At 41.4% G+C, this 117,708-nt stretch overlaps 3 protein-coding genes across 12 annotated transcripts in view; 1 reads left to right on the top strand and 2 right to left on the bottom strand.

Moving 5' to 3' along the window:
- The window catches only part of LOC111264570 (ATP-binding cassette sub-family G member 8), a 70,176-nt gene extending 66,059 nt beyond the window's left edge, over positions 1-4,117 (top strand). For all 3 annotated transcript variants that reach the window (XM_022840606.2, XM_022840605.2, XM_022840609.2), the window contains 3 exons: positions 707-996; positions 1,260-1,377; positions 2,072-4,117. In XM_022840606.2, the coding sequence (XP_022696341.1) occupies positions 707-996; positions 1,260-1,377; positions 2,072-2,257 (594 nt within the window). In that variant the 3' untranslated portion in view covers positions 2,258-4,117. The remainder of the gene's footprint in view (positions 1-706; positions 997-1,259; positions 1,378-2,071) is intronic.
- A 6,571-nt stretch (positions 4,118-10,688) lies between these two features.
- Positions 10,689-81,577, bottom strand: MESR3 (misexpression suppressor of ras 3). 8 transcript variants are annotated; one of them, XM_022840619.2, is made up of 5 exons: positions 69,449-69,790; positions 46,624-46,677; positions 12,142-12,475; positions 11,430-11,647; positions 10,689-11,264 (listed from the first exon to the last, which is right to left on the bottom strand). In XM_022840619.2, the coding sequence occupies exons 3-5, from the start codon at positions 12,464-12,466 to the stop codon at positions 10,962-10,964; spliced, it is 846 nt and encodes a 281-aa protein (XP_022696354.1). In that variant the 5' UTR covers positions 12,467-12,475; positions 46,624-46,677; positions 69,449-69,790; the 3' UTR covers positions 10,689-10,961. The 8 variants fall into 8 exon arrangements, with proteins under 8 accessions (XP_022696354.1, XP_022696348.1, XP_022696349.1 ...); XM_022840613.1 differs by lacking the exons at positions 46,624-46,677; positions 69,449-69,790 and adding exons at positions 15,635-15,955; positions 16,421-16,741; XM_022840614.2 differs by lacking the exons at positions 46,624-46,677; positions 69,449-69,790 and adding an exon at positions 81,145-81,577.
- Positions 81,578-88,946: 7,369 nt separating this feature from the next.
- Stacl (SH3 and cysteine-rich domain-containing protein) overlaps positions 88,947-117,708 on the bottom strand; it is a gene marked incomplete at its 5' end in the record, with an annotated part of 68,556 nt that continues 39,794 nt past the window's right edge. Inside the window, 7 exon segments of the mRNA XM_086970120.1 lie at positions 88,947-92,475; positions 94,723-94,951; positions 96,836-96,918; positions 100,984-101,114; positions 103,521-103,685; positions 112,604-112,884; positions 114,792-114,801. Of these exon segments, the coding sequence (XP_086826246.1) occupies positions 92,368-92,475; positions 94,723-94,951; positions 96,836-96,918; positions 100,984-101,114; positions 103,521-103,685; positions 112,604-112,884; positions 114,792-114,801 (1,007 nt within the window).

Raw genomic sequence — 117,708 nt, 5'->3', positions numbered from 1 at the left:
TTATTAGGAAATCATCATCTGGATCCCGGCGGCGTACAAACGAGTCTTGCTGTTGACTTGATACCATGTTGAGAGCCACTGAGAATCCGTTTGTATCAGAGGCCGCTCTTCGTATAAGGTCTTTCTTTAGGATATGAACGTACAGTCACCGGCATAGAACGTTGACTGGTAATAGAAGTAGTTTTACTTTCCCTGAAAAAAACTAAACGTTAAAAACTGCCACGGGTACGTTAGGGGTCGGCTGGCAAAACGGATTACACTGACTTCTGATCTGTATTGTATCTAGCTTCTCCAATCAACCAGGGCAATGAAGACACGGCCTGGACTGCGCCCCCGTTTTGGGTCCCGTTTATTTAAAAAAATAGAAAGCTTTTCATTTGTTTGACGAACTGTTTACGAGACGTAGCACACTTATGTATCGGTAGTTTTACTAGAGCGACTCCGAGTACTTTCAAAATAGATGGGTATCTGTGGTCCAAAACGATTTGTGAATTGCCTACATAACGACGACTCAGGTCGGTACGTTGAACATTTCCGTGTGCCAAGTTGTGCCTTCGACAGTTAAGTTATCTGGCAAGTGATCTATAATAACTGAACACCGATTACGGCTTGCATATACATAAACGAATAATATCGTCACTAATAAATAAACCGTGCTAGGATACTAATGAGGACTGATCGTACAATATGCCGCTTGATTTTGCAGTTGACCTACTCAATCCCGATGTCGTTATCGATAATGGGCGCTTACGTTTTTCCGGCCTACTCAATGGCTGGAATACCTTCGCAAGAGCACATTTCTAATTTCTTGCCATTCCTCGGATTCATGTTACTCTACCTATCACTACTGCGATCGGCGGCAATGTGCTTCTCGTTGGTTTCAGCTCGACGCCATATTGCGGCGCTTTTGACTGCGGGGCTTTCAAGCATCTTCATCTTCTCGGGAGGATGGATTGTCCATCTTAACGAGCTTAGCTATTTCACTCAATGGCTCAGGTAATTGAGACTTCTACGAAGATAAGTGTTACGAAGATAATAATTACAAAAATAGTAAGATCTATGCTATTTAAATGTAAAACAAAGAGGAATACATTTTGTTCTATCGATTTTCGCCTGTTTTGAATCGGGAAGCTTTTGGATATTTTCCGTAGGTTCCACAAGAGCATAGGCTTCCCACCTTTCGAACATGGGGCTCACTATTAAAGCCTATTTGACTTCAAAAATATAATTTTCATTGTGTACCTTTTGGCATGGAGTAGGCATGTCTCTCCACTCAAATGGGTGATGCAGGAGATGACGTATCACGAGTTCTCGTCGAGGAGACAGGTTTATGAATGTCCGCGAAATCCCGTCGTACTTCAAGAAAACGGCATTCAGGTAATGTCCCCTGCAGATCTGACTCCTTTACTAGCTAGCATGCTCTGTCATATCGTTTGGCCTGTAATGTTGTGCTATATATACATAGTATAGCTATTGTGTCGCAAACTAATTATCATCAAAAACATCCCGGAAAAATCAGAGTATAACAGGAAAAAGTACGACAGATGATACATGTTTGTGTTCTACTGTTGCACTGCAATTGTTTACGCACTGCAGTGTGCTTATGAAGTTAGGCAACCCGATCGGAGGCCGACGGCTGTATCTACAAAAAAAGTAAAACAAAAAAATGTTGTACGATAGATTTCGTTCATGACCATAAAATGTAATCGTCTATAAGAACGCCTAACTTTTCCAAAGCCGGTGTAAAGGCACCGTTGTTAATAACCGCAACGGTCCCTGCGTCAGCGCTAATTCAATAGAATCTAACTGTTGCATGTATTAAAAGGGTCTCCCTGGTTTCCTCAAGTAGGGCGTGATAGGTTGCGTATAGAGACAGTCATACCCGAACATAGTTACACTGTTGGTAGATAACTACTGATGAATGTATAAATAAATATCGCTAGAGACGTACCGTATTCAGTCCTATCGGGTCCATATCACTGCCTTCCTTTTTCCTCGTGCTCTAGAGATATGCGTATGTGCACGGCAACTTACGATGACTTTTATTCGTCTGTGTGTCTTGTTTTCACAGGTGAAGGCGGATTGCGCGTGGCCCGGCGATCGGCACGCCGTTGGCCTGTTTTACAATGAACCGTCCTCACTTTTGCACTCGGTTCTCGTACCGCTCGCCTTCCAATTGTTCTTCGTATTAGCGTCAATCCTGGTCGTGTCCTGTACCAAATTCAACAGAGCTGCTAACAGGATGCCGAGAAAATAGGCGCCTCTATTGCTTCAACTGTCTAACGCACAGGTTGACTTCTATTGTCAGCATCGAGGTCTGCAATTTTTGCCCCTGCAAAGTGCCCCTCTTGGTGAAGAGCCTGAAGAGAATGTCCACACTGTGTTGCCATGAGTTGTATATTTATCCCTTTCCTCCTTCTTTCTGTTACGGCGCAGCAATAGATAAATTCTAGTTGCTTCTAGCAATCAAGCAATTAGCGAAGGGTGCTGTAGACTTATGAGTACGACAAATAGGCCAATGTCAGGCCTTTACAGGAAAAAACTGAAAAGACTATTACTGATTAAAGCAAAATTGACGGGTTACATCCAAGCCGTTATGAAGGAAGCCGTTTCCGTCTTGACTGCACGTTCTTACAACAAGCCGATGCAAAAACATACATTTAAACAGATACACACAGAAACATACACACTCTATGAAAAAAGTCTAACTCTTAATCCAACTCACGCATAAAACATACATAAGATATAATATAAAACAAACATAAAGATGCAAACAATCACGACTATGACGTGTACATTATAGCGGAACGCAAGTCGCACTCATGAAGGGGTCAAATGCACAATGAGAAACGACTCCATTTTCAGCCGAACTTTCATAATATTATAAAAAACTAACAAGCCAGCATTTACGTGGCAAAACGGGAGAGCGCAAAGGTGTTTACGTATTGGACAATCCTATTGAAATATCTTTGTCGCTTTGACGATAACGGGTCTTCCCTCTTTTACGTGGCTCAATTAATAATAATAATAATTACTTAATTAAAATTATGTATAGAAAATAAGATAGAAGAAAGCGAATATTGCTCATTTATAGCTGCAAGACAAAATGCAAACTTTCATGTAACGATTACAGGATGCTAAATTATTATTATTATTATTATATTTTGCTAAATATGAGGAAGCACTTGTTGATTTTATGAGAAACAAAAATGAGAGCTAATCTTTTTTACTATTACCACGTACTTACGTAAAGAAGTTTTTCCGTCTATTCTTAAGGTAATTAGACGCTAGGTCTTTTGTAGACGTTTTTTTATGAAAAAAAAAAACAAGATTCTTATTGAAGCTGTAGTACTCTGCGTATATATATATATATGATGTTCATTAAATTAGACATTTACACATAATGACATATACAGAAGAGGTTCATACATTTTTATGAGAATTCATACAGATCGTAAATACTCGACGTGTGCCAACAGTTTGCGTTATTAGTTTGTAGATATATCACCGCCACCCCCTCCGCGGAATATCTCTAGACTGGGCCGACATCTAGTAAAAATACGCCGTTAAATTTTCGATTGCCGAAAAATTGTCGAAGTCTAGAGGTAACCTGGACGTTCATCAATGGTTAAAACCACACAAAAATCTATACCCTAATCAAGACGCGCAGTTTCTCATACCGTCTAGAACAGACAGTGGCCATACGCCAGGCAAAAATCCGGCATATTCTTGCACGCCACTGGAACAGTTCGATTTTATGGATAGTTCTACAAACGTATCAATCGAATGAATATAGAGAGGATAAATATGAAGAAGGTCATAATTTTTTTTTTTGTTTTTCTGTAACTAACGCTGTCTCATCTCTTGCCGTTTCTCTACGAGAGATTTAATTACTTAAATGCATGGTATACAACATTCTAGGTAAAGTTCTAACATAAAGGGTATTAGCCAGCAGAAGGGTGAGTTGTAGTGGCCAATTGAGAAGTCATTTAAGACTAATGAATTCGTGATTGCGTCACCCCTTTACGATTTCTGTATACATGGACAATTTCTGGTTGATACTCAAAGCGAACCATTAATGTGACAATAATGTTAATAAACTAGCAAACAACATAAATTGGTGATTTTTCTTTTTGTTTCCATATTGATTGAACAATACATTTTAGGGCTTTGGTCAAAACAAGAGACGTATATTCATTCTCGACCGACCTCGGAAACGGTGATAAAGGAAAGAGCGTAAAATATCCCAGCTACATCTCTCTAGATGTTATTAGGTTAGTAAGCGGAATGCCCTCGTGAAGCCCTTTACAATGTATGAATAGACAGAATTTATAAATTTACAATAAAAAAACATGTTCGCCAGCAGCGCCATTTGACACATATATGCGTCTAGTTTGATATGGTTTTTTTTACGGTTAGCCTTTTGTAAGCATGCATATATAGAGTATTAGCAAGAAAACTGTTACTTGCAAGTTTAGAATGAGGTGCTTATGCGGATATCGTATCGTAACCGTTTCCATTCATCGTTAACTCCTTCAAAAGGTCAACAACAGCGGCTTCGGTAGCGATTTCAGACTCTGCTAACGATATTCGTGGTCTCCACGTTTGATGAGCTTGTTTGAAACGATTGAAAAAAAAAACAAGCACGGATATATTGAATATATAGGGTAAAATGTTTATTAAATATATTTTGCTAAATATACTAGTGGCAAACAATAAGCCAAACCGAGCACGGACATGAAAGCGTAAAGCTTGGAGGTTCACAATTCTCATAATGTTATTGGTTATGTCCCCAAGGGATAATGTTACTGGCCCTCTAAATTTATTTTGGCTATGATATCTTTACGTTTTTACGCTGACACATGGTACATGAGGTGACCCGCCAAAGCGTAATTTTGACGACTTTACGTAGACACTTAACGGCCAAAGAAAGACACTATACGTATTGATAATAATTTTTTTTTTTCTTAATAATATGTCTAAAATACTACCGTTACGTTAAAACTTACTAGTCCAGTTTAGTGCAACTATTGCTTTATTAGGCTTAATAGGCTGAACTAGCGACGAATAGATAAACAGTTGATTTTTATCGTTTGGAATTAGCAAAAAGTGATCGAAATAACGATATGCTCGCGTGCCAAAAATTTATTTTTATCTTGTATTCAATATAATTTACTTAACAATAAGCTACTGAATAATGAAGTTATTATTTTATTGACATATTTAGAAAAAAAAAAGTTATTTTCACGCGTTTATATATTATATGCAATATACTACTCTATATAAAAAAAAATCTATATTATTAATTATTTGTTGCACTATAGTCCAAATAAATTGCAACAATCTCATAATGTGTATATTTGTACTACATATACGATTCTTCAGCGAAATGAACGCGTAGCTACCTCGATTACATATTGAAGTCGAAAACTTCATAATTATATTTGTTGCATATCTTCAAAGGGCAACAAAATTAAGAGTAATGCAGCATCGTTGTACAACTCTGCATAAGAGTCTAAGTAAGTTCAGCTCTTGTGGTTACATCAGTACGTTACTATGAGTGCAGTCCATCACGTCACGCTTCGCGAAAATAAGCAAAATTGGGTGAAACGTCAATTTTTCAAATGGTAAGATACTTATTATGGAGAAAGACATTACACAACAATGTTTCTGACTTGATTTTAATAATAACAATATCAATTATTAGTAGCAAGCTGAGGGATGAAATGCTATAGGAACATTTGTATCCGATATACGTATTTTTCCGTTCCTAAACCCTCTGCGTAAGTATTAATTGCGCTAGTACTGTTGAAAGTGTTAAGGCGCCAGTCAATATCTTCGAGATATCGTTGCAGATTGCTAGACCTCAAAGAATCTGTTCATTGAAATATTTCTGGGTTAAGCTAGCCTAATCAACGACCCAAATGTAGGTGGGTACAAATACAGATTATATAAGTTATTTTACCAGGCAAGAAAGGCGCCGTAAACAATTCTTATGTATATTGTATATCATTTCGAAAATGTGTAGGGAAGTTGCCTTAGTTACTTTCGCTGTAAAGCCATGTGGCGCTTTAGAATGACCCTTTAGAGGCCCAGATTATTCACGAGACCGTTCTCTGACTAATCCTTTTTAATAGTTCACCTTACCGAAAATTAGGTATTCCTAAAACGTGGTAGCAAAGTAAACGTAAAAAAAGACATAGGCATTTTCAAATAAAGAACTAATATAGCAAATATTTTTTACTATTAGAAAAGCAGGCCTTAGTTCAAAGTGGAACTCTATGAAAGATCCGCACGAGGCTTTGATCGTTTGCAAGCGATACTTCGCAGCTTACGTAGATACCAACAGTGAACCCGCCTCGAGGGTCGATTACTTTCTGATGCTGCATTTTAACGTCAATAACGTACCTAACTCTATTGCCTAAAATCAAAAGCAGGCCAGTTTGATTTTAAACTTGTCTACCGAACGCAATGTCAAGGTGGAAATTGCTCAGGGCAATTCATCTGGCAACGTAAATACCGACGTTTTAGCTCCCGTACGCTTCAATCTATACAAACAACACCATCATATTATTTCAAGGGAAAAAAAATGGCCTTATTGAAATCTGGCGTTCAATCTATTCTGTAATCAGTTAGATTACAGAAAATGTAATCGCTCATGAAATATTGAATCTATTCTACTGTTGTTTTTTCTATAACCTCCTCATTAAAGGCGTTATTATGTGTGATACATTGACGTGTATGCGTGAAGTCGAATCTGAAGCGACCTCCTGGTGGGCTCTCGAAAAGTTTATGGGCAAAGTGTGGCTACGCCAACACACAGCCCAACTGCGTATTCAAATACGATCGTACCAGGAAACGTGTTATTTATTTACGAAGATTCGGTAATCGGTCAGTTGACGTATTTATTTAAATATCGATATATTGGTTTGGTCCTAGACGCCGGTGAGCAAGGTTCGTGTTGGTGAGGCAGCCGTCATTCTACACTGGTTTAGGGTACTTTTTTAACCAATTGAAGCTATAATATTATTGTCTGTATTACTACAACTATTATAATAGTTAGATTGCGAGACGCTATCTAATCAGACGTATAAAATAGGAACTTATGCTTTAACGATTGCTTTAGCATAGCGAGTATATATCAGATCGCGACTTGAGACGCAAGCAGCACTAGTAACAGATACATAATCTAAATGCGCCTGAATGATAGATTGTGTCGGCCGTTCAGCCGAGAGGCGGACCGGATCGTCGCCAAAAAAAAAATAGATTGATCCACCGGTTTCCTACGGAGCGGAGATTCAATAGGCAAACAGGTCACCGTTTAAACGAGGCGATTATGGCCAAGCGTTTGCGACCCAGCTAATCCAAACATAAAGCAAGTACCAGTTGATAAAAAAAAAAAAAAAAAAAATCGAGTTTAATTGTGTTTATAATAACCACGTTTTGGTAACAAGCTCATAGTAGGGCAAAATACTGGTGCTAACAGTACCCGCTAGCGTTCTGAGGGGCAGGGAATTGCGACAGTATGTATATATGGTAAGCCTTTTTGGTATTAGTCCTTCTAAAAAGTCGGTGCATGGTGTTTCAGAAAGCGGTGTTTGGCAAGGTCACTGACAAAGATAAATAACTTAATCGCTAAGTTCGGAACAAGCTGCAACGTGTCGTGATTGCAATTTCAATAACTTCGTTTATTCCTACATTTTAGCTATATAACACGAAATTTATGCTACGCCTTTACAATAGATTCTACAAAAGATATACATGTGACATATAATACATTAGCCTCTTTATTAGTGCGACTAAACGTCGCTGTTCGAATTACACATTAGCCTATAAAAAAAAAAAAACAACAATTCTCTATTGCAAAAATTGGCGCCAATTTTCTTCGTGGATCGCGCTGGAGATGACTAATTTAGAATTAGTTAAATATTTCCAGGAAATCTATTTAAATTAAAAGTCAGTGTTAAAATGCCTTCTTACGTTACCCCAAGAAGCGGCAGAATACCAATTGTATATTTATAAAGCCAATCATAACATATATAATTCGTAACAAAATATGCTCTTATACGTGTGCATATACTTTGTATAATAAATGATTTGAAGTTCCTAAAAACAGAGGCATACGTTTTGGTGGTTACGTTACGGAGTACTGGATTAGAACCGATCACTTCATTGGCGCGTTCGGTGTTCCGAAAGGCTGCTTCGCGATGCACTAGAGACCCCACCACTTATGTTATGTTCTATAAATACGTCTATCTCATATCGTTTCTACCAGAAGTAGAAAATCATATAAAGAAAAAAAAACTATTGGTCACTCAACTCGTTCCGCTCCGTATGGAAATATTCTTTAAATTATATCGGCTTAGAGAAAAGCTTTAGTTGCAATCTTTAAAGGGAAACATTATTGTATAGTTTCGACGTAAACCATAGCATTTTAGTACGCACCGGACCGATGTATTCGTTCTTGGTATATTGAACTATCGTATCGTCTATTCATTAGCATAGTTATCTGGGATCGTGTGCGAAAAACTCACAAACGCTATGATTTTCAGGCTTCCTTCCCATTGGAAATTCCGCTGCCACACAGGACTGTTACCCTTTCGGTAGCATCGGAAGTAGCCTTTAGCGCAGTTACACATGTGTGAAACTATGCCTTGCTATACACACGCCGCCTTTTCATGGCAGTCGTTAATAATGCTATGGTATAGATAATGTAAATAATCCAGCATAGACAAGGGGCCTATTCCGCTTTTTAGATCGGTTCCTGCAGCGGGTCTTTCAGGTGAAGCCTCAATTGTGATCAACCATGCTAGTAAATAGGTAATCATTTTCAGAGCTTCATACACATTCAGGTCGAGGCGAAAAACTAGTAAAAATAGACATAAACCGAAAATTATTTTCGTTGAAAAGTCTCTAAACAAATAATTGACAGAAGATATGATTACAAATCTGATCGTTCTGATTCACCATACGACAGAATAATCTATACAGCTCGAAACAAAAAGGCCTGAACAATGATTAGTTGATGTCCCTTTGTCCTTTGTACGCTACCTGACAAATCAGTATCTATGTTAGTTTTTTTTGGTACGTTCAAAAGGTAATCGACTGTCTATAGGGTCAGGGCGACTTTACGCGGAGAAACATTTTCATCCATCGATAGCAACTTATCAACGAAAAGTCCGATTGCTATCTCTGATCGGAGGCCATGCGAGCCTTAATTCAGTTCGTGTCCTTTTTTTTTGCAGGTGCCAGTGCTGCTGGATTGAGAAAATTTACTTAACAACAATTCGCTATGGCAAATCGGAAGACCTAGTGTCATTTGTGAAAACCTAAAATTGTCCGGAAGAGCAATTTTGCAGTAAATATATGATAATGATACTGTTAAAAATCACGCTGAAAATTTGCTCAAGCCTTGTTATTATTAGATATATACATAGACACAATTGCAGCAAGCACTAAGGGATATTTAGTTTAAAGTCACTGTGTTTAATCATTATAATTCGTTATTTAGCTAGAATTAAGCGTTTACTTAAGATAAAAAAAAAAAAAATAAACTTTGGAAATATTTTAAGTCGGTATTGCGCATCGATAACATACTTCATTTAAATGATTCTAAAGATCAATCTGGAGAAATCACCGGATTGAGCAGTTTTACGAGTAAAACACATGTTACATTGGATCCTAATGGTCCTACAGAAACGTCTATTGGAAACAGTTGCTACGTAAACCAGTCCTACTGGCCGTATAAGCTGGACTCTGATTCATTTCTACAAGCGATTCTTTAGCGCTGCGAAACGGCCTCTTGTATGCTTTTCGTTTGAATAGAAATAACCGTACAGTAGAAATATACTAAACTATCAGATTAGTTGCAATTTAATAAACGATATGTCCAACATTTTTAATAAATAAATAAATAGCCTGGCGTTTTTCCCACATAACTTTGCTAATCATGACGACGTTGTTCTCTTTCGGTCGTGCTCATGACTGTGACGAGGCAAATCGCGGGCGTAATAACTCGTCACAAAACAGACCAATGCGAAAAATCAATACGAGAATCGTACCTCTCTGGCAGAGCTGATGACTGTTCACAGGCTAGAAAATGGCTGCGCGCGTGAAGTCGCGATCACTTATTTGTTTGCATGCTATAAATTTCTTATGTTGTTACCTAACTAAGTCCTTTAAGATACGGTGGTTACCCGCCTTCATCGATGGGCTATCGGAATCGTTCCACTGCCATCGCGATGTTGTTGACGCAGATGATTTATTTTGCATGATAAATGCTATATTTGGTATTGCAACGCGGGCAAATAATCGTTGATCTTCAATTATTGCGCCGTGCAAGGAATAGGGGACGAAACAGCCTTCATCTAAGACCATTTACTGCAATTATTTCCTAGGATTTCGATCAGCCTGCTTCCAACCCGTTCAACAAACATGACAAACACAACTATTTTCGTAGCGTCTCTCATGATGAGAATATAGCCACCAAAAGAAACTGCTTAAAACCTTGACAGTGTAGTGTATCTATGGCCAAGCCCTATGTTGGCCGATGTGGAAACAAGGTTAAGTGGCTGCCATAGTGGCAATGGTAAACAAGTTCCATATCAATTTAGTCTTGTATGCTGTACGAACTCTTAACGAAACGCTTACCCGTGACAATGTTTACGTTTAACGAAAAAGCATTTACGTATTTGTTATACATTAACATAAAAGCTTTATTTATGGCCATAGACAAATGTACGACTCACAGATAGCTATATACAGCGAAACACCCTGAAGCCAGGCGATTAGCGTCTTAGGCAATATATACAGAACTTTTCTATAACACAGCGGACAACCGACGAAATTCCATCGAACTCTTCTGTACTCCTCAGGTTTTTGTTTGTGCATCTCATCAATGGATGCCATCGTCAACAAAATGCGTCTTATTCTAAATGTTTCCATTACATATGCTCTTCTGATTAAAGATGGCTAGACGTGATGGAATTAGAACTCGATGTGCCTGATGTACTCGCGCTTTCCACCGAGCTGACATCGAGACTCAGTGTATGTACAAGCGAACAGAGAGAGTTAAGCTTCTCGCGGTCCATAACGTCGACCGACGTGACGTGCTGAAAGCATATGGGACTTGAGATCTCTGATTTCGTCACACGTCGCTTTATAGAAGCCTTCGTAGCCTTCTTGCCTTTCGATTTACTTTTTTTCTTAGACAGTTTTGGCATTGAGAGACTGATGTTTTTCGGGTCTGCGCACAGATCCGACACCTAAAAAGCAGAATTAAATACTATGTCAATAAACAACAGTCGATCACGCTGTATAGATTGCTCATTGAGCTTTCTTTCTCAGTACCTATTTTTCCTCCAGAGAATTTCTAGTTATATATGGCTGGCCCTATAGATGACGTAACTGGTTAAAAGTGAAACACTTACAGTCTCGTAGAACTCTTGTGCGGCTTCCTCGAGGTCGAAACTGAGTCCGATCATTTCTCTGTGATCGTATGAAAGGTACATTGTCTGAAAAGAGGCTTCCTCACCAGGACATTTGTATAGCGACAAGTTGTCGATTTTGTCTCTCCACAGTGCGAAACCTGTGCCTTTCTCAGCAAGGACAATCTGAAGCTGGCGAATAGTTCGTGCTCGACTTTCGCCTGCAGAATAGTGCCACAATACCAGAAAGATAACACCGTTCACGTATTAGACAACGCTTTTACTGTGTGGGTTACCAATAGAATAGGCTAACAAACGGTTCATGAAATGGATACTGAACTTCTCACTAAAAAACTGACAATCTCCTACGACAAGCTTGCTACGGCAAGTACTACCATGTACGCAGTTAGATAGTATTGCAGTTCCTTTTCAAAAAGCACGCATTCGAATTTACCTAACCAATATGTTTCCTTTACGTTGATTAAGAGCATCGGGCATGAGGCACCGCAGCGGTCCTTAACCGCGATAAAACATAGATAGATCATATACCACCTAAACTATTACCCACGTCATTCTGGTTAGCGTTTTAACCTGCCGGCTTCGCTGAACGCATTGATTTTGCAACTGAGTGATCACTTAGAAAGCATATATATTCTCCAATAAGTAATGTCCTCAAACAATGACCAGTTCTAGGTTAGTCCAAAAAGCCACTTACCTTTGTCAAGGATTAGGACAGGCACTCCGCAGGAGCTAAGCTCCCACGTTACAGGATTACCCTGTTGATCGGTGCGGGTAAAATACAGATTGGCGAGACAGGAAGCAACATACACAGATGTTTTCTGGCTGCGGTAACAGTGTTCAATCTGCTCAAGTTCAAAATCGCTGAGACGCCCTTCAGCCACGTCGGTGTCCGGGGACGCCGCGTGGCTATGCTCATGCGTGTTGTCGTTGTAAGCCATTGAACCTCGTACGATATCGGATGTGCAGTACAGCGTCTCCACCGGAAGGCGCTGTTCATAGGCTACCGCACGATGATACATTGTGCACTCCTGCATGAGAACAATAAGAACGAAGAACCAGACTCGATATTAAACATGGCCGAGTCAAATCGTTAGCGCACTTCTAAACCGGATGCACTTGAGCTATTCAGGTCTCGGTCGAAATCAAAAATGCCGTCAATGCTTATTGCACACCTTGGCTCTAGTGCGACTACGTCGTTTCATCTCTCTATATCATGTTAAGTCAGTGTTGCACCGTTGATTTTTTTATATACATTACGTAATTTCTAATTATACATGATATAATAATAAGAAATAGATCGTAGCGGAGGTACCGCTTGCTTGCGCACTACACCAATCACACTTATGCATTCCCAGTCGAACTTGAATACAAAATGGTAGAACCCTTCCATTTCTAACGAAAATGTTGATGAACATAGATATTCGTGAAAATATAATAACGGAAGCAATGATAACAATTAAGACTTTATTGTTGACATTTCGTCTCGTGTGCCTTGCGTTTGTTTTCATGTGTGCATAACATAGAAATATGGCTCCGACACGCCACCGACAACAGAGCTAACTAGTAAAGGTCGGAGATAGTAGTAAGATTGTCTTAAGCACACGGACACGCAGCCTTGGATAGAACACATGCGACTGCTCCTTCCTGTGGTTCGCGCCTTGTCTCAGCTACCAAATCGTTACTATTGCTAGGCTAGCATAAACAAGGCCTAGGAAGAGTACCTGCGATCACAGTCGCCAGAGTCATTGGTAAACGTCACCCGAGCTACGTTGCATTGCGGTAATCATAGTTGTTTGTTTGTTTGTATGGGCATGTCTACGTATACGCCACCGGTAAGATATTTTGTAATAGATGTTTTACGCGTCAATGGAACTGTCGTCTTAATTGGACAATATAATGACTAGTGGTTCTGACTGTATACATTAGGTGAACGTAGTAGTTATGAAGTATATACAGTGAAGGTACTGTGCATTTACCGACGGAATATCTGCGGCTGTTTAGCTTAATAAGCACACCATTAACTGAGAAAATCTTTCACATATAGATTTTTAGCATTTACTAGCGAGAGGAACATTTTAGAAACTATAATTGCTTTCTCTAGTTTTTAAGTCATCCTCTATTGAGGAAGAGCGATGATCCAAACTGTCCAGGATCCACACAGCCTGGATATACACGACTGAGAGACAACTTTCAATAGCCAAACGCAAGGTAAGCGATGAAGCTAAGCGCATAAGTAACATATATGGTAAATCAATTGCCAAGATACGTATACTGCTTCGTATATTTGCATGGCTGGTTACATATTAATAATTGTGCTAATTTATTTGTATTTTTTTAAAATTTATTTGTTCCACTGACGTTTAGGTGTGTACCGTGTGTCGATTTTCTTTCATGGCCGTCGTAGAGCGTCTATAAAAATCAGCAAGCAGCGTACGATAGACCTTAATACGAGCTAAGACAACGTTAAGCATCCAATGGAAACTGAACACTTGCCCAGTTATTCGCTGATATGCCAAAGCTATTGATCGTTCCGTCGAATTGGGGCAATCCAATAATGGGTAATGTTGACTCCTTTTTATAGCTTATCTCCAGTGGCAAAATGTTGGTGCGAATCGCTGAACTATCGCATGTAAATGTACCGCTACTGAGGTCATCTGAGCTACACCTGATGACGACAAATTGTCTTCGTTCTAATAATGAGCATCGTCAAGTACTTATCAAAATTGAGTGGAGAAGATAAACACAACAACCTACCTATCCCTGGATATTGGTGTACACCAAACTCATTCGATGGGTGCTATCATTACGAGCTCCTCAATAACCGCTGTGACGCCTTCTGATGTGACGCTGAGTCTAGCGTACCGTAGCTGCTGCGGGCGTGACTCATGGTAACCCTCCATTCAGTGTAGGGTTTACCTTAGAGGAGTGACAGATGACTTAGATCGGCTTTGAATAAATAATACTTATGACAGTCGGCCGAACGACGACTTTTGCCTGCTACAGCTTCTTGTTAACTGCAAGGCCGGTAAGAAAGAAAAAGGTTTGTCTTCGCCCTGCGTTTCTGCCCGTTGATGTCTGTGTTAATTCACAATCAATGGCGATTCGATGCGTACAGAGCAGCAAAAGTAACGAATCACGATTTTGACATTGAGTAATTCTGGGCACTGTGGAGCACACACGCTAAAAGGAAGACAAGACAAAATGGTCACGAAAAAATTGAGCCGTGTGTTCATGCAAGGTATACGCTTACTCGGCTGGCTTGAAGGCATTCATTTTCCCATATCTTAGACACCAGTAGATTCAAAATATCGATTTACCACGAAGGTATGAAAGGAACGTTTCTTACATCATACTGCTATGCGATATGCACGTCTCGCTATGTATCAAGCCGCCCCCTAGCTCAGTTCTAGTCAGCTTCGATAGTTAAAACGGTCCGAATCGGATTCTAGTTCCTCTCTCTAGTCTAACTGTCTTATTAAATCGCTTACGTAGAAAGCAACTATTTTTGCTCTGAGCTTGTTTCTATCATTACTGCAGCCATGACCTATGTACTGCGGAACCTTTGCGTCTGTCTCTACCGACGTTCCGCTGAAATCGATCCCGTATCTCGATGTGCGGCACACACTTCGCTCGCTGTCCTAACGGCCCCTAATTGCCGATCGCATGAACATTGTTAAGTTCAACAAATAATCAATCCCGCAATCCTCCAGAAGCAAACTCAACTATTAGACTGATATTCCTTAAAACAGCAAACGAAAACCATAAGTACGACCCTCCAATAAGCTATGAGGAGCTGCCATTATGCAGCGTGCAGACTGAAGTGAACATATCTATATGTTATCGTCCTATGACGATTCGTAATTGTTCCATATCGTAACTTAGACGCCGCCGTCGCGCAGACAAAAGCCACTAAGTCGACTGCTCTTCCTCAGGCAAACTGTTTACAGGTTGAACGAGCGCTATGGTGAGCACTTTCGTCGTATTTCATTCGTAGTAATGCTATTCAATACCTGAAACATGTTCGTTACGGTGATCGCGGTAGAATCCATTATTTCGTAATCGTCGCGCCATTTGAGACTGTTTCGTATGCTATCGTTTGTATCGACGGTGCACTACTATAGCTCGTATATTATTGGGTTGGGTTTATGTGGGTTAATAAAAATCTAGTTCGTTTGACGTTCACTTACATAGATTTGTCGTCAGATCTGTCGAGCGATTATCGTCCGTCTTTCGAATCTCTCTAGCTCTAGTTTATTGTAATCTACTAGCGCTTTCACTAATTGTAGATGGCAGTAGCGTTTCCAAACATAGCAGACCGACCGGCTTCTTGCCAATTTCGATTGCGTGCCTTAAACTTCTTGCCGTGACCACGTGTAAATGTCGATGTGACTCATCAGTATTTCGAATATCTTACTTGATTACACTGAAGATGATGGGTGTAACTTTCATTCATATAGTCACTTGTCGAATGTTCCATGACGCTTAACAGGAATGACCAAGAGGCGGCGCTGGGGAAATTTAAAACATTGAAGAAAAATAATAACCGCTATGACGAGCGACAATCATCTTCGTTTAACGCTTGTAAATTAAACCCATATATATATTTGGCGGGGTAAGTGATAAATTTCATTCAGCAGCATATCGATAATTATACACCCAATAATATAATTATCGTTTGAAGAAGGTTCAGCTTTTCTGATATATTATTATTATTATTGATACCGATATGATGTAACTGCTGCTTCGATAAAGTTCCGTTACGTAATGCCACAAACCGGGCTAGCTAGCTAGCTAGCTAGCGTCGGTCGTTGAAATATCGAGTCGATCAATCTCTCAATACCTATCATCACTAGGCGTTTGGAACGTACAAAGTTCAGGGATTGCCAGGTCTGATATCGTTTGCATTGTAAATAATGAAAACACTATGAGAAACAACACTAACAAAGAAGAAAGCTCATTTATCGGTTACGTACATCTTGCAGTTTGATTGATGTTCATGTTTGTCCATGTCGCACCGTTACGAAGTTCGTTGAACTTGGCTTACTTTATCCGTCGTATCCAACCTCTCACAGGACTAAGTCGGTCGTTCATGCAACTGTAACGTGTGGGTTATAGTACCCAACCTTGCAATCGGAGAACGACGGATCCAAGACGTGTGCGGATTTTTCTCGTCTTGTCAGACGGCTCATGGGTGACAAGACATTGTCGTCATGGCACCAGTAACAGAACCCCGATAAGGCAAATAGCCCTATTCTCGAGCGTCGGGAGTAGCAATTGCGACGGTAATTCTAAGATTCACCTACCTGGCCACTCAAGTAGGGTTTGTAGATGCTGACTGAACCGATGTAACAGTTGATCATTGAGAAAAAGAGCTCACTTTTACTAAGCGGTTGGCAAATGGTCACACTGGCAGGCCACTGTGGCCTTAGCCGCCAACAGCGACGATGATAGGCATAAGCACGTTAATGCTATAACTGTTGCCGTGACCACGATTTGATTATCTGTCTCCTTTAGCCTCCCGACTCCTGGTGAGCGTTAAACCAAGTGGCAAGTGCTACGTTATAACCGACGCTGGCTGAAGCTGTACGCCCGCGTGGCGCACCACACTAGTCGACTGTTCACAATTACGCACTCCAGAGAGATGCGAGCTTATCCAAAGAGCATGTAAGAATGGAGCTCCGCTCTTGTCGCATTAGCGTATGTCGTTGTCAAAACTAATTCGATTCCTTTCTCTTTTAGCTTCGTGCTCTCCTGCTGCTCCCTACGTTTGCGAGTCGTATTGACGACGCAGCTTCGGATAGCGATGTCGGCTGCACGACTCCTTCTTTCGGTTCATTTTCTACAGTCGAACGATTCGATGGACAGTATTTTCCGTACTCGCCTATCCAGCTATCACGTCAGTATTTACGAGTATGCGTAAACGTTTGTGATTCGCTGTTCTGTCGCTCCAGCCAGCAGTGGTCCATGGCAGTCCGTATAAACTGAAATTGATCGTTCACTTGAACAACGGCTTGGCATGATAGGCACGCAGTTTTTTCGTATTCGTAACCCTTCTGTTTGCCCGAGGGCCCGACCGAAATGGAGGGGTGCCGTTTCTGGAAATGCTAGCGATGACGCTGTTCCTGTCGTACCACCCCTTGACAATAGTTGTATTACAGACAACAGAACTAGATAGTACTGCGAGGACCCACTTGATAAGCTGTACTTAAGAAAAGAAACGGGCGAGAAATGAAAATTTACCGCTAAACGTAAGTGGTTCGACGCTGCCAAAGTCAGCCCTCGTAGCTGTATATACGTAAAATAATACTTAACCTATGACACTATGCATATTCGATACATTACAGCCAGACATTGCCTATCGTGGAATTGAACGAAACATGTACATATTCGTTGTTTCTTCCCCGCAGCTCCCGTCCCAGACTCAGGCCATTAGGCATTACTTGAGACCGCTGGCTTTTAGTGTAAAATAGAATGTATAGGCTTGGGAGCTAGCTTAGACCACTACGCGTTTAATAGGCAAACATTTTGCCCCCTGTTCTATCACAGGAACGTGCAACTTTGCTGTATCACGACAACACTCAACCCAAAAACGCGCTCTTATTTTTCTCTGTATCATATCATGTCGTCAAGAGGACGACAAGCCTGTCAGGAAGGAGGGGTGCTTAATTTCAAAAGATCCATCGTCTGTTCGAGTAGACAGAATCCTGCCTGCTGGTACCGGGCATCGCTATACAAATGGACTGAAGATGCACTACCAGCTTGGAAGCTCTATGAAGTCCAACGAATACCAGTCGTACCTGTTAAATATTGCAGCTATACTCGATACCTACATTAGCAGAACACGATGTCTGTGTATACAGATATAACATGCGGACAAAACCTTAGGACCGAATACGATGGTCTTGGGTTCCGTGTTCGGCCCGATCACTTGCTAAATTTTCTACCAATTTTTTGCAGGAATAACAAGTCCCATATAATGCATATGATACACTAAACAAGTAATACAATGGCAGTGTATTTTCCGTAGCAGTCGAACCTTAGTTCATGTTGCTTGTGCGGTATTCGGTGTCTGCCTTCCAGCGCCCGCTAGGAGCAAGGTACCTTGAAGTGGATAATCGTTGGTATGTTCTTATAATGTATGTTACGTTCTAAAACAAGTCATAGCTGTTTTTGTTTCTTGCTTCCGCTAATTAATTCTTCATTTGTTGATTTTGAAGAGTTCGATGCCGTCGGGAGACAAAGACAGTGCCATATCTGTTCAGTCAGCGTTTGAAAAACTAACTTGACCTAATCCCGGTCTCCATAGATGGGTTTGACGGACGGCAATAAGGCATTATTTTCAAAACTTCTCATTTGTTTTTCATTGAGACCAGCAGGCCACGGAAGGATAAACGTACCGTGTTTGACGAAGGTTTTGTAGTCGACAGTATTAGATAAAAGGGTCAACCTAAAAACAGCACTTTTGACCTAAAAATAACGCACTTCAAACAACTTTTTCAAGTCTGACGTTAATCTGGTAGTAACCTGTGTTGATATTAATTTGCTTGATCATTCGCTGATGCCACACAGCGGTGGATACTGGGCGTAGTGAGCTAAAATTCTGTATTGTTTCACATGTCCGTACTACCCATTTCTACTTTGACCCAATGAAATGACACCCTGTCAATGAGTAAATTCTTCGATTCCTAGTTTATATGATTGCTTAAGATTTAAGCATATATTATCAAAACTGCTTAAGAGTAAGATTAAAGACGATCGCTTATTACCATATGATGGTAAAAGGCAGAAGCACTTAATAATTCGTCTACCTATTCATTACTAAATAAATTTGGCTATTACTCCACCAAATAAAGAGTCCGCCATTTAACGATAGAATAAGGGGTCGTGGATCTGTGCTCCTGTTGCGAACGGTCTTTTTCGCGTTCAAAAATGTTATTGATGAGATACGTTCATAGAGTGTGTGTTTCATATATTGCATCCATTATAGGGATACCATTGTTACGCCAGCTAACGGCGCGACGGCCACTGTCATATATCTGTGCGGAAAAATAAAAGATCCTATGTAACCAATCACTTCTATGTGATTTGTCAGATTCCTCATAGAAAACACCAATAGTAAACAAAAACAGAAGCAGCATTATTTTTATAGTTACCTTTGAAGAAATTATCGTTAGTTTGTAGTCGTGCTGCGACATATGTGGTCGCTAAAGGGTCCGGTGAGATCGCATATTTATCCACAGCTGACATTACAGTCGATAAGCCACTTACATGCCCCCCATAACGAATACGGCCAACAGTCCCACAAAAGGTGCTATTAACGCCTGCTATCGGCATGGTGAATCGCTCATGCCATTGCTTTTGCTGTGGTGGTGGTGGTGGTAACGGTATTTAGTGCCCGTCCGACGTCCTTGTGCCCAACCCACTTCCTGGCCCGGAGGGATGCGCTGAACGGGCACTTTATCTGCACAGATCCAATGGTCATGGCCACTGCTAGCTAGAAGCAACAACAGCTTCAACTGCTTAAGGCCGAAGAACGATACCCGTTCAACATTTCAATCCGCAAGGTGACAACGCTCTCAAAGCTGTTCAGCGTTCGGAGTTAGCGTAATCACCAAGCCGATGAACGTAACTACAACGATTGCTGGCTCTGCGCAGTACCGCTAATGGTGCCTAGGATACCGTATGCATAGTCCGCACTATATACGTATAGCTCCCATGGGGACCCCAGATTATTACTGACTGAATAATGGGGGCGGACCATTTGACCGCTTCGGATTTGCCACCGTCACAAGTTACCATATCTGTTATCCTCTCGTATCCATCGTAAGACTTGATGTGACCCGACTGTTGTGGTGGTATGAATCTAATAGCGGTCATATTCAATAGATTTTTGTAACGGTGCGTCTTAGCAAAATTCCGGCGTATTGCTTGTACTTGTGTCTAAGATTGGCGACAAACATTCCTACTGGTAAACGGTATTAATAAGCGTATGGAAGTTCGATAGATATAGTAGCTTCAGCATCTGTCAATAATTTTTCACACTTTACTGCTGCAGCAGAGCCCTAACCCAGGGAGGGAGCCACGCTTTGCGTATGCCCCACGCTATTGGGGCACAGTTGACGTCGGCCGCTAATTGAAACCTTCATCTATTTATATCGCCGCGATATTTTCCCTGCCAGTTAACTAAATTGGCCTGTAGAAAGCTACCAACTACCAGTAACGACCCGAAGGACGACTACGATTATTATTTCCACTGCTTGCTAATAATAACAGTTCCCTTAAATTCAGTGTGATTTATTCGTGTCAAATAACGTTGCTCTTTGCAGTATTAGGTAATATTTTTATATCGATAGGCCGATCTCACGGTACTGATCCGTATTGATCCAGTGCGGCATAACATCATTGAAGTTTGCCTGAGATGTAGCAGGCCGTGCCCAGGGAACCGGGCAGACAAGACTGACCGCGTGTTGTTATTGCAAACGGCAGCCACTCCAGGGGACACTACGGAAAAAGGTCATTAATAGTGGACCACGTCCGTCATCCCTTCGCAGGACAACATCACGGCCAGGGTTCATGTCATCTGTAATTATCACGTTGCAAATGAGGTCATCATCATTACCATGCTCCTCCCTTTTCCGACCATTTGAGTGTGGACAGTCAGAAGATAGATATTAATCTGGGGTGTTCCATCAGACCCCGCTTTTGCTTCCAGATGACCGCGCTCAAATCTGAATGAAACTACACTTATAGAAGAAAAAAAGTCGGTGCAAGCAGAGTATTCTAGACCCATTTAGTAAAGTTCTCTATAATCTTGTCTTTATCAAGACAAAATATTATTAAGGACACGATACAGTAACCCAGTGAATAGCGGTGCATCTAACGAAAACTTCAGTTCATTGTTCCAGAAGTCAACATAGCCAAGCTGAAGAACCAAGAATTTGCACTGGCAAATAGAGAATCCAAGTCAACCTGCACGAACCGTACAACTGTAATCAACTGCAGAGAAGTACACCGGTGCATAAGGCTGTTTCAAGAAATTGTGTTTCTACAAAGGGTAAACAAGTGTTTCCACGGAGACTGTCCCGAGCAAATACAAAGACCTTCGTAAAAGCTCTTTGTGCTTCTTCCTCTCAGCCAAATTTTCAAGTATGCTATGGAAAATAATGGTAGCGGAAGCTAATTTACTAGGCGCATCTACGCGCAATGGACATGATAATACGATACAAAGCATGTCCGTAAGTTGAATATAATAAAAAGAGGTATTTCTTGTCAATTCCAGGGAGCTCAATGAATTGCCATTCCGCTGGTCAATGATCTTCATAAACAACCTAAATTATTACACAATTTACCGAAAATTTATCGATCAATTGAAAGCGGAACTAGTTACCTACATGACGACCGATGTATAAACTTAAAAAACAATAACTTTCTACTTGTTATTTAGGCCTAATGCGGAACAATCCTCCAATTTTACTGCGCAATCGATTGCCTTTGTAACCCGTCGTCCCGCATCATCCATAGTAGTCGTAACGGGTATAAATGTCCAATGTAGATTAATGTCAGGTTTCTTAGATCTCTGCCAGCAGACGCAGCAGACCTTTCTGTAGTCCAATTATTCCGTCATAGTGCTGCGGCAAGGGCATAGTGTCACAAGACAAGTAATTTATGCCTGGTTTATTGGGTTGAGGGCCTGTAAGGTGTGATTCTCACGCGGCGGCCTACCTAACAACAAACCATTGTGAGCGTGGAGTCGGGCATTATCCATGTCGTCGCTTCTCGATTGTGTTTTCGTTTTCCGCTGATCGGATGATTCGAGAAAATAAAAGCTCAAAAAATTAGCAACTCTCTCGCAGCTCTTGATACTGATTCATTGTTATCGTGTCGCGGAGTAAACCGGCACCAGCTGGGCCACAAAAAAGAAGCGTCGAAACGAATGGCCGGATGCCGTCTCGATACAATCATTCTCGGGGCATCAGAGGTACGCAATATAATTTTGTGTATGTATATATATATATATATACATTTATAATAAATAAACAGCGCTGAGTGATGAGTCTGTGATTTCACGCATCTCATATTATCAATAGTCTATACAAGAGTCCGACTCGTATTAACTATTATAAAACGTGATTGTAAATGATGTTATCGCGCGCTGGCGAAATCCCCATTCGGCGTCACTTGTCGGCGCCAATGATTAAAAACATTTGCAAAAAAGTGCGGAAGATGATCGAGAGACGGCGATACAGCTTGGGTTTCTTTTACAGCGTCTACCAGCGAGTTTATTTATACTACACCCTGACGGTAACGGCCCATATACAGAAAGGGCCGTGGAGGGGTTACATCAAATGACGACAGCGGGAAATGATGATTCCCCCTCGATGCTTTTCTCTTTATCCATTTCGTACTACCTCTTTGTCTGTCCGTAGTAGATTTGACGAGCAACGCAATGACCTTTTTACATTTCGGGCCTTGTGCGAGCTTAAATTCTTCGATAGCCTGCCTGTCTGTCTTTCGAGCCTCACACTGTCATCAGGAGATACATCGTTTTGGACCTTCTATTGGAACGGAGCAAGTACTTACGCTATGCATAATTTGTCTATCTATTAAACAGTAATAGACGCGAGAGAGTGGCAGTCGATATTGCCATTAGTTGACTGTTGTTAACACCATTACCGTTCGGCCATAGCGACCTCAGAATTTCCCTTGCCATTTTGACTGGCATGAGTACCATTGGATCGTCGAGGAGGTGTATCATTGCTGGAGACTTACGTCTATTTGAAAAGTGCGTTTAACGTACGGTAGGGTGCAATCGACTAACCCTAGGGAAAACTGGCACACATATAAACATGATATATATATATATATATATAGAGCAAACTCGTTTCTGCATTAATGTTTATCAAGCAATGTTTAGTTAAATATATCATATGGAAAAGCGAATTTTACATGCTGATGCCTTACTGTAATTATTGTGATCAGAGACGATGATCCGATGTTTATTTGTTTGTTTGTCGACATGCCCCCTCAGTCCATTTGCTTTTCCGTGTAAACGATGTGCTAGAAGGTATGTAACGTATTGTCATTTAGAATTAGATAAAAAAAAAATGAAGTGAGTGAGAAACAGTACTATCGACGAGCTGATCCATATGTCATTAGATTTGTGTGTCGTTGTATACTTTTTCGGCATCGCCAATGTTCGACTTCGCCTCTTGTGGCTTTAGTAGCGGTGCCATCGTGGCAGGAGCCCTTGCTGTCGCTGTTAACTGTAGCGCGGGAGCTTTGCGACTCTAAGAGAAAATACGCGAGCTTTTATCCGCGCGATGCAGAGGTACGCGACAACTCACTGCCCCTTGCACACGCGATTCGGAGAAAATCGGGCGGGAAATCAAAGAAGAAGCCGGCTTTTGCCCCTAGCATTGGTTTCGTTCTAGGAAGAAAACACCGTAACAGGGAAAGCTTCACGGTGACGAACATACTTGCCGACAACAAGCTAGATCGATTAAGAGGCGCTGATCGCACGCGGCGCAATGTCGTACCATGTTCCTAAGAAGAAGAAGAAAAAAAAAAAAAAAAAAGAAGACAAGGAAAAATCGCAAAGCATCATCTACCGTTAGTTGCAGTCAGCTCCGTGTAGTCGTAACAAATCGGATCTGTCACAAGTGATAGCATCGATTGCAGGTACGCACGCGCACGACTACGTGGAAACAGCCATCGACAATAAGAACATTACCAGATCATGTCTATCCCAAATCGGAATCATACGACTACTCCAATCGGCCATAGCGCACGTACACCGTTGATGTGCGAGACTCGTGGACCGCATAAGCTCTGTTCTTGATCTTTTCTCTGCAAATGGTGATACAATGTACTTATGACGAAAATATCGCTAACACGATTTAATATAATGGTAATGGTGTCTATTGATTCGATTTGAGAGTTAGTTGGACACACGGTTAAGACAGCCGGTTTGTATAGACATTAATATTAGATCTACCGCTGCCAGTGGTAGCATGTATACATACACGACGGTCTTCAACACCATATTACACAGGAACACCACATTGTGCCAATGATTACGATCACTCAAGTGGCCTTCGTCGCTAGCTGCCAATACCGCCAACGGAAAGGCCGATCAAACGATGGCATTTTGAAGCAAACGAAGCTGCTGCAGCAGCAACAGTAACACGTGACATATCTAACCACTGAGAGATGATTCCGGGTATTCAGTGAGGCTCAAGCCTCACGGTGATTTTATCGTATCACACAGAGAGTCGTACCGATGATCGGAAGTTCAAGCGACTGGCCCTTCTAACATGACGACGTTCATTCCACGTCGTACGGGTGGATATGCATGCCCCCCGTCGCGTGTTTAGGTAAGTAATATAGCGCCAACCTCACTCACTAATGCAATACGTCATATTACTGGAATAAATAACTTGGAAGGTAGAGTGAAGATATTTTCGTTGAGAGATTGAGCGATCTGCGGAGATCGGCAGGACTGGCTTCGTTCGTCACGACGTATGAGTTAGAGTTTTTGTGATTTTTTGCCGAACGAATACGACCGCTGGCGAAACAGCAAACGCATGATTTTTTTATCCAACCATTTTTAAATTTAAACCACGAGGGCTTTTGCACGGTTGTAAATGCTTGAAATAGCCCTCGCCGCTTTGAAGTTGTACGAGGACCATTCTGCCGGTTACTACTCTAGCTATCGGTTTGCCTGTTATGGTGCCATACGATCAGATAGGTAGTTAATATCACCGATCAATAGCGTACATTGTAGTCCGTATTTGTACCTGAATCGATTAAGTATACATCACATTAGGGACGTTAAGCGCGAATGAGAAAAATTCAACGAAATCTAGATGGTGACAGCACGATAATGATGTCATCACTGGATTTAGCTACCGCAACAAGATGAAGAAGATTTACTATTATTATTTGTTCGAATGCATATAGATCCAAACGTACGCTAGTACTGTCCTATCTAGGCGTCAGCATATGGGGCCTGAGGTATCCGGGCATCTGATTTCAGTTCCATATAAAATCGCTTACCTCTGTTATTATCTGCCTATAAAGACAATGAATTTTATGCGATATGCGCGTAATATGAGTATATGGGTCTTCTACAGAGCTTACAGATAGGAAAGTCAGGTATGATCGTATAGTGCGTGTGTATGTGTATAACATTATACGATACGATTTATTCCTAAAGTATGAAGAAATCAACGCATGTGTTCTACTTTTTGCTAGAGCCGCTGTTTAGTGTATCTTCATACAAGCTACATATGTAGCTTTATATGTAACTGGCCTAATAGGAACGATCAAGTGTTTGTATTCACTGGTTGTCTGATATAGACCGAGCTTTACATACCATAATATTTCCATCTTACTCAATTCAGTCGTACCCTGCATTTTAAGCTGTGCATGCAACTGGACGAAATATGAATGAAAACATGCTACGTCCATTGATTCGGTGACTCGTTCACCGGAAATAGGCAGTTTTTTACCGGTAGCAGACTTCTTACTTGGCCCTTAGATACATATCCACAGGTACAAATTATTCCATCTGACAGTAATGCAAACGTGTCCAACAGTTACCATTTACCGTACGCAATTGTTAATGCAACAAGTACAGCCAAATTGGTGGCGATGACCCATCGGCAATATTGATATTTCCTATTTCTGGTCCTTTAATAGCTCAATGATATATGTGTAGCACAGTGACTGCAGAAACTGCCTGCTTCCGCAACGCGGGCAAGCGCCATTGTGGATGGTTTTGTTGTGGGTACGAATCTCTTGATGTTATTATCGCCCCACGTATGCCGTATTTGTTATCATTATATGTCTAACTGCGTACCCCTAAGAACTTACAGCATTACTCGATATCAACTAACGACCATTGCGGTTAAGTTAGCTACTGTCCGTTCACTGATTCGAAATAATAATGTCACCCGACCGCTGGTATAGTGGCTCAGCATAAAACCGATTTTGGTAGGGCAGAAAGGTCGTCTAGAGGGTCCTGTTACGCCATAAAAAGAATAAACGTGTCCGAGTGACAACCAACACGTCTACGGTGATGTCGAAGTCAATGGACGTCGTACGGCAATCATCAAGCACGTGTTGCATGAATATAGTGGTACTAATTTGTGGGCGAAATCCAAATTGAATCGTTTTAATGAAAGTATTTATAAATATATTTAGTGTATATAGCAAGCCATGGCCGCTCGCATACTTGGCGTCAGCTACTAACGGCAGGCAAAAATTAGCGTACTTCCATGCATTCGTACATCTATACATTACTAGGTAATGGTTTATAAACTACTTTCTATATGGTAGATTTGAAAGCAGAATTCTCTGATTTCGAAAGCGAATAGAGAAATGGGTAGAGCGGTGGACTTCTCGGGGTACCAAATAGGTTCATGTCTTATACGCAGATGTAGATTCGTCGATTATTTTGGTGGTCACGCTATTTGCATAGCACGCAAGAACATTATCCAAGAAACAGCATGAAATGAAAACAAAAATAATTAGAAACGTAAGATCTAACGGTCATGATACTAGCAAGGCGTATGAAGTATTATACTCTACAGAAGACGCAATACGAGTCCAACGATCTGCACTGCTCAGAACAGAATGGCCATCTGAGTTTTTTTCCCCATCCATCACAAAGTAGAAGATGCTAAATGTGTTTATGCCACTTGTGCTAGTAGTGCTTTCTTCTTTGCCCACTTTATTCGGCGATCGCCATCTTGCCAAAATCGCACATCCATCAGGTCAATGCCCACCATCTCGTTGCATTAGCAACAGCATCAGAACGGCTATGGCTGTGATAGTAAATAAGCTAATTCAACAATGGCGAATCGGTGGAACTCTGAAAAAATCCTTATTTTTGCATTTTTTTTTTAGCACGCGGTTTCCGTTTCTTGTTTCTGATATTGTTGTGGCGGTCGCATGAACTAGGTGACTCGTGTCTACCTATTACAGCTTGTCCTAGATTGACTGGCGCAATTTTCGGCCCAAGTCTAGGGCAACGATCAAAGCCACTTCTGTGATATTTATCACCCGTTTGCCGGTCTCCTACAGCCGCGAATACATGATATGACTATAAATATGAATATATATTCGGTACAAAATATATAAGATAAGTCGGATGGCATGGTTATCAGTCAGTGCGTTGATTTATTCGCGTAACATAGAGGAATATATGGACTGTTTTACAGTAAACGAAGTCACCATTTAGGCGGTTTAATGCTTGGCCTCGATAGAGACAACGATTAGTTTATACCTTCATAACAACGGCAAAATAAACATCATCCTACTAATTCGTAACTGTACAAAGCTGTATATCTGAACATTTTTTAGTCTAAGTAACATTACCTCATTTATATGATAGCGAAGTGCCCATCTAAACACTATCTGTTCTCTCAGTATACGCTTAACTGAGGCATTTTCTTTTGATAACCGTTGCCTTACCGATTTTGCAAACGTAGCCACTAGTAGCAACCTAATTTAAGTAATTTAATATTATCGTCATTTTCATCACCGTACGTTTACCAATTCTGCAAGGAAAACAGCTTTTGATATCTACGCTCGAACAGCATCTATGATTCTAACCTAGTATATAGATAAAAACTTTCATAAAACAATCACTCAAAAGCACTATAATGGCACAACGTAAGCAATGAGTATCAATCGACGTTACATCAAACAATACAGAGTAGCCAATTAGCAGGTGGCATCAGGAGGAAGAAAAAAAAAAAACAGAAAAACTGCAGGATATCATCATTGCGTAATGAAATTGATTTTTCGAAATTTTCTTCAACACTATATTCCAATCGCTAGTATCGATGTATGCAAGTTTCTACTAGACTGCAGAATATTGCATAGGCACTGCCCGATAACGTCAATTAGATAACTGAGAGCGGTTGAGAGCCATTGCCTTGACAAAAACGCCAGCTTCGCATTTTAACGAGATAGGTCTATCCAGTGTAGAGGTATTTTCAAACAGCTATAACCAGGAAGCAGTCGTTTCACTCAACGAATAATTAATTTTTAATATGGTCAATTTCTTATTCACAATATAGGCGACAGTTAGGCATCCATCCGATTAGCTTTGTCTAGCGTATGGCAAGGACGTATGATCGAATTAACTGGGCCACCGGATAGAGGCAGTGTATGTTTGTGACTAGCAAACAAACGAACACCCGACCAATTCCTTACCGATATTTACTCAGTTCCCCTTTTTATACTTGAATAACGTGTATATAGATACTTGAACTTTTACTGATAAGTTTGTTCAGTTTTATAGGTGTCCACTTGACTACATATTGGCAGTAATTAAATTCTGCATGTTTGTTATTTGTTGAATTATCATTAACGTGTGCATATATCTATTGAATAGATAAAGTTGCAACTGACCTGGACCAAGTGGGAAGAGTAGGTCCACGTGATTTGCTAGTGGGCGATTAACTGTAGACAATTAATAGATGAAGGTCGGATATGTGCGAACGCAAGTGCAACTGTTCAGCTAGTCTGGGCCTAAGGCGCGTGAGCCTGACAAGCGCCACAATGCAAGGCTCGTTAGTAAGGTCGGCGCCTAACCCTTATCGTGGTAGTGGGTTGAAGCTTTGGGTCACGGCAATACTGTCAGTCGCCTACATTGACCGCATTTTTTGCGCAACGGTCATGAAGGCCACCATACCTAGTTCGACTTCGGGACCCCTATACCGTCAGGTTAAGTATAGGTTAGTTGTACCTGTCTTCTAATCGATTGCAAGACCTAGACGAGCCGCACGAAGCTTTGGCTATGCGCCCACATGATTAGGCTGTTGAGCGAGAATAAGTAAGAACCAGTTAACCAATGGACAATGAGATGTCCCGAATAGACATTAAGCAATCAGGACAAAGCTTGCGTCACATGTCCTGAGAAGATCAATTAAAATTATTTATGTCGATTAAATATCATGAAAAGTTCTGTGACAGTTTGAAAAGGTCACTGTTAATTTTAGAGTCTTGAATTTATTGTTTTTGTGTCAATTTCGATTACTTTTTATTTTTCTCCTATTCGAACTGGTGTGAAATGGAGATTTAAATTGATAGGTGACAGGTGGTTACGGGTTGTACATGCTGTGACCATAGAGCCACAACGTTATCGAGAGCTTGTCTTCAAGGCATTCAGTAAATGGTTAGGTAGAACTAGAGAGTTCGTTTCGATAACTATCCTCAATAGGCAGTTACTCGGCAGGGAGTAAAAAAAAAATAGATTGCAGGGTCAACAATCGAACTAATGATATGAAGCAAACACCTCGCTCCGTTTTTTTGTCCCACCCTATAGTTAGCATATTGCTATGGTTTGTTTCATCGGCCTCGTAGTATCGGACTAAAACTGTCAAATCCTTCTGATTAATCTTATAACTATAAAGCGTATGGACGCTCGTCTATTTTGTATAGTTGGTCCAGTGTGCATCATGATCTTTCCAGAACAATGGTCATTTCCGGTTCGTCTCTGGGTAAGTAACGTTTCTACAAATAAACTTTTACAGTGAACTTTGTCTGCTAGACCGCTTTACGTAATCGTGAAACATTTTGTCTTGTGAGCGTCGCTTGTCGAGTAGTTCGATGGAGTGCGTTGTCCTAGCAATAGGCATGACGCCAACAGTTATTATGCATAATTGTTTTATCGCTTTTCAACGAATTCAACGACCTTTCATTCTGTAAATAATAAAGTCTGAGCGAAAGCTCAATGCATACCAGTTTTCTAAAGGGTATTTTGATCAAGAGCCTTGACTGCGGGCGTTCCATTTGTTTACTTTCTACTTCATCTGTAAAAATGGCATCAATAGCCCTCGTCTGCTTCGGTCTTTCTGTAAAATCATTGTATAGACTATGCATGCCTTTTTGCATTTCTGTATTTAAAAAAAGTATAGTCAATAGTTCTTTGTAAAAAAAAGAATTCATTGTTCTGTTATTCCCAGCGAGAGATTCGACGGCGGTTGTGCATTATCGTTACCATTTTTCGTATCTATAAGTGTTTTTCTTATTTTGATATTATTTCCCCGAAACCAATCATTCCTCTGAGACGATCTCTCAATCAGACGATCTCAAATGGATTAATTACTACAGTCAATTCCGTTGACCATTAGGTAAGGTCAGGTGATATCTAATTTAAAGCACATTTGTACTATTGTGTAGTTGTTTGAGGTTTATGTTAATTAGATCTTGCTTCGTATCAGACCAGTGGGTCACTTTGTGCCCACCCGCAAAGCTATCAAATGTTCGCTACGACTATATACAGTGCCTTACTGCTATACATAGTTGAAGCGATTACCCGTCGAAGTTTCTTACAAATTTCATTATTCAGTCTTACCCCTTCTTCCGGGGTCACTTTGTTCGTAGGCTAATTAAATGGCACCGTGTGTCTGTTCTGTCTCACGATGAAGACATGCTATGCTATTATTTTTAGCTGTTTCTGTACGTATACGTTTTGCGTATTTCGCACAGAATTATACCTATGAAAGATCACCCCGTTTAGTTGAACCGAATAATATTGATATTGATACGGTAATGCAACAAGATGATAAGGACAACGGCAAAAGGCAACCATGAATCGTCAATTACAAGAAAAAGAAACACATAGAATACCAACTTAGAGCTGAAAAAACTTCACAGCGTATCGGCTAAGTGTCATCATCGCGTTAGCCGATAGCTAATATGTATACACGGATGCACCTTCTACATAATACATACAACGGGAATACACAATTGTGTGACACCAGCCTTGAGGCCCTCAGTTGTTAGGCTGTCAGGTCGAACACGACCTACTCAGCCTAGCCAGCGAGGCGGAACGCGACTGTTTTCCAACGAATATACGAACGTCTCTGCACTGTGTAATGGTGGCTTGACGCCACACATCCTACATGTACGTACATACTGGCTAAAAAAGTTCGCATGTTTCCATCCACCGTGCTAGGATACACGTGTCAGTCTATGCGACATCGAAACCACAATATCCAAAATAATGATTATTATTTTTATAATCGTCACTTCACTGCTGTACGTTAGTTCAATCAGCTTTAGGATACATCGTTCGTTCGTGACGCTTGTCTTCGCTTGAATTCTTTCTGTATATGTATATAAATTATTTTGATCGTGATTACTATATTAGCATTTTCGGGCGACAAGGGTCGTCTTAATAATTCTTCACTCTGACCCAACTTTAATATATATAAATCAACGTTACCGCTGGTGTCACTGTCAATAGTCTTCCACGGTCGGTCTCTACGCGCGACCGGACGCACTACTGCCGCCATGCTGCCCCTATTCGGCGCGGTCTTCGTTGCCGCTGACCTTGAACAGCAAAAATAGGTTGTAGTACGTTTCGCGTTTTTACAGAGTTAGTACAGAGCGTTTCGCGCAGACGGTGAGTTCAGAATAGAAGAAAAAAACGGTTCGATAACAAATCAGAAATGAGCCAATTGGCCCGAACAGAAAGAACTGGGCGTTTCTATCGTAGTTACAATATACGCACACGAACAAGCATCGAAAAACAGAGGAAAAAAATGTTTGATTCAATGCAGAGTGCAATACCGACGAATGCGAAATGTATGCGCTCGCCGGCTCGCGGCAATTACTTAAATTGGCTCTTTCGATAACTGCTTACTAAAGATAAACACCGCCTGATAGATGATCAGTTTTATATACATATATATATATATATATATATATATATATATATATAGTCCGAGGCGGGCTGCGCCAGCAAGGGATAAGCGCGCCGCGTCGGACACTGCAGCGTCTGTCGACAGTCACTACTATTGATTCGTTCAATGCATTGTTGTTGCCATTCTTATTGCTGTGTTTGCTATTGCTGCTGTTTATTGTTAATTAAAACGTTGCCAACTTATCGTAGTACCCTCTTGGAGAAGCCTCGGCGGCCACTTTGCATGGACAAGTGAATCGAGATCCGTACATTATGAGATTTCGTCTGTCGTCGTTCTTGTAACACGCAAAAGTCGTCCGCGGCTATGTTAAGCAGGGGTGCAGAAGTCAGCCGAACCCAGTTACAGAGATAGCCCGAACTACAGGGACGATCGACTACGTATACGCCGGTGCCATTCAGTTACAAATAAGAATAATGAGCGTGCTTAGCTATAAGCATCGGAGGTGCGCCTTTCGGGAAATGCCAACAAATCGTCTTTATTGATTGCTAAAATCACTAGTTATATGTTCTTTCAAACGTGACTTGTTGGCAAGTCGTATTTGTTTACCTCTAGGATAAGGCACACTTTTTACTGGTTTCTGTGTGAGTCAGTGGAGCGAGAGTACTTTAAATCGAAGCGCGATTTCTAATCCAGGAAGCGGCCATTCTCGTATTACGCAGAAAAAAAGAAAGCAGCGTTGCTTCGAGTACTTACCAGCTTGAATTAGCTAGAAAATAGCTTGTGAGTGGTCGATCGAACATTGCTGTTAGGACACGCCGTCTGCAGTAACGCGTATGTTGACTAGCAGTCTGTCTATAAGCACTGGCTGATGGGCTTGCTCGAATAGGAAGATTACTTAGCCATGAAAGCGTTTATCCGTCACACGTCGTATATGATATATTCACTAAGAATGGAAATAACAAAAGTGGAACTGTTGCGTCAGAATCGAGCCGATGCAAATGTTTGCTAGTACGAGTGAAGCGTCAGGGAACGAGTGAGCTGACGAGTAGCAGCTGCGGTTGCCAGGCTGTCTTCAGTTCTCAAGTGAACTCACGCTCGAAACGTGTCTTCTCGTACGCTATGGCATCCATTATCCATGCTTACCATTTTCATTATTGCAAAGTTGTTTTCGCGGAAAATCTTTCGCTTAGAGCCCGCAGAGCGAATTGCTCTCGACAGATTGAACTTGTTCCATATCTGTGCAGCTTTCTTCCGATCCGGGACGGACATGGTACGCATTATTGAACAAAATGATAATAGTAAGAATGGCGCAGCGAATAGTTCGTTCGAGGAGTGAAGCACAATGGCACGGGCGGTACAGGCTTACCTGCTGAAGCGCTATAGACTATGAATTGCTTTTGTCTTGTTTTTGGCTAATAGAACGCGGCGGATATCTGCATACAGTGTGCTTCAAGCGGTCTTCGTTGTCGAACTGCACACAGTCTTCTCGACTACGCTAGACCTGGAGCCAGCGGCAGCTGCACATTGTACGCAGCAGTAGGCTGATTAGTTGTTGTTTGTATGATACAACGCACGAATGGAGAGGGGCGGTAACAGGGAGCAGAAAAAAAGGGCATTCCTATTTAGTCATCGTTGGTCATCATCTGTCATTCCTCCTCTATCGAATAGATCGCATTCTATTTGTAACTTATCTTAGACAAATTGTAGACTATTTCTGTCATTTTCGAGAACAATATATAGCCCCTGCGTGTCTACAACATCTACATATTTTCTCTGTCCATTATAGCAGCATTTCGGACAGGAGAGTCGGCGCGGTCTCCTTGGTCGTCTTCGAATAACGACGATTGATTCGTAAATTCTCAGAATCGACTTGAGCAGTATCGGGTGAAAACACACACAGTAATCGGCCGGTAATAAAGAGAACGAAAAAGAAAGCTGAACGATGCGCCGCTTACATAATAGCCTCGCAATAGCACTGCTCACGTACATTTAATCTGTGCAGATATCGAAACTATCGTAGCTGTTGTGTAATAATCATGATTCCTGTGCAATCTGAAGTACAAATCAAATCGAGGTACCTAACCCGCATTTTCGTTTTGGATTTCCCCCGTCTACTGGAACCAGCCGTCATCATGAAGAAGGCATTACCAAAAGTGATATCTTTAGCGATTAATTCGACTGCGGTGTGTTTGCTAAGGGCCTGCCATCGGTTGGCAGAACGTTCACTTACGTCTTTCGTCTAAAAGACGCCTCGCGCTGACTGCGGGAACGAGTTGAACGACGACGAAATATGTCGGTACGTGAAATTGGGCAATGCAGAAAGTTACATACATTGATTATTATTATAGTTCCATGTATGTTCCTATGTTTTTTTCTAGCGTAAGCCTGTCGTGTAATTTTCTGATGACAAGCACGTGCATTAACATTGGTAATAGCTGCTTGCGACAGCATTATCAAGAGAATTGCAGATAGTGATGAAGTTGATACCGTATGTTCGTGTTTCCATAGAGAAACCCTATATGCTCCGTCCAGAACTAATTAGATCAATCGTCCGTCTTGAAACGATTCAGCTTCAATCTGTAATACTAACTAAGCGTTGTTCTATTTATAAATAACGCTTCGAATATAGATGTTTGAGTGGCGGTTATCTTGCTATTTTTTAGGCCCATGGCTATAAACGTCAGTCATCCGGTGTGCCCTAACACCAACGATGGGATGATGTCATCCAACCACGCATAGGGATAATGTCGCTTACTGCCTGTTTGTAGAAGCGGCAGCTAGTTCCCCTCGTAAAGAATCGCCGCTAACGCCGGCACGAATAATGCCGTATAAATATTTACACTCGACATCTCCGCCTCGACAATGGGCCTGTACATCGTTCTATCGGCCCAGCGAATTCAAGGTTAACGTGGAAGAGCCAGAGAAACTGATCTTCTGTCGGTCTCATTATACTACCTTTTCAAGCTATCAACAAATACGGACGAGCAGTCAAACCAAACATAAATGAATAATAACATTAATAATAAGGACGTAAATCAACATTATTGCAAGAACATAAACACGAGAAAGCAAAGCTTAGGAAATGACTCAGGGCAGCGTCAGAACGACGAGAGGAATGATTACGCTTGTAGCCCTATCGTTTTGCCCGTGTAACTATTTAGTCAGCGATAGCACTAAGTGCTGATTATACGGCGCGTACTATAGTTCTCGTGTCGGTTAAGTGACGAATACAGAAATGTTTTTTCGATGCTCCTCTGTCAGTCAGCGCAAGCAAATTTCAATCTCCAAAAACAAAATATATAAAGATGATTTGGTCGAAGTTGGAATACAATTTTATATCCCGCCATATCATTAGCTAAGAACATGATATTCTAAGCTTTCGTATAATAACAGACGTTGTCACGGGTGTTCTTATTTAAATTTATGTCGTCTATAATTGCTCTTAAGGCGCAGGGTGTGCCTGATGCTGTCGGGGCAATTGGTCTTCAGTACGTTTTTCACGCGTAAATAGCACATGTCGACTTGTATACATGTGCGCGCAGACAAACGGTGACATTGAAAGTCTTCGCTAGAAGGGCATTTGACTTGAGAAGTACCGAAGCAGTTCAGATTTCAGCTGAATCGTCGTAATGAAGTTCGCCACGTTCTCTGTCCAGCTTCATCAGCGGAAACAGGAGACGCGATCCAAGCGCTTCAACACCGAATATATCCTAATGAGCATAAACGGTGTCCGTTGAGCGAACGTCTGGCCAACTGTCGTTGAAGAATTGCGCAACAAATAATACATTCTGTGAAGTGATGGTAAAAGCAGTGGCAAAAAACGTTATAAAAGCGTAAAGCTGTGCTGGAAGCGGTAGGAAACAGCCCGCACGTGCCTGAACAGTGAATTGTTTTGCAATACGTGTGCGAGTACGTAGCGGTGTTCGGCTGACATCTGTCTCAGAAAACGCGCAGATTTATTAATTCATGAATAGAAGCCTAGGTAAAGATTAGTCTTCCTTTTCCTGTCATGGCCACCACTACGCCTCACCCACAATGTTACTTCTAGCTGCCGCATGATCTAATAGACGAATTGGGAAATCTGATCCACAGGCGTACGTGTAACGCTGGACGCCACTGATTTAAACGCAATTTTGTGGACAAGCAGTTTTATTATAATGGCAAAACTTAGCTTACTATAGGGATGACATCTGCAATTGTACAAATGGCTGATGGCGGATAGGCCCATAACGCACACGCTGAAAGGCGAGAACAAGAAGTAAAACGAAAGACAACAAATGACTGTATCGTACGACGGCCATAAAGATGTAAGGACAACGTTTGTGCGTAACTACTTATTGCCGTGTTGGCTATTAAGCTCGCCTTCGACATTTAGGTCGAGTTTTTCTTCATCATAAGTCCGTATCAATTACAGTAGCGAATTATTATTGCTCGTCGATGCTGATGTCCGGTTTATACGAACAAGCAACACCTCCTAGTTATTGGTCAACAACATTTCCAAGTACCTATTTCAGGCTACGTATTATAGGAGGAACCCGACATCGAAATAGGCGTGTCTTTGGGCTAACTTGGCTGGAATGATATTTCTACATCTGCTCTTTCACATCTACTATGTATTGAGACGGACTAGCGGCTATAGATGTCCAATGGCGTGCGTAAAATGTCGTCTACAGGCAACAAACAACAACGTAGACAGCGATAGCAAGTTCAATATGAACAGCGGTGCCGCATCTTATCGCTTATACGAGCAAATAATAACTAGTGACTATTAGCGTTCCACAAGTCACCCAACAGAGCGATATGTTTAATCGTACAACTGCTCATGCAATCGTTCGATAAAAAGGTTAGGTAAAGATGGGCGTGCAAGTATTACATCGACCAGCGTGCATTCTTCATTGCAAACAGCATAATCGTTCAGCTATCAGTTTTTTACCATATTATTGAGTTAACGAACACCATACAGTTGTCCCGTGTAACTTGAAGAACGAAAACTCTCAAAGCAAAAGATGGCAGGAGGCGATAAGAAGGATCAGACTAGTGTTTCTGCGTGTGGGCGTGTATGTCCGTACCAGCTGCCGTAACTACAGCAAGCGCATCGTGCCATCATCGTCTCCTGACGACCGCATCGATATCATTAGAAACAACCTTAGCCATACTTATTATATTCTTAGTATAATTATCGAGAAGCGCCAGCGGCTCATGTCATTGTGGTAGCAGTGAAGGGCAACCTCTTGCGAAAAAGACCACGGGGGCAGCGCCGACAATGTACGCTGACTATGATCACCAAATTCTCTTCGAAATTGAATACTCCGTCTCGTCCCGCTTAATAGTATAACTTACGAATAGCAGCCAAAATAGTAGGAGTAGTTCAAAATTTTCCAATTTCTTCATAAGAGTATTGCTTGAATGGCGACAATCATAGTTATCAGCAAGTATCTTTATTCGTTTCGCTATACCTGTCTATCCTCCGACTGCTTGTCTGCCGATAGAGAAGTACATTGTTGTCATTTTATCACACGATAATATTTATATAACAGCAGACCACAACTACCAGCCCTGTCCGTTGACACCAAATGCTGTTTCTCATTCATGTCATGGACTAAGTGAATCAACTATGCACCTTTCTACGCGTTTACCGCTAGAAAGGCCATATTTCCGTGATAACAAAGCAATGCTTACGCTCATCGCAGGTGTAACCGTTAAATTACTCGCGCCATATCCGTGTCACTATGGTGATCATGTATGGACAACAATCATTCCCATAATCATTCACCGCGTCATCCAATATAGTACTACTACCGAACGTACGATTACTATGGCAGCAGCAAGACTTTGCTACAAATTCAGCTAAGTTATCTGACAATTTTGAACGCACTATAATACAGTAGCACACTGGAATTATATAGGGGGGAGGGCAGAAACACGCCCACGCAGACGGACAAACATCAGCTTCTGTTACATACCGGCCTAGCTCGACCAGACAGCATAGATACGGAGCCATAGTGCCTCTGGCTTTTCATTGGCCTCATTATTGCTATATTGTCGGGCGATCACCATTTGCAAACCGTATTAGACAATTATTACAACTGCAGTGCTGACGACGCGAGACGAGAGTTCGAGAGGATCGATTTGGAAGACCTTCTTCGGCAATTCAATTGCGTTCAGAACGTATATAGGCACGAAATCTTTCTTTTCCGCATAGTGACAGTTATAACCATAACGCGATACTTTCTGTCATAGCAGCAGCAGAAGACGAAACAGAACTTTAAAAAAAAATGGCAACTTCTGTTAGCTGCAAAAGTGGTTCTGTTGGTTCACAAATGCCCCTCCCTTCCCTGCATCCCAGATGCCCATTTTGTAGAGGCGGAACGCGGTCGTCATTGAATCAGTAATGATTCTGGTCACGGTATATGGCTGCCAGATAGAAACGGGCACGATCTATTAGCACGGCTATTGCCATTCGACCGACACCCAACCTCCCGCATGACCCCACGCCCTTGAGCGTACGATTAGTATTGTCCTCACTGATGGGAATGTTTCGACTTTCCAAAAGTACTTACAATACCCAGCTATGGCATTAGCAGTTCCACTAGTGTTGGTCGCGCTTCGTTGATTAATAATGTCAACATCTCGTTCCTTCCCATGTTTTCTATTTTCAAATCTCGCTTGTTATTTTTTCTCCTTTTTATTATTCGTCGTCATTTGATTTGATCTTTTTTTTCTACTGAAAGAGAGAATAACGAGGATCGTTACCTCGTGTTATGTATTTTATAAGCTACAAAATCAAGATACGACAAACGCATGCGGGGATAGATAGGTTTTGTATTGGGAACGTGCTTAATTGTCGCTGCTTTTTTAGTTCCGATCATCAATCTTGGGTGGGCGAATTAAAGTCGACGGTAATAAATTTAATTTGATTTCGCTATTCGTCTTGTTTGCCCGCAAAAGGTTTCCATGAAACGCTGAAGAAAATTTTGCTATCTGGTCGAGTTGACAAAATTCCCTCCTTTTCCTCTACGCTGACAAAAAGAACGTTTATCCTTCTCTATAAGATGTTTATCGCTGCAATAAAATTAACTACGGGCAGGTGAATCAGTAAAATGAAAATGAAATCAAGTTTTTGTGAAATACCCAACGCCACGAAGTTTCGCTTCTAAACGGGCGCACTTTATATTTTTTTTTGAGTAGGGCAATTCGTTAATCTGTGAACTGCGGGAGATTCTCATCGCGGCATAAGCATGCGAGTGTGGAACGTTTGTGAAACATTCAAAAAACATGCTCCACGAACGGCCGTTAACTTTGATCGAATTATCTAAACAGTCCATTAGATAAACAGGTGACTAAACTTGGTGCATGTGCTGATAGAAACCGCATTTTCTGCCGGTGACTGTGCGTGGATTCCACTGCCGCCTAATTGTGATGTATTAGTTGCTTCGAGCTGTTTCGTCTGCTCCCGCTGTTGGTCGTTTGTTTTTTGTTGTATTACTGGCGTTATCGAGAGCGATACGCTGCTGACTACAGTCAAACGTCGCTTGGCGGAACATTTCTCTGCTCAGCGGTGCCGTTACCGCTGCGGCTGAGGGAGAGGGGGACTTGTTACTTGTGTGTTTACGTCTTTTACTGGTCGTGGTTAGACACGCAAAATTGGTTGGGCTGGAGAGATTCAGATCCAATACGCACTTGTCGTGTACTGTGTCTGAGAAAGCGGATGGGTAAAGGTTGGAGAAAGACGAACTGATTTTACAGGGTTGTGATATAATGTCTTATACTGTTTTTTTCTTATTAACTTATCCTGATTAAAAGCGACGGATAGGATTTGACTTGATTTTTGCATAGTAGAGCTACTGCTGCACCATAAGAATAATAATAGTCATTCTTGTCATGTTCGGCCAAAGCAGTGTATAGTTGTGTTTATATCTTATGCATTAAGCAACGACCACGGATTTGATCGTTGATGGTTACTAAAATATCTGTTACTACATTCGTGTGGCGCTGTTGGTGCACTTATTATCTACTATGTTATCAGCTAGTGAAGAAAACTATCGGTTGAATAAGCAAATCACGATTTGTTGTATGCAATTACACCATAATCGAAAATACAGATGTAGGCAAATCAAGTCTCATTTGTCCGCAGACGGCAGTAGATAAACGTAGAGCAAACAGCTTACAAGCTCAGCACCAAAATTAAGTTTGGCGCACTCACGACCATAACCGAGTGAAAGAAAGTCAGGCAGACTTGGAACACAGGTAATTGAAGTATTCTGATCAATTTCAAGGTCGCATTACCCGAAACGATATTTTTGATAATTTCATTAACTGGCATAGGAATGGCCTTCAACATTTGGATTCAAATACTATTGTTATCCTAATAGGAAACAACAATGACTTTGAAAAATGACCCGAAGTTCCAAAAAAGAGGGAGCTGAAACTTTCGCACATAAGCACGAATTTGTCTTTGTCAACACGTCAATTGCAGACGACTTATTGAGATACTGTCAGCCAAACCGAAAACGACGCCTATGAAAAAATCGAATGGGACAAATCGTGTTAAACTAGATGCTTGATTAGAGAGTGCGGGTACAGGTCAAATAAGGTGGGCCGGCGGAAGTGATACGATGAATGGTGTAAAACTAACCAAGGGAGCGTACGCCCAAAATACAGCCTAATGAAGAAAGCAAAACAGCAAACATCGCGATCTGCGATGCGAATAGTCGACGGGAATTAGAAACGTATTGTCGGATTCCTCTGCGCGGTAAACAGACTGTTTCAATTTTACTTTTCGTCTGTAGTCAACGCTAGGGCCAAATCTCTCCGCCAAGACACGAACAGTGCCGGTCAGTAAATAAATATTAGCTTACCATATATCTGTGAATACACACGTAGTTCGGAGTATTGTTGAAGAAGTTTGGCTTTTAAAGGAACAGTCCTTGGCGTATTATTCTAAGTGGACTAATAACTTCTCTTTTGTCAACATCTTACGTAGTATTACGATACTTTTCGAACACGTTGTTAACCTTTGAAAGTTTTAAATGAAATGACATTTCCTCGCTCTAGCTCATCCTCAACGCTGCGACTAATTACATTGCTGTCCCCGAACAAGTTACCTTTAAATATAAGGTACTGTATATATATGTATATATATATATATATATATATATATATATATATATATCTATCTATCTATCTATCTATCTATCTACAGAGCCTTACTTAGAAGCAGCTTTTATCCCATGAAGCTCTTTGCGCTGACACTTTTCAATTCCTACAACTTACGTCCATTAGAATAATTACCGTTGTCATCTGAACTTCCTTGATCCATCTGTGGTTTTGCGTGCCGTAATTATTGAATCATACATTACGTCTAGTTGTTATTAGAAGCAAGCAGTAGGAATCGGTTGTATATACATGTGTATGATTGAAGCAGCAGTGATCACGTACGAATACAGTGGTCCGGCATTTTCTAGTCAAGAAGCCAAATCTTGCACTGTAGACACAAAACAAATTTGATATTACCTACGATGATGAAACGCGAACAACGACTTGTAACCATTAGCACTCTGCATTATTTTTTCCTCAGTGCGATGACTATCCCTGTCCATTCGCTTTCAGTATTTAAGTTGTCCCGCGTCCGTATCATCCATACTGTCACTCTTGCTTAGTAACATCCTCTGAAGTTTCTACTCGCACAATTTGCTTTACGTCTAATTTTCCGATTCTCATGTCCTTTATGCTGCTACCGCTATCAACAGAGCGAACATTCTGCTCGCTCGCCCGTTGTCTGTCTGCATAAAATAGCGTAGCGACAGCGTATCTCACAGTCCCATAAGTAAAACTATGTCTGCTATAGTAGACCACGCGCGTTAGATTCTATCTGTCTATCTAGGTGATGTTATAAACTGATTGTTCCAGGCACCCTGTCGACGTTGGACTGATTCCCACGAGGTGAAATTATTTTTCTCCTACCTCCATTGACGGCGCACCGAGTCAACATAAAGACGCAGGCGCACCGCTAGCGGCAGCTGCAACAGCCGCTTTTGATGGCTTTAAAGCGAATCGCATGTTGCGGGGATTGCACAATGTTGTCAGAGTGTTTCTTCTTCACCACCCGCATTATACTTCAAAACGTGTTCAACCAGCGGAGACAGGCAAAAAACGGGGAATCCCCTCTCGATTTAACTGCAAGCTGTAGCGTTACCCGGCTTCGCAATATGCCCTGACTGGAGCTGATGTCGCTATGCAGCTCATAGTCGATTCAGAAAATTTAAGGTGCCCACAATTCAGCAGTGATCGAAAATAATATACTAGCAATTATTAACAAATCATACCAGAAAGTACGTACACCCCGTAAGACAAAAGTGAGCATAAACAATTACCATCAATCAATTATACATCAGACAATCAATTATAGCAATTCACAATATGTTTCCACAATTTTAGTGTTTCGTGTACGTCGGCTATTATTGTAGGAAGGGCATCGTAACTCAGTGATCACCATGCTGGTCCCATAGAACTCGAGGCACAGCAGTTGTTTACTGGATAGCTATTCAATCTGTTACAAGCACCGGGGCATATTCCATGGGTAAAAAACAAAAATGTAATTTTAGGTACGCACATATACATTGGACTCGCGGCTCCATTACTGCCATCGGATATTTTATCGTACTGCCTCGGGTAATAGCAACGTGGGTACCGCATCGCATGCAAGGCGATACGATTGGGAAAAGCCAGACTAAGCCGATGTAATGGGCACTTGCTCAAGTAAATGCAAGGGGTGTTAGAATTTCTATATGTGGTACAGAGACAATGAAAGTCCAGCGATCCAGTCAACGAGACGCCAGGATACAATTTCTGCGGTGTAATACTGATAACGACGGCAACAAAGCAATAAATAGCAATAGACATTGTAGTGACTGCCAATAATCCTTATTACAACGGTGGCCTCCGTCGCAGGGTAAGAAAAAAAAGCTAGGCCCGCGTATACGCCTATACGATCAGAAAACAACCGATATGATATAAAAAGAAGCCCGTGCCATCAGCGGCACCGTCGATAACGGGCGGAGGTTTCCCTCCGGGAAGAAGGGGACAAGGAGCGACCATTTTAAAGAAATGATATGCAGGGTAAATGGAAAAGAAAATGATTATGGTGCGGCACTATATATATATATATATAAGTATAGGTTTTTTCGGATGAGTCTTCTTCGTGCTCCTTTTTGGTGGCAGGATCAGGCGAGGAAGAAGCAGTCAGGGTGCTGGGGGAAAACGGTGCTTCAGAGATACTGAAGCACAAGAAACATACGCCGACCACGAACGAAATGCGTCATCGCCCTTGCGTTGATGTCAATTGGGGTAAAGCGAAGTTGCATCGTTGTGGGGTTATCTATTAAAGAAAAGGAAACGCGTCTATCAGCTTCGACTTACACTCGACCCGACTTGTATAGTGGTAGACAGAAGAGGACGAAGCCGCTTTCCGTTAGGTGATCTTTAAACAACGGCGGAAAAAGGATCGTCTGACTGAGCAGTGGAATTATGAAACCGATACAAACGTACCGGTACCCTGATTGTTATGGAGAACTCCAGTCTATCGATTTGCTTGCGAGTATGCAAGTCATAGTGTAGATAAGTTATAATATGTTCCTTTTAGGGACTGGCCTTGGCCAGATCAAGCGTATTTTGCGCTCAACTAACCTTTTAGCTACTGCGCGACATACTCCGCAGTACCCCATGGCAATCCACAAGACACAGGTGTAAATTAAAAAATATAATTATTGCTCGAAAACCTAATCGAGTGCTGTTATCATGTAGACGTCAATTTAGCATGAGCCGCGAAAAGCGTTTACGCCACAAAAATTGGACGCATGTAGTTTTTAAAAGCGTAATGACTGATTAAAACACAATCTGTTTCAATCAGTCATTGCAGAACAGAGCATGCCATTTTATATATAGGAGTGAAACCTTTAACAAGCTGCATGTGTAGAAGTGTGCATGCCGATAACGTCCGGATGTCGATCTAACAGTCGACAATGTTCATTGCGGTTTCAACCATGTTGTAGATCCTCCTAGCCATCTTAAAGCACAATTCTTGTGGCGGTTATGTTCTCACCACAACAAAATCTATCGTAACGGGTCTCGACAATTTGTTTGATAGTGAGCCTATTTAATGCACGCACTCGATGCCCTCGTGCATGCAATGGAAAACGCTGTCCTGATGTAACCCTTCGAATAGCGATTTTCGACTTAATTTGTGTCCAGGCGATTCGAGAAATCGACGCTTTCTGTTAAAACTCGAAGCGTGCCTTTGAACTAAGCTCTACCGATCACATATTGAGCCTCCTTATCGATTATCATATCATAAACCAAATGTCACTCCAACATACAGTCACAGTAGCACAATCAGAGCTGTTCGTGTTATTACTGTGAACAGCTATAGAAACAAAGACGAAACTCTATATAAATATTCTGACTTTTTTTGTTTAAACAACAGGTCTCTCTTTGGCTGCAAGCCGGTAGATAGCGCTCAGTCAATGTGCAGAGCAACTAGCGCCTGGTGGGAGGTTATTACCTTGGGGTACGATGTAAGTTCTCAATCGTCTAAATAGAAGATTTCTATTTTAAAGCTCTTAATCAACTTATTATTTACTAGGTAGTTAAATCAAACATAACATATATAGCGAATTGACGTAAAAGTATCAACATCAAATGTAGAGGTCGACTGGGTTCGACTAGCCAGGTGTCACAATTATATGTTATTTTGTTCCGTTACAATACGAGATAATGAGAAAGTCAATGGCCTAACAGAAACTGCTGATTTAACAATCTTGTTTCATGTAGTTAGCACAATATTGAAGTATGCTATAATGACCCGCCTGTGCGTGCTAAGAAAAACGGACGTAAAAAGCGTGAAAAAAAATGTGCACCGAACGAGACTTTAGCCAAGATAACGCAACAGGATGTAAGAGATTACACAAAATTATGGATGACCATCACAATCGTGTACATTTATCGTAACATAACAACCCACTGGATAATTTCAGCTGTTATTTTTATTATTCTACATGCTAGTTGTTAAAAAGCTGGACTTGGTTCAAGCGAAAGGCCGCGTGTCGCTGATAGCAAAACTTTAAGCAAGTGAGCTAGTCAAATGAAAGCTTACCCTAGTTTTAGAGCTCTTATGACACAAAAAAGTAAACTAACGAGAGTAAGTGGTTTCTACACCCTTCTATGCTGTCGAAAAATTGTAGACGGTAGAAAAATTGTTCACGATTACATTTGTCTATCATAGAGACAGTAGAAAAAGGATGCCCACAAACTTCATCCTAAACTATAATCCTAACAGAAACGGTTAGAAAAGAAACAACAGAAAAAAAAACATGGATAGGTGTTATACAAAAATCACCGTTCGGTATTATTAATTTTATCGAATATTTGTCGCCAGCGGAGAAGAACCTCCCCTCAAAAACTGATGCAGTCTGCAAGTGACCAACTGCGTAATGCGGATTATCGAACGTGCGGAATGGTAGTTGAAGATCTAAGCTGCGCGTCTACATTGTCAGAGGTGGACTGTCTTCGGCATCGAAAAAAAACAAGACTCCCAAGTTAATTTCAAAAGTTCTTAGCATGTCGTTACGACGCTTGTATGTAATACAGTCGATACTGTGGCACACTCAATATAACGGTGATACGAGAAAGGTAAATACTGCAGGGAATAATGTTCAGCAATTTAAGGTGCAACAGGAAATACGACATGTCCATGGGCTACCACATGTATAATACCACCGTACGATTTTACAGACCTATTTCATATTTGCCTAGTGCGTGGATTTCAGCTTTTCAATGACAGAAACATGGGTGCGTTTACGTTGCGCACAATTATCTGATAACAGCTCTCAAAATTAAGAGCAGCTGCTATCTGTCTGTCCCAAGAGCCTTATATTTACAACGAAATTTTCTGTTGGGATTTCTGCTATAAATGTTTAGCGAAAATTTCCAATGGCAACTTTATGAAAGTATACCATTGGCAAGTTGGTAGGATTATTAACCCCTTTCGTTTTACTGTAGTTAAGTTAATCGTTCTCTTAAAAAGATCCTTTCTTTTTTTTTTCACAGGACTACAGGTAGATATAGTTTTGCTACATAGACGCGATTATATCTTCATCAGGCATTAAATACTCTTCCATTATTTTTCTTTATCTCCCTTCGCTACCACACAGTAGTAATAAAACCAACGTAGGGAAAACTAACTACGATTACGCGATAAACGAGCCGATGATATTGATAGGCAGCAAGACTGGAAGGGGCCGCTCGTAAATCTGCGGTCAAATACCTTGAACACCACTATGTTACAATGTACAACACCATTTATTATGGTCCTTCGACAACAGCGGTAGCACTAACGGCAGTTGCTCTTCTACGATGTGACCACGATTTTTCGTCATTTCGTGTGTGCATGTTAGCTGACTGACGACGTGATCTTTTCCTCGCTACTAGAAACGATATAAGCTGAAAAAAAGCTCTACCTCGCCTTTCTGCTCTGAAGAGACAGGCCATCGACGATCTCGCAGCGTGCTTACCTGGAAAAGCAATAAGAAAGGCGCTGGAATAGGTAAAACAAATGTTACATCTAGTCGCATAGCCCTCATTGTGCCGAAAGCTGTCTGCGAGTCGCCGCGAGCGCCGCACTACCTAAACGGTAGTACGGAGTATTCCGCTAAAATATGTACTTGCTTGCTGAATTAAGACTAATAGACATTAGTGTTTCCTAAAATATTTTCATAGAAGATTTCTATTTACGTGAATTGTAACTGCGGCTAGACACCGCTGATACAGTTCCATCATTCGATTGAATTCAATTGTAACACATCTCGGTTGCAGAATGAACATTTTTAACGGTTCGATTGTAACAATAAGAAAAAAGGATCTGGCAGCGTTTGCAGCAGCGGTTATATGGCCGGCACTGCATTTTGGCGATGGCCGATCCTCATCATTAGGAAAAGCAGCGCAACGTGTTTTTGATCCGCATACAACACGCATATACATTTCGTATAGATCAGTAGATGACTAACTGGGAAAAATTAGATTGCAAAGAAGAATAACAACAAGAGACACATTTATATATGAATGTATAGGCTGAGTATCTACACGTAGTGTCCTAAAAGCTATACCTAGTGCTCATGAACGTACGTGATTGTGTTTTTTCTTCGTTTCAAGGCACGACTGAGTTGATCAATCTGGTCAGCTTATTTTCGAGAAGGAGGGGACACGGGAAAATGCGCCATCGAGTCCACGGGCCGTCTACAGTTTCAGCAAAATGTTTATCAATCGTTCCGCGCCGGATTCTGCGATCAGTCCCAGTTAACAGTTCGCGTCTTGCGTGCCACGGTCGATTTTGGGTTTTCGGTCAGTGAAAGAATAATGAAAAGACAAATTTCTAGATGGTTCAGTCTTTACTGTAGGCAGCAGTCGCAACGCACACCGTAACAACTGCGGTGTACCGGCTTCGCCATGGAGATGATAATGATTGACGAACAACAGTAGCTTGTTATCAGTTCCTCTCGGAATTTTCGCTTTGCTTCTAGCCAGTCCTTACAACTTTGGGGAGTCAGGAGGATGGGTAAAAAAAAAAAGTACAGCTTTCGATTTCGTTTGATCTCGAAGAAGTATACCATTAGTGGTGTCTTAGTGGCGACGGCAACGGCAGTCAAGTACAATCAGTGTGGTGAACAAGTAGCGTGAAGCAGGGACCCTGTCCTAGTCTCTTTCGAATTAATCCTCAGCTTCCTCCTATGTAAACAGGTCTTCCCTTTTGATTTTGCTTCAGGAGGAGTATTTTCTTTAATAAGCCTTTGAGGCCACAGAATAACCATATACGTGGCTTCTATAGTTTTTATCGTTTTTTCACTTATTTTTCCTTCGTTCGTGAATTCCTGTTCCTCACATCGGCATGCTTGTATGTAATAACTATTATAGCAACGTACTTAGAAAGTTACTGCCCAGATAACACGCCGCCCGCTGTGGTAATGGGAGTGGTAGCGTTGTACGTTGTCCACCTCGAATTGCACTCCATAAAATAGTTCCGGCAGTCGAAGCATTAAAGGAAGCACAGAAAGACTCAATGAGGGGTTGGACTTTGCTGAAAATCGATGATCATCTGTGGCGACTTCGCTGGCTTACCGATAGCGTTATCTTTCACAAACCTTTAATAGTTTTCTTAGGTATGCTCTGGTCTCGTATTCAACGATGGCCATCGTGGCTATCACTAAAATTACCGCAAGGAAAAACTGAGAAAAGTAAAGGACGTGTCGTATGGTAGTCAATTGAAGTAAGCAAGGTGATTTGCAAGGTATTTTACAATTTGATTCGTGAAGGGAGGTTTCCGGCGGGAACCAGTGGCAAAGGCGACCGTAACGGCAACGGCTTTGATCCTCCAGAAAAAAGCGGATGAAAGAACTTCAGCTTACCATTTGTGTTTTTCTGTACTTCTTTTGATGTATCGCCTGTTTAGTTAAAAGTTGCCACCCTCGAACGCAAGACAATGGCAATAGAATGTTGCTGCCATTACTACTGTTGACAAAAAAAAAGTTCGGGAAATTGTAAAAAGCAATTGCGTGTGCAGCGACAACAATCGCCGATGGTCAATTCATTATTCTTTCCTTCATTTCAAATCGTCTTTTTCTTATTGAGCGTTTCTTTCTCTCATTTACGCTGATCTAGTAATCACTGTTGACTCGAACAATTGGGTCCTCACAATTTACCCATGATAATAGGACTATTCGTTTCATTAAGTACAATACAGCATGGACTAGACGAATTGCGGTAACGTACATCTCTTTCGGCCAATAGGCAACAATGTGTACAGTTATATGTATGTATATTTTGCAGCACTAGGGCTCTATTAATTGAGTTTTAGTGCCGCGGTGCTCAATGAAACGCTAATAGAACTCGAAAAATTGGAAAAAATGATTATAGCTACTCTGAGAGAACGTTTTTTTGCAGCTGAATCCTTCTCTTAGCGAAAAAAAAAAAAAAAAAAATTGATATATACGATGGATTCTTGCTGTTCTTATCTTGCTTTGACTAAACACCTAGGCACTAATTTCCGCATCTTATTTACTCTAGCTCCTATGTCAGTTCAATGGAAAAACTTTGTACATGGACGAGAAGCAAACGATGTTCCCAAATGCAATACACTGCGCTTCATTGAACATTCGAAATGATCAATATAAATAAATAGACGTGGTTCTAAGCTGTACTCCGACCTCTACAGCATTTGTCACAAAAGGTTCATGGTTACGCACTGATGACGGAACCTCAGCTGGTCTTCATTGTCACTAAATCACTTAAATGATGGAAAGAGGTGTCAATATCTACACTAAGAGATACGATGTTACGCAATAGCTCGACAAAATACGATTTGAATAGAGTCAAAATACGTTCACAGCAGAAGCAGAAAATTAACATGAGCACAGGACAAAGCTTGGAGCAATAGTGCGAAATCATAATTTAGTCTACATATAATTGCACGGGTATTGAGTGACATCGAGCACAGCGCTCCGGGTCGGTGTATACGCGCGGTCACTGACCCTCAAAATGGAGAATCCTCCTTTCTTCATGTATTTATGAAAACGTTTGCGAATTATTATTGTGACTGGTCATAAATGAAGCTGATGGATTTTGATAGCATAGTGATTTTTGATATAGACGTCGTTTGCCGTCGTGGCGAGACGACTCCATAAAGTGACCGTTGCGCAGCCGTTGAGCATCTCGTCTCAGTCGGCGATTCTTTGTTTTTCATGCGTTCGCACCCCCTTGCGGAAATCACCACTACTACCACAGATATGTGTATACATATATATCGAGAAGGAAAGAGAGAGAGGGAGGGAACTAAGTCTATAGCGTATATGCGGACAGCCTAATGCCCTTCGCATTTACAGGTATGTCTGCATGTTCGTGAGTGCTTATCAAATATGTAGCTTCTATGTGGAATAGCGTGGCGGGAAATCGTCGTCGACCGATCGCGGTTTCTGTCATCCGTTATAGAGTAAACAAGGTCGCTCCCTCTCCCCCCTTTGTCTCTCTCAGCGGTATACGCCAATCTGCACGTACGCCTGTGTATGAATAGATATTACTGTTGGGTGGAGATGACTATGTTCGAAGAGAATACAGTATTGTAACGTAATGCAATGCGATACAAACCGCAAAGGGGTCAAAAGTAGCCGTCAGAACTGACGCATGATCCTCACGAGATTTGTCACGGGTCTCTTTACCGTCAGTGATGCCCGACGAACTGCTGTTCTGATGAACTGACTCCACTCAGCCCATAGCCGGCACTAGCAAATAACAACGCTGCTGCGGCGGTTATAAACAAAAAACGGGAGAAATTTCGTAATTGTCATAGATATATACACACATACACACCCCCGCATGACAAATCTATTAGCGGCATGTGTTATAGATACGAAAGAAAGGCCGGACTAACCAGTTTCAATTATGTACTATAATGTTCACATAATTTACCTAACAACGTTCGTCAATGCTTCCCGAAAAGATGGAAGGACCTGTCACGAGATAGGCTCTTAAAGCCATGCGCATTACAATCAGAACAACAAACAGCGAGAAAATCGTCCAAAAAAGTATCGTGGTACGGGTACATTCCAACGCCTGATCGGCCCTCACACTACGCCCTGTAGTCAGTGTCCTTTCGGAGCTAACAACGCGTATCTTCCGCACTGTTTCTTTTGCCACTGCTGCTACTGTTGTTGCTTCAGATGCCTTTTTTTCTGCATTCAAGGTCAGCTTCTTAATGAGACAAATCATATCGTATTGTACCATATTATACTCGATGTACGACTTGTATTGCGTGCGAGAAAGCGTACGTCGCCCTAAAGAGACACAGTACGTGGCGCATTTGTAGGACACATTCAGCCAATTTGAAATTATAGTGCTAGTTTCATCCTGGCTATCCCATCTGCAAACGAATTTTTATGTTCCATTACAATTATATAGATTGGCTTGCATGATCGAAGTAGGGGTCGGTGGCGACTATAGAACAACAGCGGTAATGACCGATGTCAAGTAGTATTGTCGATGGCAACACCTTTAAAATGGCTGGTAATCACACTTGTAAAGGGAGTGCAGCAACCCAGCGTAGCAGATTATGACACCCAACAATACCTGTCATGTAAATTGTATATGTTAGGACTTGCAATAATTGACCTTGTCTACCAAGGGCTACCGCTAGTGCCGAAAACGAAAGTCAAAAGCTAGAAAGCCGATGGCTCTACCGCCGCTGCCGATACTGCCGTATGTGTTGTAGCCGATTAGATAATAATGCTAGGCGAAGAAGCAGACGGGCGGACAGTTGGATGGATGGATGTCGTCATCGTCGTCGTCGTCGTCGTCGTTGAAGGCTTTTTTCATTTTTCGTATGATACAAGAACGAAAACGCGCGCCTTTCATACAATTTTTCAGGGAAAGGAAAGCCGAAAGTGCACGCAAATTCGAATACAAAATGTTAACTTTTTGTGAATACGTCAATGGGATAACGCTTCACTAACATTTAACTAAGTTACCGTTAACCATAAAACACTCATATCATCATTGGTCGGAAATGCATATGCTATACAATCAAAGGGATGCACCTGGGGAGGCCATCGCTTTTCGGCTTTTCAACATGACTTGTAACGATTCAAAGAAGAAATGACCCGAATATATGAAAATGGCTATTTTTTTAACCTGTACAAAAAAAAAAAAACAAAAAAAAACGAGAGAAAATATACGGTAAGGAACACAACAGCAAAATGGAAAATTTTTCTTTTCCTGTTACAAATGTGTTAGTTGTCCTATATTGGCAATAGTAATAGAAACTAGAAAGACGAGTACCGACGTAAAAGATGGTTATTGGATAAACTATCAACCATATATAAAGCAACATGAAATATTGTTAGCAAAAATTACTTCGCTTAGGAGCGATCAAGCCGACGAATGTGGACACTGCCATTTAAGCTGTGTTATAACAACGATTCTGTGACTGATACATATACTATCGGGCTCAGATAGTTTCTGCTTTCCATAAAAAAGATATTTCTGAACTATAAGTTAACCACATAGGCTACTCATGATAGATATAGTCCGCGAAACTCTTTAACCTTGTGACGAAAGTTCATGACAACAATCCGTCTTCAAAGAGATAATTAAGCTTAGCATTCGCATTTCGGCCCTGTCGCTCAAATTTGTTATTAACTTATCCACTTCCGTTTGCACCCTGTTTTTTCAGTTTAAACATGCTCTTGTACCTCTTGCCTGCAATGACTTAAAAGGGCTCTTCAACGAGCATTCCTAAATCTAGCCATCCCGTGGCAATAACGTCCTCCCTTCTCACGTGCACTCTTCTATTACTATATTGTTTAAATAGCTTTTGCCCTATACCTCCTCACGAATACGGTCTTCCTTCCGATTACTCAACAGAAATGAGCTTGCAGTACATGCCGTTTATAATGGGTGGCAATGTAAAGGTCGACATATTGTGTGACACTGCTAAAGCTTTCGACTGTTTAGACCATGAGCTATTCATCGATATTCTTTCTCGATAAAAGCTACTGAAAAATACTGTTAAGGCTTCGGGGGTTATTTATCGAATGCATTTTTCGAAGTAGATTTGGTAAAAAGGTTTACAGCTACCGACCTGTCTAAAAAAGGTGTTAAGGAAAAGCTCTAAGCGGACTTCTCGTTTCCTTTCCTCTAAATTATGTTATTGCTATTCAACACTTAATAACACTTCGTTACTATCGGCTTAGTAAATGACTCTTGCATTTGTGCGTTTGCATAGTAAAAATTGGCAAAGCAGTTGTCCTATAATGACGACGGTGAAAACAATTGTATGGTTTACTTGGAAACTAATTAAACCCGATAGTCTGGTAATGCATTGACGGTGTTGTAGGCCAATCGAAAATGAGGGCGTGTTATAGGCCGGTAGATCATAAATACAAAATGATTATACAATGAAAACAGCAAATGTCTATAGTAGAACAAACATCTCACTTCCGTACGGTAAACGGGCTAAAAGGAACTATTTCTGAAGGAAAATGTGTTTGATCAACTGTTCCGTTAGCGTAGCACAGAGAATAATTACCGGGTGGGTAGATCGTCATTTTCTGCACAGTAGACATAATAATGCTGCAGTTGTCACAGTTCAGTGCCAAAAACATTATCCTCGACTGTTCCAGTAAATGTTTAACTTTCCGTTGACAAAGTATCCGTTCAACCATTGAAGAGCTTCAGTTTGATTGAAGTGGCGACGGTATCCTGCACCGCAGTGGATCTCAAACCCACGACCAGCATTCAACATCCGATTGTCCAATCCAATGCCGTCGAAGCCTCAAACTGACAGATACCTTTTAAAGGTTCAAAATAGTGATAAGAATAACGAGATGATCACGCCGATTAAATTCTTCGATTTCAGACTGATTGTAGACACCTTCTGCTAAAGCCTCGGCTGCACGCGTAAAAACAACGGCAACCATCATCGGAAGCGGTTATTATATAGGAAGGACTGTTTCGCCTATCGATCTGTGTCTATCTAGTATTACCCGTTCAGTCGTAAGATGAATGCCAATACGTGACCAGAAAATATCCTCTATAGAATCACATACGCCTGTACAAATACCGGGCCGACTGGATTTCTTTAGCCAATCGGCGCGGACAAGTAGCCATTGTGATACCGTTAGAGTAATACATGATGGTACGTTCTTAACCGGGTTTCGATACATGAGTTTAGAAAAAAAAATATCAGTGTAAGGATGTTATCAAGAGAGCAAAAAATACGCGGACAGCAAAGAGGAAATAGTGTGTAAGGCCTCTGTATATTTCAGGCGAAAGCTAACGCAATACTTGCAAGAGAATACTGATTTTAATGCCAGTGCGACATCCTTATGTCTTCGGTTGAATAAATGTCAACTATATGACAATCCAATAAAGGTCGCGTACAAAAGTTCAATTATAAAACACAACAAACAAATGCATCACGATACGTCTACGGAATAGCGTGCCATATAAATGCGTCAAGTTATACGTACATACGTAGGTAAACACCGACAGAATATTTGTGACCCCGCATGGCGGCTGTTAGCGAGACAAGAATTCAGGCGTCTGAAAATACGCGCTGCGACTTCCAGGTTCAGCAATAGAACTGGCATAACGAAAAAAGGTGATCTTTCTATTAGGATACCTATTATAGATGTGTTTTGAAAGGTTCCTTTTTTCAGTTGATAATAATTGTAATTACTGTATAATTTTCAATCATGGACTACATCAGCGATCAGAAGACACGTATGATAAGCATGACTGAAGTGTCTGTTTCGACTGACAATATTTTTCATCAGATATGAGCAAAGATACCCGACCACTAACATTATTGGTTTCATATGTTGCTTACTAACTGTATGTTCATGCATCAGTGCTTAAATCATCAAGAAATTGGCCATCGTAACGAAAACATACTTTATCCAGCACGTTTGGCTACGATATTATTACCATATATTACATAGCTAAAATAACTTACTAATGTTCTGGTTACCAGAGCTACTTTTCGTCCCCATAAGCGACTACTTTGCGCAGAGATATTCCCACACTCTTTTTGATTATCACAAGTTTTGACACACAGAAATAAGTCATTGTATGATTTTGCGTGGTCAGTGACGGTTATAGTCCTTATCTTGGTTGGCGTTTTTTCTGCTGCCGCTTTTGCCGTCGTAGTTAGCGCTATTTCAGCGCTATCGTCGTATAGCGTGTCAGCGTTATGCAGTATTCGACGCTGAGCATTTCCTGCCTTCGTCGTTGGGGGCGGGTGACAACAGGGTATTGTTATACAACTACCTAGCACTTCGCCATACACGTGGCCATCCGGCGACGGAATTGCGATGTACGGCTTTACATATATGCTACGTCACAATATTTAACATGCGTCCTGAGTGCAAAATCACCCTAACAGTTACTAAGTGCAACGCAGGGTACGTCACGATACGGCTCGTCCTTCAGTTCAAACGTTGCAAAAACTGAGCGAGTTACCAATAACAAGGTGTAGTCACGAAGGCTGTCGCTAGGAAACGGTCGGAGACCCCAATGCCGGTGAATGATGGTTGTAAGCCATAAGCAGGTGTTGAGCGTGGGGTCAATCTTCTCATTAATCAGAGAACGCACTTGTACTAGCAGTTCCTAAGCGTAAATGTAGTTCTGGAAATACAGCGCATTTATATATGTAAAGCTATTAAGCGACGTTACTAAAACTGTGAAAGAGCTTCCGCTGAGGCGAAGCTGTTTGGGTTTTCGCAGATGTCGCATGCGCGGCCTAGTTGTCTGCCACTATCCAAAATTGATTTTTATCTGTCGATGGTAAAGGAGCAAAGTAGGGACGCTCGCAACGGCAGGAACACAGGGGATTAGAATCGACCGAGGAATCGCAGTTGTACAGGCGATCGTGGCTAAGGTTGTTCAACTTCCTTCGATGGGTGTTAACAGTCGCGACCGCAAACTATACATAGGAGAGGTCGCTTTGACTTGGACATGTATTATTACTGTTATCAGGATAGTCGCTGGTAATACCTAGAAGAACCTTTGGCAAAAGAGGAAGAGGCGACTGGTGTTTGACTGCTGCTTAATTGGAACGACTCCAGAAGAAGGCGCTAGACAAGTCTGATTTGGAATCACACTACTTACTGCACAAGCCAACTGCCAGTCTACACGATCATAGCTCCGTTTTCTGGAAGTGTTTCGGCGACGCATACCGACCATTTAATCCTACCAACGGAGGCGCCGTCGCTGTGATACGTGATGACCACAAACGAGCTGCTGTACTATGCGAAGATCCTTGCAGAAGCTCAACAATTAAAGATTTCCTTCACATTTTTTTCTACAACTCTGTCTTGGATCGTAATATTATCTGTCGTCTATTGTCGCCTGCCATTCCATCAGAATCACCTTTTTACGCTTATCGCTCTGAAGACTATTTTTTCTTCTTCACAGACATAGAAATTTGCCCAAAAGTAGCATCAGTCATCAAAAAGACAATGAAAACGGGATATCCTACTCGAATAATCTAACATCGTATTCACCATTGTCGGGTAAAAATGGCCAGCTCAGGGCACTACTACTATACATAGGATGGGCACGTTAGTTGGGTAAGCGCATCCGTTGTGACTAGTGCCCAAGGCAATCTTTGTCGCCTTCTGACTGGAGTAGCACTCCTGTATCACTCCTGCCAGGATGGTTACAGCGGGTTTACATTTTTGCCGTGGCTGACTATCGTCTACGTTCACTAACGAAAATCATCGCTTAGCTTATTATTATCGGTCTTCTTTGTGTCGATAGACAGAACAGCGACGGATGGTGTCGCATACGCCCAGTACCAGCTGCAATGAAGCGTATCGTACTTGATCGGGTCGGCGGTACTATGATGCGGAGGTTCCTTTAAAAGCTAGCGAAGGCCAACCATCACTGACTTATGCGTTCGATTTCCTCTATTTTAATCCAACCGGCTTTAGTCCAGCTGTTCTCCATGTCTATCACACCTGATCGACACCTTCCACGGTTATAACTGGCTTCAGCGGCCAGGCCGAAGCCTATAGACAGCAGTCGCAAGTAAATATAGATAGACATAGACGCTGTAGAACGGAATCGTTTCGGTGAATATATTGTCCACATGTAAAAATCAAACAAAAATGTGTCTCTTTTTGTATATATACAATACACAATTTTGGCGGTTGTAAACTTTACATTAAAGAAACCCGTCACAGAGAGCTTCGGGACGTGGCTGTTAGCGTTAGGCGAAAACACTTCAACCACAAGTTGATTGCCAGGTTTACCTCAGGAGACACCTCTATAGCAGCAATAATGTTGGTAAGCAACAACGTTGATAGGACTTCATTGCCACCAATTACAGGCAATTAATGGCTGATGCTTCCATAGAGTCGCCACTAGTGTTCGCCCGACGAAGTGCTTTTTTGTGTGATCGTGGTTAAATAGAAGAGGAAGGAATAAACTTTTCATGACCACCGAATGCTTTTTTGCTGTCATTAACCTCCTGCTGAGTGCTACCATCGCCGCCGCCACCACCACTATGGCTTTATCGATTAGTGACAGTCGCCTCAGAGTTAGCTAATGCTGGCCCCTAGCTTCGTCCCTAGCATCCTTCTCTGAGCTAGGTGAACTTCAGATGAACAACAAAAGGGGATACGTCTATCGTTATACAACGATAACGACCACTCCGCCACCGACTACGATAGGCTACAGGGCCATAGCGTAAACTGTTTCATTATCGTAACTGTTTAGCTTGGCCGTAATCCTTTCAGTTTCCTGTTTGATTGGCCCCACCTCTATAACTATGTGTCATCAGTGAAATCCGCTCCTCCGCGCTGTCACGCCATGGCTTGCATGGAAAACGTATGGCACGTGGAGATAAGCTCAGCGACAAACAAATGGCGGCCATTGTCACAAGCGGTAGCTTATTAATGGCCAATGCTGGATAGAAGGAGCTGCTTCGTCAACGTACTGCCGCTTCCTACTGAAGGGCGAGCTCAGCTGGACAGCGTGAAACATTGCACGCTCTTGACAGCCAAATTGTTTGTTAACTTAAAAAACGTAGTCGAACAAACACCGAATCAACAGGCTAAGTAACTTGTAGTTGATGTGACGCAATCGACAAGAAGGCCAGACTGGGTCGTTTCCACTTGAAAAAAGGCTTATCACAAGCTATAAGTGGCTGTTTTTCTCAGGTTTTGCCTCCGGGCCATCTTTACATAAGTATAGCATACTTCGCTCGAAAATCTACGCGCTAAGTAATCTTCTTACTGCACGCTACGCATTAGTTATGATTACTGAAGCTAACTATTGGCTTGGAGAATAACTATAAGAAGCGTCAAACCTAGAAGCATTGTGTAGAAGTATATTTAGTTCAATTGTTAAAACAATTTACAGTTGAAATTATACTTTGTTTTTCGAACAGTATCACCAGCTGCTGAAAAATATGTCACTTCAGCTGCCTATTGATTTTTGCTACTTGTACTAAAAACGAAATTCAGAAATACATCTGAGCGCTATCTGACGGTGTTCTGGCAGTCTCCATATAATCGGATGTGGGATCGTTTGGACTAATGCTGTGGTTTGTAATGACAATGACATCAGCAGGTTACCAAAAATTTCTTTTAGCCGCAAAAATATTTAAATGGAAGGAAAACATACCGGGAGTTGTTCGTTATCAACAACAAAAAAAAAAACGTAGTCGCCACAAGCGTACCAGGATGGAAGTGTGACACGATGGTGACGCAGCAGATATTGGATTAGACTCGTGGCTCATGTAATTTTGCACAGTGCAAGAGTACGCTGGCTGGTTGACTCTCTCTTTGCGGTAATCTTCTATGTTTATACAAATATCGTTCGCTCGCTTTCATGTTCCATTACATCTGCTTTCAGTTCCGTTTTGACCTCGTCGACATTGCATTGGGGCTCGCGTCCGATGGGCCTCTCTGAATCGCGAGAAACGACACGATCGTCTTATTTGATCGTGACAGGTAATACGTAGTATAACCTGAGCCGCGAATCCATGTACTTTTAGGTGGGGAGATTAACGCCCAACAAGCGACCTCAAAGGACGACTAGTGTCGTCACAGCAGGGGGGTGAAATAGTTAGAAAGAAAACTTGATGTTCTCAGACAAAGCCAAGGAACTGTCACAGCATTTAGCACGGCACCAAATTAATGCTAGTAGTCGCCGCAGCATGGGTAATAAATCTTGGGATTTTTTGTTTGTGCTTTAATTATTACACCTGAATACTTCCCTATTCTGTACTACTTGCGGTTTTTTTTTGTTTGGGTTGATTCCCTCTTTGTTAAGCAGCCTTGCATGTGTATGGCTACAAAAACAGTTCTATTGAAGGAAAAAGACCTTTAGATTCACATAGAGCTTGGTCTAACTTGGGTTTATAGCATAACCGTTGACTCTGATATTAGTAGCCATGTTAGCTAACATTATCGTTTGGGTCTGCTAAAAGTGAACCGCTCTTTTGCGACTTACGACTACGCACGTTGTTCATTAATTTTTCGCCTACCTGCAGACGACACGACAGGTAATTTGTTAACGTTGTGGTTCATGAGTAGCGGCAGTAGCAACTTACTGTGACTCTGCTGTATCCGGTAGGCGTCGGTCATAACCAGCCGCTGGATCCTTTTGTGCGCCAACCGGTGCTTAATAAATGGCGGTGCCCAGTGAATTGCGTTCTTCCAAGCTTATCAGCGTCTCCCTCTCGAAGCTGTGCACCTCACAGGCTTTACAATGGTGTTTTCATAGAGTCATGTCCGTGGCCAAGTTTTGGCATTGTTCCTCGTTCGAGCGTGAACGGAACGCCAACGAAGAACTAGAAACACGGAAGAATTTACAAATTCAAACGAAAGAACTCTACCTTTGTTTCATTGTATATCTTCCGTCATTCTGCTGCTGGGACCGTCTGTATATATAATAGCTTAATTTACATTCCTACAGAGGTGTACGCCACGGCGTTGCAGACGTACTAACAGACACCACTCCGCCACAGAAGCACACCCATTTATGTAACCGCTATAATTATGGTGTTCCCTAAGAAAAACGAGAGTTAGGCAGTTCCATTAAAACGACGAGAACGTAAAACGAGACGGATAACGTGCGCTATGAGCGACGTTTGCTTTTCCTGACTGAAAAGTTCAGCTGGCGAAGAATAACGCTATTATGTAAAGGCTGATGCATTTTTTTCCGCATTTCATATTTAATAATGGGGCAGCGCATTTAGACAAGTCACACGCGTATCTGAAATATAGTTCTGTATGGAAATTGTGAACTAAGGGTAACATACAAAACATCATCTAGACAAGGTGGGTAGCTATTTACTTTAGTGATCAAAAACTGATCGTTAACACAATATTATAGCATAATGGACGTTCAAGAGGGGAGTAAAGGACAATCATGGAACCTACATCGATGTGATTTTCACCTTAAGGTTGGCAAACGTCGAGCCGATTTTCCTGTACCAAATCGTAGCACCGAATCCCAGCTATAAACGCCATAATGACAACTACTTTTGGCACTATGAGGCTAAATAACACATGGTGAGATCTATTACTGCATTGGAAGTAGATGTTGCTATCGGGCTTGAAGTTGTTTACGTTTGCATCTGCCGAACGCCAAGTAGAACAAGCCGTTACCCGAAAAAACGAATAAAGCGACAGCGGTAGCCTCCAGAGGAACCTGTTTTTGCGGCCAGGTCACTTCGACAACACAAAAATAACCCTGAATTATAGTTGCAATATTCTATATTCTACGATATAGCCGCGCTAACAATTGATTCTTTATGTACGTAGATCATAGATTACAAAGATGATAATAAGCCTGTCATTTTCATTTGAAATGTATTTTACGTTATTCCTAACGTATCGGGCCTTTGAAGGGTGTATTGGAGGCACTTTGGGGCGCACCTAAATACGTGAAGGTGTAAATGAGTTCACCTTCACCGTACACATCTCAGACACAATTGCTGACAAAAAAAAAGCGCGTTTGCTTTATTCATGAAAGATAGAGAATGCGATAAATCATTGGCACGCATACGTACAGACGTTGTTCTGATGTAGTTATCTACAGCACCGTAGTCATATTTAGCCAATATGATGCAAAATAGGAAAAATCTCATATCACCAGGACAACTACAATCAGTATTATCTACGAATCGCTTGAATGCGAAAATCGATCTATTCAAACAATCGTTCGACCCCTTTCAAGTCTTCATACATACAGTAGCTCTATATACGTATACTGGTCATATGGAAAACGTGCTATATTCATCTGACGCTTTTTTCAGCCGGATGAAGCTGAACGCCTGTTCAGCTTGCTGACCGCGTCGACAGCGGCAAACTCCGTTCGTCCGGCTTATTCTTCAATCCCAGCAACTGTAGCAGCGAAAATAGCTACACACAAACAACTCCACAGATGGTAGCCACCTGGGCTGCTTTCTTCGATTCACTGAAGTCTCTGCCCTACAAACCCCTGCCGTAGATGACGACCGAAACTGCCAAAGGCAACGGTGACAGCATCGTCAAGATCAGCGCTGGCAATCATTGCTAGCAATATGGACGTTAGACCTGCGCTCGTCCCATTATTACTGTTGATTTGTAGGAACTGATATTACGCGACGATACGACGGTTATAAACAATCAGTAACAAAGGCTATTATTGATGACGGACGGTGGTTGTTTCTGCTGGCGACAATGACGGTGCATAGAAAACAAGGTATGTAAAAAGAAAAGTTGTTCGATTGGTACCGTATGCATGAAAGACATTCGTCCAGCTCAAAATGCCCCGAGAAACAGCCCTACCAAAGATGCAACTGGAATAAACACAACATATGCAAACGTGAATTAGCGGTAACAGAAAATTGTTAGGGAAAATAATGTTTCAATGCAAAAACAACCGTTTCTATAGTCGTAGTAATTAATAAGAATCATGAGTTAGTCGAGTTCCATCGTAATCGGTGCTCAAACGTACATTTTGCCAGCGTGTCAGGCCTGTCAATTTGTTGCAATTGTTAATGGTTGAAGGATGCCGCACTAATAGGAAAATGCATATGGCGAACCCTTGCCAGTTTGCGACAAAGTATAGAATTTTCTGCATGAATTAAAAATGCCTACAACTAAATGTTTCGAGTTTTACGTTCGGTACCGCCGTTCGGCATTGTATTAGACGGCTGGCTTTCGACAAGAAATTAGCCTAGTGGTTACCTGCTAAATAAAGGGTGACCAATGATGTATTGACGAGTGACATTGAGAGAGACGAAAACAGAAACAAGCGGCAATTCGGCATTAAACGCAGGTAACAATGTATGTATCCATAAACATATTGGTACGGTCATAAAAAATAGATTTAGTGGATCATGCACAGAAAACTATGAATACACAAACGAGTTCTTACTTTACCAAAAATATCTATCGAAGTTGTGTGCGTTTGGCAAAAATGTTTGCCTTAACACTTAATTAGTATGCGAGTTAGCTATACCGGTTAGCTCTTTGACGCCTGCACTAAATATTGATGTCTGATAAATAAGCAGACGTCAGTGGCGTTTATTGTGTTGGTTTTTTTTTTTTTTTAGCTTTTTCTATAATTTTTTCTTAATAATAATTTAGCATTTTTATAGCTTCGTTTATAATGCGTTAATAGTTGCCTGCATAAACCGAGAAGCAATTGAAAAATATTTTCTCAGAACCGAGAATGCTTTCACAGGGCTATATTTGTCCTTTTCAAGTCGGATTCGACTAAGCCTTAAACAATGGACTGACTCCGTTTCTGAGACCTGCGTAGACCGAGCCCGCCAAACGTACGTTCATAGCTGATTCGATCCAAAAAACAGATCGAGGAGATTTCGGTCAGCTAGTTAAAGGTGGCCTTACGAATAAGTCGGCCATCGGCCGATATCAAATAGACCAATATCGAACGATTCAATTTTTCACCGATCACAGACAAGGTACAATCGAAAACGAAACTCACTTAATATATATATGCTAAAAGTATACAGGTAACTTCAGCCATAAAACAGTCCTTTGTGTTATTATAAATACATTTTATGCGCGCCGTCCTAATTAAGCACACTACAAAGCGTGTTCACATCTAGATTTCTTAGGGAAGTTTTATCGAACTCATGGTGGCTGAACAACTTGTAGAAGTTAGCTAACATCGACGAACTTTGTCGTATTCAGTCTGTAGTGTTATATCGATCTCTGTTTGTATAACTGTGATTACGCAATTAAGCGGGTTTTTGGAGTCCTACTGTTACATTAAAGATGGCCACAAGATTAAAGTCTATATATATATAGTGATTAGATTTGCCCGACATTTGTATATTGGCAAAGTTGCAAGTTAAACAGCGACGCGAGTTAACTTTCTGTTCGAAGTTGACTGATTAGCTTTGCATGATCACCAGCAGAATAGTTACCATTTGAACCAATATTGCTATCAAATTGTTTCAGTCAATCATCTTGTTAATCCATCATACGTATGATGAATGACGAGAAATTCTCTGACGCTCTAAATTCTATAGTGATTTACTGATGACTGGTTAGGAGAAAGAAAGACATGACGAGGGGTTATTTCAACTTGCAGGATTGATGATCATAATTCAATGGTCATATTGCACTTTTTTTCTTTATTGAATCAATCTGTTTGGATCATTTATTGTTAATTATTCTTGGCCACTTCTTTTTCTTGCCTCATTCTTTATTTGCTTAGTCTAAGCTGTTGCTATGTTTTGTTGAACATTTCTCGTAACGTATCCAAAGGTCTATAAAGCTCGATGGAGGGACAATTCGATATCGCCCTTCCGTCATGCTCACCGGTATGATGGCTCAGGGCCTGGCGGCACTGCCCTCTCTAACGCAGCCCTACTATTTTCATTCATGGATTCACCAGATTCTATTCATCTACGACATTGTTGTGATCTGAAGAAAGTCAGACAACCAGCGTCACGAATGCGTCGTCCAATGCCGTTTCCGTATCTTCTCATCGCGGAGACATTCGCGCACATTGTCACCCAACAGTAAGTGCAGGGCGGCTGGCCAACCAGCCAGACAGGTACCGGCGATTTATTCATTTCGCGCGCTACCAAATGAAATAGTTGCTTGTTATATTGCTACTGTTGTTGCGGAGTAGCACTGAATGTAACGCCCCCGTTCCCTTATGAAACGAAGCCGGCACTCCGTAGCGCCATTCTCATTACCGTCATTCCTGCTGATAGGATAGATCTGATACGTTTTACGCTGAATGAAAACGAGCATTTGTTGATATAAAGAGCCCTCAGCAACTGTAGAAGCAGGGTAAACACTCGTTGAACTAGACAGAGACCTTTAACAGCGCCCTAATAGCCACAGCAACAGATTGTAGGACAAAAGGAGCAGCATGCTCAGTGATGGCGTTCGAGTAAATGCTCACTAGCCTAGGGCAGCGTTCGTATAGGACACGCTCATAGTGAACTGCGCGGAATGTGCCGAGAGTAACTGCTGACAGATGCCGGACGCGATGAGACCTAGTCGGGAAAAAATTGTTAGGTGCTCAAAAGCCAATGCCGCTTTTGGTGGGACTAGTAAGGGCAGTACTCTGAAGGTGGACTTGATAGCGAAGCCAAATTATATAGATCTACTATCTGGATTCCTTATTTCTTTTTTTGAATAGACCTGCTATAGAATCTTCGTGTTGCTGGTCCTGTTGACGTCGTGTGTCGTTTACAGGACAATGTGCCCTTTTTGCACTTCGACTAGCCGGGCATCGTGTCACGTCACAAGCATTATTGTCAGTGTTTACTTAATGACAATGTTCGCTGTAATAGGACAGCGTGAAAGGCGCCTGATAGACCTGTGTATAGGGGGGAAAAAATGTCTTGCCATTTGACGAAAAAACGTGTAGAAAGTGTCGTTACATCAAAAGAGTCTATGGGTCGATCTCCCGCTGCCGCTTTCGTTTAGATTAGCTGTTATCGTTGTCTATTGTGTTAAAGCACGGACTTGTATAACTGTGCCATTGACGATTGTTAAGAATTGATTTTATATGCACATAAGTATAAATGTGTTATACGCAATAAATTATTATGCGCAACAACAAATGTTAGCTTGTCTACAGGTTATCGTTTACTAAACAAGTTCTTATCATTAAGTTATTGCAATTGAGTTTTTTGCTACGTAATTTTGAGATCTTTCGGTCCCGAACTTGATCATGCTGCCACTTATCTGAAGGTATACACAACTGAAATCGCCACAATCATCTGACTTCCCTATCCAAATGCTAAAATTATAAACAATCATTGCCGTGATTCACATTGGCTTAAATATTTCCCGCAAGCTGTACTATAGAGATACATGATTCCGTTGACTAGAACATCGGCAGTCAAGCCCAGAAATACAGACAATGACCTCTGCATAGTGGCTATTTCAAACTGTTGGGCTTTTGGAAAAAGATTTACAAATCTACATTTTCAAATATACATGTATATATAAGGTGGTACGTTGGGAAAAAAACATCGCAGAACCGTTACAGGCATGCGTTCATCCGCTATTCTCGGCGCCGTCGGTTGTTATTAGGACAAAACAATAGAGAAAATAAAACAATATAGTGATCATGGGGAGCGGCAATGCGTCGTTGTTGTTGGAATCTTTTCGCGGCAGTTTTCATGTACATTTTAAAAGATTTGAGAATTGCTATTATGAGAGAGCTCCAGAACTTCGTTCTTTTCTTAAGTCCTAAAGGGCCTGCCTTTTTCTATACTTGTCGTTTTTTTCTTAAGTATCCACAGACTTTTTTCGCCTTTTTGCACTTTTTAAAGTTCTTGGCCGTTTTGAGCCCTTGGATTTTGGTATGGTATCAGGTTCGAAACTTGATTCCGGGTGAACCTGTTCGTACACAGCATAATTGTACGACATTTTAACAGGCCTATCCCGATCAAGATCTCTTGACGTACGGTCCGTATTAGGAAACTATTGATGGATTAGAGGAGAAACACTTTTAAAATCACATCGTAAACGGTTTAGATCCCCGATTGAAGTTGCAATAGCGCTGGATGTTGCCTATATTGAATACATGTGACCGTTAAGAATGGAACTTCTAGCATATTTGTTAACCTGTTTCTACAATATAAGAAAAGTTCTCAATTTAGACACGTCGTCTTATATATATATGACAATGTTAAACAATAATTATCAGTAGTGTGTGAAAAATCTGAGCGTAATACAGTGTTTTTTACTTCTTGACTTAGTTGATGCATCTAGAATAGAAACCTCCAGTGTGACTGCTTCATTTGGTGACGCTTCGTTACTTCACGTAGCTATGGTAGCTTCGTAAAGTACAAAGTGAGAGATTCACATACGGTAGATACACAGTTACCTAACTTCCGTAACGGAAAAGTGTTTTAAAGCTTTTTACAAAACGATAACGATAAGTTTCTATAGAAGTCGGAGATATACATAGATACGCTTATATTCAGCTTCAAGATTTCAAGAATTATGTGTCCCAGTTCCAACCAAGGTTAACTAAGGCAACTAGTCCTCGCATACATATGCCCACTACCATTACATAGCTCTACATCGGCAGGGCTGGATTCCGCACAATCGACAGATCGGAAACTCACAGCTGCCAGTCGTCTGTCTTAATGATTCTTAATCATAAGAGTAGAGTAACAGGCTTCAGTAAAACTACTTGCTGCAGTATCTCCGGGCTGGGCAGCCCTCCCCTGTTTGCCCCAAAGCAAAAATCGCGAAGAGTTCTTGCGACAGCAGTACTAGGAACTGTAGCATAGCAATGTACGATTGTAGCGTAGTAACTTACTCTGGTTACGCAGCAGCGTTTTGTGCACTCCACGTGGGCGTCTGAGCATTATTATTACTACATAGATTTAATGAGCATCTGGCGACTGAAGCCATTCAGCTCCATTGAATATAATCGGTTCGGCTTATGGAACATCGAACTGCAACAACAACAGCGCGCATTGGCGGCGACGGAAGATCGCTCTCGAAACCGGAATCGTTGGTCAACTCTTGCGGAGAAGAGATACTTCGAAATGCTCGGTTCCAAAATACATTTTGGTATTTGTTCAATGTTTAGCACTCATTTTGCCGCAAAAGTTCCGTTGAGAAATCACTCGTTCGCCATGTTTTGCCACTTGTTTTCTGGGCTTGTGAAGAACAAAAGCTGCTTTATTGATCGTTAGGCCTGATTAGATGGTGGTGCATGTAGCTTATCAAACAGCCGATTAAACTAATAACTTACGCCTGATATCATCTAAAGAAAGAAAAAAAAACGCATGCAAATCCGACAATTTGAACCGTACCTATATATAGGTGACGAGGAAAAAATTAAAGCAACCCTGACGTCACTATTGACATGTTTATTATTGATGAGTCTTCTCCAATTCGTCCTGAGGCTGATGCTAATAGCAGTGATGTCCGCATATGGACTTATAAGAACTTCATTAAAACCGTAGAACTAACACAGTTTCGAAGTAAGCATGATGTATAGGGTTAATGGCGCAATACGTACTTAACGCGATCACCTCCGGCAGGTAAACGTGTTATTAGTAAACTGTACGTCACTTATGGCTACCTTTGTTATTGGCGTAAAAACTAAGCGGAATGGGTGTAATAGTTGCACATGTGAAATGCGTTTATCGGTCTCCTAAAACATTACGTATTGTAGATGCTTCGGACGTTCGTTTTTCTAATTATAACAGCTGCTGGAAAATAGTAGAAATCTTTCAATTGAGGACATATTGTTTTGTATATGATATAAAGGTACAGATATAGTAGAACGTCAATGTCTTGCAGATTATTGATAAGCTCAGAAGGGCTATCTTGCAAATGTAACTCCTATACACTTCAGTAATGGACACGTCTTTTCTGGCAGCCAAATCGTCTCCTCCTGAAACAGCTATCGCAATTTTCAATTATTATAGGCCAGTAATAATAATAACAATAATCGCGCATCGGTGCTTCTTGCGGATCAGGTAAAAACGCTGCCGACTGTTTTAAACCCGGGGCCATTGTTTGTCAATGTACAGTCTGCTTCTACCTGGTTTTTTAGGATATGCATATGCAGATCACGAACCATTGACCGATGTAACTGCCCTCGACAGATGGTTGTGTCCGCTGGCAGAAACGAGACGACAGTATGACACCGCTACTAGTCAAATATCAGCTAGGTATTCCACTACACATAGTGCTCCACAGTAGTGGAAGTAGCAGTAGCCTCGAGTCACTCTGTCTACCATCGATCGACCCTGTCCTCCTTATCCTTCGCATATGATAGCTGGTCCGCGCTCCTGCATATTTTCGCGCCCCATGAGGATGCTAGCGCTACAAAGGCTGACCGATGGCATGCAGCTTTGCATGCGCATGTGCGATCTCGGTCGTCTGGCATGCTGATAGAGACCAGAAGCACGACTCTGGTAGACGCTAGAGGCAGTAACAAGTGCAAAATGTGCACATGCGACAGCCGTGAGTCGTAGCTGGCGCGACGCCTGGAGGAAGGAGAACAGAGGGTAGTTGCTCGTCGGCTGGAGCTTTTTGTATGGATTGGTATGCGGAACCGTGGACAGAGTGGCATCAGTAAAAGAGTGCGCCAGGTGGTGGCCGGCGACAACGAGTACAGCTGGCGTCTCACTAGCGATGGGAACCTTGGCCGGCCAGGACGGCGTACAGGGAACTCTAGCATTTGGAAGGTATTATGACGATTTACAAGAATTTCAAATGGCAGACGACCGAATAAGTAATAATAATGGTACAAGATCATCATGAGCTACTTCACATACTACAGCCGCTACCATATGAACTCGGCGCAAGAAGTATACTGAGTGAAGTATACCGGAGTTCGTTTACCAAAAGATTGTTTATTTTGTTTTGCAGATGACAGCGAACAATAGACTCCTAGGGCATCGCCAATATCAAACGCTTCAATGCAGAGTTACCGGCCCAGCTTGTGTATTAATTCTAGTTAAATTTTGGGCTAGGACATTTTATGGACGGGTGTGACGAAAGCTTGCAGCTAATGTACGACTCAGAACGATGAGAAAATGCAGATTCAATGAGTAACGTGTGTTGACAGTAGATAACGCACTTTTCATCGCAGCTTTGTTATTTTTCAAATCGGTGTTGAATCCTGAACACGTACGCTATTTTATTCTGACACGAAGAAGAGGTTCAACGAAGACGTTGTCCTACATGGCCTCTGCTAGCATGTACCTGTAACTGCGATGCACTGATCAAATCTGTCGACAATGGCTTTGAAAGAAAAAACGAAGCAAAGGCTTTTTTGTAAAGCGTTTTATGAAGATGTTCACATAACACACACGTTCCTACAAGAATGCGCATGCCCACGGGATCGGATGAAGGCAATTTACATAGCGTCAGTTAAAGTCTTATCGATTGGAGTAACTACGTATTGCAAACAGTGCGCTAGTTAGGCAGAAGGTTGTCAGCGGCTTTGCTATAGTATGATTGAGTAGATTCGTAGTAGCCAAAGATCAGACACGCTGAAAACTGATCAGGCGATCAGCCGTAGACAAAAAGACCACTCGCGTTTTAAAAATCACGACACGTGAAATAACATAGAATATGATCAAACTACAAAATGCAAATTACAAATTTACGTTAGTTATCTATGTAGGACGTCTGGGCTTAACGGCCTTCAACAATGATTTCAAGTTGCTGAAATCCAATGTCTAATACTTTGCGTTAATGAAGAAGTAATTTCACTCGATAACAATTATTTGTCTGTACTGAATAAAAACTGAAGATGTGTGCTCACTTTTAGCAGCAGCTTGTTTTTTTCGAAATTGTCGATAACATACGTGTCTTCATCGACGATCTCCGTCAGCACAACAGGTTAAACTTACTCACGGTTAGACACTGTACCATTTCAGAGTCTTGCGTCGAATACGATGATTTAAAACAAAAATATCTGGACAAGTTCTCTGCACCGACTTCGCACCATCGAAAAAACCGATTATGTGCGAAAGCAGCGATTTCTTTTCAATGCCTTACATCCACGCTCTATTCGCGGTATGGCCACTCTAATACGACTTCATTTGTATGCGCAAAATGACTCATCGAAAAATTCCCTTTGCTCGCGCCTTTCCGCCTCCGCAACAGCTTCGGCACGCTCGCTGTTCGAGTACATCGATTGTGGCCAAAACAAACGATACGCAAGTGCTGCATTACTGGTGCCATCTGGTTAGGGCCTGTGTTACGTACCAATAGTGGTAAGTCGACAGCGAGCCAGCCCGCTTAAGCGCCTCTTGCCATCAGCCTTTGGCCGCATCCACTTATCTTCATTTTACCTGCACCGTTTTTCCATTGAGGGCTTAGCTACCTTTTTCAACCCATAGCTGTGGGTTTACTGCCGCCTCAGCTACAGTGGCTGCGAATACAGTGTTAGATTGGTAACAAACGAGACGCTGTACCACCGCACACATACACAAATAAGATGTTTCTAATTGAAGACAATTCCAGCTGCTGTCTTGAATATTGAAATCTACGTTTGAATCTGTTATTCTGTTGTGCGCCGTCGCGAGACACGGTGTGAGTCGAGCTCGTTTGTGTGTGCTACGGTCGTCTTGTCTATGGTCCGGCATCAGTGTCACATCCGTTCCCGACACTGGCGATCAACTGAACGACCTATCCGGCTGTTATTTGTTACCATATATTAGAACTGCCTGTTGCTACGTGCTCCTGCAGCTGGTCTTGGTGCTGCTATATATCTTTGACTACTCTAAATTTTTGCTGCTGCCGATTTGCCGTCCTCTTCAGCATAAAGAGCTACTGAGGAGAAGGAAAGATGATGGGACGTGTGGAATCAGGCTAAGTAACAAAGTAAGTCAGGCTAAGTAACAAAGTAAGCAAATGGTGACTATGATGACGAAAATGATGCCAACCGCTGGTGTTGCAACATCCTTAGGGCTGAATAGCAGTCGGGTTTCTGAAAGTTGTCTCTCCTCCTAGCAGTATCTTGTCTAACCGGGCATCGGGCAGCATTTGCGAGTGTACACATAAGGCCACTCATCATTCACCCCTGTCGATAGCGCCAAACGGCTGAAGACAAAATGATACATTTTCGACCCAATAAATGAAGAACGCCGCCCATAAAGAGAGGGTGATCGTGTTCGGTTTTCCTGCAAACGAAAAGTTACTGCTTCTCGTACAGCTATGACAGATAATGGCGAGGCTGCACGGCTGTTGCACGCGTCGGCGTGACACTCACGCTGCCACCGGGAGCTTGGTGGCAGCGAAAAGGCAATGACCATCATTTCTATACGGCGGCCTCTTTCGATCAAGCGAGAGGTAAGATGCGACAAGAAAAAAATCTGTAAATATTGCCCCCAAAATTTGCACGGTGCAATCGGCTCAGCCGTTAAAAGTACTTAGGGGGTATTTACTCAGGTCCACGCGTGTAGCTGTCAGCGGCTTACCCCCGAAGTCGACAGCTCGCTAATAGCTCCTTTAAAGATTTCTATTTGTCGTAGTAAAAGCACAAATGTGCTTGTTTTTCCTTTAACTTTTCCTCAGCACTACTATTATCATGTTGTTATGAGTTTTCATTGTTATTTGTTGACATTACGCATTTTATATTTTTCGTTCACCAGACGTTATCGGTTATTACGATTATTAAGTTTTAATAGCAGCAGGTGTAAAGGTGACCTATTAATTACTTACAGCAATAATGGAACGAGCAGTACTGACAAAACTGCAAGTTTTATCAGTATCAAGCGGGAACAAGGGAAACCTGTAGAGCTTAAAAGCTTTCTTCGATTCGAAACTGACGTATAATAGGTTCCTGATGTAGTCAAGCAGTTCAGGGGTCGTTTTTGTTCACCCCGCAAATCACTGAACATAGTTAAATCAGCCGAGGCCAATTAGTACCATTGCAACGACTGACGACGATGATATCTTTTCCCATCAAAGGCAGTCTAAGTATGCAAGGGCATCCCGGCGCTAGATTTAAAGTTACTTCCGCTCGTAGCGCCGCCAATAAAAACTACAGCAGCGCCTCCGGAAAACCAGTAATACGTCACTGCTACTATCATTTCATCAAATTTAAGATTCCTGCAAATTTATAGATAAATACTGATTAATACGCAAGACGAACGCAGCTTTTGGGGCTGAAGCTGCGCGGTAACTGGTAGCAAAACACATAGAATGGATTTCGTGTAAGAATGAGCTGGTGGACAATAACAACGACGATAGTAAGGGCCCACGAGGGCAAGTGATTGACCACTCGGAACAGGGCTATTGCTGCTTTACGGGGGAGCCAGTCATACATATACTATAGAATCAAATGTGTCATCCATTCAGTTAGACCGGCATTCCTCTTGTTGCCTAGTAGAAAAGTAATTAATTTTTCACAATCAAAATATTCGTATTGGAAAAGAAAAGTGGCTTTTACCTATAATTGCTAGAAAAAACACCACCAGATTGATATTAAATGGTAAAGCGATTCAAGCGTCTGCGATAGCCGTTTTTAATGCTAAGGAACTGGTAACTCAATCAAAAATCACTGCTAAATATACACTTTATATGAAAGCAAGCGAAGACTTCAAGCTAGAGCAGCTTTTTCGAGCAGCACCAATGATCATCGTACGCAATGTGCTATTTCTGTTATTTCAACTAATTTTTGCTCGGATGTATCGTGCGATTGCGGAGACGGCTATCACCAATTGTAGCTATTACTACTACGGTATGAAAATTTCCCAGGAAAAGCATCGTTCTCATATTAATAGTCATTTTTTTTTTTTAATTACGGTTGGTAATTCGTATCAATCGAATACTCAACGGTAACTGTGCAAGAGCTATAGCTTCTTATTATTTCTACTACAGGCAATGAGATGTTGATCAGATTCACAATAGCTTTTATTATATTTGTTCAAAAATGTCCAAAGAAGCGGTAGCGGTGTGCATCGAGAGTTCATTCATACGGACGCTGACAAACTTAGTTGCCGTATCTCTCTAAGGTTGCTGGTCCAATTGTGCTCTGTTCACAGGCGTCCAGCATATTCTATAATATTGTGTGCAGTTAAATTGGCATCGTTACAGCTGGTACATCAATTTCATGACCAGTTTCTGTGCCCAGTTTAGAGGGGGCCGAAGAAGAAACTACAGTTGAAAAAAGTTGCTGCCAGCTATAGAGAGTCAATTCCTTTTGATTACAGTTGGTCGGCGGTGCACTTCTCAAGATGCTATCATGATGCCGTTAGCTGAAGCTCGTCGTCATGTCGAGTCGGCCGTTGCGGATGTGGCTCTTGCTCTCGCAGTAAGCAGTGCTGAAAAATTGCAAAAAAATCTGCCTGGACCTCTATCGTTAGACTTATCGCGTCCTTGTGGTCAACAAAGAATACAACTGATCGCATCACTGCACAGGACGATGTTACACTTCATTCATACGTGCTGCAGATCAATAAGATGCACGTGTGGCAAGGTTAGCTTCGGACTATTTATACTAAGATATCTGGTTAGCATCCGCAAATGCTCAGCAGCACTACAGGCAATACAACCTGACTATGCACGCTTCTCGACCTTACTATGCCTGACGCAGATGTTCTTGATACGAGAGAGGGTCTCTGTGCAATTCAGGTTATTAGTATCCGACGCGTCACTGAACCCCTCTTCTGCACTGACCTATAGCGACTAAACTTACTACTCCCATTACAGTCATCTATACGCGCTTGGGCATTCGTTGAAAGGAATGTGGGTCTATCTATACCTTTCAAGAAACGGACCGAATAACTCGAAGGGAGCAAAGAAGGAACAGACTGGCTAGCAAAACATATGTACATAATAGGTAGGATGCTAAGAAGGCGCCACTCCGAAACAGAAAGAAGAGCGGGCAACAACGACATGGAATGTCCAGCAGGCGCAGGAGTCTGCGGCGATTATGGGTATATCTATTCGCAAGAAAACGACAGGTTGCTAGCGCATGGCACAATGGACTTGTCGCGTAACTTCGTTCACTGGTGTCGCACTGTCCCATGTGCATCCGATGGCCTGCGTCAGCGAAAAGAGTACTCGCTAGGGAGCACAATCACAAGGAGAAATTGAAATGGGGCCAACAATAGGGGCACTTCATAGTACACAACATTATGTTTCGATTTTTTGCCCGTCTGCGGTGTATGGTTGAAACAAATCTATGACGCGGGTCGTATCCAGCAGACGCGTGCGCACACAATGAACGAGGAAAGAGTTGTTCGTACTTAGAAAGATTTAATTCTGGTGCTGAGTTGCATTCTCGTTTTTGCTTACTCAACGCAAATTAACCACCAGATTAAAGAATAACTTTGCACGACGATGTAATCATCTAGAAATGTGACAAATGCATAGACCTTATTCCATGTACCTATAATTAAGGTATGTATAGGTCTGCATGGTCGACATAACATCAGAAAGAATCCCCCAGTTAGTAAGGACACGGTTTTAGCCTGTTAACCTTGGTCCTTTGTTGCAGCATCCGTACACACAGCCGGCACACGAACTAAAACACAAAATGCACAAAGGTAAAACTTCACAGAATCATTATTATAGTCATTATATTACATTACAGTGAAGGCAGGAACATCGAACTGTTCTTTAGGATGATTCCAGTGGCTCTGCGATGGCAAACAATACGGTAATTGCTAAACGACTGTCAATTGTCCTATCTGCTTTCAGCCTTCCTTCAATTTCCTTTCAATCCTTTCTCTTTCGCCCTCTCCCCTGTCCTGGGCCTCTGGTATAGACATGGAAATGCAGAAGTAACTGGAAATTTCTTTCCTCTTACTTTCATCGAAAATGGCAGCCGTCGTAAGAGCCGAAAAACAGCGGCGACACGGGCTGAACAACTGATGGTCATAAACGAACAGAAACCACCTGGCAAATTTTCGATGTAGCGCTCACAATAGGTATTTTTCAGCGCATATGCATATAGTACACATCTGTACATGCACACATCCATATTTTTGGAAGACTACGCAATCGCCCGGCGTCTGCAAGCGTTGAGTACCCTGATGTTCGCTGACGATACGAGTAAAACAGTTGCACTGGTCGCCGCCGTCTATTTTCTGCATAGGACGCATCGTTTGGCTTTCGTCTTTGTTATGTGGCTTTTTTGTCTTCTATTTCGAGTGTCATTACCTTTTTTAAATGCTTGCACTTCTTGACAAACGCTTACCCACATTTATACACACAGTCAAAATTATCAAGTGTCCTAGTGAAAAGGTAGCCCGCCCAGGAGTACTTAACTAATAGCTACGTTACCGACTCCGATACGGTAGAAACAGGCACCCGACGCTAATCGCCGAATCATAGCATTGTCGGCAAAGTGGCAAAAAACAATTATAAATATTGATCTTTAGCAGTCATCTTCTGTTCGTATCCTCCCTTCCCGTTGGCTGTTCAGCTTCGTTCATCTATCTGTTCGCGGGCATTTATATGATTGGGTCGGTAAATTCTATAAAGCATTTAGCTCAATACATAGGAATCGAGCGATTGCGTTGCCTTTTTGATTATGCCAAAAACAATTCGCCATAGCACCCTTCTCATACGCAGTATTCCCTTATATATGTGCAACGCCAAGGTACTGCCGCAATTGATTTTCACCGAATGCCAGAATCATAATGTCATGGTACCAAAATAAAATGCACCTGATTTCGGACGAGTAAAATAGTTATTTCTTAGCGTTTATAAGGTACAACAGATCAATTCATTGTTGCGACCTAGAATTTAGTAGGTTATCAAAAGCGACCGGCTTTTGGTCGCTAGGGCAGTGCAAAAGGATTTGCGACAGAAGAAAGTCAACCGATCTGAATCAGCTGCTGGGTCTCAATCGATAAAAAAACAGACCGAGATTTCGATGGTGGGTAGTACTAGCAGCGACAGTAGCAAACACGATAACAACGACAGAATATAGTAACGATACGGCATTCCAGTTCTGTCCAGGATTGACATAGTTTTCACCGTAGATTTAGTCGCTTCTTTCAGGCTAGAAACTGACAACTCCCAGCCGTCTACCTCACTCATTGTTATCGGCTTTTGTGCGCCTTTGGCAAATATCGTGAGGAACATGTAGAAGGGCATGTTATCAAAACAGAGACAAAAACAGAGACCGCTAACTTCAGTGTTGAATAGAAGCGCGAGAGTGGATTTACCAGAGAATCGTGTAACGTAACAGGGACAAGACAATGTTGCGAGATGCACACATACACACCCACAGACAAACAAAGACAGAGAAGTTGCGCGCGTTTTTTGTCTTTTTCTATGAAAGGAATCATGGCGGCTTCTATCTCGGCGAGTCCATAAGCCAAATTTACGCATAAGCTTGATAATGCTCTATACAGAAATTCAGCAAAAAGTTAAGAAGGCGATTTTTGTTCCGACGAAAAACTTGAATGTACAAACGTACAAAAAGGAAAATAATCGCCTTTGAAATGATTGTTGCCGATCGTTCAAGCAACTTACAAAGCTCGAGGTAGGTACTAGATTGGTTCGACTTTCTAGCTCGGAACTCCCAGTTCGGAAATATTCTCCAAGCTACGTTTGATCGTCTTACGTTTATCTGAACTTGCATAAAACACTGTAAAAATTTTGTAGCAACAAACTGGTTTCTGCAAGTGCAAACAGAGAAGTAGATAATCGGAACTAACTAGTAACCGCGACATGTACCGTGTCAGGCAGCAAGGAATGACCTCTTCCTGCTATATCTGGTGGCAGATGAGGAAGGTTAGGGGCAGTACGAAAGAGGTAGCTTGAGTAAGACAGAAGAGGCCTAGCGCCACAAGCTATGTCGTTAGCATCTGGCGTTGTTACAGGTCAATGCCAAATCTTTGCGCCGATGGATTGAAATGATGATGACGGCTTCAAGCACATGGCAACATGTGTCGACCCTTAAATGAACATGCCATAACAACAGAACATCATTTGTTCATTCAAGTCGTCATCGTCGGTTATCCTTAATAATGTCGATTCGATCAGCTCTGCTATCCGCAGCTCGATCAACGTCCTGCGACGATATTTCGCCTTAAAGAGACCTCCGTTACAAACAGGACAGTTCAAAATTTTTCGTAAGCACAAGTCGGCTTAAGTTCTGCTCCAAAATAACTTGTGTCCGCCTGTTCCGTTAATGACTGGCCCCCTGAGTAAGCCTGTCTTTTGTCACGGACGTGCTTCCTATCGCCGGCCCAAAATTCACAAGAGTAAGCGGCTAAGTGTTCAAGTAAGCAACAACTGGATGATCGTACGATATTCGTCGCCTTGCTGGAGTGCCGTCCCCAGTTAGCAGGGGGTCTGTCTTTCGTATAGCTATGCCAGGTTTTTTTTTAAGTGAGTATGTTAACGGATTACCCGTAACCGAGAGGCGCCAACAGAGAACGGAGTAGTGAGCAGACAAGAAGGCAACGGGAGAAACTGAGATATAAACGGGAATTTCAAACGACATCCAAATTCTTGAACGCATGAAAAAGTAGTAGTAATCATATCAGCGACAACAAATTAGCAACAAGCACAACAACATCAACAATAATCATAATAATAATAATAACGATGCCGACATAGATGATATACTAAACTTTGACACGATATGGAAGCTAGTTCTATGAACAAAAGCTTTAAAGAACGAGAGCTAAGTATACTTTGAGTCTAACTGCTTTGCTTCCAGCGTCTTCTTGTTACTTCTTCTGCTTTGCATCGAAGATAAATGCTCGCCATTTAACAATCATCACCACAACCGTTTGGCGACAATAACGACAGCGCAGTCGCTTCCGACTTAACGACGGCAGACGCTAGCAGCTACAGATTTTGTCTCGTTATTGTTTAATCAAATCGATAATGTTCTCTTTTTTTTTTCTTTCTTTTTGTCATTTTTCCATACCAGCATTTTTACGTTAGCCGAATGTTTGGATCTGCTGCTGTTGTTATTATTGCCATTCGTAGCGTGTTAGGTGAAACAGCTAGTTTAAAAGCAGCAATAGGAGCACCCCGTCAAGAACAATGGCTAGGTTCCCCTGAAGAGCGGCGGCCGTGGAACTAACAAGTTGAACGAGAGTGTAGATGGGAGGCGATTGCAGCCAAAACGAGTCGGGCAGAGCTAGAGGAGCGGCAAACGGACAAGGGGGCGGTAGTGGGGCAGTGAGCCATGGCAGTTACTCGCATAATGAACCCTTGCTTGACTCCAATGCTTTACGCGCATTATCATTGTTACCGGTTACCAGTATAACGTCGTTTCGATCGCTGTCGTTAAAGATAGCAAATAACTGGAAATTGTTGGTAACAAATTTTTTTTTCTACGAGTGTATCGTTGTTAGCTTCCTCTTCATGGTGCTGATAACTGACAAATTGACCATTTTTTATTGTTTTACCTCAAATTTCACCGGTTACGACGTGTCTTCATTTGATTTGGTGGCGGCCCTCTTCCACTCTGCCAAGGTTTCATTAAGTCCCGTTTTGGTTTGCCAACCCGTTGACAGTAGCGTAATCGAAGCGGACGCTCTTTGCCCTTCCGAGAGGACGAAATGTCACGTGTGCTGTATTTCGGTTCAAGCAATAAATACAAAGCGCGACAGAGAGAGAAAGCTCCTGATTGATTCAGCAGCTTTCCTTCGCATGTTTCGATCGATAAATAGCGAGGCCACTTCACCTTAGAAGGTGCCATAACAGCATCAGTACTTCATTCAGCTTGTACGGCGTGCTATCGACTTTACAGGATTTTAGCCAAAATTTACAAAACTAACTGACTGACCTACCGAACTGTCCGTAGTAAAATTCATTAAAGTAGCAAAATTCATTAAAGGTACTTTCATTCATTTTTAATATAACAGATATGGTACAGACGAATGATCTGCATCATGGCGACGTTATGCTGCTTAACAGAAATCCACGGAAGTTACGTCGCCAACTTAAACGGATTAATCGTGTGTATTTCGTTCGCCTGGCTAAACTGTTAAATGATGGTGATTTTTCGTGGCCCGAAGGAACCCTTTTAGCTATTTAATACTGCGGCGGTGTCTGCATTGATTACATGAACTAGCCCATATTAACTGTGTCGTAGCCGCTACGAAGCGGAATAAAAGCCGTTCAGATCTGCGCGAAATACGATGCAGCGTGCCGTAAGCAACAGCCGAGATCAGTAGGACTCGATAAAGCATCCTTAAATGGCCTTACTTGCGAAAGCAGACACCATGAGCCATCTTGCTTTCCGGCGTATCGTCAGATACATCTCTCCAGATGCTAGTTTATATAAGTTTTTTTTACGTTAAAATATGCTAGTCAAGTTCACTGTGCTAAACGATAAATAAGCTAACTTCACAGAAAAGCACAAATTCTGTTTTTTTTTTTTCTCCCTGATTAGCGCGCTGCGTGATGGCTGTTCTTACGAAATAACTATATATGGACGCGCGAAAAATTAACGTATACCTTGTTTTGTTTCGCTACTGCTTCAATTACTAGCGTCATAGCATTATGTTACGCTAACGAGGTTAAAGAGCAAGCTTCACTACCCAGCCAGACTCGGAGCTCTGCTCAGCGGTTAGCTTTTGTTAATTCTCATTGTGTTTATAGTGTGTAGATGTATGGTGACCACATAATCTTATCCCGGTAAAGAAATACATTTCGAAGCGCAAGATTAACGCGCTTCATTTGACCGTATATACACTTGTGCTAATATCATGGCCGTCTGTGTGGCCTTAAACTTCAAAATGTCCGAAATGTATACTGTCGTACTTAGTACCCTATATGAACTAAATATCAAGGTATAGCCACAGATTCTATTTCAGAATTGTCGAAACATTCGGCCGGATCGCCCAAGGTCTACACGAACGGAGTTTCCATAGCTGCTCACTTTCAGTATATGCAAATCAATATGCATCAATCTGCGGATCTGTATTTAGGTTTCCGGGTCATTGAATTTCATTGTTGCATTATGTCGAAGAGACGCTCAAGCTCATTGATAACATTTTAATAATGATCTTTTTTTTTTTTTTTTTGGAAAATCGAGCCAAAAGCTTCTCATAGATAGTACATTTCGTGTTCAGGATTGTGCCAATTTTTACAGCAGATCATCTCCATTACATTAATTGTCGTAAGTTTTTTTCAGTTTTCGAAACGGCTAATATTTTCATTCCTGTTTGCACTGAATTAAATATCTATAGAAAACTCCGTGTTTCTATGAAAAGCTCCTTTTTCCGCTATGCATGAACCGAATGAAAAAAAAAATGATTGGGTAAGTTGCTTTTGTGTGCTTATTCGGTCCCGTATATGCGTATTCTGTGCCTTGACGTCGAGAACCTAATGTGTCGGTATTTTGATTCTAAACTTCTATAAACAGTCTAGTTTACAAGTTACGAGGTGCATAAAGATATATGCATGGCCTCACTTGAACGAAAGTTGAGCTACCTAATCTCCGGTCAAATCTGACGCCGTCCCAAAGAAACGAGAGAAGGGCACGTTACGAAGCTATTTTTGGTTACTGGTACCATGTTATCCCGGGAGAAATACAGGGTGGATGATAATCTTCAATATACAGGCAAAAGACTGTGTTTGTTCCTGCTTTTGCTTAGATGCTAAATAGAACCATCGTCACTGACCACGAAGCTCTTGTTGAAACGCGAGAATACTACCGGACGAATATGTAAGATTATGCTGCGTAATTCAATGCAGCCTATATTTTTTTTGTTAATTTTGTTAAAGGCAGTGTTGTCCGTCGGTCCATCGATTCGTTCGTATCTGTGTTGGTCTAGTCAATATTCTAAAGAAGCGCATAGGGCAATCTGGATGGTCACTCAGAGTGAGTCATTCGTTTTGTCCGCCGCCGTCGTCTCGCCTGCCGTTGTTGCTATAATCTACATACGAACACGCACCGTTTTGTGGAAAATTAAGCAAACTTCCTGCTTGTGGCATCTTCCATAAAGTGAAAGAAGAGATTATAAAGAAGTCTCATAGAGATGCATTGACCCAAAGCTGCCCAGTTGCGCGGATGGTTGAATTGCCCCCACAGGTACTAGAACAGGATTGATACTCCCGTCAGAAGAGACCGCGTAAATTCATAGGTGCTTTTATTTACATGCACGTTCAAGTTGGTTAATAGGTATGTTTGTAGATATTTCTAACTAAATTTATTTCATCTATTTAGTTGGGAAGATGAAGGAACAAATCACAACTGGTGGGTCTGGTTCACAGCTCTTCCGATGTTACTTTGATCATTTCTAACTGTTCGCGATTATTGGGATCTTAGAAGAGGAACTGTCCTATCAGGCAGATATACGGGAAGTTACATAGAACAGAATAGGGGAGGGAGTGATACAGTCAAAATATTGACACGACTTAGAACCATCATGACTGAGTCTCACTTCATGGTTTACCTCTCATAGCATGATTATATAGCAAAACATATATCAGCGAATAAGTGGTAGGTGGTATAACGTATTATATTGATAATTATTGCGGGATAGATAATTTAATGCGACCTTGCAAGGTTCCCATTCAGCTTACCTTTTTCTAATGAAGCTGAAGCCGGCTGTTGGAACGTCGAGTGCAGACGGAGGAGCAACCCCGCGAAAAGCTACTAATCTTGTTCTATATTCGATGATTGTTCTTGCATTAATATATCCAAATCAAAATACCGGTAAACCCTCAAAACAAAGTTGACGCTGTTGCGTTACTGAAGAGCCCTTTACATCCAGTCGACAGTTAATTTATAATTTTTTCTCTGTTTAATGGTACTCCGTGCGCACCACTGTGATCCGACTCAGGAGGAGCACTTAAGCAAGCGGTTAACTGAACGGTAAATCACAAATCACTCCCTGCTAAAGTAGACTAGTTGTGGAAATGGTTGTAGTTTCTGCGCGAATCTACTATTTCGGCTGATGGTTTTTCGTTCACGGCAACCATCGACGCACACCCGTCCGCTGTTCAATTTCAACTGAAGAATGTTTTCGGCAGACGGGCTTATCGCCGGGGTGTAAAAAGTTACAAATCCGCGCGGGTACACCAGCGCCATCTAGCGCCACTACTGCCAACTTGGTGACAGGTGAAGGTATGCGGCGGAGCTCCGTGGTGCACTACGGTATGCATTACAATCCAGTGCTCGATTCAGCGAGGTGTACTGGCTAGGTACTTCCGAACAGCCTTCTGGTACTGTGGTGACTTAAGCGTCTGCCAGTGAGCTCACGCTATTATCTCTCTTGCTGCTGTCGAAACGAGTGTGATTGTAGGTCGTTGGGAGAACGTATAGGGTTCATGTACAGAGAAGAGTTGATCCGTAAGCTATCCGCTGCTCAATGGAATGAAGGATGTCCCAAAAGCATATGGCCACGGATAGCGTAAAAATACAAGAAAAAGCAGCAGATGTGCTACGAATTATGAAGGAAGAGGTAGCGAGTGTTGCGGGACCAGTGAGGAAGTCGCTTAATGCCATGCGCTCTAGAATTGCATCCAATTTTTGGAACATTCATGGGAAACGGGTAGCATTATGGCTCTCAGTAGACGCCCTTCTCATACTTACGAACGAGAAGGAGTAGAGCTTCAACGACTTGAGCACAGTGTAGAGTTGAAGCTGGCATATTGCGACAGAATGAACCGATTGGCTACACTCACAACGGATGATAAAATGCAGGCTAGAAGCGCACATTTAGGGAAGTATGTCAGAGAATAACAGAACAAGGTACATAGAGCTAACGGCAGCACTGTCATTGGGCATGTTAGCTGAAGTTTGGCTTATATTCTAGTCAACCTGTTCTATTCGCCGTCTCTAGCCATAGTTGGAAATATAAATATTACGCTGTGAAATGTTTGTGCATACACATATATAACTATCTCTCAAATTGCTTACTTGCTATTGGCGCTGAAATTTTTTTTTGATGAGCTTTTATATGCTAGGTTAAGGGAAATCCTTGGCCAATATAAATAAGTATTTTTTGAACAGCTCGAACGCATGGTTAAGTACCCCCCCCCCCCCCCCCCTGCAACGTCTACTTCTCCGTCCGGCTTGTAGAATTTTTAGCTTGAACACTTTTGTCGAGTACACATAGAACAAGCGAGACTTCCAGCTGCTCCGCAGTCATCTGTCATTATAGAGCTTGCTACTACCTAGAAATGTAACCAAGTATGATACTTCGTTTCCGCGAGAAACCCGCTCCTTTGAGAACATTGTGATTTTGAACAGATCCGCAGCTCATTAAAATGTCATCTCGCTTTGTTTTTTTCTACTACAAGAGGCATAATTGGTTTTCCTCGAATCTATTTAGGATTCACTGCTCGAATGACTCCCCACACTCCTTTTTGCCTGTTTTTCTAATGAGTGCGACGTACTGATGTGAGTGTACAGTTCCATCTCGGCTAGTCGAGTAATCAGAGCTGAGTCTGAGAACGTAGTTACGAATACTTTCTTGCTCATTTGGCTATTTGTTACTTCAATGAATTCGGACTTTTGACGGTTTCGGCCGCGATGCGCTCACTTGCGCGACTGCCCTGGCGTAAACACTGGGATAAACTGGTATAAACAAATAACTTGCCGCTATATTATTTATAAAGGGCAGAATTCCTATTTGGTCAGTATTGGTGCCTGTCGTAGGTATTTATGCAGAATGGATCGCTGCACAATGCAAATATATTTCAAAAGAGCGTATTTTCTTTAAAAGCCCATTATCATTCCAACGAACAAGTTATGATAACGGATATAACCATAAACTTACTTACTGCATACTACCTCAATAATCTGCTCAGCCAATCCAAAATACTTTATTAAACTTGTCGTAGCTTTAAAATTGGGGCAGCTTTGTAGGCCGTCACAAAGGCGTGTACAGCTAAGCTTAAAAATAAAGTGTTCCAAATTAAATACACTATTTCTAATTTGAAAGTATAGTAATACGTGGTTTATATATATATATATATATATATATATATATATATATATATAAATATAAAAGAGAAGGAAAAACAATTTTTCCCTCTATCTGCTCAAAAACATAATCGCTAAAAATACCTTAAGCACTACCAGTTAATTAGTCCTGTCGCGTGACTAACTCTAAATTATCTCATATTAGTTATATAAGTAATGAATGACACCGAACTTGTTTTACAACAGGTATGTATTCCGAGTAAGAGTTCACAGTGCGCTTGTTCTCTCTTTCTCTCTCTCTCTCTCTCTCTCTCTCTTTCTCTCGCGCGCGCGCTTTCTTTCTTTCTTTCTCTCTCCGTGTATCTGTGTGTGTATATATATATATATATATATATGTATATATAGCTAACATCATTTTTGTTATCAACTTTATCTTCGTTAATTCACTATTATCAGCTCTTTACCCTTCTGCTTGTTAACCTTTCAGACGGTACCTCCGTTTAGGTATAATCGTATATTTGTATCATATTCATCTATTGTGTACTCTGTAATCAGAATCATCATATGTGTTTGTTTATGGAATCATCATTTTCGCATCGCTTTCGTGATCATAGACCTCATTATCAATATCTCCGCTTCGTTTTTGTGTCGTTCCTTCGTGTCCTGCCTCTAGCCTTTTCTCGTGTTAATGGCCTATTCGTAAATCTCTTGTTGTCCCTCATCAGAGCATCGTATCTCTTTTGTCTTCATCGTCCATGATACCTTCAACAGTTCACCAATTGGTATTAATGGGATATGGACCATTTGTAGCTCTCTATACAAATATATTATCTATTTTATATGGATATATATTCAATTCTTTAACCTTCTGTGTCGTTTTCTCGTATATATTCAGTCTATAATACGTACTTCTCTTTATATTTGGCTCGTGTTCTCAGTCTATCGAATTTTCCCTATGTTTATCCTGTCTGCCACACTGCCAACGCTTATAAACACCTAGCGTCTGTTTTTGCCTACGTTTGCATCGATTTATCCGAAAGCATTTCGAATTAGATTTCTTTTGAGTTTAGTATTTATTACGTCTTGTTATAATCATGTGTTCTGTAACTAACAATTTCTCGGACATAGCGTATGAGGTTCTGTTTGTTATCAAAATTACATTGTTTCATGTCGCTTAAGCACAGCAAGAGAAAGGCCTTGGGTCACGATCTTTCACGGCTTTTCGAACGGTGCAAATCCGTCCAGTCTAAATGTGTCAACTTTCTGTTCAACAAAGAGGTACAAGGTGCTCGTCTTTCTCTGGATAGTATGACATATTTGACTATCATTTTAATATTAACACCTTCCTTTTTCGCCCACTGGTTATTGCCGCCAGTGGATTTATTTGTTTACGATTCTGTTGTTCAACACTTAGGTGAAGTTGTTACGAGCTCGCGTTTTTTTAGGCTTAGCCACTATCCAGTGCATTGGACAGTATCGCTTCAACTTACACAACGCCAATCGCTTCTTTAAGATATATTATTCATGTCCTGAACGTTTCTATACGTCCACCATATACAAGCGTTTTATCAAGCGCGACATGTAGTACGATTTTCCCTACCTCACAGCGCCCATTATGCTATTGAAGAGGACATTCAACAAGGAAAGGAGCGCGTAGCACGCGCACTTAGCTTTTTACGTTTGAAAAGTTCTTTTGAGCGATACTCAATGTAATTTTCTTCCGAAGGCGAATATTTTAGTTTATCCCGAAGGCTATCCTCATTGCGCATAACCCGTGATATTACATATTTCATCTGTATCTATATATACTAGTTTATGGACCAACGTGTCAGCTAACTGTGATATCAGCACTTGTCTTCTTTTCTTTCTGCCACAATAACGATATACACTTACTTATATCTATCACTCTCTATTTATGTGTGTATACGTTTTGCGACATGTTCGTGATACTGGTTCATGCCATTTTTCTCTTGGCCTCCAATGATCTAACATGGTCTGTGTGTTTTTTTTTCTTTTTTTGGCCTACGTATACAACAATTTTGTTTTACTTTGCTTGTTATTAGAGTTTTTATTTCAAGAACAATAACAATATTACCCAATTCCCTCACATACGATAGAGCTCGTTCCGGATCAATCAACGTAATCGCAGACGTTTGTTTGTAACCGATGTGTGTTTTGGAGTGTATGCATGCGTGTTATATATATGTCTATAACATTATCATTGCTAATACCCATGTTATGGTTGTTGTCTTGTATGATCAATTTATTCTAGACTGTTTTTGTCTATTTTATGTCTGCCGTCGTCATTTTAGGTGAGCATTTGTACACGTAAGGTGACGTTTTTCGAGGGATACCTAGATATTTGCCGAACTGACTCTGCAGGCTTGTCGGCACAAAGCGGCGATCAATCCAATCAGTCGCCATTATAATGGTAACCTACAGTAGAATCATTTCTGTTATTATGTTGCAGTGTCATAGGCTCCTGATAGGTGTCCTTTTCAATTCAACGGGGTAAATTCATTAGAATAGCTAGGCGACTGATTGACGGATTGACTGGACGCTGCGATCTTAACTCCTCAAAATTTCTTCTATGCATTAGTATTATCGTAATAGTTATTATAGTAACTGCAACGGGGTGTTAGGCATACGTAAATGTCCTCTAACGCTATATTTGATATGCATTATTATAGAACATCAATCAACGACTATATAGGCAACAGGTATGGTCATATAAGCACGGATATTATTACTGTAGTTTTGTTATTATCAATATTATGCTTATCATGATCTTGGTGTTCGTATATAGTTTGCTATGGCTAATGTAAATAACATCGGCTCCTTTACGTAGTGGCTAAAGGTAATCCTATATATGAATAGGGTATAAGTACCAGTAGTGCAGGTTATTTGCGGGGCCCAATAGGACAAAACTTACGAGGCGGTCAGGATGACTTGAAGAAGGTAAGATTCCGTTAGGTGACGCTGTCGCCCTTCCCCCCCTTATGACTTTTCAGCTATACACCTGTTCATCTGCTTTTTTTCGTCTGCAAATGGCCAAAGATGACGTTGCGTTTGGAGTAGTTCAATTTCGACAATGAGGATCTGCCGGAGCCGTGTCGATCCCGGTTTCTCTGACCACGTGCGATCATTGGCGACAATGATGTGAGTTCTGCTTTGAGTGTCTTTGTCGTTTCACGTTAATATTCTCCTCCACTGCGCAGACACATCCATTTTGTTATTGAATCTTCGCCATTTCTGCATATGCCACTGACCAGAAACAGCTGATTCGACAGCATGTCTTACCTTTACCTACTTACAGGAGGAAAGTGTACCAGTTTGGAGAGGATCGGTCGATCGGCAGACTTGTAAATGTGGTGGCGTTGGCTAAGGGACAATGGAGCCGTTGATTTTTAGTTAGGTTGCTGCTTCAAATTAATTCGCCTTTCTCTTGGCTTGTCTTAAAGATGACCATTGGAATGAGCGCTTCGTATAGCCTTGGACCAATGGCGGTTAGCCGACGCCTGCCCACCAAGCAACTAGCCAGCGTTGTGATGCAGACAGCTGAAATCAAGCTCTGTATATTTTTGCACGCCCGTAACCTGTTGCATTTCATATTGCTGACGTCCTCTTCTTTCCAGGCGCCCGATGCCAACTCTGCTAACTATAACAAATACTGGAACAATGTAGCGGTGTTTTCCTATGGCGTTAACCAACTTTAGTTCGTTCATTTCTTTAATAGCCTTTTCTATCAGCGTCAGCGTAGTGATCATCGAGATCGCGACAATTATTACCAATAGGTCAATCTGAGATGATGTCCAGTCATGTTTTGCATTGAAGCTTATAATAAATGTAACGTTAAGATAAAATGATGAAAAAAATCAAGTGAAACATTTGTATGAACACTTCGCTACACTTCGCTACAGCTCATACGAACTAAGCGCCTGCAAACTAAAAGGAGCGATCGCACGTTAGTCCCAAGTCACGGAATCATTCCCTACATTCTTATATAGGCTTAATTGCGCAATCGTATATCCAACTGATTACTCTTATAGACAAAAGAATAATCGTGCGACAAAAAATTAAGATAGTATACTATAAAAAGAGGCTACACGGTCTCATTTCCTTTGATTTTATACTTCTCAAAACAGAAATCAAGATTTGTTTTAAGTGGGATGCTTTCAAGAGCCAGGCCTTTCCGTGACGACTCTGCATGGGCGACGGTAAAGTTCTCGCGGGTAGGTCTCGTTGAAATTACAACAGTTGCCGGTCGCACGAGCAGACGCCTTGTGAAGCGTCCTTGTAGCTATATGCTGAACGAGCAGGCTTTTCTTACAGCGACGAATGATCGATACGCGAGTACTATCGTGATTGCACCTACTTGCGCGTCATATCGATTACTAACATGACTAGTAGTGCAGTATTCTCGGAGCATGATTTTTTCTAGTGGAAATGACTATCTGTGATGAAAATTGTCATTTTAGGCTCAAACATTTTTGCAGCAGGGTCGCATCGCGGGTTCGTCTTCCGTGCGCTGAGCCTTAAAGCTGTTACCTGTCTATCTTCATACACGGTCTGTCTTTTCCTCTAACGACTAGGTAGTGTGTTTAGTAGTAAGATACGGCATTCAAAATGTCGTATCTGCTCGTAGCGGTATCGGCTGTTAGTGCTCTTCTCGTTCTTTCTGTTATTATATAGTAATAATACTTGAAGCAGGCCAGTTTTGAAAATTATTCTTTTAGCTAATTATTTAACACTGACGATAGGGCAGTAAGTTTCATCACGTCTGTGATGAATCAGATTATCGTATTTTTCAAGCTGGTATATTGCAAGAAAGCTATCCGGTGATAGATCGTGAAACAGCATTTTTTTCTTTTATCCATTGCATTTTTCCGAAAGCTTTGCCGGACAAACAGTAAAAACCATGACTAGCACATAGACATTGTGAGAACTGTCAGTGCCTTTTCATGCACGTGAAACTCCTAGAGTCGTGACGGTAGTGAAAATCTATTAGAAACAGATCGAATTGGAATAACTGTATGTGAAGTTCTCTGCTATATATTTTCTCTATACGTATGCGAGTGGAACTAGCGACAAAAAAAAGTGTAAATATATATATATATATATATATATATATCTAGAATATGCACTATTCTAGTTTGCTATATCTAAAGACACTACAACACTCGTGTATGTGTCGATGATCCGAGGAGGCCAGTGCTTGAGGTGGAAGCAAGAAAAAGCCTCCATTCAGATTCGCTCACGTCTCGTTTTAGCCCTTGTTAGATCAGAGTCTGACAATATGTACACACTAATAATATTGAAAGAATAATTGCAAGTGGTTTTAAGTGTATTTATGTGGTTGGAGCTATGCGAGTGTATAGGGGGCTGAACTAGGAGGACTCGTTTGCTCACAGCGAATAGGTAGCCTATAAGCACTAGACGAGTAAACAGTAGTTGCTCGATTGGCGTAATTTTTGCACCATTTTTTTTCTTATCACTATAGCAACATTTAGATAAACAGTAACAGTAAAAGATCGTTTTCAAATGGTCGTAATCGTTTACAGGTTGGTCGATCCGACGCGTTTCGTTTCCAAATCAGTTTGTTCGTTTTATAGGTCTCATATGGTAGTGTTTCGTATGGTATTTTCATTATGGTATGTTTGCTATAGCTGATTGACTCCTTAGATTCTTCTGATGGTAGTTTCACTTATATATGCGAAATGTAACAACATCCTGTTATTTTGTTGTCGGATAGGAGCCTTTTGTTACCATCCTCGAATATACTGTACCGTTACCGTATCGTTACTCACATATATACATATACTATGTCCTAACAACGATGCGAGTATCAAGCCCTGCTGGAGATAGTTAGCTTTCTTTCTTAAGGAGAAGAAATTTTCTCTAGAGACTATACGGACGTAGAGCGGCCCGATTTCTTTTCTAATCAGCTGTCGATCCAGCGCGATATATTGCCGTACCGAGACAACAGTTCGACCACTTGTTACCACGTTAGTTTGCCAAAAAGTGCCTCAGCCTAGTGCACCACAGCGCTCTGACCCTCATCTGTGTTTTCTGCTGTTGTAATAAATATTATAGTATAGAAACGCGTTAGGTGAGTGGTGGGAAATCCTCTAGCCACAGTCAGTCAAGCAATCTCTCTCTCTCTCTCTCTCTTCCTCCCTCTTAATTAGCTAGAATCACCTTATAGATGTACAAACCATATGTTTAAGCAATGTACTTTTCTCCTTTACCGGTAACGGCTCCCTGATTCAAACTTACATCGACGCAAGTCCATTAACATTATGATATTATCAGTGGTCAACAAACTCAGCTTAAGTAACTTAGCAATTGCCACTGCTTGTATCACGAACGATACCTAGCTGGTGCGGCAAAACAGTGTCCCCGCAAATTTTTCAGTCGTATTTCGTCTCTTCTCATGTACTTTGTATATGGAGAATCTGAAGATGTAGGATTGATTTTCTTCGAAGATCTTTTGGAAACAATGCCTCTATAAACAGGTATCTAATAGAGTATTGTTTAGCTGTTAGGTCACAGGTAGGAAGGAGCTAGCGGCGCTATTACAGGTTATTGCCAATGCAACAAATCCTCAATTTGAGGGGGAAAATCGGTTAGAAACAAGGTGAATAGCGTGCTACCTGACGTCACGGCAGCAACCTTCGTTATCATTCACTTTGCCAGTCCAAGTTGAACCAAATTACAACTTATTTACGTCATTTCGGATAAAATTAAACTGTTCAAAACAGGGGTTATATTTTGCCTTTCGTTGCAGTGTGGCTGTAATTCGCTACACAGTAGGCCAGCGTATGTGTAGCAATGAGAAGCCGACGTTCCTACACTATCGTGCGTGTAGAAAACATACATTATGTTGTATTGAATGCTATACTGAGTCGTACATGTCTCGGAATCTTTTCGTACATCGCACCTTCGACTCATTAGACTTATCAATAACGTGCACTTAATCGAAAAATGCTCTGATCTCTTACTTGACTGTTGTATATCGTGTTTTTGAGGCTCCCCATACCAGTCTTTAAGGTATTTCTTGCAGTCTTCATTGTCGTATCATTATGCCAGTACAGGCCCGTCTCAGAAGAAGGCTAAAGAAGGGCTATGTATTAGTTAAGGAATTTCATTGTCGTATTATTTATAATGGCGATTTTTAAAACGAACATTGTTTCTCTCCTCCTTGACTATAAATGTAAAATTAATATTTTTCTTCCGTCATGAACTTTCCTGGTCCAGGTTTGTCTTGTTTAGCTACGTGCGTATTTTCAAACTATGTCTTCCTAGGCGTCATTCGCCACAAGGAAAATAGGCAAACCCATAAGGCGAATCACAACGTGTTTATGAAGCTTCTAAAGATGTATATATTTGTTTTTATTACCCCCGCTCCCTCTCTCTCCCTCCTCGCCTCCCTACATATATATATATACATACACATTCATCTCATCAGTATTATGCTTACTACTATTATTATCGCTCATCTAGCCGGTCTGCCTTTTTTTTTGGAAAATATTACACGAGCAGCGCGCGTGATGGTGGTGATCTATTAGTTGGTTTCTTCCATTTTCCTAGTCTTATTTAGTGTCATTATTTTGCGGTTCTTCGTTTTTCTTGATAAGTTCAGCATAGGGTTCTTTGAATATTCGTCCTGCGACTTGGGTATCGCTTTAGAATGACGACACGTTTTCTTATTCCGTAATCGTATTTGCCACTGCCGCTGTTTACTGCCGGTGTTGCTTCCTCGATATTTTTGCAACTTTTGTCTCTCCTTTTGTTTGTTTATAATACATCATTACTTCAAAAAGTAGATATTTCGCGGCATAGATGATAATTCGCGCATCGCTTCTTGCTTCCGACTCCTGATCTGGCTTTGCTTGTAAATTTGACTCGTCGTTGTATAGCGCATTTTATCCTTACCTGTGTTCGTTAAGAGCCAGTCTTGCGTTCTTCCTGGACCAAGGAGACAGGCAATTCTTTTTCTACTTCTTTAAGTTTTTCGAGTATCAATATGTGCCGTGGTGTGTACCAGAAGCGCCATATATCTCTGCGATCTATTCCATTCCTCTGTCCCTCCCTACTTTGTTCATCTTATTCGCTATGTTTCTTTCCGCAGATCCGCCTCAGTGTTCCTTTTCCTCTTACCTTGTCTAAAGCTAGTCGAGATAGTTAGTAAAACTGGTCTGTTTCATTCTCTCGGAAACTACACTTAATCAGAAACTCTACATACACATTGGACGCGTTCCACACCCGTCGCTCAGAAGTGGTTTAAGAGACACATAATTTGCTTCAACGAAACCTCAGCCCTCCCCTCTGTTTCGTACGTCTCGATTTTTCCTATTGCAGTTATAGGTGTAGTAGTTGGTCTGCCTATTTTCTTTAGATTCCTTCATCCTTTGTATAGGCTATCTCGGTTCTGTGTTGAATGGCTGGTTACTGCCGTTGGTATCGTCGGTATATCTAGGTATATAATTGTTTATGTATTTGTCTATAAGTAATGTATCTACCATGTTGAATTTCTGATATCTCGAATCTTTCAGATCAGGCGATTGATTTATGGCGCTCTAGTTGTGTCAAGCTCGTTCCAGCCGTCTGTGCTCTTAGGTTATCGATTAACGTCGTATACAGCTTACTTTGCTTTCTGCTGAAATACAATGATGGCTTTGACGTAACAGGCGGCGAAATTCAGCTTATCGTCGATAACCCTACAAATAAATGAATGGCTTACACTGGACCTCTTAACTGGAACGAGCCTCGTCTTGTTTTCGATAATATCTGGCGTTCATAATCTTTCGTTCATTCGATTCAAGAAGCCATCTTTTTCTTTTTTGTTTTCGTTTCAGCCTTCCCTACTCCGCTTTTTAAATCTCTTGCAGGTACTTGAGGGGCACAGGCAGCGCTCGGTCGCTTATCCCAGTCCGTACGAGAATACGGCCCCCTTCCAATTCTTCGCCCACTTGAATTACAATCTGTAATACAGAAATAATACGAATGAGAGAACTCTGTAGTACACTAATGCGGTGGGGGATGCTAATATGCTCTAGGAATTTTTATTTGGACTACTTCGTTTAATGGCTTCGAAGGGCCACGTCCGTTAATAATAAATCGTATTAAGGAACAAGAATAAAAACGGTCGTCATTATTATATTATAAAAATAAAGGACAGTAAATATATATTCACTAACCATAACAATACGATAGCAAATTTAAAAAGTGTCTGCGTCTGTTTGCAAAGAAGTGGCGACCTTTAATGCTTCACGCGTCGCATCACCAATTCCGTTTCTTGGATAGGTGACCGTTGATTCTCTTGTAAAATCAGTATGAGGTAGGTAGGTAGGTAGGTAGATGATATTTATCATGCAATCAATTGCACAGAACTTATGGCAGTTGTTCTCAGCAGCGAAAGTTACTATATATCCGGTGAGTCAGAGTTTTTGTTAGTTGGACATTGAATGCTGTTCAAAGAAACCCAGGAGCACAACGACATTTTTAGCAATACATTCTTAACAGAACGTTAAATGCGTTAACCTGAACGCTGCAAGGCCTGTTATGAAAAAATTTTATAAAAAAACTTAATATTGTTTCGTCACACTCGAAATAGATGAAATATGTAAGGCCTTTTTCAAAATTTGGCCTTATCATTTCGCTCAGAGGTAAGTTATCAAGCCAGATATTAATAATCGTTTTTAATTTTTGAAAAGCTTTGTCTCGACCGTCGACGCGTGTGCATCAGTCCCATTGGGCTCGTGTGCACATAATTAGCCCAATTTTACTTTGAGAAAAAGCTGTCAAAGCTTAATCGAGGTCCCCGCCGCTGCTCTCCACAACACTCGACTTTAACAATGTAATTAGAGCAGAAGCAAAAGAAAAACACAGTTCCGTAGTTTGAGTACAGCGCGAGCAAGGTTCATACCAGCAAAATGTTGATGCCTTTGCAAATAGCATACGGACGGCGGGTACTGTACTGAAGGGTTTGTTTAGAGGAGTATATTTTTTTACATATGTGCTTAAAGCCTCGTAAGAAGGTCAATTAGGCATTAGGTAAGAGAAAAAAGATACTATACACTTGAACAACCTTCACGCGCAACCCATCCAGTGGACGGGGATAGAGCTAAAAGTGGGTCGGCTTGAATTTCACTCTTCAAATTAAAATCTGATTAGCCTTACGTGTCAATACGGAACCTACTCTATTTGTAGCTTGCTTGAACAATAGGCGCATTTAAGACACACGTAAAAATGTAGAATCAGAGCCGTTACAATGAAATGTATCGACAGATGCCATACATTTCATTGTAAAATAATATCGATAAAGGAACCTCTATGTGAAGGACCAAAGTAAAATGCGTAGTATGTCACAAACTAGGGAAACAGGGCGACAGCAAATAATCGTGTTCGTTCATTTATCAGGTCGTGCCTTCAAGCGAATCGGACAACTAATTCTGTAGATCGAGGCACGGCTTTGACTTATTAAAATTCAATTTTACAATTTGAGCCAGATTAGGATTAACCATGCCCTCAGCTGGCAAATGCAAATCAACCTTCAAGGTCGCTGCTTCATTTTTCAGCCGTGACCTATTGAGAACCACGAATACCTTGTGAAATGTTAGGGTAGGCTTATTAGTTGAAAGTGACAAACAAAGTCATCATTATCCGCTGTGCACTAAATGAGAAAAATCTTTTAGGAGCGATTACCTTGCATATCATAACTCCTCAGCTCAAAATGGAATCGAGATTATATATTGTCCCCTAAATTTCGTCAACTGAAAATTTAACACAGAATCGTGAGCTCAGATAATTAAACAATTAATATGCGCACTTCGTTCTTCTTACTAATCCTGTTGAAATCTGTTACGTATTCATGTCTCTTCTGAAACACGAATGATAGCAGTTTAACAAAACATCGCCGGCAAAAACAATGAATGTATTCATTTTTTCAACATCGAAGAGGATAAACGCACACCGACTATTACGAATCATAAGCAGATGCTGTTTTTTTTTTTTATTTATATGGAAGACTGCTCAGAAACCCCCTGAAAGCGTCCACTTTTATATAAGCCAGACTTTAGACTGAACTATGAAAAATGTCGGTTCAAGACATAGTGGCGAATAAACAAAATAGACAAATTATTCCAGAACGTCATGTTCGACTTGTTGGCATTACAAACAAATGTTGCTGCCTTAAGGCCTGCAATAAGGGGCAAGACAAATAGATGCACCTGATCCCTCACGAGTTTGGCAGAAGATCCTCCTGGGCCTCCAGGGTTGTCAGGTCCTCCAAGGCCAGGTTGCTCAGCCACCTGAATGGGGTGCACAACTTGCAGCGCACGTTCGCCGGGATGCAGTTTTGCGACGTACTTTGAAGGGAAAAATCCCACTTTGCCCATGCACTTTCCCTGCCACCAGTCTGGATCTGACGTGTCGATTACAGTCACCGTATCGCCCGGCCTGGAAACGAAAACACGTAGAACAGCGGTACAGTCATATAGATATGTACGCAGAGATCGATATGTTTAAATTATCGTGACGAAATCACAGCTCTATAGATTTCCGTTTGTAGTTTATAGTAGATGGACACATTCTAAAGTAAAGACACATTCTAAATTCTAAGATGGACAAAAAGCATCGTGAGATTGCTTATGGCATTAAATGTTTGTGGTTACGAGTATAACGACAACAAACAAAACGAAGCTCGTGTGTATGTATGCGTTTTTTTTGGCGTCGTATCTAAAACTACAGTTCAACGTACTTCTGCTGCGCCTCTTATTGACTAACATCCGTGTCATGCTAAATATCATTCTTTAATCTCGCTGTTGCTTTACTCCTATTTCATATATTTCTGTTTTTTAATTTAATGAACAAAATGAACATAGGAACGTTTGCTCCCCGACTATGACAAGTTTAGCATCGATCTATCGGGCGTCCTTTATTTATATGTAATTAAACGGTATTTGCATAATTCCTGCACTATGGCAAGTGTGCGGAAGCAACAAGAGTTCTTAAATAAAACTCGGCCATACAAGAATGGCAGAAACCAAAAATTATTCTGGTTACTTTCTGTAATTTGTTTTGAAGTTGCAGGTGTAGTAATGCTCATAACGGATGTAAATGCAGGTGAATGGCTCCTTTAGCGAGGTATGAGTGTTTACAAACAGATTTATCGTTAGTACGAAACCCCACTTCGTACGTGAATGGTGCAATTGGGTCACTTCATTTAAGCATCGTGTGACCACTCTGAAAGACGACCCATCCACTTCTTGGCCTTCTTAAATTTTGTGTACAGTGGCCTCTGGGGACGATTCAGATCAGTAATCTCACAGTATCAAACTAGGGCAGGAAGCTAAAATGCTCAATCGAACTCCGAAATTGCGCAGCGTTTGATCAAAATAAATGATTTAATTTTAACAGTTGAATGAGCTGACCATTTTAACTATATTGAAATAATAGGCAATCTACTTTAAAAACGTCTTCATGCGCCACTAACATATACTTGGTTCTATTTTAAAAAAGCCACGGCAACTTACGCGCCGCACTTGAGTTTATGCGCCGCTAGGCTCAACAGGTCTTCGGTCAATAAACAATATTGTCCTTATATCAGGCACTTACGAACGATTTTAGTTACACGTTCTCGTTCCTCGTTATGAAACTTCGACATATTCAAACTGTTCTCTATTGGTCGACTTTTTAATCATTCCATCCCACCGTCAGCGTTTGTTCTTCGCTTTTCTTCTATCGTTCATCGAAGCCATCTGCCTAATAAATGTTGATCCGTACGCGAATGTTTTGTCTTCGATTCTTCACAAGACGCTGCTAATGCCGCGCGGTATATTGAACGTTTTAATGCTTACCGGACCCGGAGTCCAAGATGCTATGAAGTTCACTTAAATGCGTAGGTTGTAATGTCTTTCTTTCTTAACGTCCGCTCTTTTCGAAATTAGTTCCGACGCGCTTCGCGAACGGGATGTATCGCAGCTGGGCGTAACTTGCCCTCTTCTCTCAAAATATTTCAACTAGAAGAGGAGAAAATAGCTGGCCTATAATAGAGACTAGCGATGGGCGGGTACCAACAGAAGCAGCGGGAGCGCCGACGATACATGGAAAGTAGGAGGAACGCCGGGCATAGGAAATCGATGCAATCCATGTGTAAGAAAGACAGAAGTCATGATGAGGTTGGTTTTGATGTAAAAGCACGCAGGTCTGCGCTCACCAATGCTGTGTGCCGCTGTCGCTGTTACGAAAAGCGTGGATGTATCGTGTATGGGTGGGCAGCTCGCACTGTCACCGTATACGTGTTGTGTGCAGCGCGTATAAAAAAACATCGTATATACTTACTTGAGGTCAAGTTCGTCCGTCTGTCGACTTCGAAAGCCGTAAAGAACGACGTATATATTTGTCGGTAGTAATCGGTGGGCCTTCTGAAATAATGCAGACATCGAATGAGAAAGGAAGAAACAGGACACGAAATGGACGAGGTCAAATGTACCTGTGGGTACTGTTAGTATACCATTTAGTTTTTTATGGGTTGGGTCAAACGGAAAGTTTACTCTGAAGCGCAGCCTTTTTTGTAGGTGTACTAAGAAACAGAGGCAAATGAAACAGAACATCTACAGCGGCATGTTACATCAAAATATTCATGATTACTTACGAATCAAATCCAATGCCACTCTGGACTAAATTTAAAAGAAAAATGGAAAATCCTACTTTCGACAGAAAGCGCACATTCGATGAACTCCTTATAGAGTAAAAAAACCTTTATTTCATTTCGAAAAGTAATCTAGGATGGAGCTGAATTAAAATTCATAAACAGACTCGAAGGACAATGTTTATATGTATATGCATAGACACACTATCAAAGTTTCTCTTTACTGTCAACATTAAGTGCTAAGTCTACAGTTTACAGATCGGTACATCTGGAAAGGTCTACAATGGCTATTTCATTGTGCATTTAATGAGTGCTAATTGGCTGTAGTGATAGCTGGGTGGTAACCATAGTTTAAGGAAGGACGTCGGTGTACCTGTCGTGATCGACACGCCCTTTTGAGATCCTCATGGGTGATATGGTGAAAAACAGATATGGTACTTAGATCAGCGATAGGAAGTGGAATCGAAGCTCATTTTTGGAGCGCTCGCCTTGGAGTTCAAAGACAGGGGATACGAACAATGTCATTTAACTCAACACAGATTGAAATGGAAACTCCTACCCTTACATTGTTTCGGCTATAATATATACGGAAATGTATATAGATAAAATGTTAATCCTTATAAAAAGGATATATTTATTGACACAATAACTGAAACTAACTATTTTTCTTTGATAACTGATGAAGCTTGTTCATTGCGTGACACGAGGCAGGCTTATCTGCTTTAGGTATTAATGAGATTACAGAAACAAGCGGGCTACTGCAAGCAGTAGCTATGATGATGAACAAGGTGTGTCACCAACTGGGTAGTAAGGAAGACGGCAGCATTGGTATCAGCCTAGAAAGCTAGAAGCTAGGTATTTGGCTTTGTAAAGATGGAGATCTATATCACTATAAACAAGACCTTTGGTTGGCTCATCAACCTGTCTCGTAACACAGGGCTTGCTGCCCCTGTAAGCTCAGTTGAGCTCTAGCGTGGAGCGCTGTCATCGTCGTCGTCGTCGTCGTCGTCAATGTCGAAGACGTCTTGAGTTACTGGAGTTGCTGCTTCTGGAGAAATCCAGGATATGATGATCCTTGATCCGTAGTGCGTTTCCAGTAAGAGCAAGACAGCATCAAAGCCACCTGATGGGATAAGCTCTACCGTCGACGAGGTTCACAATAGCATTAGGTTAACGCAGAAGAGGGCGCCACGAGGCTGTTTTCGGGGTAGCCAAAAAGCGGTAAGAAATAAGAAGCTGGTGCTGACGTATCGCAGAATAACAGTCGCCAAGTACTAATAATAGAAGAAAGGTTTATAGAGAGAGTAATAGTATTACGCACTGAAGCTGCTAAAATCCCCTTGCGCTTTTTCCTTTAATGTTTTCTACGTATCGATAAATACATGTGCATTTAGAAGGAAACATCTACAGAGGCTTATCTTTTTTGCCAGCCTGATCCATAACTTTCGACTCCTGAGATTTTTAAGCCGCTGCTACGGTAGTCATGACGTGCGCACCTTACATATCTTAGCCACGCCTCATCTGCACGTGTTCCTCCGGAATTGTTGGCATATTGATAGTATCTTTTCTTGTCCTAAAACACACCTCGTTATTTCTCATTAAGCTACCAACAACCTCATGTCTTAGGTTCGGTTCCTCAGGTTTCGTAAACAGGTTTATATTCTAAGTATCATTGGCATCTGCACTGTCAGTGGGTTGCAAGTCATCGTCTTGCTTTTACATTTCTCCATTCCATACCCCCTTTAAAGAGGACCACACTTGAACTGCCTTTTTATATAAGCCTTGCCACCGCTCCACCTATGACCGGGAGACGAACGCTTTTTTATCGCATTTCATAGTCACATAGTCCTTCATTATACAATACAACGTTATATTTTTGCATTATTCCTTAGAATTTGTGGTTTAGTCGACAGTGGGTCTCTGGTAGGACAGCTCGCGCGAATTTTTTCGTATATATATATATACATGTGGCACGTTAATTTTGCATTGTATTTTTCTGGGCGACTAGCAAATACGTTGTGCGCATTGGGCTTCAGGTAGTGATGCTCGTCTTGCTGGTGTGAAATTTGCGTTTACAAGAAAGGCGGCCATCATTTCTACAGGAACGAATCGAAATTAATACTGTGGTGCTTCCTACTAATTGGTACTTCTTTCAAAGTTGGCTGAAAGACGCTTGGAGATTTTCTAATTTCAGACAGTCAGTACCTTTGCTACGGTGCGACGACGGCAGTATCTTTTATAGCATTATCACAGCTGTGTGGTGATGTCGATGAGACTAAAAAATAGTTTAGTCAAAAGCGGTATTGACCGATTAGGACTGAACCTACCGAGCACTTAAGCTCATGTAGCGCCTTAATGAATTGTCGATTAGAGATTTCAGGACCAATCTGTGCAACCTTTATGTGCATTATGAGCATATATGTGCCATATGACCGTGCATTTATGTACCATAAGAATAGAAATTCATGAACAAGACTAAATATGAACTATATATATATATATATATATACATGAGACGAAAGGTGATGATGCCGAAACTTACAATGCTATTAAGCTATAGTAAATGTAAGCGGAAAACAACGTTTCTATTATTAAAATATAAATAAAAAAATTAATATATTTAGAGAATTCAATTTTGCAGAGATAAAGTGACCCACCGTTAGGTGTTGCAGACAACCTCAACTGCTTCTGTAGCGGAATCAGGTCTAATATGTTTGTTTTTCTGAAGAAACACCTTATGCGAGGAACAGAGTCGTCTGAGTTCCTTGAAGAAACTCTGGATAATGAGAATGATGCAAGTGTCGCATGATCAACTGTATCTACTTATAACACAACTAGTATATCTTTGTCAGACGGTTTATCAGGATCATGAGCTACGAATAGCAACGATAAATCCGTTTATCTGGTATTGCTAGCTTACCGTCTTATAATATGCTGGCGCTAATATAAGCGCGTTATGCTTTTGCTATTATACAGCTTTACTCGACGGAGCAGACGTTAGCTTATTGTGTGACCTTGTTTTTGCCTTCTCTCGCTCTGGCTTTCTTTGATATTGCAGCACTAGTGTCGTTCGCGTGACGTCGGTATGTACGATACATGTAAGTGATCGGATCTGATCCTTTTCGTAATTGTTTTGGGTTCGCACTTATTGTCTAATGATATAATGTTTTGCAAGATTACGAACCAATACCAACAGGTATCGAGTTATAGATATCGTTCTCGTGGGTCCTTTTCGAAGACCTCGCAAAGGAAACGAGCATTTTATAGATCGAGTGGTTTCAGGGTCGACTCGACTGATCCGATGGGCTTTATAGATCAAATCCTGCAACTATAAAATGACGCCAGCCATGCTTCTCGTTCGTTGGGAATATTTTGATATAGCACGCTGGCCAGTGATGTTAAGACGAACAAAACCAAGGCCTATACAGGGAAAAAGATGGCGCAGACAAATGAAAATGTTTTCGTTGGTCCTTTACGTCGAGGTATATAAAAATCAAAATACAAAAAAAAGCTGTTAGGGTTTAGGTGTAGAATAGAACGAAAAAGAGGTCACCGCCAAGCAAGTCTGGCCACTAATTGGGACTACTGTTGGCAACCAGAAGGGTAGATCTTAGGGTGATTTTATTGGAGAAACGCAGCGGCGAGGAAGGTTACTTTAGTTACGCCTTAACTTAAACTGAAGGTATTGGCTCAATGAGCTTTGTCTTAAATTTAACCATTCGTTACGGCTGCCCACAAAATATTTTCTACAGCAAACGAGCCCAATACTCATCTCCTACGTACTAATTCTAATACCACAGAAATACGCTCAACTAGATATAAGAAAAACTTTACTTACCGGTGACGGGCATGGTGAAGTGGATGCACTGCTGAGGGACTTCTCGTTGTCGTCGGGAAGATCCACGGAACTCATCCTAACCGTCTTCGCTGACAGAAATTGCCGCCGATTCGTCACTGGACTCTGAGGAGCTGTGCGCGCATGACGTTGGTAGCAGACCGCAGGAGGGCACAGGCATAAGGAAAGCCAACATCAGTTGTGACTACTGCCTCTCTTTCTGACTTCTCGATTCGACCAGAGATTCGGTCGGATAGCTGAAGGCACGCATGGCGTATGCTGCTCAGCCGTGAGGGTTCGGCACCATTAATAATATATTTATGCGTTTCTTTTTTTAGCTATTGAGTTTACTTGGTGTTTACTTTATGTCTTGTACACAACTATAGTATATTCGTACATGACGTAATAGGAAAACGTCATTTTGTGATAGCTCAGCTCTGGCAGTATTCGCAAAAAGCTTTCAAGCACCAGTTGCAGAAACAAGTTTCAACCTTTTGTATCGTAGCTTCAATCTCAGTAGGAAATTATTATTACTAGGAATCTATTATGTGGCGCTTTCACTATCTCATGCACTGCGGCTTCACACATAGCGATTCTTTTGCTATTTATCTTGCCCATTAGAATAGCTCTTGAGGCTTGTTTTGATAAAATTTATTAAAGGTTTTTAACAACTATATTTTAAAAGTAAATTATACGTCACCTGAATATGAATAGCACTTTCTAGCGACGACAGTAAAATAGGGAAAGAGCAAAGTTTGTACCGTCACTGAAATGAATATCGCTCATGGACCCTGCTTTTCCCTCAAACATTCCTGCCAATGCCGGTTATCCAAATCTACGGCTCCAAAACCGGCTACGATCACGTTATTAGCAGATTTTATCGCAGTGTTTCATTATTTGTGGGTCGAGCTATACCAGAACCCATGGCTGTTCATTTTCGTTGTTCTGACTTGACTTGTGTTTTTTTTTTTTTTTTTTTTGTTTCATCCCTCTTCGACATTTCGCTTAGCATCACCTTCTTGGCCCCTTGATTCATCTTAGCAAAAGAAAAAACCAAGGCTCCCAATCAAAATGACAGCATCGCACAGGCGTATCCTTGTCATCTTCTCTATGTTTTTCGACTTGTGACGTATAGGCACACGGTTTTTTCTGATCATGTGACAGTGTCACTTTCATTCGACGCCATTGCAGTGATACAACAACGGCAGAGTTGTATTCTTGCCCGCATCTCTGCCCCATCCTAGCTGCTCTCCATTTCAGGCAATTGGTTTTGCGCGGTAAAATGTGTGTTCTCCAGATCCCGAAAGTTAAAGTTAATCCTCGCCAAAGTTGAATCTCCTCTAGATTTTAACCTTTGTCGTTTTTCGCCGGTTTCTCATTTCAATACCGCCTCTCAGCTATGTTCGACGCCGGCCTTGCAAAAGCATAGCCGCGTCAAGATTTGTCTCTCGGCTTGCCATGCACTACGAGGTATGTTTTTAGCTACAGATTTGAGGTCAAATCACTGCTTGTGATTTTAATACTGGAACGTCCGCTATCGCAATTCGTCAGCAGTGGCTATGTACCGAGCTCCGATCAGCACCTGATCTTGCTGTTGTTGCTACATTGAGAACGAGATGTAGATATCGTAGGTGTAGGTAGAAATGTTCGAATGCTTGCCACGTTTTACTTGTGGACAGAGTCTCACTTTACTTTTCCAATACCTAAGCCGCTGGTTTAGTTAAAAGAATAGCAGCGCATCGGCAGAACGAGGGCACGTTCTTTTCTATACGTGCGCGCCCAAATGTACTTATACCGATGTAACCACGTCCACGCACACGGTTCACTACAGAATGCCTATATACGTGTGCTACTGTTCACGAATGCGTGCTTTTCTGCGATGAGCTAACACGAACAGTTAAAGCTCATTGTGTGAATGAAGTCTGCTGTAAACATCTGGTTTGTGCGCATGTGTCGTAAGTTGAACAATGTGAATTTGACAGAAGTTAGAAAATTAGAATTAGCCGACAGTTAGGTATTGGAAAAAGTAAAGGATTGCACGAAGTCGTAGATGTGACGGTAAATGACCTTTCGAATATATTCATGAGAACTAAGCTTACTCGAGTTCCACTATGTGGATATGGTCGTTTCCATCTGCGTGTGCGTATCTAGTACGGCACACCCTGAGACTAAACACTGTATTTTATGCAAAACCATGTAAAGTGCTTGAACGAATTAGTAGCTTCTCTTGGTTAGTGGCAAGTAATCGTTAATTTCGGTAATTGTTTGTAGAGATTACGTTGTTACGACACGGTGTCAGGGAAGCGAGCCGTGCGTCAAGCTACGTCCGATTGCAGGAAATCCGTACTACCTTGAACGCTGGAAACGAAGTCTTTACGATAGCAGATGGCCAAACAGAAAGGATTGCTACTGCTCTTAGCGGCGTTGTCGATGTGAGCGCTGTCTAACCCAGTGTTGTCGTCGGAGAGAAAATGCACGGTCAAAAGCGACCGTAAGCAGTCGCAACGACTGGCCTAAAACTTGTTGTCGTAGGGACTTACACTGGCTATGTGAGCCGCCGTGAGACGTTGGAGGCCCGTGGTGGCCTGGATGGCTGGGGTGTTGTTGTCTTCGGCGGTGCTGCGGATCTCCATTCGCGTCAGGTGAGTCCAACGAGAGGGACTTCATTCGAAGGTTCAGCCTTTTCCTCTGAGGACTATGGGGGGCTACGAACAAAAGAAAGACAGGAGCAACAGACAACATCGTGTCTGCTCGGTCAACGAGGCATCAATCAATGAGCCAGCCAATCAATCAATTGATCAACAAATCGGCAAGCAAGCCCAGCATTCAATTGTTAATAGCAAAAAGCTGCACACGGCTAGATCGCCACTTAGCGTAAGAATTGTACAAGCATCAGCTATGTAGATTAGATTCGCAGATTTCGATTATTAAGATGGTTATGGATGTAGGTACATAGGTAGTTAGCTGTTCGGATAGTGGAAAATTTACTATCACGGGTATAGGTTTAAAAATAGGTGACAAGCATATTTATACGTTTTGAGGCAACAAAACTATACAAATTCATTGTACATATAAATACCTATATTGAAAATGAATCTTGTCAGGACAAAACTACTGAGCTTGGGAACTGGACTAAAATAGGGCTGAGACCTTAAAGGGCACATGGCCTCCATACCATATTGAATCAAGTACCCGTTAAGCAAACGTCTATAAAACAACAAAAAAAAGTCAATGCTATAAGGTATATAATTTGTTTTCTGCTTCAATCGTATTTTTTAGGGTATGTGTTGTAGGCGGCTACATCCGAAAGTCTGACCTTAAACGGGATCCAACCACGGCATCGCAGCAAGGCTGATGGCCAAAACGGCTTTTATTCGTCTCCTGAATATCGATATTTAAAAACGCTTATAATGGAAACAACAGAAAGTAACCAAGCCTGCGCTGGAAAGCCACGTCATTGCTTCTAACGATCTTTCTAAAGCAAAGTACATAACATACAAGAGCCATGGAACATCGAACATGATACACTAATTACTGCTCATATTATTGCACAGGGGCAAAGCGTCAACCCTAGCTAACTACCACAAAGCATCGAGCACCAGCAGCACAGACATTAAGAGGGCAATAGCAAAATAAGGCATGCAGAGAACCGGTCATGTTTGAAATTATTTCATCCATTGAATAACAACGTTTGAGATCGCAATAGTGAATCCAAGACGTATGTCGAAATGCTTTCAATTAGGCCTTCGTTACCTCCCACTGCAGTACTCTATAGCTCCTTTCAGTGGCGGAGTGAGATGAATGTAAACCTACCGACCATCTTCGATCGATACTGTCCTGCAAAGTCGTAGAACTCAGAAAAGTATATGGTACATTCGTCCTGAATCTTCGACACGGCTCTTGAGTATCTAAATATAATGGTCCGGAAGGACAGGACCAAGGCTCGTTATGACAGGGAGAACGCAGTTAGGGTCTGACAGGTAGGCCAGGAGCTTGTTCTTTAGCAAAGCTCTTCCGAGTATTCATGTTAAGCATTAGGTGCTACCCGATTCTGGAAATAAGTCCAATAAGTGCCAGTGTTCGAGCAGCACTAGGCTTTTCTAAGTAGAACTAGCATTTCGTTAATTTCAGTAAAATTCATCTATTTCATAGAATCAATATAAGAATCGAGAACATTTCGAACATCGAGCTATTTCGACCTTAGCCACACCGCTTATAAATTTAGCCCAAGATTACTCTCGCACCCGAAAGAAGCATAAGTCTGCAATTATATCTGTTATACGTCCCATGACTAAGGGTAGTCCTTGTTTATTGTTAGACATACTCGTGAAAATGTCAGTATTATAGTTTCTACTGGACACGGACAAGAAGGTATTAAGTAGCTTTTTACTTGCGGAAAACTAATAGGGTGCAGCTTTTCCAAAAGCGTGTTCAGCATTTGATTAAGACAGATTCGAATATAGCATGATATGCATGAAGACGTCCCTAAAAGATAACACAAAACTAAGGGCCTATCCTAAGCGCTTTATGAAGCTGTAGGTGAACCTAGAAATTTTAGGCTTTAAAGGTGTTGTGTGTTCGGAAGAGCGCGGATACATTGTGTGATTATATTCTATTTTTTTTGTAAAATTATGAATCATATTGAAGGTATGTGGAATGGATCTTTATGCAACGCATAGTGCGCTGAGAATGTTACATCCAGCACGTAACAGTCGGCGCTATCTACGTGTAATAAACGCGCAATCGTAGTAAGCAGTCGCGGTACTGTTATAAGTGAGTTCAGGGATGAGTGGCGGGACGAGCCCAGACAAACACTTAAGACACACCTATTCATTTACAAGACACGATGGTGGCACACGCATTAACGTGAAGCAGTGTTTGTGCAAAACTCTATCGATTCAGTGCAGTACGATGTACTCTAAGTAGGTATTACAGAATAGCAAATGAAGAGCTACAGAGATTCAGATATAGAGCATACGAAGACACAAAGACGAATCTATTAACGCAAAGAGATCGAGGGGAGAGACTAGAGCGACCAAAGTGACGTGACGGACACTTCGAGTAAAGGAAATTGAATGAAGCGAATGAGATATAAAGTGGATAAGTTAAAAACCTTAATGGCTAGTTGAGTATATTTACTATGTAGAAAAACGAGAAGGAACAAAGACAAACATATACAGAAACAGAGGTAAATTTGTGTAGAAGAGATAGAAGAGAGGAAAAACAAACATATACCGAAACAGAGCTAAAATGTGTAGAAGAGGTAGAAGACAGAAGAAACAAACATATAATATACGTTACATGAAGAAATACTGGAAAGACCATAATGCAGTACAGACGAGTAGTTAAAATGCTGCCTGAACGGAACAAGAATGAAGACTCAACGAAGAGCAATTGTAGAGACAGAGAAAGCAGCAATCGTTGTCTAGTACCTGAGACAATTTGGCGTCGTCGGTCGGCGAGGGCTATTGGAGAAGGAACAGACGTTGTTGTTCGCGGCCGCATCGCGCGTAAGCATCATCACGGGGAACAAAAAACAAAAAATATTAACTAACGATAATAACGCCAGTGAAAAAAGGTACGCTTATTTTTCCTTTCGTTTTTTTCGATTTGATGATAGCAAAAAGGTCAAAATGTCGGTTGCCATTTTACCGATTTCGTCCGCAGAAAAAATCTTTTTTTCAGATTCGAACTTAAGAAACAACAACTGCAAAATATCTTGTTGTCTAACTCAAAAAGTGATAAATGCACACATTATCCTAACTTAAAAGACTCGTGCATAGACTTGTTTTTTAATGGTCTCATAGTAATCAACTTTATTATGTTGCCCGAAGTTATTTAGAAGGTCGAAAACTTGGAAACTGCTACACCATATATAGTGTAATAAGAAATATATATTTTAATATATGTAAGATGTGCACCCCTTTATTGTCGGCCCATAAAAGCTTGCATTGTGGGAGCTTTTTATATACTTGTGCTTGGCGTTAGGGTACCTAATTTTGCTATTGATGGCTTATCTGAGAGAATCTATGGTAATTTACGCTATGTCATCTATTGCCCTCTTCGAAAGATGGAAGCATGGAGGTTGCACGATAAATATAAAGCATAAATATATCAACGATTCGAGGCATCTAGCGCCATTAGACATATCCTTCCTGGATAGTGCCTTGGAAGGCTATATGCTCTTGATATTCATTGCGAATAGAAGCATCAGCATATGCCCAGATCTTTTGATATTGCCACCAAAATCATTTTCTGTCTTCTTCGACATTTCCTCGTTCAGCCCCTTTCTGGTAAAGGGCACAAATTGACTAATGTTATACCCATAACGACGTCGTGCTCCACGTGGGATTTCTGCTGGTAACTAGTTCTGCTAATTGTACTTAGAATACAATACACGTATTCTCATTTGTCCTAGGTTTAATTCATAAGAAAATACTTTTCTTGCTTTTCTTCCTCATTCTAGTCGTTTCGTTACAATCTAGAACACGTGCTCGAAGGAGTTTCATGCGAGCCTAAAGGGAGACCAATTGGCCATGCTTTATTTTGCTCAAACTCGTTCTTCCATAGAAAACTCTGAAGTGAAGTCATCTTAACCGTGGCCTTTAATTCCCCAGTTTCCGTTTCTGAGATGACCCAATAACGATCCGTCGTTTTGTTCGGCCTTCGTGAAGGCCTTCGTGCTTAGCGTTTTTACTTATCTTAACGCTTTTATTTTCGAGAAAAAAAAATACCTAATCACAGAGCTTTAATCTTCGACTAGTAAACGATACAATTTTCAACTTCTGAACTCACTATTCTAACGTAATAATAATCCAACTTAATCTGAGTAATAACCAGTTTATAGCCATATGTATAACTAAGACTATCTGCCAGTAAAGCGTTGTTTAAACGCAATTAATATTTTTCAATATTCAGAAAGGCCAACAGTAAATATATGAATGTGTATATAGTAGGAAAAATAGTCCCTGTAAACGACAAAAAATATTCTCTATCGTCGATGCTGACAAACATTTTTATCTACTTAAAATCAGTAGCCGAAACGCCGTCTATTAATATAGTCGACTCAGCAAGGATATTTTGTGTCGAACAACCTTTACAGTTACATGGTCGTTCCTTCAAAAATCCAGCGCTGTTTTACAGCTAAAAAGTCTGCGATAGTCTCCATAAATTTATATAGGGGTGATATGGAGCTATATATGTGTATCGGAGGCCTTATATTCATATCTACATTGACGACAATATAGTATAAATAGAAAGAAAAATAGAGGAGTATATATATATTATACACTTGTAAAAAGGTTGACTATTATGCGAAGCGTATCACACTGTGCCAGAAGATAGTGAATCCTGTTGCTAAACATCATGAGCCACTTCCAGCCAGCCACCCTGCCCTTTCGCCTCCAATTTCCTCTTTTTTTACAACTACACTATTGGCCCACATCGATATTCGCGCATATCTTTACGATATAGCAGGACTAGAGACGTTGTCTAGTTCTCTTACCAAATAAATAAATACTATATAGACATGGCCGCGCCGGAAGTGGTGATGGGGGGGGGGGGGGTAAAGCTTCTACAACTTCGCAAAATCTTACCAAACTTGTTGCAAAAAATCGAATCTATTTTATGAGAATAAGTGTGCCATGCTTTCAAGTTTCTTCTTTCGGTCTGTCAGTCACAGTGATCCTCTTTTCTGCCTATTAATTGTTTTACGCAGTCATAGGCTTATTCACATACAAAGCGTTGCTTGGTGGTCATCCCCCAAGGCCTCTCTACAAAGACCATTTTCTAGGGAGGGCAATAATCCCTTCCATTTTAAACGTTCTGTCCTGGGCTGGTGGTTTCCTTGATCATCCGTTCTCGAAAAATGACATTCATCCGTTCAAAGATGTCATAGGTATATTTCCGTACCTATAGGTACGTAGATATACAAGCATATAGTTATAAAAGCGAGTAATAAAGGTGATCCAATGGATGCGGCGCCTCTAAATACTCTCGACACATATTCAATTTGTCGGCGGCAATAATTCGCAGAGGTGAAGCACTACTAGAGGAGACTAATTGAAACGTGTTCGAAAAAAGTATGGATAAATAGTCCTAATACGTAATTAGTACGTAAGCGTTGATTGTTGATCAGAATATTGCCGATGCGTCGAATCAAATGTGCACTGAAAAACCTGGGTAGTTTCGGTAGCGGTAGAGAACCTTAGAGGGCCAAAGATAGTTGAAGAGAAAATTGTCTGCAGTGCCTAAGAAAAATGTGAACAAGACAGGTTGAAGGAATTTCGACAAGGTTCAATCAAGCAGGTTAATTGGTGACGGCGAGGTGGATAAGGCCAAAAATATGACAGGTTGACTTGGACCTGAAGCGTAAAATATTTAGAAAGAGCTCTGAGGATCTAAAGGGGTGTCGACGGCGAGCTATAACCGTCTATCTTGCAAAACCGAACCGCTTGCGTAATGAGGACTTGACAAGTGCTGCATAACTTAAATTAGGAGACGCTTTTTGTGGCGAAAACTTACAGAAACAGATCATACAAGCAAGAAAGAATTCTTTTATGGCACACAATCAGAAGAAATTATCATTTCTCCTGACCGTGTGCCATAAATTAATAAGTAAATAAAATTATTAAATCAATTAAACTATTCGACAACTAAGTCGTATAAGAAGAACAACTACAAGATCCAAGTGAGTGCGAAAATATCCCAGTTCGTAGCCTTTTCCCAGAGACGTCTCCTTCGAGACCGACCTAGAACTGAAATCGGTGTAACACAACATTGCCGGTTGAATGCTAAATACAGATAAAATATACGAAAACTAGGGTGTAGTAAGGATACCCGCGTTCGATTTGATCAGTAGAGCTACGAAGATGGAGATTACTTCGCCAGTATGCCGTACTGCTGACACAGTTTGAATATGAAGAGAGAGAAGCCCAAAATTAGCCAAGCGCTAAAGCGGATTAAAGTGAAGCCGGTCGTCTTTCCGAATTCTGATTTATCAAAGAATGCGCATCAGTACTGAGACTCCAGAATAGATAAAGCGTTTCTTCTCTCCAAAAGGGATCACGTCATCTTCTGAAATATACATAGATTGACCCTGATATCGCTCTAGTCTATAAAGTACGCGATTTTACGCGGAGAAGATATGCTGTTTATTGGATTGTCGACTTGCCTGCCTTTTACACGTGGCTCCCTACACTTCGATGTATTTTTAATTAGCCCGAAAAAAAGGAAGCTCCGATGAGCGTCACTAGCACGGCACCACGATGAAACCTATTGCCAACTGAAATGATACTTTTCTTAATTAGCGTATTAGTAGGTGCAGAGTGTGTGCTCTCTTGTTTAGTGGTCGAACTCCGCGAAGATTCAATTAAATGTATCTCGGTTGTGCGTTAGCTGCGAGTTGAAATCGATTGGCGCCTTCCATACGTGAGCTGCCGTGTCACTCGATGTATCGGTACCGAAGCACGCTTCAACAAGTGCCAATAGGTAAAAGCTGAGTCAAAAAATTGCTGGTCCGACGAACTACAGGTAGTTAGAGGCCAACGAGGCGACAGAGACAGAGAGAAAGAAAGAGAGTGCAGCTGAGAGAAAACCGGCTAACTAGGCTGAGATAGTGTAGCACTAATAGAACGATGGCTCGTTCGAGCTAGCGGGGTTAGCGGGTCGTTAGGCGTGCCTGTAGATAATTTCTGAAAGATCATCCGGAACAAGAAGCAGAGGCTCGTGGTGTCTTCCTACTTGTCGCGATTAGTGCGATTGAAATGGCTTCTTGGGGACGTACAGCCTAAATTTTGCGTTCTGAATCTACCGTCAACCAGCGATCAGACAACTGCTCGATTACCTTCTTATCCCTCTGAATTCTTTAGTTCCCTCTCTTTTTCTCTAAACACCGCTATAGGATGCCATTATGAAGGCGACGTCGCGCTTATGGAAGAAGGACTGTACAGACTAAGATATAAACGACAACAAAGTTGCCGGGCTTGACGACAACAATAATATTCAAATAATAAGACAAATATTGCGTTTTTTAAAATGTTCATGGCTGGAGAGTGAGGTTCGATCACGAAGACGTTCACCCACACACAAAAGCACTAAGTTAGCAAACAGAAGAAGGGGAAGAGAGGAGAGAGGAAATACAGCATGTGAAGATCGTAACGAACAGTTTAATCGTTGTCGTCTAGAAGAGAATCTCCAAACTGGTTGTATATTGGCCCCAAAAGTTTTTGCGTATTGTTTGTTGAATGTAAGCTCTTCACTAACAATGAAGATACACGTCAATATCTCACAATGAAAACACGACGACAAGCATAATGTAAGAAAATGCATTATCTATCACATATATATATATATATATATATAGCTTATTTAATTCGACTAATGTGTAGCACGTATTTACTCAATGATGGTACTGTACAGGAGCTTCCGGAGATACTTATGTCTGCACGTGTGCGCTAATCTTTATTTTGTAACTGCTAGAAAAGGAAACCCTTCTCGGCGAACTAATATCCGCGTAAGAAGAGCAGTAGCTGTATGCCTATTCACCGTTTCTATTGTATGAGTAGAAGCGTTGAATGTAAGTAATATGGAAACACTTAAAGCCCATCTAAATATATCGGGCGTTTTTGTGGTCTGCACATAGTATTTGCTTGTTATTCAGTCGCACAGGGCACGAAACCGACGCGGTAACGGCGCTCAAGCCAAGACATTTAAAGCAATATCGATGTTACAATGAAGCTAGATAGTATTCGTTAATGTGCTATGTGTGTTCTTGTCCACGTGTGATAGCGCCCCTTCGAACTCGGATCAGCCAAATTTTTTATTTTAGCTCTTGAGAAGTAAATATATATTTTAAGGTGACGGCTGATGCGCGATTTTGAGCGGGCGTAAGTTGGACTTCGGGCCATGTCTATCATGATCTATGATGGATATGGCCCGACTCGCTGAAGATCGTTTAGCATGTCAGGAAAATGGCACTACATAGTCATTAATCAATGTACATCTTGCACGCATAAACTTTGTTTATGAGAAACTTTTAGCGGACCTTTTAAACCTTATACACCATAGGCATATGAAAACAAATTCAAAGTTGTTAGTATTCGTTCCTCTAACTCATACTGGATAGACTCATATCGCCGAGGCAAATTCAGACATACATACATAACAATACGACAAATCTGGTCTATTTATGTGCGTTATATAAGATGATCACCGTATAACGTGCATTTTTTTCTCTCAGGACTATAGCTTAGCTCCTTTTAGCAAGTTTTTGGTCATCCTGTAGACATACTATTCGACTTCCATCGTAAAACCTGACCTTTATGTACGCATAACACAGGAAACCCACTCCCCCAAAACGTACTTTTTAGATATTCTCTATAAAATTCACCAGAGTGGCCACTTCGACCGAGTCAAGCAATGACATACAGCGACAGGCAGCGTAAAGACACCTCTTTCGTGATACCCGCTTCGATGGCACTACTGACTCTTTCTTACGTTAGCAGCCACGCCGTGAAAGATTAGCTAAAAAATTGAATTAATATAAAAACGGCTTACTGAATATATGTTATCTTTGTGCTCCTTGCTACTTTTTGCTAAATCCATGTTTTGCCTTGCATTTTACCAGTTGTGTTGTTAGACCACTGACCTGAAGAGGAGGAGTGGTGCGGCGCATGTGGTGACACGGTAAGCATATGCGACGAAGAGGATGTGGAAGAGGCGTTCGAACGTGGCCGGCGTGTTTGTAAGTTGTCGGATCGCTGACCCGATGGCAACAGGCCAAGATTCGAACCGGAGCTCATGGCGTTGCCCTCTTTGAGTCTGCTGCTGCCAGCACCGCTGCTGCCGACCTCTGCCGCCTGCTTAAGCAATTGGTAGATGGGGTCAACGCTAAGCCCCCCGCCCCTGCCTACGCCTCTTATCGCACCCCCCGTGGGGCCGAAGCCCCCGAAGGCACCCGTTACTATGCTTCCAATACCAGGTCCACATTCTCCGTTGCTCATCGCCAGCTCTACAATTACATATGCAGTAGCGATAACAAAATGAGAGTATTTGGTAATGTACGTAGCAAGTGATATGGTATTATTCATTTCGATTCGCCCGTACATATATATATGACATGTGTTTACAGGAAGAGCGGAAAATTGAAGATGGGCTTAGAGTTAGTAAGCCTTAACTTTATAGTTCGGAAAAAATAGTCTTTCTATTCGGAGAAAGATGGAGTGCCAATTGAGAAAGAGACACACTCGGCTATGAACTTGCCTTTTGTTTATTTGATTCTTCTTTAAGAATAGACTCACTCGCCCTAAGCCTCATTTTACCCTTATTCTTATGTGCATGTACATATGAGTTATGAACGAAGTAGGCCATTCATCGGGTACTGACTAACTGGTAGGCCGCAGGGCTTTATAAACTTATTACCAACCAAAAGTAGGATATTTATTGTTTATGTAATGCACATTTTGTTTCGTTACCGCCACGCAGCAATCAGAAATCCAGTACTCGCCCCTCACACCTATTGTGACTTCGTTCGTTTGAACCAATAGTTGAATAATCTCGTAAATAATTTTATCAGCTTTGCGTTATGCGTAGCTATATGTTCGGTAATTATGTTGTCTTCATTTTTTCCGGCAGAACCCAAAACCTTTACCAGTTCCGTCACTGCGAAGGTAATTCCCTGCGGCCGAGTCCGTCCCTTTGAGCTCTGCTCGCACCCTCAACGACCCCCAAACATTGCTCCTAGCATCGCTCTGGTACAAGCATTCGCAGCGCCTGAATAGCGCACAGGTACCTACCTATCTGACTACTTTCCTGGTCCTGCTTTGCCTTCGCAGTATTTTCAACAAGCCTTGGCTCGTAATAATCATCGCAGAATTAACTTGCACGTTGCTAGTTGCGATTCACGATTATGAAGCTTGCATTTGCGGTTTAAACAGTTCGTCGGCGAGCTAGTCTACTTAGCAGCAGCCCCATCGCTGAGAAGTTAGACCGGTGTTTGGGTGCTAATTTTCCCGGCGGACTTATTATTCACGCCGTTTAGTACCCGAGCAATTACTGATATTTAAATATCCACGTACTAAAGATGAGTGCCCACTGTCTTGGAAATGGCTTTAATGATGACTGTGATTTTTGTGGATCGACTTGACAAAGGAACACAACGACGTATCTTAAAAGAATATAACTTACGCCAATAAATATACATAACTTTTTCCATAGACATAAACGCAAAAACATAGTTATATAAATAGTAGAAATAGTATTTTGTTATACATTTTCACAATGGCCGAAGCTCGAGAAGCTTCTTAGCATAGGACCTGCTTGATCTTTCAAGTTCTACATAGGAAGTACAAAATGTTATTACGGAAAGAAGATCAATGTTGTACACTTCCTACTATGAGACGAGATATCGGTTCTGTCATATGGTTTACATGCTTGACATTTCAAACGTCCTGAGATGAATATGCCGTCATAAAAGCTATCGGTTAACTTCATCTTGGTGGAACAACTACCAGCGAGGGATGAATTAAGGATAGCACAGCGGTGTCACAGAGTGATGGAAAAACTGTAAGCAGAAAATCGTTATGGAACAACACGTAGAGCTATAATAGGTAAATAATAAGATAATTGCGGCCCAAACGTAGCATGGCAATGTTGGGTAACGTCTGATATAAATGCGTAGTTTAGTTCTTTGTTCATTTAGCACTTTCAAGTATTATGCCTCCATGAATAAGTCCTTTGAATCACCTATAGGTGCAGCATCAAGATTTTGCCTCCATTAGGAGTCTAATCAGAGGAGATCTTGCTCAACCCACGCGGGAGTTTCTCTAACAAATATGAAATGGCATGGCACCATACTAAATATCTATAATTTATTTTCCCCTATTTATTATTATCCCTTTATTCTTTATTTTGATGATTACTGATATCTGGGCGATAACTTTTGCCACGCTGAAATCTGCAACGATATGGCAACGTGTCTGTTAATTACGTATACGTGCCATGTTATCACCGAATAGACGTATTGTACAGTGTTATCAACGTGTGGCAATAAGGATGGCTTTTTATTTGGGAAGTACGGTCGTTGACGCGTCCCATAAGGTCATGTGCAGTATTGAGGTCCTATGCCCATTCGAGGACAAATATTGGAGTCCACACTATTGCCTTATTCCATATATCGGTTCATATAGTATTGATACATAAATAGTACACAATTTGTGTAAATAACGAACGTTGTGATATTACCGCAGGATTCTATAAGCAGAAGCCAGCAAAAAAAAATTTGCTCAGCTAGTTCCAGCTTGTTTTAGGTTACGAGAGTCATTGTCTACATTAAATGATTAAAGGCTTATCTCTATAATGAGCTTTTTTTTTCTTTCCACTAGACTCATAGGTCGCAGGTCGAATAGGCTCTGCTCGATTGAGCAAAAGGCAAATGAACAAATCCGACATTGCAAGACCTTAACATACGCAACGACGTTCCCTAGCTTCCTCATATTAACAGGTACAATTTGGATAACGATGAAGCATTAACAGGAATATGCTACGTCGAAACCATCTGCTGATGTTTGCTACGCGAACTTATTTGTAGCCTGTATCAGTTCATCTGATGCCAGTTGTTTATGAAGCAAGTGTCTCGTACATTTCCAAAGAGTACCAGTATCGTTGGGCTACATGCTGATGCAAACATTTGTACTTATCAATTTTCTAATAGTCGTACATTCAGCAGGTGCTACTATTCACGCAACAGCTGGCGATCCTCACGCTATACCGATATCATACGGGAGACTCGCAGTAAATTTAACCCAGTTGAATTAATTATATGCATTAAAAAAAATCATTTCATCTCAACAGCAGGAATATTTACCCCTCTCGGCCCAGTGTTACGTTAAAGTGAACAGGGCTTGTCAGCCCCTCAACTTTGCCCTATAAGCAAGTAAAAGGAAAACTAGGTTTATCCCTTGAAACGTTCATTCTCTTCGCTAGCATTATGCGACACTGATGGAAAAAAACTGTTGCCCTAATGTATGTGTAACACTCCAATACGACACTAGCTAGCCCGGACGTGGAGCTTGGTCTCAATGGGACTGACAAGCCGTCAGAACAAAGGGAGATCGCAACAACGTATATTGAACTCGTGTAGATGTTGCCTTTCATTTTCACGGGGCTAGGTTGGCAGGCAATGGTACGAGCCTGAAATTCCACTAGTCGGCCATTCTAACTATATGTTTCATCCCTTACTTGAAGACCAATCATGTAAGTGAATTAAGGTAAGAGAACATCAATGAGAAGCATATATGCGTACATACTATAAAAATACAAATTTATTTTTATTATTTTCAACTATCATAATTAATAATAAACGAAAACGATAGTAGTCACACACAGTTTGTGGAAAGATTCTACGCGGATGATAGCTGAATAAGTGAATGAATACATTCAGATAGCTTTTTTGCTCGAGTTGAATCTTCCCGCCATAGCTACGGTCGCTTCAGATGTGTGCCTACGCATCCACTTGAAAATACTGAAACGTAAATAAATGAGTAAACAAGTGGTGCATTTTATAGATGTATACGTTTGCGTACTGAATGCTACTCGAGTTATTGCGGTCCTATGTGTCACACTCTACCGCAATTCATCGCACGCATGAATCATACGCTTAAATACACAAGGACATTAAGCCTTATTGAAGCTTATTTTTTCAGTAAGTGTTTATACGAGAGCGGGTTTGTTGCTAACAGATGACCTGGTGTCGCATATAGTAGGAAAGCCTTCCGACAATGCATCGAGAATTCGGATTATTATCCAGTGATAGATAGAGTTCGTGGAGTATACGCCGGACAACGGGACCTGTGTATCGTTGGGTTAGCAAGAGGATACGTTAATATTGGAAAATTATTCTTTGCTGTCCATCTTAGCGTAGTGATGCTGAACCTGATGTCCCTATCATATCTTCTGCTCGTTACCTTGGCGCCTTCCGTATAAGGCCACACGAGTTTTTGCCAAGGCCGACCAGACAAACCCTATTGTCTCTACTTCCTCTCGCTTCTGATTAAAGTCAACCAACAGCTATAGTCAACAGTCAAGAATCCTACTGATATTCCCATCCGGTTCCGGTCTTCATCCCTTCTCTGCTACGTTGTACGCTCTGCAAACTTGTTCGCTCGGCAAATGTTACGTCCGCATTGGCTACCAATAGTACCACACCTAGTGGCAGTTGCAAAAAAAAGCAGGGCAAGTCAAACTGGATATGTGTCAGATTAATGCCATTTATGTACTACCCTAGTCCCCCTTTTTCTGAATGCTCTTCTATGCCGTTTTTGTGTATCTATGGCCCGGTGACGTCCAATGGACGATGGCGTGTCGTAAGCAGCTACGGTGGCCTGTGGTGTGACAGGATCAATAGCAGCAGTTTTCTCGCACGATGGTATTTGTCCGGTTGAACTATGGAGAATTATTGATCGGCCTTTTTTTCGCTTAGGGTTTAGTTCTTGTCTCCGTGATAGTTCCGTGGTAAAATGCCTAACGGCGGCGCTGGACGTGAAACTCGAAACATTCAGACTTAGGTTTTTAGCAAAAACCGGTACTGGTTAAGCTATATGTAATAGATAAATATCATAACAAATGTCTAGTGAATAAATACAGCAGATCTGCCTAATGCATAAATGTTTTGTTCAAGCCCGGAAAAGATATGCGTTGCGAGCGTTAGCGTACTATACAATATAAATTAAG

Source organism: Varroa jacobsoni, unplaced genomic scaffold, assembly GCF_002532875.2.
Source record: "Varroa jacobsoni isolate VJ856 unplaced genomic scaffold, vjacob_1.0 scaffold_875, whole genome shotgun sequence".
Classification (NCBI taxonomy): Eukaryota; Metazoa; Arthropoda; class Arachnida; order Mesostigmata; family Varroidae; genus Varroa; species Varroa jacobsoni.
This window is presented reverse-complemented; position numbering and strand designations above follow the sequence as displayed.

Coding starts and splice junctions, on each gene's coding strand:
- MESR3 (XM_022840610.2), bottom strand. CDS start 23,465: ATGTCGACAAACAAACAAATAAACATCGGATCATCGTCTCTGATCACA. Junction 12,476..23,408: donor CTCTGATCACAATAATTACA/GTAAGGCATCAG, acceptor GTTCTCATGCAG/GAGTGCACAATGTATCATCG. Junction 11,648..12,141: donor TGTCCTAATCCTTGACAAAG/GTAAGTGGCTTT, acceptor ACTATTCTGCAG/GCGAAAGTCGAGCACGAACT.